At 44.5% G+C, this 143510-nt stretch overlaps 5 protein-coding genes and 1 long non-coding RNA gene across 16 annotated transcripts in view; 1 reads left to right on the top strand and 5 right to left on the bottom strand.

Moving 5' to 3' along the window:
* Window positions 1-23101, bottom strand: part of dus1l (dihydrouridine synthase 1-like (S. cerevisiae)) — a 29044-nt gene extending 5943 nt beyond the window's left edge. Inside the window, exons 1-12 of one of the 2 annotated variants that reach the window (XM_035406690.1) lie at window positions 23043-23101; window positions 22259-22504; window positions 22032-22140; window positions 21796-21846; window positions 21429-21541; window positions 21254-21336; window positions 20937-21040; window positions 19142-19286; window positions 18456-18552; window positions 17856-17944; window positions 15936-16102; window positions 15125-15162 (exon numbers count right to left, since the gene is read on the bottom strand). In XM_035406690.1, the coding sequence (XP_035262581.1) occupies window positions 15125-15162; window positions 15936-16102; window positions 17856-17944; window positions 18456-18552; window positions 19142-19286; window positions 20937-21040; window positions 21254-21336; window positions 21429-21541; window positions 21796-21846; window positions 22032-22140; window positions 22259-22495 (1233 nt within the window). In that variant the 5' untranslated portion in view covers window positions 22496-22504; window positions 23043-23101. Of the gene's footprint in view, window positions 1-15124; window positions 15163-15935; window positions 16103-17855; window positions 17945-18455; window positions 18553-19141; window positions 19287-20936; window positions 21041-21253; window positions 21337-21428; window positions 21542-21795; window positions 21847-22031; window positions 22141-22258; window positions 22505-22990 lie in introns of both variants that reach the window. The other variant, XM_035406689.1, reaches the window with a different exon arrangement.
* Window positions 23102-24198: 1097 nt separating this feature from the next.
* fasn (fatty acid synthase) lies at window positions 24199-48039 on the bottom strand. Of its 2 annotated transcripts, none has more exons than XM_035405599.1 (42): window positions 47854-48039; window positions 43546-43689; window positions 42897-43049; window positions 42381-42554; window positions 41908-42108; window positions 41663-41785; window positions 40196-40311; window positions 39742-39876; window positions 38945-39413; window positions 38440-38627; window positions 37744-37933; window positions 37415-37509; window positions 36998-37132; window positions 36637-36840; window positions 36284-36399; window positions 35895-36070; window positions 35584-35775; window positions 35412-35492; window positions 35122-35310; window positions 34678-34857; window positions 34169-34372; window positions 33593-33906; window positions 33011-33397; window positions 32734-32898; window positions 32514-32629; window positions 32086-32240; window positions 31699-31902; window positions 31447-31597; window positions 31043-31221; window positions 30780-30899; window positions 30485-30607; window positions 30176-30399; window positions 29863-30061; window positions 29629-29780; window positions 29457-29548; window positions 28888-29285; window positions 27645-27833; window positions 27261-27488; window positions 26924-27135; window positions 26746-26844; window positions 26397-26648; window positions 24199-26196 (listed from the first exon to the last, which is right to left on the bottom strand). In XM_035405599.1, the coding sequence occupies exons 2-42, from the start codon at window positions 43670-43672 to the stop codon at window positions 26059-26061; spliced, it is 7545 nt and encodes a 2514-aa protein (XP_035261490.1). In that variant the 5' UTR covers window positions 43673-43689; window positions 47854-48039; the 3' UTR covers window positions 24199-26058. The 2 variants fall into 2 exon arrangements, with proteins under 2 accessions (XP_035261490.1, XP_035261491.1); XM_035405600.1 differs by having other exon boundaries at window positions 26059-26196; window positions 43546-43710.
* Window positions 48040-51889: 3850 nt separating this feature from the next.
* ccdc57 (coiled-coil domain containing 57) lies at window positions 51890-110004 on the bottom strand. Of its 5 annotated transcripts, none has more exons than XM_035405603.1 (20): window positions 109791-110004; window positions 79868-80267; window positions 78913-79021; window positions 77351-77452; window positions 76831-76988; window positions 74914-74988; window positions 74472-74672; window positions 70638-70796; window positions 70391-70553; window positions 69546-69671; window positions 65724-65931; window positions 64206-64421; window positions 62741-62841; window positions 62307-62507; window positions 61793-61849; window positions 61481-61694; window positions 58470-58603; window positions 57219-57341; window positions 56019-56244; window positions 51890-52437 (listed from the first exon to the last, which is right to left on the bottom strand). In XM_035405603.1, exons 2-20 carry the CDS (start codon window positions 80263-80265, stop codon window positions 52241-52243), a joined length of 3168 nt encoding a protein of 1055 aa, XP_035261494.1. In that variant the 5' UTR covers window positions 80266-80267; window positions 109791-110004; the 3' UTR covers window positions 51890-52240. The 5 variants fall into 5 exon arrangements, 4 of the variants coding, with proteins under 4 accessions (XP_035261494.1, XP_035261493.1, XP_035261492.1 ...); XM_035405602.1 differs by lacking the exon at window positions 109791-110004 and adding an exon at window positions 90734-91121; XM_035405601.1 differs by lacking the exon at window positions 109791-110004 and adding an exon at window positions 80860-81026.
* On the top strand, window positions 89191-104229 carry slc16a3 (solute carrier family 16 member 3). 4 transcript variants are annotated; one of them, XM_035405606.1, is made up of 5 exons: window positions 89191-89299; window positions 98756-99003; window positions 99173-99316; window positions 99572-100354; window positions 100490-104229. In XM_035405606.1, exons 2-5 carry the CDS (start codon window positions 98781-98783, stop codon window positions 100879-100881), a joined length of 1542 nt encoding a protein of 513 aa, XP_035261497.1. In that variant the 5' UTR covers window positions 89191-89299; window positions 98756-98780; the 3' UTR covers window positions 100882-104229. The 4 variants fall into 4 exon arrangements, with proteins under 4 accessions (XP_035261497.1, XP_035261496.1, XP_035261499.1 ...); XM_035405605.1 differs by having other exon boundaries at window positions 89232-89479; XM_035405608.1 differs by lacking the exon at window positions 89191-89299 and adding an exon at window positions 90296-90432.
* Window positions 110005-112629: 2625 nt separating the features above from the next.
* csnk1db (casein kinase 1, delta b) lies at window positions 112630-139701 on the bottom strand. 2 transcript variants are annotated; one of them, XM_035404662.1, is made up of 10 exons: window positions 139626-139701; window positions 126099-126209; window positions 122981-123129; window positions 121582-121810; window positions 121228-121398; window positions 120977-121125; window positions 120728-120896; window positions 116553-116665; window positions 115011-115078; window positions 112630-112937 (listed from the first exon to the last, which is right to left on the bottom strand). In XM_035404662.1, the coding sequence occupies exons 1-9, from the start codon at window positions 139699-139701 to the stop codon at window positions 115046-115048; spliced, it is 1200 nt and encodes a 399-aa protein (XP_035260553.1). In that variant the 3' UTR covers window positions 112630-112937; window positions 115011-115045. The 2 variants fall into 2 exon arrangements, with proteins under 2 accessions (XP_035260553.1, XP_035260552.1); XM_035404661.1 differs by lacking the exon at window positions 115011-115078.
* Window positions 119996-120707, bottom strand: LOC118220645. The gene is made up of 2 exons (XR_004763989.1): window positions 120642-120707; window positions 119996-120598 (listed from the first exon to the last, which is right to left on the bottom strand). It is a non-coding gene; the product is annotated as an uncharacterized LOC118220645 (long non-coding RNA).
* Window positions 139702-143510: the final 3809 nt, after the last annotated feature.

Raw genomic sequence — 143510 nt, 5'->3', positions numbered from 1 at the left:
TGTAGCATGTCCCTGGGTCATGCTAGCCCCACACACTGCCCAGCCATGCAGAGCTGCAGCCACATTTGACCCCGGAATGGTCAGGACTCAATATCAGGCTGTGGAGCAGCACCTTCTCAGGAACATATACAAAGCTATAGAGACACTCAGCAGCTCTCCCGACTCAAGCTCTCTGCTAAATAGTAAAGTAAGCAAGATGAAATATTTTGTTATAAAAAATAAACTGTCAAAGTTTTCCTTCAAAAGCTGACTTCTGTGCTCATCTATTTCTTCAATGAATGTGCAAACTTTGCTGCAGTTGGCATTTGTGCTATGATGGCAATCTCTCCGGGCAACACAGGGCCCGATTGTGTATCGCCCTGTGGAGCTACCGGCCACAGACGGCACCAGTTTGGTCCGGATTCAATCTGAGACTGTCGGCTCATCCCTGCACCGCAGTGCGGTGCCTTAACCGAACGAGCCCTTGAGTGCCACTCTCACTGCTACACAAGCATGCTTTTTATACAGATAAAATCATGTCCTTCCTTTAGTTATACATACATTTTTGTTCCAAAATATACAACTGCAGGCAGGAAGGATAATTTTCCATCAAATCCGATATCCTCTACAGCCATACAGCTCAGGTAAGCCATGGCCTTGACTTGCTGGAAGCGCACTATTGTTCAGGAGAGCAGATCTAAAATAGGATCTTGTAAGTGTTGTGCTGAAGACGTTTCTGTTCCCAGTCTATTGAGCATGCAGTCAGCAATCATACTTCAGGAGCTGAGGAGAGGAGTGCTATTTGGAGGGCCTGTTGTTTCCTGCCGCAGTAAGGTGACCTTGTGGGAGAGCCGCCTCGCCAAATAATGACCACTCAACAGCACTGCTCCACCAATGATGAGCACACACACCATCGCTATCACAACACGCCTTGCTGACGCAAGACGGCACTTTCAGCCATATGCTCTTGTTGGGAGGAGAAAAAAAACACAGACTAATCATAGCCCATGACAACTTATCCTGTATGGCAAGACATGGAATCATCTGTTCAAAAATGTTCTGTATGGAATATTTTATGCGGTGGTTCATAAGTAAGAAGAATATAAAGTGCTAAAATGAGAGATAATGTTAAATAAACCATGCATTAATAATTACACCTATTATTGTACATAATATGGTTTTTCGAGTTAAGTTAGTTGAAGCCTCTGAAATCGGTGTCACAAGGAGTTCCTCAGGGATCAGTGCTTGGCCTCCTTCTACTTCTACTTTATATGCACCCTCATTTGCACCCTCACATCATGGTGGAAAAATTCAGTGCTATTATGATGTATTCACCTATACACTACATGGCCAAAAGTATGTGGACACCCCTTCTAATTAGTGAGTTTGGCTACTACAGCCAAACCCACTGCTAACAGGTGCATACAATTAAGCATACAGTCAGGCAATCTCCATAGACAAACACTGGTAGTAAAATGGGGTGTACTGAAGAGGTCAGTGTGGCACCGTCATAGTAAGACACCTTCTCAACAAGTCAGTTTGTCAAATTTCTGCCCTGCTAGAGCTGCCCTGGTCAACTGTTAAGTGCTGTTGTTGCTCCTAGTTGTTTCAACTTCACAATAACAGCTCAGCTGCAAAGGGTTTCCATGGTTTAGTAGCCGAGCAGCGGCACACAAGCCTAAGACCACCACGTGCAATTCCAACTACCAGCTGGTGTGGTGGAAAGCACACTGCCATCGGACTCTAGAGTAATGAATCACGCTCTACTATCTGGCAGTCTGACAGACAAATCTGAGTTTTGCGAATGCCAGAACTACCTGCTACCTGCCTGAATGCATAGTGCCGACTCGGCCAGGCTGCTCTTCATGGTTTGTGCTAGGCCCCTTAGTTCCAGAGAAGGGAAATCTTAATGCTACAACATTCTAGAGACTTGTGTGCTTCCGACTTTGTGGCAACAGTTTTGGGAAGGCCCATTCCTATTTCAGCATGCCAGTGCCCCTGTGCCCAAAGCATATAAAGAACTGGTTTGTGGAGTTTGGTGTGGAAGAACTTGACTGGCCTGCACAAAGCCTTCACCTCAACTCCGTCAAATGCCTTTAGGATGAATTGGAATGCCGACAATGGGCCAGGCCTTATCACCCAACATCAGAGTCCAACCTTACAAATGCTCTTGTGGCTGAATGGAAGCGAATCTCCACAGCCAAGTTTAAAAATCTAGTGAAAAGCCTTTCCAGAAGAGTGGAGGCTCCTATAGCTACAAAGGGGGGACCAAATCCATATTATTGCCTATGGTTTTGGAATAAAATGTTCAACACGCACATAGAGGAGTGATGTTTGGCTGTCCACATACTTTTGGCCATGCAGTGTACATCACCACCAAATCCACTCCAGCCCTTCCGCCTCTCACTCCTGGCTTAAATTTAAGGCATAAACATTTGGATGTCCATTAACTCCCCAATCTAAACTGTGATAACACAGAAATCATGCCGGTTAAAACCAAAGCCACTCTCTCTAAAACCATCTTGTCATCGATGGTATCTTGGTTGCCTCATCAACCAAGGTCCAAAACCTAGAGTTACAAATTTATCCTACACTCTCATTTGAAACACACTACCTTTACCAATAAAGTGGCTTCCTGCCCATCCCACATCCGTCACTGATGGCAAAACTCTCACACATGCATTAATATCCTCCTGCTTATATTACTGTAAGGCTCTTCTTGTTAGCTGCCCATCCAAACTATCCATTAACTCCAGCATGTACGTCCAGGAATCAGCAGCCAGGGTTCTCACACACATCAAGAAATGTACTTGAATATCTCCTGTTCTCCCATAACTCAGTTGGCTCACTCACCATCACAACAAGCATGCATTACACACCACTCATCACCACATTTTACAGCACTTCATGATCTGGCTCCCTATCACCGCTGTTTTACTGAATTACTCTTTTCCTGCACTCCCACCAGTACCCTTCCTCTGCCAGGTCCTCTGGCACTGGTCTGTTTAGGGTCCATCATTCAGCACCACGGCCCTAAAACTTTGGAATCAGCTGATGTATTTATATGCATGTGCATTTGTTACATGTTCTGTGAAGTATTCTTGGGTATGAGAAAGGTGCTGAACAAATAAACAGGATTAACAATAATTGTTATTGTAAAAATAAATAAAAGTTGTTGTTGTTATTATTATTATTATTATTATTATGTACAGCAAATAAGAACAAAGTCTTTATTTCCTGATCCGTTTGCATTTTCAGATCAATACTACAAGTACAAAAAGTCATGATGTAAAGGATACTTTCCTATAAACTCTTGAAGTGCACTTCACTTTTCACAACAACAGTGCAAGGCTAATGCAAGGCTTCAGTCTAAAAGATTCCCATGGATTTACATTTGTTTTCCACATGAGAGATCTGAGGACAAGTACACTGCCTGGGACATAGCAATCGGGCTTCTGGCACCAGCGTTTAAGAGCTCTAAAGATTTAAATGTCCCCATCACCACTGCTGGAAGGCTAGTGTCACAAAGGACTGATAGAAACTGATAGAAGGTTATGTTCCGTTGGAGATTAATGAGAAACATCTATTGGATAATGGGGACATTTGTTGACAGGAGATAAAAACATGCAAGAATATCAGCTCCCTCATGAATCCTTAATTACATGATTACGCAAACATGGAGTATCTTTCAAAGGATGAGTCATAATCACAACAAGATATTATTGCATCAAAAAAGTGCCTTTCAAAAAAAGTTCCAGACTGAATCTATGCCGGTTCAACCTGTGTCCCTTCGGGTAGCACACAACAGGCCACTGCATTGTCCAGGGAGTGAGCGAGGGAGGGTATCTCCCTTCCACAACTCCACAGCGACACCTCTGGTCAACCAGAGGGCTGCAGTTAGTCTGCAGCAGCTGTGTAGCTTTCTGGTGTAGAAACTACAGCAGTTTATCGAAGTAGACTGCTGAGTCAAAAAGATGAAGTCAGCTGACAGTTTTTTTTTTTTTTGAGATTCACATGCTAATCACCCTCCAAAAACAACACAAAACACTGGATCAATTGGATAAACTTGGGAGAAAAACATTTCCAATTTATTCTACATTTATTTTCAATGTACCCGTCAACCTACTTATTTACAATGCTTTTATTTCTTTAAAGATGACCTGATCTCCTTAACTGGTGACATTACTGAGTGTGTTAAGGCTTCGTAACCATTTTAGATATTTATTACCTCCAGTTTGTAACCCGCTGAGGTCCTTGCATAAAATAGAATGTGTAAATAAAATGTAGGCTGTTAATATCATGCACTGTATAAATAAAATGCATTATTATTGCAATACTTCTATTATTTAGAACTACTGCTCTTGCAACCCCTATCTATTATTGTATCCAAAGAAAGCAAAAATAGGCACAATGATATTTCTGAAGGCACCTGTAGCCTTCTCATCGACAGACACAACAGATGCCGCACAGTCATAACGGCTCCAGCAGGAGGGAAGGATGATAGTAATCCTGGCAGCAGATGAGCAGTTCCGAGGCTGGCATGGGAATGGCATGGGTGGGTAACTAACTCTGCAGAGGCGTTCGGCAGTGCTGAGGGACTGGGAGCAGACCTGTATAGCGCCCACAATTCAGTCACTCAGCCTGAGCTCAGCTCTCCATGGAGCTCCAGATGGACAGGAGAACCCCCGGTGCTTTTTTGGAACTAGAGAGAAGACTCAAACCCGAACCCCCCAGAACTAGAATGGTTCGCGTTTGAATTCTGACCCCGATTTGTACAAGATAAAAAGTACGTCATAAGGAAATGTTCATTACCACGAGGTTACTCTCCAATACAAAACCAATGCAGGCTAATTTCTGAAGGAAAACTGGGATTCCATTGCAGCTTTAGAAAAGCAGTGGGGGTTAATAAAAAAGGGGTCAATGCTACATATACACTATGGCTCCTTATTAAGTGTCAAAAAGCCATAGCTGAATAAGAGGGCAGTAGCCTTTTCCCTTCACTGCCAGATTTCATTTCCTGTTTCTGTATATTAAGTCTCCCGGGTTTTGAGCAGAGCCACTTCCAATGCCAAGACTGGGTCCATTTTACAGATGCCATCATTCCCCGATCCTACCACAGCACTGATCCTCTACTCTGATGTGACAGCATTCAGCACTGATGAAAAGGGTGGCCATTCGAATCGCACATAAATCTTCCCCACCGTTTCATTCCTATTTCTCATAATTTCTGGATCTTGACGCTTGCCAGGAATATATATCAGCAATGCCTCTACAGGAAGTCGGCTTCGGGAGATGATTTTCAGGTCTCAACTGAAAGAAGGCATGCAGAAACTCATCTACGCTTCCCTGAAAAACTGCTGCAACACCATGCATTTACAATCAACTGTGGAATCATGCAGATAATTCATTCATCGCCTCCCATCCCCGAAAAAAAAACCTTCCAACTACAGATATTGAAATGGGACCCCTTAAGTGTACTCAATCAAAATGACCGGAGAAATATGAATTAAGAGTCTGTGATGGGTGAGTAATGAGAAGCAATGAAGATCCAAGCACGGATGGAGTGGACAGTCTGGTACTAATGGAAATCTTAAGGGCTTAGATGAAGTGCTCTGCTCACCTACTTGGAATAATGACTCCGTAAAATAGCCTACATTTCCGTTCCTGTCTCAGGAAATGGTGAACATGAACATTTATGTCTAAACAGCCATCACTCAACAGACCTAATCCTTGCTGTCTTGCCTTTAAAAAGAAATCACAAAAACCAACATCCTAACTTTTTGTTCTTGAGATATGAAAATGCCAAAGTAAGTTGACATAAATGAATAATATTTTCCCTTAATCTGGGCTGTTGGTTATTATTGTATTTTTTGGCCATGTTCAACCCCCGACCTAATTTATCATTTCCAATTATCCGCAACCGCAGGGCCTGCGTTCATGTGTGAACCGCGCTGCTGATTTGGGAGAGTGTACACATCCACGGTTCTCCTCTGAAACATGTGGAGACTAGACCAGACCACAGCTAAGTGGGCAGAGTGGAGTCAGAGGAAGACCCTTCACGGGTGCCCCATTCATGAGCATGTGTTGCCAGAGGGCGTTGAAAGGTGAACCACTTAGTGACTGAACCCTCCAATACCCTGGGTGAAACAATCGGCAATTGCGCATCACCCTATTCGGCTACTGCCAGGGTCAGCACTGGCGCGGGCTGGATTAGATCCGACACCGTGGGGCTCATCCTTGCACCACAGCCTTAACCAAATAGGCCGCCCAGCAGCCCTATTATTATGTTATACGTATGATGGTCCTTGATGTAATCTCATTCACATCAAAGACTGATAACCTCTGTAGTCAAGGGAGTGCAGGGCATTAATCAGCTATTACAGTCACTGCATGAAAAACAGTTTCTGGAAGACATCTGATCTGTTATATTTCAGAGAAATTCGGGGTTTGTGGGTCATGAGCGGTAGTTTCCCCGTGTCAACACGTGCACTTCTGCACACTCCCGGGCCACGTCTGTGATCCTGAGACGTGGACGGCCACGACTGGTCAATTATGCCAAGTGCACGGGCAAGAATACCTCTGTGCGCAAAATGATGTCAGTTTCCAATTCGACATTGGTTTCCGACATTGACACATGCCGCACACGGCCAGGAAATGCGCCCGTTTTTGGATTCGCATCCACCCTGCAAATGCGCCTTTTCATGCAGTGAGTGAATTACAATGTAGCGGTGAGCGCAGTCAGCAAGCGTTCCCGGGCTGAGCCATGGAAACACCCATCACTGCCCAAGAGCAATAAAACTGCGGAACACCTAGAGCCGTCAGTGCTTAATGGTGAGGAGAAACGAATGGGTGCCCGTATCCAGGTCGCCTCTGTGCTCAAGCACTAAGGGAGCTCATTAAAGACAACGGCCAGGAAAGGGTCAGGGGCACCCGACAGTCACCACCATTTTCTTCTAAACCGTGATCGTAATTGCAGCAGGATCACTCTGACTCATTACACAGGGTTCATACACTTTTTCACCAATGATTTTCAATGACTTTTCCATGACTTCTCCACAACCTTTAACTGAATTTCCATGACCAAAACAAATGACTTTATCTCAGCGGGACGATTTAAAATTATTTATTGTAACACTAAGTAAAATTAGGTCTGCATCTGAAACATATGGTGCCTCTCTAAAACAAATAAACACCAGACAGACACACTTAGATACATTCTTTCATATTTTAATTCGAATAGTTTAACATTTTGTCAATGTCTCAAACAGGGCTCGAAATTGCGACCATTTTGGTCGCATATGCTCCCAAAATTTAATATGTGCGACTTCGAAATATAATTGGGAGCATTTGTGCGAGTGCAAATAATTGTTCTGGTGCAACCTTTTTTTTTTTCTTTTTTCAGTCGAACGTCTCTTCCTCTGTACATTCGCTAGTTAGTACACTCAGTGTGTGCCTTGTGAGCTGACGGTGACCCTTCTAACCAATCGTGAGCTTGACATTCTTACCTTTAATGCTGATTTTAAATAGGTTAATATTAGCCTTCAATCACTCCCTTCTGCAGCACTCCACTGTCACGCGACACAGAGAGCTAATGCGTTTACTTATGTTACCTGAAGACAAAAGTTTATGTTCAATTTATTAGCGTTATCGAAAGCTGAAAATTTGAAGCGAACGATTACGGCATTTTTTTTGAAACATTAACGTAGTGTTTTGTGTAGCGACCCGGTTGAAACAGCTAATTTCTCCGATGCAGTTTACTGGCGGTTGATTTAATTAGTGGTATTAATGTGACGAGAAGCGCTTTGTCGTTTGAATGCATAACACGCAATTCCTTGAAGAGTCGACACATTTTAGGCGTGACAGTTTAACTGTTACTTGTAAACCGTACTGTTATATTGTCGTTTTTTATCAATAAAAAATGTATTGCATATATTGTTGGTGCTCCTTACATTTTGGTGGGTGCTCCTAACTTTTTTAAATTGAGAGCACCAGTGCTACCAAGTAAAAAAGTTAATTTCGAGCCCTGATATATTATTGAAGCTGCACTTCCCTGGCATATTGTTGGCACAATGGGGCCTACGTTTACTAACTGCTACATTAGCAGAAGCGTGCCTGTTGGGCGTGCCTGCAAACAGACTGACCCAGACCGAATTAACTTCTCTCACCACCAAAATACCGCGAAGGTTACGTGCCAATTTACGTTCTATTACTATACATACCATTTTTATGATTGGATTAATTAGCAATTGTATTTGATGCAACTTTAGCTATATTTCCATTACTTTTCCAAAACTTTTCAAAAAACATTATTTTCCATAACTTTTCCAGGGCCTGGAAATTGCATTTTAAATTTCAATGACTTTTCCAGGTTTTTCATGACCGTACGAACCCTGATTACAGAACGAACACAAAAAGATTTACACAATGAACATCTTCAAATGTCACCCCTGGAGAGGCCGACACACTGCCCCAGTGTACAGCACACTGAAAACACAAGCTTGAAAGCTTGGTGCTGAAATATGAAGGGTGCTGTGGTGTTAAGCTTGTAGAACTGGGAGTGACCACCCTGAGACAGAAAACAACCATCGAGAGGGTCTGCAGTCAAAGTTCTCAGGCCTTTCAAACCAATGGGGTAAAATACCAATATAGAAATTAAGAAATACTAAGGAGGCCCAAAACGTACAACGAAAAAGATAGTAAGGTAACACCGACCTGCTCCTCTTCCATTCCCACCCCACCTCGAAGTACCCCATGGGATACCAAAATATTACAACAATTGTCTTAGCTTAGCTGCATTATCACTCCACAACATATTTCTTCCTGAAGCATCGTGACTATGAGCAAAAAGACAACTCTATACGCACCACATTAGGAACAGAAAGAGCCCACTGGTGAAGGCAGAAGACGACTGCGGAGGCTTCACTCGTATAGCGACCATTATCTCCGCTGAAGTCAGCCCAGTGAGAGAAACACGAGACTGAGACGATGACAAACGAAGGGCAGAGACCTCGTTTAGCAGAAAAACCTCTGGTGCCAGTAGAAAGGATGTGGGGACAGAAGGTCACGTCAAGGAACACAGTAATGCAATCTGTGCATCTGCCAGAACAGTCAAGATATTAACCGCATATTCGCTCTGTGCCCTTTTTCTGCTGGGGTTTTTAAAAAAACGTGTGAACGAAGTTTCTTCGGTTCAGTTATTTCGGTATTATTACTACATACAAATTAGGCATGAGGCAACATTTCATGCATCATACAGAAAGCCAATTTCTCTCTGCTCCAGATGGATAATATCCTGTATATTTCATTATGAACATTCAAGCATGACTGTCCCTAGTCCTGAATTATAAATACTGAAGCTGATTTGTTCTGTAGGCATAGATTTTTGTTAGTTAGATAACAAAAATCTATAGGTAAACTGAAAATTAACAACCGGATGACACAGAATGCAAAAATCCTATCCATGCAGGCACATCTGCAGCATCATTTCTGCCAACTGAGGAACATTTTGGTTAAAACAGCCACATTGGGGGTTACTGAATGGCTCACCCAAGGATGGGCCCAGCAATTTGGCATGGAACGCGACACTGCCAATGCAGACTGCAGCCAGCACCCCTGCAAGGTGATGCTCTCGGGACGATTCACCCATTACCCCCCAGCGCCCCCCGCTGGTCACTACTCACCAGCGCCTGCGGGTCTGCCTGTTGAGCTGCACGGTGTTTGGGTGTGTGCGGGAGCCCGCGTTGCGATAAGAAGCAGTGGCTGAGAGCCGCGTTTCGGAGGGGAGCACAGGACGGTTGGCGCTCTGCTCAATCAATAGCACAGGTGGTGCCAATGAACACCAGTAAACATGCAAATCGCCGTTACAAAACTGCTGGACAGCTCTGATCCTGCTGTGGCAGCAGAGAACACAAGCATACCTTAGCACCAGTACTCTGAGCTCTGCGACTGCCGCTGTCCTGAGGTACTGCCTTATACGCCTTTAAAGACAGGAATACTGGATATTGGTAAATGTTGCTTTTTTGTGAAGGGCAGAGAGCCGCTTTCCAGCACAAGGGGGCCAGAGCCATCTGCAGTAACCTCAGCCAGTCTATGTGTACGCCGGCATCTTGGAATGCAGTCAACACGTTAATTAGCATTAATCTGCCAGATTCGCTGCCACCTTTGACACCCATTTAGAGCTGCCTTCCAAGTCATCAGAAACAAACGGCACTGACAGCACCACCCACACAATAATTAAGAGACGCTCGAAGACGGTGGCACTACTGGCACATCCCACACAATGAAAGTTCCCTCAGCAGCAGGCAGGCCAAACAAGCATCAAAGATTTCACATCAGACTTTGGGCAACTAGCCTATGAGGAGTCAACTGCCAAACCCATACCCTTTCAATTCTTCAACTGGCTCACCACACTAATCTTCAACCCCAAATGGAACCCATTAAGCATTCTGCTGCTCTAAACACGATGCCGTCGTCAAGCAGTAAAACTATTAGGGAACAGTGACTGAAGCCCTGTTATGAAAGCCAATGAGAAACCACACTGGGAAGAACACATGACAAGCCAGCCGCCGCCAGATGCTACAGGTAACAAAGGCTGCACCTGTTTAAATGTATTCTCACCTTCCCAGAGAGCAGACAATGTTCTCTACTGCACTCTGTCAGAGACAAAGCAGAGATAGAATATGTCCTAAGAACAACTTTTTCCTTGAAGAAATCACATTACTAACGGTTGAAAAGGTGAAGGACCAAATGCTTTCTTCGGCAAAGGAACAGGCAAATTTCCATTTCACAAATCACTCAATATCGTCTGCTGCAGATAAAAAATGATTAATTATATCCTTAATACTCAAATTATCACTGGAAATCCAAGATATTGACCTTTACCACTGATATTGAATGCCTGATCACAACAGACCCATTGTGGTAACATCCTTGGTCTATTCAGGAAGAATCCACATACTTCTCTGAAATGGGCAGAGTAAGCCAGCACATGGTGGTCAAATCTGCGGACAGAGAGACCCTCTGCCCTCACAGGACTATGACCACCAGAGGGCAGTGTCTCAGAATGAAAGGGGTGTGGGCTGTGAAACACACCACCCCACTCCACACAGGGTACTCAGCATGGTGTGCCACCTGGAAGCCCACTATCACTCTCATTATGACATTAGTCTGAAAGTGTGATGTTTAACAGATACACAATCTACTTGAAGCGTTTGTCCAATGTCATTCCAACCTCACGGAATAAAGATAAAATGTATAGTTGGAACAACAGAAATTGCACGATGCCGGTTAAGGTGTGTGGATACTCCAGCTCTCAGACATAAATGGCTCCTGTCCTGAAAAAATTAAAATATTTATGGCCGAGATCACAACAAGCGAAACGGAACTGAAACCGTAAGGACCCTCTGGCAGCTCAGAGAGGGTAATAAAAACTGAGATCTGCATGAGAACCATTTCTCACATCTGTTAATATTACAAAAGCTCAATACAAATGAGATCATTGAGAAACATTTGATCTCCCCCTTCTGAATTGAATGACTAACACTGCTGTAGATGGCCAGTGTGCCAGACTCACCCATGAATTACAACACGTCAAGCAGAAACCATACAGATGGTTAAATGTGATGACTGAGACCACTTAGCATCTGCTCTAAAACTGTAATATATTTACCCCTTGGGTAAAAAAAAATTACTTCTAAACTGTTAAAATATGACTGATGGGAAATAAATTAAAAGTTTTTTCTTAAAAATCTGAACAAACAGTTGGGAGCATATGTATCCGTATCGGTGGTTCTCCTGAGTCTCTGGGTTTCCTGGAACAGCACATTAGCACTTCTCAGCTTTAAAACGGCAACAAAACCTTTCAAAAAGAGCGTCCAAATGGCTCAGTTCAGACACATTCACCTCAAGCACAAGCTGGGACTAATAGACAAAACATTGCGACTGTTTAAACCCCCCCCCCCCAAAAAAAAACATTGCGCCTGACAACGGTTTAAAAATACATTTTTAAAAATCTGAGATGTGAGAATTTCTGGGGTGGATTTTTGTGAAAATATTTGAACTTTTAAAATATTTTAACTAAATGACTGTTAAATTTAAAGGACTATCAATTTAAAAACCACCTCCTTGTAACAGATCAAACATTTTTTACATATGCACTATTGAAGTCATGACTACCCCAAACAGGCAAGACTGAATTTTTGGGAACGAGCACTGTTTCAGAGTGCGTCTCCTACTCCTACCCAGAATGAAAAGGGGTACAAAGGAGTTTTACAAAACTGCACACTGCACACGAAGAAAGGAGACCCTGAGGAGCTATCTGAATGCATGCAACATTTTCTGGTTATTGTCATCAAGACCTGTTTTGAGCGGTTGCTTTCAAGCCCATTACATCAGCCAGAGCAAATTAAAGTCACGCCCATGCTCACTTTACCCTGACGAACTAAGTCATAAATATAAATTTAGCATTTCACGCCCAAGTTAGAAACTGCATGTGAAACCCTCAGAGAATTGCCAAAAAAAAAAAGAAACTCTTACATAAACATTCACTCTTTTTAACGGCATGAATATTGAATTAATATTCTCAACCTGCACTCCGACAAAAGGTAAGGAAATGGCCAAATTGGACTCGGCCATTTTGCCATACTGGTGTTCTTCATGGATTGGAAAAGAGGAAAATCAATTGTCCCCGGGGGCTTGCTCTGTGAGAGGCAACTGATCTCAGCGTGGCTAATCATATCTGAAGACGTGCAGCCAATAGCAAACAAGGATGTCAGTCCGCGTGTGGATCAGGCCCGCCTGGAGTCAGAAACGCTAGCTGATGCCACAGTGCCTCCCTAATCACCTCCGGAAACACACCTGCTGTCTTTAATGGACAATGGCCATTTCACTGTTCATAGTGGCTTTCAATGAGCCCCCTACAGTATGCGGCTAAAGCAAGCGCAACAGATTAATGTCCCATCAGTGGTTTCTAGAACTGATTTTGTCAATAAAATTCTGAATGCACAAGTAGTTACCTTGGCAACAGCCAGTTCATTCCCAGTTTCAAATTCTATTTTCCATTAAGGTATGCTGGTTTAAGATAAAGCAGCGCTGACTTCCGCTTCAACTGAATAAATCACAATCCCAGGAATGCCAGGCACAACATTCCTGGGATTCTATTACAATGATGAGCAGCCACTCCTTTGTTTGCATAGAACAATTCCACACCACTCTTTTGTTATTTAAACACTTCAATTGTGTTTTTATGAATGTGTTTAATAAGATGTCCAGCACATTTACAAGATTCTCAGCTATGTGCATGTATTGATACACATCTCTTCTTTCAGGGCTTGGTAGGCATGACCCTGCTAAATCACTAGGTCTCAGCGGAGCAGAAAGAATCCTGACTGTGGCAGTGTGGACTGGGGCTAGAAGCCCTCAGGAGCAGGGCAGAATTAGGGCTGGAAGCCCTGAGGAGCAGGGCAGAATTAGGGCTAGAAGCCCTGGAGAGCAGGGTGGAACTGGGGCTGGAAACCCTGGGGAACTGGGTGGAACTGGGGCTGGAAGCCCTGGGGAACAGGGCAGAATTAGGGCTGGAAGCCCTGGGGAGCAGGGTGGAACTGGGGCTGGAAACCCTGGGGAACAGGGTGGAACTGGGGCTGGAAGCCCTGGGGAACAGGGCAGAATTAGGGCTGGAAGCCCTGGGGAGCAGGGTGGAACTGGGGCTGGAAGCCCTGAGGAGCAGGGCAGAATTAGGGTTGGAAGCCCTGAGGAGCAGGGCAGAATTAGGGCTGGAAGCCCTGGGGAGCAGGGTGGAACTGGGGCTGGAAGCCCTGGGGAGCAGGGCGGAACTGACCATATTGTTATCAGGGGAAAGAGGGTTTGGATCTACAGCTCATTTCCAGCCTCTTCTTACAGACCTTGCGTGTATTGTCTATCATCAAATAGGTTTTTATTCTGCCAAATACAGGTTTTACTCTGCATTAAATTTGAAGCAAAAGAGAGAGAAAAAAAGACATTTTTCATTGATTTTTTCGTTTTTTCCCATTTCATTTTTCAGATTTCACCCATGCTGCGAGAAAGGTATCCTGTGACTCAATGCCCAGCCAAGCATGCAATTATCATTCCAAAAGTGCATGAAGACAGGACAAGGCCACAGACTCAGGAACAACAAACCCCCACACCACAGCTTCCCCCGCCAGTCTCAGGCTTACCCTGCTGTACCCTACCACCCAAGGGCATTTCAAAGCCCAGGCAAAACCACAGACCAAAGTTTTATTTCAAGGCTTTAAGATAACACAGTGTAGAGATTTCACATCTTTTTACATTGATAAAACATTCCTCTAAAAATGCACACATACAGAGAAACTGATGAGAACTGCAAAAGTCTATTTCCTGACGGTCTAAGTGCTGTGTGCAAGCATAAGCTTTGTTTCCTATCCACAGAGAACACTATAGGTGTGCTAGTATGTTTCCTGTATTAATGTACAGGCTTTACGATACGATTTATCCCATAGGTCCACTGAGAACCATTACGTTTTCCAATGAAACTGAAAGATAATGGTGATACAGGGAGGGTTGAGCAGTGCTGCTGCACTCTACTGATTATAGGTAAATCCACATGGGTACCAAACAAAAATGCTTTTGCAAAGCACGGCTGTGAAAATCTAATCACAGCCAATCAGTACAACAGAAAGGCAGTTTTGCATGAGAAAAGAAATGTAAAAAATCATGATTCATCTAGTCATGGACAACTAATGAAATCCATCAACCTTCCACAGATACACTGCTGTTATTGGAAGACTCACTTATTAGAACTTCATGTAATCCCAATGTAATGAGCTGAATGGCAGAAGTGTCATAAACTGGATGGTACCCAAGTGACAGTAAACCTAGCCATAAAGATACCATCACTAGAACATGTGCAATAGGAATCAGGGCCAGGAAAAGCAAATACAGAATGGGAAAACTGCAGTGTGAGACTGTCAGAACAAGTGGCACAGAGCATCACGAAGTGCCGCCGATTGGAATTATCCAATGGCCAAATGAAGGTAATGTATGCATACTCCTAAGTGTGTAGTACAGCATGGGCAGGCAGTGAATGAATTGCCCGACATTTGCCTTGTCCTTGCTTGTTGGGAAGCAGAAAGGAGGACAGGCGACTCACCTTTGGGTTTCCACACTGCTCACACCTGATGTACTTTGCTGTAGAAACAGAGAAAACAAGTTCAGCCATGTTTGCCTGTGCGAATACACTTATGAATACAACTCCTACTGCACTAATAATAAGCAGAGACTTGCTAAACGCAACAAGGTTGAAATGACATACAAATAACCAATTTATTCATATGTCATGGTTAAAAGTGGGAAAACACCCCAAAACATTCACCTTCAAGAACATTCATCATCCAATCAATAAATAATAACAAAAAAGACCGAAGTCATAGTACAAGGCTCTATACTCTTAGCCATAATTCCTTTTTGAATGGGACACAGTAATGGAAAACCTTTGAGAGTTTTTGGTTTAACCCTGAAGTGCCTGTGCTCAGTGCTATATTTCTGTGGTTCCCAAGGACCCACACTAAACTGCACTATACTGAACTATACCATTTGGTGTTCTATTATCCCTGTTAGCTATCACCTCAACTGTAACCTGCTCAACACATCATCTTTTGCTGCGATGGATCCCTTGTAGCATTCCATTCTACTGCTACTTTACACCAGGCTGGACAGGTTCCTCTCGACATTTCTTCCCATTGGGGAGTTTTTTCTCGACACTGTTTCAGAGTTTTCTCCCCAGAGAAGAGATTTTTTACATCGTGTACTTGCTATTTGGAGGTTCAGACCTGGTCTTTGCTCTGTCTGCTCTGTTTCTCGCCTTGCTACTCTGTAAAGTGTCCTTGTGACAGTTCTCGGTAAAAAAAGCACCATACAAATTGAATTGAATTGAATTGAATCGAATCGAAGGACCCACTTACGTTTCTGCTCCAGGTTGAAATTCTTGTGGGGGTTGCGGGCTTTCTTCTTTTGCTTGTTTTTGGAGAGGAATTCTGTGGTGCCATCGCTGTCCTCCAGTGCTCTCTTCACACACGCCACCTTCATCTGTGGCTTGGGCTGCCCATTCTCACTCCCTGGTTCCTTTGGCCTAAGGAACAGATCTAGATTTTAAAAGAGGAAGCTACACAAGCGGCTTCATCTTTTTTATAATGCCACAATCTACCCTAAATAAGCCATACACTAGGTAAGCACGAAAAAAGGAAAACGACTTCAAACAATCTGTTAGCAAAGGAGATTATGTATCGATTTTAGATATTAACTGGTAAAAAGCTACATCAAACTTGACAGGAAGAACAGTGGCCCAATTATTGTTATCAGTCTCATGCATTATAGCTGAAAATGAATCATTACAGCACGGTGCATATGACATCAGGATCAATATAAGGCAATGATTCAGAGATCCAATAATGGTCTTTCAGAGACATTAACTAGCAAAGGGCCAAATTTCACTTCAGAAAACCGACTTTTGAAGAGACAACAGTGGAAAATATCAATACCGTGGCTTCCGCATTACTAACAAGTTCAATGCCTAAGGCACAAAAACCTTTTGAAGAGCACTCTCAACACACGTAGCTTACAATAATGAAAAAAGTATAAACCCAAGTCCCGAAGGGAGGCAATACAAGGAAAAATCTGTGTAAATTTTAAGGAGGGAGAACACATGGCAGAGAGGCCAACCATGGAAGATGTGCAGAAATTAAGGTAAAAACGCTAACAAAGACAAATAAAGACCAGAGGAAGAACTGTACAGACTATGCTGTTATGAATAAACAGGTGTTACATGTCCATGTTGCAGAGGAAAGAATATTCCAGAGACATGACAGAGCAACAGAATGGGACAAGCAGGAAGAAAGGTGGACATATCTGAAGGGTAGGGTTTAACCCTCCTGTGTGGTGTGAGACTGGAAAGATACAATTTTATTTTCAATAACTAACTTTTTCTCTCTCCCACCATTGCTACAGACTGAATGCAACAAGCCTTGAAATACTGGTATAATGTCATTTGGGCTTATGAAAATGAGATGCCTGAATCACCAACCAAGACTAATAACATTATTTGTGAAAAATAATGCTATATATCCGTGCCCATATATGACTGTCTCTCTAAATGACCTGAAACTTTTGTTTTGAAACATGGAATTCTGGAAGATTTGAGAATGATTCCCCTGTCCATGAGACTTTACATCTCCTGTCACAGAATGCATATATTAATAAAAATTATATTAAATGATGTATTTATCAAGCAGGAAAAAGTGTATATGGCCTTGATTTCTTTGCAGTCCATTCAGTGCACACAAACTCCAGCACCCGTTTCCGTTCTTTGGCGATTGTCATGGAAACAGTCCAGGGAGATTGTGTGGTCTGTGTTAGGCTATTTGCCGCAAGATAATGCCGTCAGCATCCGACTTGTTGACGTGGGCAACATCAAAGTGAAGATAAACAAGGTTTTCAATCAGGAATTTGATACTGAACCACTGAAAAACAGAGAATGAGCGAACTGCAAGCAAGGTTCAGCTGACAAAGAAAGTACTATTGAAATGTGTCCTTGCCATCAAGTGCTACCTGTTCAACATCCCACAGAAACATGGTGTGTTCAAAGGAGCTATTCATTAATTAAGGGGCTGTTTGATTGTGAGCATACACAAATAAGCACGGAATGACCCAGTGCACATCACATGCTGAAGGAAGTGAAGGACATTAGACTCACACAGAAATGGGAAGGCTCCTCACCATGAAATTGCAGTCGAGTTACTAAATGAGCTGTAAATTAAACAGAACACTCCAGTAACCAATACTACAGCATCGCATTTGGCGAATGAGCAAAGAGGGCTTGTGCTTACACGGGTCGCACGTATGGTTGGCAGATCCAATGTGGGAACGGCAGACCATTTACGCTCTTCCGCCCGTCTCCCCCCTTGGCCATTTCCTCCTGGATCATGAGGAAATAAACACACCATTTTTTACAAGAAGAAATGTAGCATGGACAACGTTACATTTTATTTCCAGGGGCTGGGCTTATGGGGAGATCGATCACCATTTATACATTTCACTTATGTCAGTCTATACCATTTGCACCCACGGAGGGCAGTGAAGCTGAGGAACATGGATTAATGAGTGAGCCAGTCAACAATTCCACCACAAGTAACACAGTGTTCTAAGGAGAGCTAGCACAAATAGTGCTGCATCTCTCACTGAAGACATTTAATAAACAGAGTAACTGGGAAGTTGCTTATTCTGCTTTAAACTGAGGAACTCTGGCTTCCTTACGACTGTCCTACCCCAGGCTGAGGAAGCCATATGTGCCCTGCCAGGGCAGGCTAATGGTGACTCAAACTAGCCATGCCTAAGTTTGTCAAACACAATTACGGCACCAAAGAATCCTATACTCCACCTTTAAGATTTGAGGACTGAAATGAAGACAGATTTGTAAAGTACCCAACCTGGCAGCGCTGCTTCAGCTGTCTGTTGACCTCCGCCATTCCAGACAGGGTCTTCACCTTGGCCAACTCTTCTCTTAGCTCCTGATAGATCTGCAGTCTGTGGACAGAGAAAAACAATGGTAGCTCCTACCAGCTAGACCCAAGTCATTTCACAGCAGAGACAGAGGTATGCCAGCACATTTTCCATTGTAGAGCTAGACTCATGCTAACACCTTTTCCACTGTAAATCTACTCACAGCCCAACACCGTTTCCTCTGTAGAGCTAGATCTAGGCTAGCATCTATTCTGCTGTATTTCTGATAGACAGTAGTACAAGTGCAGTCTTCCTAAAGCAGAGTTTGACCCGAAAAAAGCCTACATATTCCTTCCATTGTCTTTTGTTGGGTGATGGTGGCGTTCTCCTCCCTATACAGCACTGATACTGAAGGAAGCAACATTAGATATCATACAGCTTATAGCTTCCACTTTCAAGCAGGCCTGAATCAGTACCAAGTCAGACCGGTTCCAGCTCAACAGAGGAAAATGGACACTGAAGAGTGATTACGGTCTAGTAATGAGAATATGCTCATGGCAGGCTGCTTATATTACATCTCTTATTTATGCGAGGCCAAGACACTCAGATTTATTCCACTTCAGTCTGAGACAAAGCAGAAGAGAAATCAAAGGGGCCCCTGGCGGTGACGTACGTGTGGTGCCAGAGTTTGAAGAGGTGCGCGCGGACGTAGGACAGGGAGCAGGGGTACTGCTGAACAACCTCCAGGTACTCCTCCGCCATCTCCCACACAGGCGGGCTGGAGCCCTCAAACAGCGCCGGGTTGTGGAGATTCCCCTCTGAGACAGTAACACACACAATGTGTCCAGTACATGCACGGCACTGTAAAACAAGCATTTCAGCTAACGTGCATTACTGTCTAGATGTGCTCTGCAGCAGGGGGCCAAGATGTTTCCTAATTCCCATTCATTAGTTAGTTACGGACATATCTGTAGTGGACCACTGCTCTCTTCTGTGATAGTCAGAATCAGTGCAAGGTAGCCACCCACTGGTATAAAAGTGCATTACATTGATAATATAACCCTTAGGCTTCCTTATCCATCACATACACAATCTTCTATCACAAACTGGGAGAAATTGCCATTTCTTTCAGCTCAGTGGGTATGAAGACCTTGAGTTGGCTTTTGTGACTCTTTCACTGAAAACACCCACAAAAATCCAACCATTCAATTCAAAAGGAACACTGCACCACAGAATGAATCGATAGAAAACCAGTATATCAGGATTAACTGAAAAAAAGCGGCTTTTTTATTTATTTTTTTAGAAGAGGAACAAGATTCAATTGAAGTTTCTTTTCCAGTGTTGCCAGTATCTGGCTTTATCACATATGATTGAAGCTTCTTTGATCTACACAACCTGAGCACCAGCAGAGGAATCACTGCAGATTTATCTGCAGACTGGCAATATTGCATTCCCACCCCACACCACTACTCTCTCAGTCCATTCAGACACAAGGCAAGTATGAACTTAGGACACCTCGCCTGCTTTTTCAACTCCACCTCCTGGGCCAGTCAAGGCCAAACTCCAATTAAAATTTAAAAAATACGGTTTACTCCATATTTCACTTCTCCCAGGTTGGACTGACAATAATGTCTGCAAGACAGCTAGCTACATCACTGCAACGTCTCCCTCTTATTCTGGAGAGCACACACTCAGCGTTTGCTGAAACAAATTTTTTCACTCACTCTGTGGTCCATCTGTTGAGCTGCACAGTCACTATGCCAGACCAGCAGAGCCGTGCAGTCATTATGTCAGACCAGCTGAGCTGCGCAGTCACTGTGTCAGACCAGCTGAGCTGCGCAGTCACTATGCTAGACCAGCTGAGATGCGCAGTCATTGTGTCAGACCAGCAGAGCTCCGCAGTCATTGTGTCAGACTAGCAGAGCTGCGCCGTCATTGTGGCAGACCAGCTGAGCTGTGCAGTCGTTGTGGCAGACCAGCTGAGCTGCGCAGTCATTGTGTCAGACCAGCAGAGCTCCGCAGTCATTGTGCCAGACTAGCAGAGCTGCGCTGTCGTTGTGGCAGACCAGCTGAGCTGCGCAGTCATTGTGGCAGTCAACTTTACGGCTTACACGGGAAGCACAAGCAGACTGGAGGTGTCAACTGAGCAGATGAGTCACTACTGTGGTGTGAGACAGGGAATACAGTACTGACTCAAACCCTCTTTTACCGTGTGATTCTAAGCCCAATTCCTCGCCCAACCACAGTCAGCACTGGCACAGTCAGGCCAAGATTCAGAACTGAGAGAGCTCATTACTGGAGAAAGGGCTTGCGCTTTAGAAGGATGTGCTACCTGGAATGTTCCAGAATGTCCAATGCCTGAGCAGCATACTGTGCTACCCAACTCAGCCCCTGAGGCTCCTCCCTGCTATATCTCAGCCATCTGCTCGGCCAATGAAAACGCTCAGTCAGCGTGACGTGCGCCGTACCTGCACTCATGACCCCATGCACGCCCGTCTCATCCATGCAGCGCTGCACGTCACTCAGGTGCTGGATATTCCCATTCGCAAACACAGGGATGTTCACTGCTTTCCTGCAGCAGCGAGATCACACAGGAAATCAGACCTGCCTGCAGTCCCCCGAGCAACAAACAAAAGGAAGCTAAATTCCTGTTTTTCACTCACTGACAAACATGCTTTGCCCCTGGTGCATCCATTCGCCTTCGGTCATAAAAAATTGTGGCCCATTTGCCTAATGGTTACCAACTGTTTTAAGACATTTGGTCCACAAAAGCTCTGGAACGTACCGCACAGCCTTGATGTGCTCCCAGCTTGCAATGCCGGTCATCGCTCCTTTTTGCTCTTTGGTTCGGCCATGGACAGTCAACAGCTAAGGAACAAGCAACACGGCGCTTTAATGCGGAAGCCTATGCTACATCCATCCTAAAGCTAATGCTTAAAGAGACGGACTAAGTCCATTACCTGGCATCCAGCCTTCTCCAGCATCTTGGCGTACTCCACTGTTTTTTCCATCTCCGAGAACACTCGGATTTTACATGTGAGAGGCACTGAAATTTTCTCATTGGCTAGTGTGACTAAAGAGGGAGAAGGAAAAGAAAGACAAGGACAATCAAAAGTCATGTTTCCAGGGCTATGTTTCAGGCAGACAAAGACCACGGTTGAACGATAATCCTCAAAATAGTACAGCACGTTTCAACGGCCAAAACTATAGATCAGCTATAATGTAGAAAAATCAGAAGCATTCCTACAGATAACGGATGTGGGCTGAGATTATCTTTTGTTGGGTTGGCAAGGGTAAAGACATAAAGATGGTAGATTCCCTACTTACGCATCTTCTCCAGAAGGTTCCACTCCTCCTGTAGAAAGGCACCATAGTGTCCTTGGACAGAAGAAACACAAACTAGCATGTTAACTAGCATCTATACAGTATGTGTTATGTGTAAGAGTTAACTACTCCAGTCTGAGCTCAGCTGTATTAGCAAATAACTTCAGTATCACATCTGATAAATAAATGTCATTTTGGTGAACATGCCCAATCATTAAAGTCTGTGTGCTGAATGTCACCTCTCTTAGCGATCATCTGAGGGCAGCCCAAGTTGAGATCAATGGCATCACAGTAATCCTGAGCCAGCAAAGCAGCCTTGACAAAGACTTCTGGGTCATTTGCACAGAACTAGAAAAACACAGATAATGAAAAACATCTGCACTCACTTAGGTTTTTAGAATACTGTGTTTTTCTCTGTGACATTGCTGCCAATGGGCATGTGTGCAAGTTAAGGAAGCAAGCTCACCTGTGCAATGAGGGGTCTATCTTCTGGACAAGCTTCGTTGTATAGGTTCTCACGGCGATAATTGGGGTCACGCACAAAAACCTGCGCGTGCAGCATGGGGGTGTAGCACAACTCAGCACCGTGCCTGCGACTCAACAGCCTCCATGCCAGCTCGCTCTGGTCCACCATGGGAGCCACAACATAGCGTGCCCCCTTAAGAGTGGTCCTCCAGAACTCGAAACCCTGCAGCTTTGGCATGGCCACAGCCTGTGAGAAACAATTCGCCGATTTGATTTTCTGTAACACAATTCAAACCACAACTAACGAAGTACCTTATGTGCACCACCTATTCTAATCAGACACAACATAAGCTAACTGACAGCTAGTAGGTTAGCAAACTATCTGCTCTGGAAGTCCGTTGAGATTTGTGAAGCCGTAGCGCGGTTGCTAGCTTGCACAAATATTTTCTCAAATGACACGCAACACGATGTCATTAGTAACGCCTCGTCAAGCCAAACCGATGCACCGAAAAGGTAAGTCTTTCTCAAGTTGCAGTTTTGTCGTCAAGATTTAGCCAAGCACAGGTTGCTGTGTGCACATGCTTGAACGCATACCGAAGCCTTCTGGCGGAGGACTGCGAACTAAAACTGGTTACCTTAACTTTCTTTCTAAAACGAACAATCATTGCTCCGTAATCTGTATGAACGTTTTATACCCATAAAATATTTTTTCTCTCAGTTTCGGAGTACTGACCAGTTCTTACAAACAGCTGCACTTCGATCAAATGTATCCACCGACCACCTACCAACCACCTTCAATCGTGCGACTGCCGTCCACTTCCGAGTGTTTCTATGGTTGTGTTACACAAAAATCTGACGGATGGGAAACATCGGGCCCGTTTTTGTAGCCTACCGACAAAGGGTGTTTACAAATGTATGCCTTCTCTAACAAATTAAAATTATGTGCAGTATTTTGTCATTGCAATTAACCCCAGTATCCATATATTATGAATATTCACCATACTGTTATGGCTACATATAAACGTTTATTTTCTAATTTTACTGCAAGATGTGGTCCAGGCCTGAAAAAATTACTATCACCCATACTGACCAATACTGTGATGCCTGGTCACAGATAGTATTTCATCTAATCCAAGGAATACAACATTGGCAGAGTGAACCAAGACACACTTCATGGAAAAAAGTATGTGGACACCTGACATTCTCAGAGCATTAGTGAGGTCGGGCACTGATTTGGCAATTAGGCCTGGCTTGCAGTTGGTTTTCCAATTGCAAGGTGCTGGATGGGGTTGAGATCAGGGCTCTGTGCAGGCCAGTCAAGTTCTTCCACACCGATCTCAGCAAAACTATTTTTATATTGACCTTGTTATGTACTCAGGGGCATTATTATGCTGAAACAGGAGAGGGCCTTCCCCAAGCTCAGGATTGTCTAGAATGTCATTGCATTATGATTTGGCTTCACGAGAAGGGGCCTAGCCCAAATCATGAATATTCTTGGTCATATAGTGTACATATGTGAATAGGTGTTTAATGTATTGGGAAAGTATTTTTATTATTTATTTTCAAACAGTATGTGCTCAGAAGCTAGAGCATGCTGTGTTGGACAGGAGCAATGTGGTTGTGGTTTAAATGCTTGCATGAATTCACATTGGCAGGTAACAGAATTCTTCACATGAAATAAATCCTAAACCAGTTTATTTGCATGAAATCAATATCTCATATTGGTGCAATTTTGTTGAATAGCATTATAGTAGTATTTACTTGGGTGAACTACTTAGAAAAATGCAGACATTTTTCCAATTCTGCCATCTACCAAAATGAGTTAAACTTTGTTGTATGTCCCAGTTTTAGACAGAGGGACAGTCTCCAAGATTTTTACAGAACAGTGAACTAAATACAGTAAACTAAAATATAATTGCACAATTAAGACAGAGTCAAAGATTTAGTGATAGCTATTTATTTGGACTAGTACAATAAATACTTGAAAATTACTGCATTGAATTAAAAAAAGAACAATAATGATAAAAAACAGAGGAACACTCAATTGTTTCTCTTCCTTAACACTGCAAACAATGACACTTAAAGTAGAAATCAGATTCTTCACTGACTCGATTGAGTCTCAGAAATCAGATCAGACTGTTGCTGGCTGAATCGGTCTCCTTTTGCATTCTCCAGTCGATCAATCAAGGTCTGGGAGTGATGGCTGGAATAGTGGTCTTCACATAAATGCATTTCTTCTGGACCAAATGGCATAAACTGCCTGTTCCACCTATATTATTTACACATACTCTACAAAGAATTCTGTCCAATTAATCTGACGATGATATTTTTGTTAATACAGCAGTTCAAATAGAATAGACCAGTTAGCATTTGGAGATGAATACAAATATTTGGAACACATTGTCTCTTATAACCTAGTACTGGTGATTTTCCAATTTTAACACTTAACTTCTTATATTTGAGGAATGAACATTATCCGTACAATCATGTATCGAAGGAATATCCCAATATAAAGATTTCCATACATTTAAATGGTGAGATAAGTATTTTAGTAGTTATACTGTAGCAGTAATTTGGCCTAAAACAGTAGTATTTGAACCAAATAGTTCTCAGATTCAAAACACAAAGCATTAAGCAAGAATGAAATAGGCAGAACTCGGGGCAGCCATCCTAAAGATCAGACCACATGATTAAAAGAAACGATACAGCTTTTTCCAGCAAATACCAAGAAACTGAATACACGTACTTCAGTACTGACCTTCTCAGAAAGCAATTTGGCGTTTTTTTTTTTTTGTTTTTTTAAACTAATTCCCTAACTTCCATAGCAGGAATGTACATTTTTCTCCTAAGCACGTTATTACAAGCAAAACTACAGAAAGTGTCGCTGCACTGACTGGCATGCCATGTGTTTTAATTATATTTTTTAAAACACGCTCAACGTAAAGATATTTTGGTTTGTCTGGGCTGATGCATTTCCAGCAGCACTATGGATCAGTGTACCTTCCTCCTGTCAAAATTACTCTATTGATATAACAGACAGTTCCAGCATCTTTGCAAGGCAATGCAATCAGCTCTGAAATTAAAGAGCACCTACAAAGACACCATCTAGGGTATGTCTGCCGTAATTAATAAAGCGTTACTGATTATACTAAAAAGCAACATTTTATACAGGTATCCTCTTCACTAAACTACAGTTTCAGCACATTTAACAGTGGTTATCAGGCACCTCTAGACATATACAGGGTAGCTCTGCACTGTAATACGCTAGGCTGTGTAGTGTGTAAGTTGAAGTGGTCTGCATCATTAGGGCCCACTATAGCTTGGCATATTATCAAGTATCAATATGCAAATACTATATAGCTTTAAAAACCCTTTAGCAGACCTTTCAGACACCAGGTTATGTCTATCATTATCAATTTTTGTCTAAAATTAGTTGCCACACGCCATTATACAGTGCCATTATAGATCATGGTAACTCGTGCATTCTATACTATATTTATAATGCAAAACATGATAAAAATAAACAGGACAGTACAAAAAAAAACAAACAAAAAAAAACATAAAACTGTATTGGTACAGCATGTATACAGGGATATATTTTGCACACAGCAGATTACACCATGTCAAAGTTTGTACTAAAGATGTTGAAGACAAGGCCACTGTCTAGCTGGTGAAAAGCGTTTCGGAACAGTCCAGTGCTGGATGATGTGGAGTCTGTCCAGTGCTGAGGGAGGCGAGGTTAGGGGGCGGGGCCTTTTGTGTACGGGTTGTAGGAATGCCGGTACAGGACTGGGAGGCGCTTTAACCTTCTCTGGCACTGACACGGGGCTCAGCCAGTGAGCTGTGAATGATTCCAGTTATGGATTCCACACCTTCGCCCTCCAGGAAGGTGCGATGGTCACCCTCAATCACATGGACCGATACCTTCCCATCACACACCTGCAGGTCAGACCCAGACAGGTCAGAAAAAACCAAAACATTCTCCAGTGTCAGACGTCAACAACTGAAAGTACAATTACACAGCACACACTTTCTTATTTCAAAAACCGTTGAGAGGATTGACAGAAATACACAACAACATCAATGTATCACATAGATATTAGACAGATGTTGCAGATGAGGAATGGGTGGAGCCTCACCTCATGTAGCCGGTAGTCTGCACCCAGTCCTTCCCTGTAATCGCTGCTGGCCTTGGCCCGCAGGAGGGTGACGTTGCCGTGGTATTTGGCGGCCGGTACGTAGCGGTCAGCAGCCTTAAGTTTGTGGTAGAAGGTGGAGGCTGCAAAGTGCAGGTTCTCCCGGTTCATGTTCTTGTGGCTGCCGGTTATCAGGTCCACTACCGCATTCACTCTGGCCTCCAGGTCTGACAGGGGCAGCAAGATGTCCAACAGCTGGAGTGACAGAGGGAAAAGAAATGGTGATTGGATGACAGCGCATATATACTACAAGGCTCAAGCAACTAGCGAAGTGTAGGCAGATTGATTTTACCTCCTTGTACTCTGTGCCAGTGAACTGCTGGATGAAGGCGCACAAGGCTCGAGTCTCAGCTTCAGATTCGTTGCCAGGGGTGAGCTTCGCCCTGTGACTCTGCACACAAGATGCCCTTCGTTAGACTGCGTAAGGAGCACAGAGAATGAGCTTTTCGAGAAAAGAGCGAAGCTCTCACCTGTGTGTACGCTGCCACGTAGGAGTGCGAGCCGTCAAACAGGAAGAGGTATTCCACAGCCTTCTGGGCGGCCTGCAGCTGAGAGCACATTTCAAAGGCCACGCAGGCGCCGAAGGAGTAGCCCGCGATGCGGTAGGGGCCCTCCGGCTGCACCTGGCGCACGCAGTCCACGTAGTAGGAGGCCAAACTCTGTATGCTGTCCAGGGGAGCGACTGGGGAGAGAGACGCAGCAGAGATGCATCACTTACAGGGCTCAAAATAGAGCGGCAAGCACAGCTGCTCCAAGCGGTCGCCGCGGCAACGGCCGAGGGCTATTCTTCCAGCGGAGCGCGCTTACCTTTAGTGCACTGCAGGCCGTAGCAGGGCACGCTGAGCTTGGCGGTGAGCGTGCGGAAGGCCGTGATGGAGCCCTCGATGGGGTGCACCAGGAAGAGGGGCCTCTCGGCGCTCTGCACCTCGTTCAGGCGCGTGATGGTGGGGCCGTCTGGGTTCACCAGCAGCAGGCTGAGGTCAGACTCGGACAGGACGTCAGCACTGGCCCTCTTCAGAGGCGATGACCTGGGCTCTGCATGCGCGCACACACACACACACAGACAGGTCAATTATATTCCCTTCCATTAACGGTGAAGCAGACGCTGAGGACACTCCGTTAAGTACTGTGATCTGATTGGACGATCTACAACCACCGATTCTAGACTGAAGATTTCCCGGATGTGCTCACCTTCGGTGCGGCCCTGTTGGCTGGACAGGTCACGCAGCTTGTTGATGGTCAGCTGGCGGATTTCCCTCATCGCCATGACGATGTCGTAGTCGCGCTCCAGCGTCTGCCGCACCTCCACGCCCATCAGGGAGTCCAGGCCCAGGTCCGCCAGCGAGGCGTCTGCGTTAAGGCTGCTGACGTCTCGCACGCCTGTGGGCGAACAGAGGGAGTGAGAATAATGCACTGGGGAGTCCAGACTGCAGTCCATTCAGTTAAAGAATGCTGCATATACAGTACCATGTTTTAAGAACAGCCATTTGGTTAATAGTTCAATTGAGAGACAGGCAAAGTATTTACAAATTGGTGTTCAAAGAATGTGACTCATTGATCAATAATAATCTACTGCATCAGTTTTATGCAGTCGCTTTTTTGGTTAAATTTGTAGAAACCTAAATTGAAGAGATGAATTAAAGACACGGCCTAATATTAAGTCCTGGACCAGGATCATTTCCCTGTACAAACTCAAGCAGGCAAGACACTGCAGTCCTGCAGAGCAGCAAATGTGATGGCTGGAAGGAGGGTGCTAATGAGGCTGTTCAGAGAGCATTTGGGTTCCTACTGGGGAGCGCTAATCAGTGCCACAGAGGAGCAGACACATTCCAATTATACGCAATACGCCAGTTAGTATAATAGCAATATCCTAATTGGAGCCACAAATTGCATTCTTATTTGGAACGTGCAATCTCTAATAGGCCTGGGCTGTTGGTACATGGTGCTGTTAATCCGGGAGGGAGAGGACCAGCATGCACATCCCGTAAAATGCTGAGTCAGCAGGCTGCTTAATTTCTACTGATGGATTTGCTGGCTTCTTTCAAAGCAGGAGGCTGTGCAGATCATGTTGTGTCACAGGGGGATGAATCATCTCATTAACCGCTTCCCTGATGCACAATGACACACTGGAGGCCTTCCTCCCTGGATGACATCAACATGCACTGTCAGCCTGGTGGAACTCCTGGCAATAGCCTGCACTGAAGCAGTCCATTTTCTGTCCGTATGGGCCACAAGAAGCATGACTGCACTACTGAATATGTTCTTAAATGGATGCACCACGAAGAAACCTAATTTCCACTTTTAAAACCATATTTCCTGCTGAAATGCATGCCAAGTAGTAAATTCAGAAGGGCGTACGTGACTTCATCACCATGGCTGCTTCACTCTTAGTGGGGCTCCTGAGATATCATGGTGTAGGACACGTTGCACTCACCCAGGATGTGGGCCACTGCCTCCACCAGGTCCCTCTGCCCCGCCCCCTCGGTCTTGGCGGCCGCCGCCCTTTCGGCCAGCACGAAGCTGGACATGACGGGACGCTGCTGGTTCAGGAAGCGGTCCAGGACCTCCATGCAGGAGGCGATGCGCTGCGGCAGCGTCCCGCCGATGACGGCGTCGTTGCCGCCCATGGTCTCCAGGACCACGCCCACGTCGCCGATGGCGCCCCACTGCACGGCCAGGCCGGGCAGGCCGTCGTGCCGCCTCTGCTCGCAGATGCGCTCCATGGTGGAGTTGGCGAAGCCGTAGTTGCTCTGGCCAGCGTTCCCGCGGCCACAGCTCACGGAGGAGAACACCACGAAGCAGCTGAGCTCCGGACACAGCTGCCTGGTCACCCTGCACGGATCAGAGGCGGAGTCACAAAGCCGGCCTTCAACTGTCACTCAGCACAAAGTGCACAGCATTCCGTTTGGTTTTCAAGTTCGGCCTTTGTAACTGCTCTAGGAATTCAAAGCTCTCTTGAAGTCAGGCCAAGTCCTTGTGACAGCAGTAGGGGTGTGTTTTTACCTGTCCAGGTGAATGGTTCCATTGTATTTAGGTTTGTTGACATCCAGGAAGTGATCAGGAGTCAGGTTCTCCAGCATTCCGTCTTTCAGGACCTGGAGGCACAGGGAAGGTCATTGCACACATTCCATCACCCCTGTGCTGTGAAATACAGGAGGACGGCAGAGAGCGTTACCATGGCGAGGTGGAAGAGTCCCCCAACGGGGCCCAGTTTGGCAGCCTCAGAAATGAGGCGCTGTGTTCCCTCCATGGTGGTGACGTCACTGGTGGACACCAGGACCTGGACGCCCATCCCCTGCCACTCACGAACCCGCTTGGCCTGGTAACCTGCGCGACACATGGCGTCACTCAGATAACAGCGCCAATAACATCAACCCACACAAATCCAGCCGGCGGACCACACGCTTACCGTTGCGGATGCCGGAGCGAGACGTCAGCACTAGTTTGCGGGCCCCCCTCTCCGTCAGCCAATGAGCGAGCTCCAGGCCAAAGCCGCCCAGGCCTCCGGTGATGATGTAAGAGTGGGTGGCAGGACAGGAAGTACGGCAGATAGCAGGAAGAGAGAGAGGCACGGGCTGCACGCCTGCTCCTTTCTCCTCGCCTCGCACCTACGAACCAACATATCAAATCAGTACACCTACACTGTACACCGTAACCCGAACTCTCACTGCCTGCTGAAGAGCCAATGGTTCCCTCTGGGCCAGGAAGGGGGCGGGTCTAACCTGCAGAAGGACCTTGCCGATGTGCTTGCCCTGGGCCATGTACCGGAAGGCCTCCTCCACCTGGTTCCTCTCGAACACTGTGGTGCGCAGGGGCTGGACCACGCCGCTGGAGATCCCGCCCTTCAGCAGCTCCGACACCTCCTCCCACTCGCGGTTCCCCTCCTCAAACAGGGCGTCCAGCAGGATGCCGTGGAAGGCCACATTCTTCAGGAAGAGCGCCATGCCTGTGTCGGGAAGCGGATGAGGTCAAAGGTCGGGCGCTTCAGAGGAACCGTGGGTCTGCGCGGCTGAGCGCTTCAGGTTACTCACCGAGGGGAGAGTTGTTGGAAAGGTCGTATTTTCCAATCTCCAGGAAGCGTCCGTGTCGGGCCAGGCAACGCAGACTGGCCTGCAGCTTCTCTTCCGCCAGAGAGTTCAGCACCAAGTCCACTCCTGCCAGACACACACACATTACCTGCTTGTTGACTATTTAAATCCAACATCATGCAACTCGTCAGTACAGTACACATGCAGACAGCTATTAAAAACAGCTGTCCGTTTTTTAAGAAATCATAAGCAATATTCTGAGACAAATACAACAGAGTATGCTGAAATGAGGGCTCACCTTTGCCCTGTGTGTGCAGCAGCACGTGCTGCTCGAAGCTGGTATCTCTGGAGTTGGAGAAAGACTCTACATTCAGCTGGGGGAAACGCTCCTGCAGGTAGGCCCGCTTCTCCGCAGAGCCTGTGGGTCAGAACCAGACACAGGTCAACTCCCCCAGAGAACCAGTACTCATGAGAAAACTGCATGGAGTCTTACAGTGGGCCATGCTGTAGAATTACTCAGGACCGGAGATGCACGGGTGGGCACAGGCACGGCAGACTCACCGACGGTAGTGAAGACGCGGCATCGCTGGCTCAGGGCGATGGCGATGGCCGCCTGGCCCACGCCGCCGGAGCCCGAATGGATCAGAACGCTCTCCCCCGGACGCAGGCGCCCGCGCACCACCAGGGCGTAGTACGCCGTGGCATAGACCACCGGCACCGAGGCGGCCTGCTCAAGAGTCCTGCACCACACAGAGGAACCGCCTTTACCCACTTTCCACACGCATTTCCAGAACAATCCGCAGAGATAAATTCCCATCATACATTTTCCACAGAGGACTCAGTTCTCCCATTTCTTGGCAGAAGATAGCATTGCTCTATTGAGCTCTGCAGACCTTTCACCTCCCATAACATCCTCATCGCCACACGGCACACATGGCACGTGGCCCTCTCCCTCTGCCACTCACCAGCTGGACGGCACGTCCCAAAGGAAGCGCTTGTCAGCGTCCACGCAGGTGGCCAGGCCCTTGGCGGGAAGCAGGCCCATCACGCGACGCCCGCTGGGGTCGCGCCCGGAGAACTCCATTCCCAGCATGCACTGCTGCAGCGCCAGGTCTCCTGCGGAGGGTGGCACGCTGTGAGGGACTGCGAGAGGACTCCCGGCCCCGCCCCACATTGGGACTCGGGTGCGAGAGGGGCGGCAGCTCTCAGGGCCCTACCTGGAATGGCGTCGGGCGGCAGCTTGCCGGTGGCCAGCATGATGTCCCTGAAGTTGAGGGAGGAGTAGTAGACGCGGCAGAGCTGGATATTGGGGTTGCTGGGGGTGAAGTGGCGCAGGGGAGAGACGATCCAGCGCAGAGAGGACAGGTCCCCACGCGTCAGCACGTTCACATAGGCCTGCTCCGTCAGCTCCTCGTTCAGCTCTGAAACACGCACACACACACACACACAGGCACAGCTTTAAAAGCAAGTACTGCTGGACCAAAGGGGAAACCACAGCAAACATTTATTATACATTTCCAGGGGCAGAGAAAGGAGTGTACACAACATGTTTCTGTACCACACACTGCCCCCTCCACTGTTAAAGGTTAGGAGAGGAGACTGACCCTGTGGAATGAGCTGGTGTCTGAAGACACCCCACTGTCCATCACGGTACACATTCACACTCAGGTCCTTCTCCAGGACAGCCTGCATGTCCTTGTGGGAGGGGTCCAGAGAGGGGGCGGACGACGCCTTGCTCAGGTTGGACACAAACGCACACCTTACAAGGAGAAAGGGGGACACAGCATCAGTATTGAGCGATGCACCCCAAAATACAAACAGCATCAACATGACTCTTAATCATAGAGTGAATTGGAGGGGCTCTCACAGACAGAGGGAATGGGAGGTCTCTCACAGACAGAGGGAATGGGGCTCTCACAGACAGAGGGAATTGAAGGGGCTCTCACAGACAGAGGGAATTGAAGGAGCTCTCACAGACAGAGGGAATTGAAGGGGCTCTCACAGACAGAGGGAATGGGGGGAGGGGGCTCACCTTATCCGGTTGCCGCCAGGCTCCTGCCTGAGGCAGTTGACCATCCCCACCACTCCGGAGTTTCCCTGAGCTGCCGTGAGCCACAGGGGGCTGTCTGAGGCCTGGGCCAGGGTGGACTGACAAGCGACAGGAAGGACATTAATAACAGACCTGTGCACTGGATAAAACTCAAAAAACAAACAGTCAAAAATACACCGTAAAACATTATTAGAGTGCTCACCTTGAGAGTTTCCACCCACTGGTAGTCCATTGCATCGACAGAGAGGAAGATGGGCTGTTTGCTGGGGGCCTTGTGGCGACACAGGAAGAGCGCAGAGCCGTAGAAGGACCTCCTCACGGCAACCACGCTGAGAGCAGCCTGACCGAAGGCCTTCTCCCACTCCGCCTGCAAGATGTGCACAGACACCACCACATGACTCCTGCGCACTGTGACCTCAGGAACAGCACAGTGGGAACAGCACAGTGGACACAGCCTGTGTGAGCGCCGCCTCTCTTACCTGTGTCAGCAGGTCCTGCTGGCGGTCCTGCGCGGTCAGGAAGGCCACCGTTTCGCCCAGCGTATCCCCCTTCAGCAGGGTGTGCAGCAGCACAAACCCTCCCTCCTTCACCCCCGAGACAAGGTTCCCCAGGACCTCGGCCGGGTTGGGCAGGGGGCCGGGAGCGCAGTTGCACATCACCAGGTCGGCTCCGCCCATGTTGCCGGGGGCGGGGCCGCTGAGGGGGTCCCACTGGCCGGCGGAGACGCCCAGGTCATCCAGAGAGGCCTGCTGGGGGGTCAGCAGGTCGGCGGCGACGTCGGTGGCGGTGTAGTCCAAGCGCAGCATGGGCTGGATGTTCAGGAGGCCGACGGCTCGGGAGAACATGCGTCCGTCACCGGCCAGAGCCTGTGAGGAGCAGGAGGAAAGCGCTCAGCATCTGCATCAACAATACCATGAGCTGTATATGCAGCTGTTAAAGCACCACGGGGGAGTTTACAAAGGGCCTGATGGGAGTTGAAGTCCAGAGCTCGTATTTAAGGTGTTTAATGGAGTGCCTGAATGTACTGCTGCTGTGGTATCTCGCAGGGTCCCGTTTCTCACCTCCAGCACTTTGATCCGGCCGGGCGTGGCGTTCTCCAGGGTGATGTCCAGGCAGTGGCGCAGGGCGGGGGAGTCCAGCAGGCCGCCCAGCAGGGGGTCCTGCAGCAGGCAGTCCCTCTCCTTCTGCACAGTCTGCTCCAGCTCCGAGCGCAGGTTCCCGTTCAGCTCCAGCCCGCACAGCACGGACAGCAGCCGCAGCAGGCCCTTCTCAGACTCCGCCTCGATCAGCTGGCCCTCCGTCGCCCCCTCCAGGCCGGGGATGGAGATCTTCACCCCTTGCTGAGCCAGCTTCCTCTGCAGCCTGTGGATCAGACCTGCCCCAGGGGAGAGAACACCAGCATTACACATGCTCCATTTCCACCTCTCTCTCTCACTGTCTCTCTCTCTCACACACACACACCATTTTAGTAAAGGTTATTTCTTTCACACATTTAGCATGTGCTATGGAAATTATGGTAAAAGTTGTGCTTTACTTTCTCATTCAAAGTCAATGGTTCCACCTTAGGCCAGTGCCCACCGGTGAAAATGAGACTGAAACTTTCTTGAGTGCAGTCTGCTCCTCGGTCAGCCACTTGCCTTTGCAGTGCCTCAGCTGATCCGCCAGCTTCTCGCTGCTCCTCAGGCACTCGTCGTCAGCGAACGGCACGAACACGAACTCCTCCAGCGTGGGCGGGCTCTGCTGCTGCTGGCGCCGCGGCGCCACCGTGGCGTGGAGGCCGCAGATCTGGACTCCCCCCGCCTCCATGCTGTCCAGGCAGCGGTTCACCTGCACGCTCACAGCTGTGGAGGGCGGAGCAGGGTGAGGACGTTACGGTGCGGAATGGGGACGGGGTGCGCGGTATCGGTGACACACACACACACACACACACACACGCACATGCGCGCACTCACACACACACACACACAAGCGTGCGCGCACACACACACACACACACACAAGCACATGTGCACACACACACACACAAGCACATGCGCACACACACACACACAAGCACATGCGTGCACACGCACACACACACACACACACGCGCGCGCGCGCACACACACACACACACACAGCTCTGGAGCAGGAGCAGCGAGCGTACCTCTCTTGCCCTCGGCGTAGTCCTGCACCCTCTCGGCGTGCAGCGCGGGGTCCACGCAGACGGAGCGGATGCGGGTGGGCAGACGCAGGCTGCGGCCCGCCAGGCCCACCACCATCATCTGCAGCATGGTGTCCAGGAAGGTCACCCAGTTATCGCTCCACTCCAGCTTGCCACGGTCCCCTGGAACACAGGCACAACAGCACCATGACGCTCCAGACAGCATTACAAAGCAGGGCTAATGGCATCCACACACAGTGGGGCTTCTGGATCAAAGCTGTGCTAATTCAGCACTGATCTCTATATCACATGCATGGACCGACAGAACAGACCAAGTAAACAAAGTAAACCATCCAAATGGTGTACAGATCAGTGGATTCTGGGCTAGACTGAAACAATAAAGACAAACAGAAAAAGCACAATGCACAGGGCAGCGCAAGGCCTCACCCGCATTGTTGGACTCCAGGATGCCCTGGAAGGTTTTGCCGTAGTCGTAGCCCCTCAGACGCAGCTCTTTGTAGATGTCGCTGGCCGTCAGGCGCATTTTCGGGTCGCTCTCCTCGGGCCCGTCCACGGGCTGGCTCATCTGAGAGAGGAAGGTGTCCATGGCCTTGTCCTCCAGCACGCTGACTTTGCCTGTGGAGACGGACACAGAAAACGGCGGTGTTATTACCCCGCAGAGGAGACGATAAGCGATGTGAGAACGTCGCAGGAGAGGAGAGAGCGAGGCCGCTTACCGCTGACCGTGAGGTTGCCATTCTCCGACACCTCAAATTTGTTGGTCGCGGGCATGAGGCGGACCTCCAGCTGGACCGAGCCTGAGGAGAGAAGCGTGCCAGTGAGTGACAAACGCAGGTTTGGCGGCACAAACGTACGCGCGTTTTACATAAAGAGGAGCGCCCCTCTCACCGGTCTTTGGCAGGATGGTGGCGCGGTGGATGGTGACGTCCTCGAAGATGACGGGGGTCTGCTCCATCACAGCCCCCAGGCTCCGCAGCAGGGTCCTCCAGGCCAGCACCAGGTAGCCGGTGGCCGGGTACAGCACTCGCCCGTCGATGCAGTGTCCCGTCATGTAGTAGTCCGGTGACTCGGGGTTCACGTCTGCCGAGCACGAGTCACACCACATTTTTAAAGTACGCTGGCACACTGAAAAATGACCACAGCTGTATCCAGCAGACTGAGAGTCCGACGCGTGATGCCCCTTCCCTGCTGGTGCTCACCGATGTTGTAGACTGTTGCGGAGGAGGAGCCCCCAGACCCGGTGGGGAAGTCCTCGGGGCGTGGGACGTCCCAGTCCTGTGAGTGGTCCCAGCCGATGTGGGGGGAGATCAGAGGGGTGCCGACGGGAACTGGGTAACTTACAGGAGCATATAGCTTGTTGCTGTCCACGTTTATCCTGTGGGACAGAGGGAACCCTTTAAGAGTCAAAAGGCTGAAACTAAAATCCCAACAACAAAACTCAAGCAGACATCGAGAAACCCCCGGAATGAAAGGGTGAGGAGTGAATACTACATTTGACATGTGAGGATGGAAGCGCTCTGTGAAATACTGTGCATTCACAGAGCTGTGAAAGCAGGTGGGGAGGACACGCGGCCGCTGGCACACTCACCCGTGCATGTAGACCTTGCCGATGTGGGAGAGGAAGAACTCCAGGTTGTTGGCATGTCCCCTCTTCATCAGGGGCAGGATGGAGCAGGTGGGCTTCAGGCTGCGCTTCAGGATCGCCTGCAGGGGGAGCCAAAGCACACGCTCTTACATCAGCCCTTCATCTCAAGCACAAGCTGCACAGTCATCCAGGCACGTGCAGCGGCACATGCAGCACCACATTCATTTCTGTCTAGTTTTTTTGTTTCATGTCACAGTGCATCAGTGCATCACCTTTTCCGTGTCTGACAGTTCTCCCGTTCAGAACAGCAGTGTACAGACGTGCGATTGGCTGACTGGGACGTGCGGGAGCTTTACCTGCAGCAGGGCGTGTGGGGCGATCTCCACCACCACGGCGTTGTCGGGCACCAGGCTCAGGCCCTCCTGGAACAGCACGGGGCTCACCAGGTTGTTCACGTGGTACTCTGCAGAGGAGTAGAGCGCCAGGGGGCTCTCCCACTCCGTCTGCTGGATGGAGGTGCTAATCCAGCGGGCGGTCCTGGGCTTTGGGTTCTTTATCACCTGGGTGAAGGGAGGGAACCGGTTGGTTTGGTTCAAGTGAAAATGACATCAGCAGAAAGGTGCTGAGATTGAGGTGTCGGACTGCCCTGGTGTTGCGCAACCCCTGGCCAGTAGGTGGTGCTGTGAAACAGACTGCTGAGGTGGACTCGGCGCTTACCCTCTTGAGCGCAGCCAGCAGGGCCGGGGCGATTGAGGCCATGTAGTAAGAGTGGAAGGCCACACCTGCACTGCGCACTTCCTTGGCAAACACTCCAGTCTCCTTGAGGTGCGCCACAAACTGGCTGACAGACTCCTGCTCAAATTCACACACACACACACACACACACACATACAGGTTCAGTGTACTGCTGGCACACCACATTCAGCACTGTTCAGGATAAGCAAGATGCTCAAGATGAGCAGCATGCCAAATCACTGGTGTTCCAAGTTGGCAATAAAAAAAAATGCTAAATCTAAGTACAGAAATCAAACAGTCCTCTGCACTTTCAGCCTCCGAAAGAACATGCTTTAACTGTACAGATGTTGAGTAAACCAAATTTCTGAAGACAGAAAATGTCAGCACAGCTGGTCGCACCTGTGGGCCGGAGATGGTGACGGTGTCCTCAGCGTTGTGGCACGCTGGCACCACTCCCTGTGGGCACTGGGCCTTGCACTCCTCCCATGTCAGGCCTGGTGTCAGAGGGAGGGCGGGAGGGAGAGAGGGACGGAGGGAGGGAGGAAGGGGGGAGAGTGAGGGTGAAAAAGTGGCATTATTACTGTTGATTACTCTTCAACCCTCCCTACTAAGACCCATTTCCCCTGTTGGAGCGGCTTGCTGAGACTGATAGGAGAGCCTTCTACAATGTCAGGTTTGTGCTGGTATAATGGTGTCATTGTGCTGCAGGGGCAGGGGCAGGGGCTTACCTACTGCAGCCATACCCCCAGGGGGCAGGTTGGCCTCTTTGATGCTCCGCCCTCTCCAGTAGGCCGCCAGGATGGCCTCGTGGTGACTGAGGGAGCCGTCGGCATAGCCGCAAGCCAGCTCGCCCACCGAGTGGCCCACAATGCCGTCCGGCTGCAGGCCCATGGTCTGGAGCAGGTCGATCTGAGCGATCTGTGTGAGCGTTCGAATGCAGAGTGTTCAAAATCTGAGTGAGAGCCATGCTGCCATTTTATACAGAGCAGACAGTGAAGTAAGAGAACCTAGTTTTTAATCAAGCCATAGAAAATGTATAGTAATCAGGGCTCTGTGTTAACATTGTTCTAAGAAACATGTGCTCCTAAGTTGAAAAATTTAGGAGCACACAAATGCATCCCAGTTAGTAGATATGCTCCAAAATAAATTTTCCTGTTAGCACACACTAGTTTTCAGGAGCAAACGCTCCTAAAACGGGAGCACTGCAGGGCCCTGGGTAATCCATCATTACAAATGAGCAGCATGCAGACGGAGGTGCAATTTCACACAGTGAGATCCAGTGTTCAATACCCAGAGCGCTCCCATTCTCCTCCAGCCAGATTATAACGGATAATACAGAGCGTGGTGTTTAAATGGAATCCCTCCTCCCTCCCCGGTGCCGCTGTGCCCTCGGACGGCAGGCCAGACCCGCTGCCCCCGCTCACCTGGATGGCGGCCAGGCCCACGAAGGCGTGCACGGTGTCCTCGAAGGTGCTCTCGTCGGCCTCCATCAGGAGGCGCGACACGCAGAGGCCGGTGTCCTGGAGCGCCGTGTCCGAGCGCAGGATGGACTCCCGGAACCCCTGCAGCTGCATGAGGCTGCGGCCCATGCCCGCCCACTGCGTGCCCATCCCTGCCAACACACGCACGCCACGTTCAGCCTTCAGCCTCTTCTCAGACGCTAACGCGACGCCAAACTGCGCTTCGTCGCTTCAGTGGTCTTACTCTTAGGTTTAATTTGTTCTCCATTCCCTCCACCAATGACAGAACTGCTGTCATTCTGCAGTTGTTCCCTTTGGCCAGGTACTTAACCTGAGTAAAATATCCACCTGCATAAATGGATTCCATTTCGAAATGTAATCAGAGTAAGTTGCTCAGGACAACAGCGTCCGCTAAAGGCAAAAACGTAATGTAAATGACGTTACGTTACCTATGCGTGCGTCTCCTCACCTGAGCAAATGTACCAGATAGGTCTGGGCGTGGCCTGCGCCTGCTCGACCTCTGACACGTCCGAAGGGCTGCCAATCAGAGAGTAGCCCCGGTAAGGCATCGCTGCGGTGGGCATGCCCGACACCTCGTTGAGCACGCTCAGGAAGCTGTCGTTGGCGCTGTTGTCCTTAGCAGTCTGCATGAGCTCTCGAACAGCCTCCTCCGTGCGCCCGCACACCTGCAGGAGCCTGGGCACAGCAGGGGCCTCCTGGGGCGTGGGGGGTGGACCCGGGAGCCCGGGGGGTCGCAGGATGATGTGCACGTTGGAGCCCCCAAAGCCGAAGGAGTTGATGCCGACGATGCCGCCCTTTACGGGGAGGGGCTCGGAGACCACCCGCAGCCTGCCGTCCGTCAGCGCGGGGATGTCGGGGTTGGGGTCTTTGTAGTGGATGTTGGGGGCCCACACGCCATGCTCCATGGACAGGACAACCTGGCGACACAGAGACAGCACTCAGTTAGCTAAAGGGTCAGAGGCGCTCAGTTAGCAACAGGGCCACAGGCGCTCAGTTAGCAACAGGGCCACAGGCGCTCAGTTAGCAACAGGGCCACAGGCGCTCAGTTAGCAACAGGGCCACAGGCGCTCAGTTAGCAAAAGGGCCACAGGCGCTCAGTTAGCAACAGGGCCACAGGCGCTCAGTTAGCAACAGGGCCACAGGCGCTCAGTTAGCAACAGGGCCACAGGCGCTCAGTTAGCAACGGGGCCAGAGGCCGATGGAGGAACATGCGAGATAGCCACCTCCCCCCCACACCCCCCTCACCTTGGCGAGAGCAGCCAGGCCAGATGCTGGCTCAGGGTGGCCCATGTTGGATTTGGTGGAGCCAATCAGAAGAGGTTCCTGCCTGGACTCGCAGAAGACGCTGACAATGCCATTCACTTCCTGAGGGTCACCGACCTGGCGGGAGGAATTCACCAATTAATGTGAGAGAAACGGGACCGTAACATTGCTCCATAATGCACATACCTCATCACCCTCCAAAACTGGACTACATGCATGAACACATGATACTGTAGCACAGGTCGAGGCTGTATAGTTTAACCTTAAGGAGGTCAAGTATGACATACTGAGGAGGGGAAACAACAAAATGTGACCATAAGAGTGTCAAACTGCAAAACTATCAATTTCAGCTCATGTTTGAGGGGTACAGGTACAGAAAAATCCCCAGTGAAAACGGATTTTTGTGTGTGAGTCCGTGAGCCTTTCTTGTACCCACCTTGGTGCCTGTGCCGTGGGCCTCAATGTACTCGACTTGCTCAGAAGAGATGTTGGCCTCCTGGTAGAGAGAGCGTACCAGACGCTGCTGCATCTCTCCTGAAGGGAAGGTCACACCTGGAAAAGATGGGGCCACAGGAGTTAGACACTCAGAGCACAGCACTCCACTCCACAGCCCATATTACACTCACTCAGGTACCCCAACTCTCTCCTTACAAGAGCACAAAGTCCCTGGCACCTTTTAGGCCTTTCTGAAAACAGTACTCTTCTGGCTACGATACTGTGAGGGATATAAGAGGTACAGAGTATTATTCGGAGTCTATCTGCTGTCACTGCTGTCTGTGGCTAGTGTTTTGATGGGGTAGTGTTCAGACAGGCTGGGGGAGGCTCATTACAGGCCTTTTAAAAGGAGAAAAAAACACTCCTTGTTCTCACAGTAACTGTGATTGATGAGGAAGGACTGCTTGAGTTGGAAACCAAGCAGCCAGTGCTTGTTCCTCATTCAGCTTGTGAGAAGAATGGCAGTGATCACACTCAGGAAAGCGGGGCTTAATGGCTTCAAGAATTGGGACACTGCTTGCTGAGACACAAAATCTAGACTGCTGCCCAAATCATGGCTGGAGAACAAGGTCTGAGTGTGATATTAACTGTGCCTACTTAGCGCACATTGGTTTTAAAATGGCCAGGAAGGGCATTGTAAAAATGAAAGTCTTTGGTTTATCAACTGCATGTAATATCTCCATTTTTAGGCTAATAGCACAGTGATCCTGCAGACAAGACATTTTATCTAATCGCTCTTAGAAAAGGTATCTTCATCCATAAACGCCACAATCTGTCTGGCAGACAGTCAATACACGAGAATAGAACAGTGATAACCACTATCGATACTTCTGTACAATGACCGCAATTAACAGGCACGTTCAGTCTGCGCAAGATGCTGACGTAAGAATGTACAGCATGCCTACTAATACGTGATCAATACGTAGACAGACCAAAAAACGAGGACAGAGACTACGTGCATCTGACACACTTGAAATAGCGACGATTCTCTGAACGGATCACAAGGTGACTATTTTTGGCTGGCAGTCCAGCGCCATGAACTTGGCGCCCCGGGAGGAAGTGAGAGTGAGAAATGTGGCCATGTGTCCAGAGACATGAGCCACTGTCCCAGCTGGCATGCAGAGCACATGACGCGGACCCGGGGCACTGTGGCGGTCAGCGGCGGCGGTGCCTCTGGGAAAGACGCCACAGCATTCACTAAAAGCCGACGCTCAGGTCTCCGCGTGCTCGGTCTGTTTATAAACACCGCCTCTACTGTAAGTGTGGCAAAAGTGACTGGGGGAAAGGTTCCCCAACTAAAGTACCAGATCAAGCCCCTGGCGGGCTTTTCACGATTTGCTTTCACAAATTCATGAGTTTTTGCACAAGATTAGCCGCGGATTTAGGAATTATCAAGGTTTCCCCGTACCTTGTTCCTTGTAGCCGTCTGTGTTGTTGCCAGCGTTGAGGACTGTGGCGTATACTCTCCTTGCCATAGACCTCCTGGTCAGCAGCACAGCCACGGCTGCCTCTGAGCGACAGTACCCGTCACCTGGGGGGCACACATACACCGCACAATCAGGAACTGCCATTCACGCAAGAAGCGTTCAATCATTTCCTTCAATTAGCCACTGTGAGTCAAGGACTTTGCCCCATGGGGGTTCTCTTCCTTACCTGAGGAGTCAAAAGACTTGCAGGTGCCATTGGGACTGAGCATGCCCAGTTTCATGAACTGCACAGAGGTGTTTGGCTTGAGCAGCAGGTTGACCCCGCCCACCAGGGCAGCGTCGCATTGTCCATGTCGGATGGCATTGAAGGCGTTCTCCAGGGCCAGCAGGCTTGAGGAGCAGGCCGTGTCGATGGAAGTGCTGGGGCCTAGAGAAAGCACACACAGATATATACCACCATGGATGCCCTCAGCATTCACAGAACACAGAGGAATGGAAGAACCTACACAGTCTTCTGTCAGATTTAGGTCCTGAGAAACCTCAGGTGCCAACCTAGTGCATACACAGTGATGGCCACTGATGTTCACTGTTAGGAGGGTGTGCCTAATTTCAAATTGTGGGGGAGCGGAGACGGATATCCAATTTCTAAGTCAATACAGAACCCTTTTGTGCTTCTCAGTGTTTCCTGCTCATGCCTACCGTTGAAGTCGAAGAAGTACGAAAGTCGGTTGGCGAACATGGCGCGCTGGCAGCCTGTCATGCTGTACCCCAAAAGCTCCTCTGGGTCACGGCTGAAAGCCTCTCCAGCTTCTGTACCACTGACGCCAATGTACACTCCCGTCTTAGAACCACGCATGGACACCGGGTTTATACCTGTCAGCAGTGAGAGCAGGGGGGGAGGGGCATTACAACATGAAAAAGAACCAAAGGAAGGTGCAGCTCTTCAAACATTATGATCACAGAACTAGACCAAAAAATGAAATACTGGTGAAATGTTTATTTTGAACATACCTGATACAGCTAGTGTACTGTGTAAATATGAATACAACTGCTTAAACAAAATCCCAGTTTAATCCAGAAGCAAATCTACTGGTTCACAAATGTTATTTTTAGCTAGCCCATGTACACCTACGTAGCTCACGGCTTCTGTTCACTAAATAATTCCTGTTGACGATGCCAATCTGTGATCAAATTGCTTTCCATGCAGTGACTCACCTCCATCTACAATGGCTTCATATGCGACCTCTAACATGATTCTGAGCTGGGGGTCCATGGTGTGGGCTTGCTTAGGGTGAACTCCAAAAAAAGAGGCATCAAATTTATTGATCTCCTTCAGTTTTCCGTTTCGCCGGGGCAAGCCGTACAAACCTGAGAGGGGAATAGCGCATCAGTTAACTTCCGAGGCAGAGAGAGGCTGCGCATTTGGGAATGTCATTTCATGAGCAGCTGAACCGCCCCTGTCAGATTTTGGGGATGAAAGGACATTCAGAGCACTCTTCCTTTCTGAGACCCGGTCAGCAGTGCAGAATAATGCCACTGTGCTGTGATGTTTTTTGCACATGAAAGAGAGCAGGGCATTAAAGAGGTGCCAGAGGGAGCATGAAGGGAGGCCCTATTCAGGAAGAAAACCCTGCCAACCCACTTTGCAGGCCCAGCCACTGAGGAGGAGAAAACCACCGGTGAGGAAGTGATGGGCAAGAAAGGTACATTCGCCACATAGCAGACACACTAACATTCAGAATGACTCTGAATTAAGTATTATTCAAAAGGAAGGGAGAGTAACTGTGCGCAAGTGACTAGCTGGACAAGTCAAACCATTCATGGAAGATGTCAAGCTCAGGTACAGGGTCCCTGCCGATCTCACCTGGCTTCCACCTCCTGTCATCCTCGGTCACCATGTCCACACCATTGAAGAGGTTCTCCCAAAACTCCTCCAGGTTGTTAGACTCAGGCAGTCGGCCTGAAATTCCAGCTATTACTATCTCCTCCATGGTCTGAGTTTCTCTGTCTGTAGAAGTGACAGGAGGAACTGTTAAACAGAGAATGAAATTCAGAAATACATAATCTTTTATAATAAAGTACAAAAGGACCTGCGGTTCCAGTCAGTTCACCCTGTATAAAAGTGGCTTGTAGGCCAAGTCTACTGAGCAGGGGGTCAGTTTGTGAAACTGAGGTGGGATTGCTCAGCCCTAGGGGGGTTTCTGTGCGGAAGGGGCTTGGAGTACTGCAGACCTTTGTTCTCCTTTCAGTGCCAAGTGATTTGTACCAAGGCTTGCCAGACCACTTTGGTTAACAATGGTGGTACAGAGATGGCATTCCTGCTTATATTGAGATTCCATTGACCATCGCACTGTGTACAAGTGTCGCTCTGTTTCGTCCTTCTCATGGGCAAAATGGAACAGGAGGCCTAGAAGCCGAGTCTAGATTTCAGAAGAGCTGATGTGAACAGAGCACACCCTTTTATGAGTAAATGTTGAGGTCCAGCTGCAACAGTCCACCAAGGGCCACTGAATACCAGCCCAGATTATTTGCTTTACACTGCGGGTCATTCTACATGGGAAAATTCAAAACTTCACCAGCAAGCCTGTCAAATCCAATTAATCACCATTGTGCAAGACCAGTCTGGCATGCAGGTTCTTACACTAATTTGATCCTCACCCTGCTTGGCTTGACCCAATGTGATTGTACGCCAAAACAGAATAGTGCTGCGATTTCCTCTAACAGTGATAGCAATTGTGGGGCTCCATCAATGACACTTATCACATGTTAATCATGCATTATCATTCCAGGGTAAAGTATTCTTTTTGAGCTGACATTTAGCTATGTCATTGGCAGCATACCACAGTAATTAGAAACAGAAATCACATGGGTCAGACTGGCACAAGTTATATAATATAACATTATATACTGAAGGCCTCCAGAAGTTCTGAATAGGATATATAGTTACAAATGAATTCCAAACAATAAGTACGTTCTAGTCAACCCAGAAGCAAAAACATTACTCACAACACTAGGTTGTCTAATAAAACAGTCATTTTTTGCCCACAGATATTAAAGCAAACCATTAAGTTTGGGGTTTTGACTAGTTCTGCAATTATCTTTTTAAGGACAATATTCTGACTAATTTTGCTCAATCAATCATTCCTCGATGTAGCAAGGGAAAAATTATTGCTTCATATGGCTCTCTGTCTACAGTCCCAATGCAGCTTCCTTGTCCAGCTGCCAGTTTGTTTGTGCAGTGATTAACTTTATTGGCCATGTGCGTGACTTCAGCCTGATTTGTACGCTAATCTGCATTAACAGCCAGCTACCAGGTATTTCATTTCACCACTCTCTTTAGCAAGCTAATTCCTCGATATCACTCAGCTGTGTTCCCTCTGAAATGAGGATGAGAGGGTGGAGCTAAAATTGTGCTTTTCAGACCCAACCAGTATTTAGTGTATGGCTTTGCCTGTCTGTATGTGCGTGTGTAAGATGGTTGTCATTTGGTGGCCATCGCTTCAGATAAAAGAAAAGGGGAGTGACTTGTTTCCTTAGTGACAAAACAAGGAGATAGGGTGGGGTCGGGGCTGAGCAGGTGCTAACATGCGCCAGCCCAGGAGAGCCATTCAGTGAACACAAGGGAAAAGAAAATGGTATTTTAAAGTGCAACTGAAATGCCATTGTCATGCTTCAGCCTGTTCCACTGTGTTATTCTGGTTCCAGCCATACCATCAGTGTCAAAACCTGACCTTCCTCTAGGGGATGCACAATACAAGCACACCTTATTCACCTACATTGTGTTACTTTTAATGAAAATGAATGGCTATACCTGCAACAAGTGCTTTTTCCATCCCTCAATTTATTCAGACCTAACATAACTGATAAGGCCTATACTTAAACGATAAACCATAAGAATATAAAAAGAATGCAGCCAAAAGTAATAAAAAGGACACTGTTTCCATCGGGTGTAAGCTAGTACAGAGTTTCAATACAAGATACTCTGAATAATAATAATCCATAGTTTTTACTTTAATGATGCCCTTCAAGTTTGATTTCCAGCACAATACTGCAATATGGGAATAACATTGTTTTATTGATGTTTACTGTTAGTAACACAGATGACAAGCAGACAAAAGGCAATTGATGGTTCAGTAATGTCTCCATAGCTAATTCTGAGACTAGACTGGAGAATCTGGTTTCTGACCTCAAACAGAATGGATGTTGGAAAAAGTAAAATACATTTACCATGTATAAAATGTAACTGACTCTGGGCCAGCAGGGCAACCAGAAGCGCAGGATGAGATTTAACGTATAAACAGGTTCCATGACAGTGGATGTAATCTACCTGACCCAGATCTCATGGAGGCCCAGGCTTTCTGCTCACTGATGTCACCATTCATGATGTCATTACAACAAAAAGTAAGGCCAAAGTGTGCTTTACTACTTTAACAAACTTGTCAATACAATTTAAATCCACTTTCTGGAAATAGTGTCACAGATTTTAAATAATTCTACCTGACAGGGAGATACAATATGCATTTCAGGAGGCCAACACATTCTTCACAGATATAAGATCATGAATAATCGCTCATGTAAGACTGAAATTTACTGTAATTCCATTTCTAATTCCATAAAAGTCATGCATACGCTATATCAGCCATGACTGGCAGGAGTGAAAGACATTATTTGTTGGGAATTTATTCAGAAGAATCACGTGTGGATGCTTTCCACATGACAAATTCCACATGCAGTCGTTAGTCTAACTCTACTTGTTAGTGCTGTGGATGTTGTGAATGTTGCATAGACAACTCTGTGCAGCACACACTGAAAATTAAATTAAAATTAAATAACGTTTGTACCACGCGCTTGCTATTTTATTTTATGTTACTTTAAATTTTACAATTCTGATCTGCTCAAAGTTAAATGTAGTTTTTGGTGAAAGAGTTCATAAAGGCTTCTATAAATAGATAATATTCTTAGTGCATTATGAAGTATAATGCATAATTATTATTCCCAAGGAGGAGCATTCAGCAGAAAGTGTGGTGTACCACCAATTACTAAACGCCTGCCTCCATTTTGAGAAATGCCTGCATTGGCAGATAATTGCTCTTCAGCATCGTCTTCAACAAAGCTAATTATTGAACCCAATGAAGAGCTGTAAAGAAACTGTAAAGACAGCCAAGTAATGGAACCTCACAGAGCGTGTACGAAACATTTTAATTTGTCAGCTGATTATTTGCACGCTGCTTTTCTCTTCATACTCAATGCGCATTTTCTTGTGATTGGTTTAGATCACTCATGTGACACGAAAGAGCCTATTACTGCGCGTCGTGTTCGAAGAGATAAGAGATGTGCGCAAATGCTCGATTTGATTGTCTGAAATTAAATGACGTATAATCACATTAACAATGTTCCTCTTTAATCACTATTTCGGGCAACCATAGGCCTCACCTGAGGCTTGCACCAAAAGGAAACCTGATATTTGTATCTGGTAACAGTTACTGTACCCCACCTGCGCACATTGAACACTCGCCAAGTTCATATAACGTGCTCTTCCATATCCTAATGTTTCAATTTCCATCACCTTTCTTTATAGTTAAAGAAACAGTTACACGAATTCACTGTGGGTATTGTCGTCTGAAGAGCATCCAAATTTAGAACAAGATGCCGGCTACCTTTCATGATCTCAGCAATGAAGCTACTTAGTCAATCTTCTGATGTAATATTGCTATGCCCTCTGGATTGTTTAATTCAGCAGAATTAATCATCAGTAGAATAAATAACATCATCAAATCTGCTTACCAAATTGCAATACATAAAATATATTTAGGTAGCCTTCTCGAGGGAGAGCTCAAGCAAAGACACGACCACAATGGCGTGGTACATTCCCATGCTTTACGCAGTTTAATTTATTCCGGTGTACCGTTTTCCCTTTCTATATGGCTTATTTTACTAACACGAAGATGAATGACTTTGTAAGTCATGTAGGCTACATGCAATATGTTCGTACAGGTATTTGCTGTTAGTTAACCAATCAAAACGACAAACGAATTCCTTATTTGTAACTACCGGAAGACTTCTTCGGCCAATATAGGTTTATACTATTAAGTTTTCGTAATGTCTCGTTGAACTGGACACCGGGCTGCATTTAACTGCACTGCAGATAAAGAAAGAAGATAAAAGCTCATACCTGATGCTTGGCTACCCTTGGCACACGCACGAAATAGTCTATCAGTCGCTAATGATGTATCCACTCCAGGTCCCTTTATCTAGTTTTCCTTAGTTTCTGCTCCTGCCGGCTTCTGACAATGGCGATCTTTACTACTCCCTGCGTCCTCTCTGAATTTCTCCTGCTTCTTTGATTCTCTATCTCTTTAATTTAAACGTCTGACATGCTGTTTGGCCACGCCACATGGGCTGACAGCTTGGCTCTGTAATGCAGTCCAATGAGAAAGAGGGCTGGGCTCCCAGACACAGCCACTGGTGGGGTGATTTCCAAACGCCCCTGTAGTTTCAGTAAAAAACTCGACAAACCCGAGCGCAGGTTACTAAAGTTCATCCACGAAAAGTGGAAGCTTCCCTTGCTGAGCAGGTATCTTATCGGTGAACGCCAAGTTCAGCGTTCAAATCAAGTTCAAATTCGCAGAAAAAGGTCATCGAGACTTCTGGACACTGTTCATTGTCTGATTGCATTAGGAAATGGGTCCAGGAGTAACAATCTTAAAAAAAAGGTTAGAGATTATCTTTTCTATTAGACTTTTGGTATTTCTTTATGTATTCAATACATTTCTAAATCATCGTAGGCAGTGTAAGTGTACTAATTTTCTGTTATTCTTTCTCTTAAACAGGTATGTGACTTGGAGATACAAGTTTGAGACTGAAGGTGATAAAGCATTACAGGTAATGGTTTGCATTTTCACTATTTTGCTCAGGGTTTATTTCCAATGTCTGTGCAGCCAGGAAACAAGCTGAAGAAACTAAATCAAACAGCAGCAGTAACAACGCACTGTGCTGTGCACAATAAGAGTTATGTCAATTAGGTGTTATAAATACACACACACACACACACACACACACACACACACACACACACACACACACACATCATGCAGCATATATAATCACCGGTTTGGAAGTGTAGTCATTGCTCTTGAAATGACAGTTACTGCACACTTTGGTAAATTGAACAATGAAATATAAAATCAAATGGTCATATTACAAATGTGGATCATGACATATAAAGTTTTCCAAACAACTTGAGTAGTGAGCAGCACTTATTACAGCAGAGCTAATCTGAAAGCCTTAACGGCCACATCTACAACATGAGGGAAAAATGCAGATCTGAAGCGCTGTCAAGTTTACAAGACTCCACTCATAAAAATATATAGATGGAAGAGACAGCAAAAATCTCCATTTAAAAAAAAATTTTGTTTGTATCATATATTGTATAATCTATTTTTTTCTTTTCACAAAATCTGATCATTTTAATGCTGTGAATTGAACTAGGCTGACTAAACACAGGAAAAAAGAATCTAAAGTTTTGCAAATTCCTTAAGTGTAAGCATGCACTGGAATCACAACATGCATCAATATATTAGTGAAGAATTACTGCTGTATTTTAGCAGTTGTGAGCTAGTGATGTGTGTTTTGAGATGTTCTCAAATGGCAATCTCAGATTTACATATTAAACACACAAGTAATCAGAGACAATCCAAGCATTGGTTTTACAAGGTTTGGATAAGTGGTCATTTATTCCATTTAAAAATTTGTTAATTAACTTTCAGTCTGTGATATGTGCGATGAACACTGTAGTACTACATACTGCCACCTAAATAGGCTGTATCAGTTTTTTGTTTATCTTATTCACTTTTCTTGTAATTGCAGGAGTTAACTGTCTCAACTGATTGACAGTGATTAAAATGAACTCTATAAACTATGTGTGTCTTTTAACAAAAACATTCATACTTCAACTGAAGGTTGTTTTGCCCAGTGTTTGACACTGAAATGCACATTGAAAATCACAGAAAAGCTAGTCTGAAAGGTTACAGTAAGTCGTAACATTTTGTTTCAGCTAGTGTTTCATCACAAGCAGTAAGTCCAGCTGCGAAAACTAGCCATGCAGCACACTGTGCAGTACCAGCCTCTGACAGTTGAAGTATTCTAATAGTTCAAAATGAACGAATCAGAGAGTGGGGGTGTGTAGGCTTATCCAATCCCAGTAAACGCGAGGGTGTTGCTAGGATATAGGGTGATGTGATGACAGCTCAGTATGGGAGGAGCCTGTTACCAGGGCAGCAATGCTGGTGACGCAATCAGGAAAGGCCTGATTCGCTGCATGCACCAGGGTTACTATAGTTCAAGCCTGAGAGAATAAAATGTTAGATACAAACTGACTAAAACAATATATTGCACTAAATACTTAAATACCTAACATATCTAAATATCCCATGTGAAACAAAAAACTGAGTAATGGCAATGGAAAAAGCCCTGTTGAATAATTCCTGATGACAGGCTGATATTTGAACTTGTAATGTATATGCACTGTATGAATGCATGCACACATGTAGGAGGTCCCATAGTGTCTTTACTACTGTACTGAATATTTATGTTTACAAAATAAAAAATACATATAACAAAAAAGACATGACTTCTCATTCAATGATTTCAATGTTGAATATCTCCAAGGGGATGAGTCACTTACAGCTTGTATTGTCTGAGTCAATCCAAACGTGCAGCTATATCTGGTGTCGACCAGTAGAACTGTAGTATTGCATAAGTATGACCTGAAAACATTCTACATGTGCCTTCACTTACCAGGCTGAAAATGGTACTCGGCCTGGTAAGTTAAGTCCAAGAACATGTTTTGTAACAATGAATGAAAAGTAGCTGCAACTGTCAGGCAGTGCAGCCCCCTTCAGCATTAGTTTACAGCACGCCGGCTCGCCTTGCGGTCGGGTAACCCAATCCTGCCCGTGCCATGCGCAGCTCTGGCTGCCAGCCCTGAAAGATGGGATATAATTGGCTGTTCTGTGCGTCAGGGAAGGATGACACAGCGTGTTGTTTTACACAAGGCTGGTTCTTTGAGAGCCTTACAGTCCTCCTTTGATGCAATGACTGCACAGCTCACCTGTTGGACTGAGCATTCCAGACTGGGAGCATTCAAGATTAGTTCTTTTTTAAAGCAAGAGTCTGTTGAATTTTACCATCATAGCTGGCTATTTTATTAGCAATTTTATTGGCCTGTGCACATAAAACCTTTTCCCTTTCGTCACCACCTTTATTCCTCAATGTGGAAATCCCAATCACAGTTGTAAACCTGTCCCATCGCTGAAACGTCCTCCGGTTTGGAGGGCATGGACAAGCACGCCTCCCTCCCAGAAACCATCCAGCCAACCAGGGCTTCTCTTCACCCTGCAGCCCATCGGCTGTGCTGTGCGGTCTCTGTGCCAGACCAATGGCCTTCTGCACAGCTGGCACAGGGAGCCTCCAGGCGCTTAATTGACCAGATAAGACAAACAGCGGGAACTGCCCCTCAGACCGAAACCTTCCCTCCTCAGATAAAGCTATGGCTAGCTGAGAGCTGACCAATGGGACAGCACAACAGAGCTGCAATTTGCATAATCAGGATTTGATTCTGGACCACGAAAGGGAGCAAGCACGTTCCATTTTTTGTTCAGTTGGCCACAGTCTCCTTCCAAATTCCACAGTCTCCCAAGATTGACATGAGGGAAACTGATGACTTCACTTAGGGAAAAATACACATTCTGCAGGAAAATGGAAAGCATTAGTTTTAAATTGAATATTTGAAGAGCATACATCGCAAATGTGCATTCTTCATGTTTTAAAATTCAGTTTAGATACAGTAATTGATTGTTCATGAGACTTGGGGCATGTTGATGTTTATTAATAGCCAAAATTGGCTATGAATTTAACAAACCTCTAGACTAATCCATAACTTCTGGGTTATCTTGGAATTAAATCATACAAGACCTAATTAGCTGTAGTCACACATAATGCACTTGAGAAGTGCCACCATTACAGCTTCAGTAAAATATGGAATAATGGAAGTTTTTACTGGGAATTGGTTTCAGACTGCAGACTGGTAAAACATCACTCCACTCTGCTCTCTTATATTATCAAACATCACTTGTACTGGCAAGTACTACCTGACATTTATCCTCCAGAATTAAAGACCAAGGTAATGAAGTACTGCAACAAGGAAATACTTTATACTCTTAAAATGGAAGTCAGTTTTATTTTTGATGCAGTGAGAATGATAAATGATTTAATAAATAAATGTCACTTTTAACTGAAATATTACAAAATGTTGTCCCTGAAATGAATACAGAAGACTGATATTTTACATTGGCCATGATTATTTAGGTTATTGCATACATGGTCTGTGTGGTACTTCTTTTCCAAACATCTGATAAGTCAGGATATAAACATATCAACTTTGGATCAAATAAATACTGATTTCCATATACATGTTATTTGTAATTAAATGTATAAAAATCCCAGCTGTGAAATGAGGTAACAGGAAAAAACAACCTCTCCATTTGGCTTGTGCCATTCAGTTAGTCTTTGATATTATAGTTTCGTATCTTGCCAGTCTTCCCATGAGCTCTGGGGTTCTTGGCAGATTCTGCGCGTGACGTCATTGGTTTCCTCCTCTCCTGGACGGCCATTTTAGTGCCCTGCACTCTCACCTGACTCCCTGGGGCTTGGTTACTTGAGCCCTGATTGGTTCCTCTGGCATGCTCCCTCTCTCCTCCTAATCCAAGACACAACAACGCATGACTCTTTATTCCAAACGCGCTTGTACAATGTAACAGAACACTTGCATTACACTCAGATTTATGCTGCCTTTGAAGCAAAGGTTTTTTTTTTAAAGAATGTTCTTTTCACATCAAAAATGTTAAAAAGTGAATACAAAATAAAATGCTCATGTGTTCAGCAGTTTTTATCACAGTGAATAGACTGCTTGACAATGTTTTATGAATTGAACTAGTTTTTATGAGTTTATGACCATATGTCCATTGCTGAACAGAGAGGAGGTTGAATGCAGTCGTCCTGCGCGTCTATACATTGAGAGAGACTGGCAGACAGGCAGAGACAGTTGGTAACAGTGCCCTCCTGTTCAGCACTAGACTTTCACTGGGTAAATCAGTGATGCACACATGCAGCTCAGTGAAGAGACGGGAGATGTGCAAACACAAAGCAAACATTGTTGGGGCTGTTTGTGATAACCTCTGTCCAGTGACAGACTATGGCACAGTAGTTATCAGTCTAGATTCGCCTTGCTCTTAATTGCACAAGGTTTGTGAAACGTGTTCAGATATAGCCATGGTCACTGTGTGAAAACTGAACCACAGCCTGTTGCTTCATGCACTTTAAACATGGGGTAGATTGACGGGAGTTTGTGACAATGATCCATTAAAATCTTGGGAGATAATTAACAGTCAGGTACATGGTAACTGGAACATAAAAACAGAATGGATGATTTGATATCTCCTGCGGTCGTGCTTCAACTGAATAAAATTTGTCAATGCCAGCCAAACACCAAATTATATTCTGAAACTGGCGTACTGAGGCAGTTAATCTACAGAAGGTCTTTAGTACCCTAACTACAAACTCCTCGTATTTTGCAACGCTGTTAAAAGTGACATGCATATCCCAAAGCATTAGAGAATATTAAATTAAGATTTTTGGACTATAGAAAAATTGGTGGAGGTAGCAAAAATCAATAATAATGTTGTCATTTACATTTAGAATTCTAACATTATTTGTGGCGCAATTATTAGTCTTGGGAGTAATTGTAAATCATGATGATGCTAAACCCCATTTGGTGTTTTTCTTCCAAATGTATTCTATGTACTGTAATTTATTTCCAATACTAAAGATCCATTTCTAAGATTTTTTACTGAACTCCCACCACTCGCATAAACCATATAATTAAGTGCAAAATGGGTTAATCGACACACGAAACCTTACAGCCGACATCTGTAAATGCTGAGAGAGAAGTTGGCCGTTTGTGCATGCTTTCAGATGCCAGCTGATTTCTGGAGCCAACAAGGCCGAAGTGAAAAGTTATTTCTGTTAGAGCTGTCCAGGACCTGCACTGGCTACGAAAATTGTTCCAGCAGCAAATTTTTATAAACTAGGGGGTCTACAGGGACTGCTCTAAGGCTATTAAAATAATATAGTATGAAATGATTTGGTATACCCGTGTTAAATCGAATGTCCTGTATAAAGGTAGGAGGACAGTCAGTGACCCTTGACCTTACATATAGAAACAGACAGAAATGTTGTGAAGCAATCCGTACAGTCAAAGCCAGTGTGGCTGTGTGGTGACCTCGGGGCCGGCTGGCCTGTGCCTGTGCCCATGGCCTGTTGCAGTCTGTCCCAGATACACAGAGCCAGCACCAAACCACCAGTCAGCACTTTGCCCACCGGGCCATGTACTGTGTGTGCCAGCTGCCTGGCTTATCGAGTACCAGCCACTGATAACAAACCCATAGCGCATATGGCAGCCATGCCTACAACCCTGTCAAACTGCTGTACGCATATTCAGCTATCAGAGAGGGAAATATGTAGAGATTCTGGAAAAATGACAAGGATTAACTATGAAGCAACATATTATCACTACCAGCTAAACTGGAAAAACCGGTTACAGTGCTGCCCTCCAATGCTGCTAGTGTAGAAAATAAAGGCTAAGATTCAACCTAACCAATGTGCTTTGTCCTTTACTGTAACAAATGCTGTTCTTTTTTTTAAAATAAATTCAACGAACTTGTGGTATTATGAATTGAAATTGGCAACATTTGAAGCATTTAAGTGCTTAGTGATAAGGAATATTTGGAATTAACCTTTCCATAGACGCCAACGGGTAAAAATCAGCATGAAGAGAACCACAGGGTTAAACACTTCTTGTTCCTTTTCACGACCCTTCAGCCCTATGTGTTACGGTACCATGATGTGACCTTCGCCGTGGTGTAAAAAACCGGTGCACACCTGGTAGCGTTGAGATCGACCTGAAGGGCCTTTGTCCCGGGGGCAGGAGGGGCAGGAGGGGCAGAGCATGCAGCCTGGGGGGGGGGGAGAGGGGCAGTGCGTGCACCCTGGCTGTCTGCTCCAAGGTTGGGAAATGGCTGTCCTTGCAATTATTCTTCCCCCCTTTCCTAATTTCACAAACTCCTATTTTGGTTTTTGACCAACAATCAGATATGCTGATGCAGATTCTCTAAGGCACATTGTGGAAGCTTATTACCTCCTTCTTGCATTTTTTTGTGATGTGAGGTAGAGGGCCAGTCAGCAATGTGCTGCACTATAGATCCCAACTTTGATTTTGTCCAGATTAAATAAATGTATACATTGCAAGGTCTTGGGATAAAGCACAACTGATTAACCCCAATATGTCTGTCTGAGGATCATTCAATTATAATAACTTCATTAAGAAAGGCTCCTACAAAATTGCAGATTTTCCTGGATTTTCTTTATGAAGCTTCCTGATATCTTCATTTAAATTATGCAGCCAGCCTTAATAAATTACATACATTTGCACAATGTATAGTTCATATACATCTATTCATCTGAATACAGTTCTCCCAGTTTTGGGGTCTCACACTGAAATTCAGAAAATATACATTCTGGCTAACCACAAAATTCAAGGTTCATCTATATTTAGTAAAGGTGTATCATTTTAGAAAATAAGGACAGCCAGTTTATTTCACACGATAATTGATTTGGATGTAATTTGCTACCATTTGTGCCTAGTACACTACGCCCTTTAGAAGAATAGCAGCAGGTATCTTTCACTGTCTAAAGTCACTATTGTGTTATGAAATTAAACAGAAAAAAAAAAGAAGCCCATGTTCTCTGGAACACCTGATAAGCATCGCTGCTTGGCTTGCGATGTGTTCATGCTCCTGATACATGGGGATTAGCTGCCAAGGTGCATTCGCCTGGCACAGTTTACCACCGAGGGCACTGCACTCCTGATACTCCAGCTGTTACTATATTACTTCATTACTCAGTCATATTGGTACACCGCAATACAGCCCTACTCGAAAAGTTGTATCCCATCTGCTAAGCATCCTTGATATGAACTTTTTATTCTATATAATTATATAATTATTTTATTCTAAAGTATAAAATATTTTATTTCAGGTATACTTCAGCATATTGCCTTTTTCATTTGGGATGACTTATTATCTTAACATATAAGACTTTACTGTCGGAGTTGGGGAGGGAGGCACAGAATAAGAAGCACACAAAAGCAATGTGAACACACTTAATGCTTCTGTGGAAAGCCCTGACCATCAGAAGCCAGCAGGATGAACCGGGCCCACCCACCTCTGTCAGGGCTGCTCCTGGCCGTGAAGGCGGACAGGTCGGAGCCCCGCTCCAGCATCCGCCAGATGTCCCCCAGGGACTCGTCTGTGCCCACGGACGACATGAGGGCCTGGGAAGGGCTGGAGGGGCGCCCCATTCCAGAGGCCTGGCCTGGATCCATCTGCTCCCCCGCCTGTGATTGGCTAGCCTCAGGGGGCGTGTTCTCCTTCTTGCCTCTGGTATGCGGCTTGAACAGGGAAAGAATGGAACTAATCTGAGAAATGGCAAAGCCTTCAGGCCCATTGTGCAGCTGATGGAGAAAGAAGTATTCATTCTGACAGCAACCCGGCACGCCTTTTCCCACAATGTCCCCGTACTCCAGCATCCATCTGCTCTCATTATAATGCAAAAAAAACCCATTACTGATCATAAATTATATTCCACCATGAGAAAGTAACAAGGCTGTAATAAATGATCTAGTGGGAATATACTTCTTATCTTGTTAAGCTTCCCCCATTTTCTCCTCAGGTTGAATGCTTAATATGAATGCATGGGGGAGAGGGATGAGAGCGGAGAGGGGGGGTTCGATCAGCTGACCCGGGGAAAGGATGCCGGCCACAGTCAGCACTCACACAGCTGGGATTCAATCCCAGACAGTGGGGCACATCCATGACCCGGAGCTGTGCCTATACATACTCAGCCACTCAGCAGCCCAAATTATTACCTTTTTACAGCAGAACTCTATCAAGCCAGTTTGCTAATAGCCTGCTCTCCCTTGAAAAGGATGACTACCAGCAGCGTCAAACACAGGCCAGCAGTGCAAAACTGGCTTGAGAAATGGCTAAGGCTGTATTTTCCACATGAAAATGCAAGCGCAGCAGGATGTTAGCTGTTATGACTCACTTTTTCTTTAGCTTCCTTAAAAAAACGACTCAATGTTAGCAAGCTTTTCTGACTGGTTAACAAAATCACACTTTTTTGGAGCTGTATCTTGGCTGTACACTTGACCTACTTCCATATCATCATTAGCTCTTATCAAGTACATGACAGCCACTTTTTCAGACAACATTTCTTGTGTGAATGCCTGAAGATATTCGTTTGTTATGTGAACAAGAGAAGAGCCAATGCTGTGTGTGAAAGTAGCCAAAGAATGTGAATGTAAATTCAGCATTGCCATCAGTTATGCAAAGAATTTATTTCAAACCTTGTGAAAATATTCACCTGACGTGTGTGGCCGTGCTGGTCCCAGGGATTGATAGAGCTATCTGACTCACTGGTCCCTTTCCCGGAGAAACGTGACCGCGCCGCCTTTTTATGGTGGTCTAGCTGAGCGTACTGCAATGCCTGACAAACAAACAGGAAAAATCCCCATTTTTACAATGGAAACACCATAAACCCAATACCTTCACAAAGCCAGATTCAATCAAAACTGCCTTCAGAATGCAGCAGGTGTTTATATACTTTTTTTAACAGCTGAAGCTAAAAACATTACTTTCATGGACTTGTACCTATGGCACAGTATTTAACTTTGGCTCCATCTAGTGGCCTTACAAAAGAGGTGGTTGAACACTTGGAAGCACAGTGTAGACATGTTACAGAGTGAGGGAGGACAAGTGCAACAAGACAGGAGCAATGTGCCCAGTGCAGTGTACCGTGGTGAGTTTGGCCCAGTGTAGTGTAGTGAGTTAGGCCCAGTGCAGTATAGTGTAGTGAGTTAGGCCCAGTGCAGTGTAGTGTAGTGAGTTAGGCCCAGTGCAGTGTAGTGTAGTGAGTTAGGCCCAGTGCAGTGTAGTGTAGTGAGTTTGGCCCAGTGCAGTGTAGTGTAGTGAGTTAGGCCCAGTGCAGTGTAGTGTAGTGAGTTAGGCCCAGTGCAGTATAGTGTAGTGAGTTAGGCCCAGTGCAGTATAGTGTAGTGAGTTAGGCCCAGTGCAGTATAGTGTAGTAGTTAGGCCCAGTGCAGTATAGTGTAGTGAGTTTGGCCCAGTGCAGTATAGTGTAGTAGTTAGGCCCAGTGCAGTGTAGTGTAGTGAGTTTGGCCCAGTGCAGTGTAGTGTAGTGAGTTAGGCCCAGTGCAGTATAGTGTAGTGAGTTAGGCCCAGTGCAGTATAGTGTAGTGAGTTAGGCCCAGTGCAGTATAGTGTAGTAGTTAGGCCCAGTGCAGTATAGTGTAGTGAGTTAGGCCCAGTGCAGTATAGTGTAGTGAGTTAGGCCCAGTGCAGTATAGTGTAGTAGATAGGCCCAGTGCAGTGTAGTGTAGTGAGCTAGGCCCAGTGCAGTATAGTGTAGTGAGTTAGGCCCAGTGCAGTGTAGTGTAGTGAGTTAGGCCCAGTGCAGTATAGTGTAGTAGTTTGGCCCAGTGCAGTATAGTGTAGTGAGTTAGGCCCAGTGCAGTATAGTGTAGTAGTTTGGCCCAGTGCAGTATAGTGTAGTAGTTATGCAGTATTTGGTACAGTGATATACACTCTGGATCACCTGTGTCGTGAGTCTGTACTGCAGCTGCTCCAGAGCAGACAGGAGTCGTGGCTGCAGCTGAGTCGGGTCTTTTGCAGAATCAGAAGACTCAGGGGCTGAGACGGGTCTCTGAACAGGACCAGGCTGCTGTACGTCTACCAGGGAAGACAAGAAGTAAGTACACTACATTAGCATAGGCGTGCGTAAGCACCAAGCCGAATATTCAGCTGCCAGCCGTGGGCAAGCTCAACCCGTATGCCTGGGACTACACACGCGTGTTCACAGTAATGGCTTCTCGGCTCTGGAACCCAGAGAACCGTGTAACGCTGAGAGGCTGAGCACAGGCGCAGGATGTTATCCTTGCGCAGGAACGCGGGAGCCGCTGGGAGGCGCGGGGGCGGTAAGTCAACAGCGCTCAGATTTCCGGGGGAGAGGGCTGGTGTTTACGGTGCTGCGCAGACCCCCGCAGCCCCGTGTAAACAGCGGCGAATCGAGCTTAATCCCGGGGATCAGGTCACTGCTGTGGAGCGGTCACGTGGGGGCGGGGCGAAGCTGCCTCCGCCTCGTCTCCCCGTTAACCCTTCGAGCGCTCCTCCTGCGCTGCTCGTCTGAGGGACGGTACGGCACGCTGGTAGCGCTGTGCTGAACCAACACGTATGGAACGGAAAACAGCAGCAGCCAGGCAAAACCTGCAGCTATGCTTGAAGTAGGGAGGGAGAAAAAGGGTCTTTCATTGTTTTATTTGATTCAAACCAGAGAAGTTTTTTTTCCTCCTCTCTACTTCAAGTGGAGATGTTATCAACTCTCTGCTGATACTCTTGTGAACTCTCAGACAGAATGACCTTGGAATTGAGAGATAAGATAAGATTTACACTTTATTGGACCACGTGGAGTAATGTGTCCTCTGCATTTGAACCCACCCAAGTTACTTAGGGTCAGTGGGCAACTCCAGGTCTGAGGCCAGTGCCTTGCTCAAGGGCAATGTCAGGAGTGTACCTAACCTGACATGCATGTCTTTTGGTGTGGGAGCAAACCAGAGTACCCACAAGCAGTAAACCACAAGCAGTAAGACTGCTGGTATGAGAGCAGTAAGAGTGCTGGTATGAGAGCAGTAATAGTAGTGCTGGTATGATAGCAGTAATAGTGCTGGTATGATAGCAGTAATAGTGCTGGTATGAGAGCAGTAATAGTGCTGGTATGAGAGCAGTAATAGTGCTGGTATGAGAGCAGTAATAGTGCTGGTATGAGAGCAGTAATAGTAGTGCTGGTATGAGAGCAGTAATAGTAGTGCTGGTATGAGAGCAGTAATAGTAGTGCTGGTATGAGAGCAGTAATAGTAGTGCTGGTATGAGAGCAGTAATAGTAGTGCTGGTATGAGAGCAGTAATAGTAGTGCTGGTATGAGAGCAGTAATAGTAGTGCTGGTATGATAGCAGTAATAGTGCTGGTATGAGAGCAGTAATAGTGCTGGTATGAGAGCAGTAAGAGTGCTGGTGAGAGTAGTAAGAGTGCTGGTGAGAGTGCTGGTATGAGAGCAGTAATAGTGCTGGTATGAGAGCAGTAATAGTGCTGGTATGAGAGCAGTGAGAGTGCTGGTATGAGAGCAGTGAGAGTGCTGGTATGAGAGCAGTAAGAGTGCTGGTATGAGAGCAGTAATAGTAGTGCTGGTATGAGAGCAGTAATAGTAGTGCTGGTATGAGAGCAGTAATAGTAGTGCTGGTATGAGAGCAGTAATAGTAGTGCTGGTATGAGAGCAGTAATAGTAGTGCTGGTATGAGAGCAGTAATAGTGCTGGTGAGAGTGCTGGTATGAGAGCAGTAATAGTGCTGGTGAGAGTGCTGGTATGAGAGCAGTAATAGTAGTGCTGGTATGATAGCAGTAATAGTGCTGGTATGAGAGAAGTAAGAGTGCTGGTATGAGAGCAGTAATAGTGCTGGTATGAGAGCAGTGAGAGTGCTGGTATGAGAGCAGTGAGAGTGCTGGTATGAGAGCAGTAATAGTAGTGCTGGTATGAGAGCAGTAATAGTGCTGGTATGAGAGCAGTAATAGTAGTGCTGGTATGAGAGCAGTAATAGTGCTGGTGAGAGTGCTGGTATGAGAGCAGTAATAGTGCTGGTATGAGAGCAGTAATAGTAGTGCTGGTATGAGAGCAGTAATAGTGCTGGTATGAGAGCAGTAATAGTAGTGCTGGTATGAGAGCAGTAATAGTGCTGGTATGAGAGCAGTAATAGTAGTGCTGGTATGAGAGCAGTAATAGTGCTGGTATGAGAGCAGTAATAGTGCTGGTGAGAGTGCTGGTATGAGAGCAGTAATAGTGCTGGTATGAGAACAGTAATAGTGCTGGTGAGAGTGCTGGTATGAGAACAGTAAGAGTGCTGGTATGAGAGCAGTAATAGTGCTGGTGAGAGTGCTGGTATGAGAACAGTAATAGTGCTGGTGAGAGTGCTGGTATGAGAGCAGTAATAGTGCTGGTATGAGAGCAGTAATAGTGCTGGTGAGAGTGCTGGTATGAGAGCAGTAATAATGCTGGTGAGAGTGCTGGTATGAGAGCAGTAATAGTGCTGGTGAGAGTGCTGGTATGAGAGCAGTAATAGTGCTGGTGAGAGTGCTGGTATGAGAGCAGTAATAGTGCTGGTGAGAGTGCTGGTATGAGAGCAGTAATAGTGCTGGTATGAGAGTAGTAATAGTGCTGGTGAGAGTGCTGGTATGAGAGCAGTAAGAGTGCTGGTGAGAGTGCTGGTATGAGAGCAGTAATAGTGCTGGTGAGAGTGCTGGTATGAGAGCAGTAATAGTGCTGGTATGAGAGCAGTAAGAGTGCTGGTGAGAGTGCTGGTATGAGAGCAGTAATAGTGCTGGTATGAGAGTAGTAAGAGTGCTGGTGAGAGTGCTGGTATGAGAGCAGTAAGAGTGCTGGTATGAGAGCAGTAATAGTGCTGGTATGAGAGCAGTAAGAGTGCTGGTATGAGAGCAGTAATAGTGCTGGTGAGTGACCTACACAAGGCCGCACGGTTGGTTCTCTGGCGTGGGACGTACCGTCCAGGCCTGCTTCTGTGAGCCGGGAGCGGAGCCGGTTGCCCACCTCGATGAGCCGCTGCCTGTCCTGGGTGAGCTGGGCGATGCAGCGCACGGCCTGTTTGAGTTTGGAGCGCAGCAGCGGTGCGCTAGCCCTCCTCTCCCCACAGTCCTGCCCCAGCAGCTGCTGCCGCAGGCGCAGGTTCTCCTCCTGGAGCTGCCTCAGCGCTGCACTCTGCAGGCCACCGAGAGTAATGCAGCCTCTGTTAGCATGCGCCGCTACCAAGCATCCGCTTCACTGCAAGGTTGGGCTGAGAGTGATTTTAACATTACCTGTTCAACAACAATGGGCTCCCTTCCACTGGCAATGTCCAGCTTCAGTGCAGAAACCTAGATACCAGTTATAAAAACATGCTCAGTGTTCGATGCTAATAATAAATAAATAGAATTAACAAAACACCATTGTTGCATTTTAAAGTGTTTTTGAACACAACAGAAAAACAATCATAAAGAAGTGCATGTAAAGAAAAAAAAAAACTTCAGAATGGTCAAAACCAGAAAAAGACTGTCACAAACTCAGTCGGAGCTGTCTTAATACAAATCTAATCAATCTTAATGCAACAAATCGTGAGTTGTGAAGGGGGCGTGCACCGACTGATGTAAGACTGGAAAGATTTTACTCCGACTACTAAGACTGAAATTGCTTAAAATATCGTGAAGTGTAAGGTCAGCATAACATAGTTCATTGAGGTGTAACACAGAGTGTAAACAGGTAATAAACCCGTGTGAGGTACTTCCTGTGTGCTGTAGGACAGTAATCACGCGCTTCCTGTCTGTGGGCACTCGCCTGGTTCCCCAGGGCCACAGCCTCCAGGTTCTGCAGCAGGCTGCCTCTCTGGTACTCCTCCGCCTCTCGCCTCACTTCATCCAGCTCCATCTCCACCGCAGCCAATCTCTGCCTCAGACCCGCCTCCTCACCCGCCGCCCGCTTCTTCTGATTGGCCAGCTCAAACCGCAGCTCGTCGCACTCCACCTGCTTTGAATGAATCTGGGGGTAAAGGGGCACCATGTAAATACACACAAAGCATGAGAACCATTGTAAGGTACACGTAAACTTTTACAAAAAGACTACATATGTAAACCATTTATAGAGAAAAGGAACACCTGAATGAGTTTCCCAACAAACTTTGACATGATTTTTTTTTCCTTTAACCATTTTACTAAAGGTCAAATTTGACAGCTCTTATCCCACTGAGAGTTTCCTAATGGACACACTGGTACCTGCTGTGTGAGCTGGGCCAGGGTAGACTCCAGATGGGCCAGCCTCACTTCCTGTTTCCTCAGATTGGCTGCGTTGGACACTTTCTCTGCCCGCAGCCCTCCTGTCGACACAAGGGCGTTTCCCAACACAGTCAGAGACCCTGGACCTCTCACCACAACACAGCCATGTTTGGGCCTCTCACCACAACACAGCTATGTACTCACTGCACTGCCTGTGCTCTATGAGAATAGACTGCAGCTCACTGCACACCGGCCTGTGCTCAGTGAGAATAGACTGCAGCTCACTGCACACCGGCCTGTGCTCAGTGAGAATAGACTGCAGCTCACTGCACACCGGCCTGTGCTCTATGAGAAAAGACTGCAGCTCACTGCACACCAGCCTGTGCTCTAAGAGAATAGACTGCAGCTCACTGCACACCAGTCTGTGCTCTATGAGAATAGACTGCAGCTCACTGCACACCGGCCTGTGCTCAGTGAGAATAGACTGCAGCTCACTGCACACCGGCCTGTGCTCTATGAGAATAGACTGCAGCTCACTGCACACCAGCCTGTGCTCTATGAGAATAGACTGCAGCTCACTGCACACCAGCCTGTGCTCAGTGAGAATAGACTGCAGCTCACTGCACACCGGCCTGTGCTCTATGAGAATAGACTGCAGCTCACTGCACACCAGCCTGTGCTCTATGAGAATAGACTGCAGCTCACTGCACACCAGCCTGTGCTCAGTGAGAATAGACTGCAGCTCACTGCACACCAGCCTGTGCTCTATTAGAATAGACTGCAGCTCACTGCACACCAGCCTGTGTTCTATGAGGAAAGACTGCAGCTCACTGCACACCGGCCTGTGCTCAGTGAGAATAGACTGCAGCTCACTGCACACCAGCCTGTGCTCTATGAGAATAGACTGCAGCTCACTGCACACCGGCCTGTGCTCAGTGAGAAAAGACTGCAGCTCACTGCACACCGGCCTGTGCTCTATTAGAATAGACTGCAGCTCACTGCACACCGGCCTGTGCTCAGTGAGAAAAGACTGCAGCTCACTGCACACCGGCCTGTGCTCAGTGAGAAAAGACTGCAGCTCACTGCACACCGGCCTGTGCTCAGTGAGAATAGACTGCAGCTCACTGCACACCAGCCTGTGCTCAGTGAGAATAGACTGCAGCTCACTGCACACTGGTCTTTCCAATCATTCTGCTGTTTGTGCTCTTCAGCGTGAACTTCTCAGAGGATTTACCCATGCGCTGCGTGTGTTTGCGTGTTTGTGAGCGGCTGTTGGGGCGTCTCCCCGTAGCGCCGTGTATAGACAGGTTTCTGAACTACAGGAAGCCGAAGGGGAGTAATCTGATAAACGGTGTGCACTTCATGCAAATACTCGCTCTTCAATTGACTTTGACACAAAGCCTCCGAGCGGACAGCCTTCCTGACAGACAGCGCGGAGACAGAGCCAGCGCTTCCGGCCTCCTACCGATGGTCTCGTTCAGGGAGCGGGTGTGGTTTTGGAGGTAGGCGTTGTCGGCGGTGACGGGGAGCGCTGGCGCGGGGGCGGGGCCGGGGGCGGGGACCGGGGCTTTGGACGCCTCCTCCAGCTGGTTCTGCAGGAGCCGGCACCGGGCCTTCAGCTCCGCGACCTCCTCCTGCAGGGCCTGGCAGTACTCTGGAACGCCTGCAGCAGCCGCAGCGCCTGCAGGACCACGGGAAACACGAGCCACACGTGAACATGTTCCGGCTCACACGGACGCGCTTCTGGAGCACGTCACACTGGACTACAGCCACTGAGCTGTCACAGCGCATTTATTACAGCGTGTCTAAGTTCACCAGTTCTGTACCACCCAAGGATGTTACCACCAAGCCGCACGCTCGGAATGTCTACATTACAGCTGGAATCTACAGTAAACCTAAGAGGAATCTTACTTAAGGTGCCTCGTCATTTGTTGCTTTTTATTCATTTATTGTTGTTTTATTCTTTTACTCTTTTATTATTTTATTTGTTGTTTTGCTTTTGTTATGCCTTTGCTCACCTCTGTTTGTTTACTTTTGTATTTATAGCGTTGTCTTTCGGTCATGTGCAGCACATTGGGCTACAGCCACTGTATGAAATGTGCTATGTAAATAAAGATTGATTGATCGATTGATTGAATCTGAAGATAATACGCTTTCAGTTCATTTATTTGAATGTCTTAAATTACACAGGGATTGGTGCATTTTTATAAGTGAACAATCTTTTAATAAAGGTATGTTTTATAAAAAATGTTTGGTTATTAATGTTTGAGACAGGCAGCAGACTGAGAGAACCCTCTCTACCAGCCAGCAGCAGGCCCCCTCATGCCCACCATATCAGTGCCACCATGCCCACCATGCCAGACACCGCAGCGATGGCTCTTATGCTTGGCATACAGTGCTGCATATTTCTTCTCAGACTGCAGTTATATCTACTTAGTGAAACTAGGGGAGGGAAGAGAAGAGCAGAAACAGCCTGCAGGCCCTGCCAATTAGACCATTACACAAAGATTCAGAAGAGAGAGGAGGGAGCAGCTAGTAATGTGTCAATTTATTGACAGAATTTATGAACAAATGGAGCATGTAGCTCTGAAAGTGATAACCATCTGCCAGGCCAGCTAGCCACGTGGCTTGTCGCCATTTTAAAACAGTAAAACTGCTCATTTGGACCCATTGAGCCTGCACGTGCTCATTTACATGCCGATGTGGTAAATGTTTAAAATCTTCTTGCTGTCTGTCACTTTCTCGTGCACATGAAAGAATTGCATCAATTTAAAAATAAACATGCATATTTGACAAACTATTTGGTAATAAACTGCAAATTTTAGGGAGAATTTCAATTAGAATTTTATTCAGCATTTCTCAGGTTGTGAACATCTAATATCAAACGCTTTTAGCGCCTGTGGCAGACCTGCGCAGCGTACAGCGCTGCGATGCCTTGTGTCGCTGTGTGATCGTGTGACCGTAGCTGCGGAGGGCCTGGTACCTGCAGGGCTCCGTTTCTGCGCGGGCGGTGCTGTGGGCGGCGCAGTGGGTGGTGCTGCGGGCGGTGCTGTGGCCAGCTGCTCGCTCAGGCTCTCCATGTCCCTCCTCATGTTAGCGATGGCTGCCCGCAGGCTGCTGTTCTGCTGCTGCAGACGCTGGATCTCCTCAGAGGGGAATGTTCCGGAGCCTTCCGCATGCGGGCCCTGCAGCTGGGAGCACAGCTCAGTGTGTTTCACACACCCAAAGGCTGACCAGCTGAACACTGACACACCATGGCACTGTGTAGGTTACACACGTAGGATTTACCCTTTCAGTGCTGCTGCTTTCTGTGGTTGGGCAGTATGCTGACCATACAAAAGAGGAATCATTGTAGAGGAAACCAAGGTATGGGTTAATATGAGCATACAAATTTGCATAAAGTTATTAAAACACTTAATTGTCACCAATTCTGTGCCTGTTTTGAGGCATAGTGTAATTTCAATTGACAGCCACCAGGTGGAGATGAGAGCCCAATTTTGTTATCTGGCCTGTTACTTTATCAAAGGTAAAAGGCAGTCTAGCAAACATTCTGCGAATGTAGTCTTTGATTTTTCCTACAGTAAATAAATAAGAATAACATCACTATGAATGTGATGTTATTCATATTTTGTGACAAATGATGTTAAAAATACAAATAACCTAATGGAAAACTGGTCAATAATGGTCGAGATCATTGGTTCTCTAGTTCGGTCCCTGTGTATTCTGGTATTCGTTCCAACCACAATTGCAAACCCAGAATTTTAACAAGTTGTTAATTTTTAGGGATTACTTACCCTTTTAAGCTACATTTTGTCAGAAATAGCTATGCATGCCATGAAGACTTGGAAGTCTTACATCTCACAGTTTAATTATAATTCAATGAAAAAAACCAAAGGATTATATACCACCAGCAAGGGAACTACGGTCACTCCAAGGTCAGAGGAGAGGTCCTAGAAGCACTAGTGTATTTCGGGTGGTGCAAACACCTCCGCTGGGACAGCCTGCGTAGCTCCTCAGGTCAGATTAACATTTGGGCTGGAAGGCCTGGAGCAGTGCCAGCAGCCTGGACCACAGGCAGGGACAGGCGGCAGCCACGCCACTTTTACACAGCAATGGCTTCCCCAAGGCATTTCACGCCACATATAACACGCCACTGGAAAGCCTGGCATGTTCACCACAGGCGAACGTGCACCTGCTTGGTGAGGAAGAATCAGGTCAGGACGGTCGGACATATCGGTTACGTGCGAAACACGTTACGTTCCGTTCAAACAAAAGGGCACTTGAAATATGAACACCCGGGTTATATTGCTGAGATTAAATCATCCCTATCAGCAATCTGCTGGCCTTAATTCAACAAAGCTTGAGATAATTAAAAAATGACACAAGATGAAGGATAATAAACAGCATCTGGTCCGTGAAACAGTGCCCACAGCATCTACATCTCCCAAAATAACGCGTGTAGTGTCTGGTCTCCAATATGCTGTCCACAGTGAGGTTTTGTCCTTCATAGAAAGTGAGTACATATTACATTCTATATTTAAGGCCTTTTTCATGTACAGGGTGAAATAGGGTTTGTCTCTTATGCACTGCCCAGTATCTGTCAGACAATAAACCTGTCAGACAATAAATGTTAATAGATTCTATTCTAACCCCAGTGAACCCTGGGCAGGGTTCAAACAAAACAGGAACTAGACCTGTTTCGGTAAGTCACTTACCAAATCTGAACTGTCACGCTCCTTACCTGATCATTTAAGGAAGTAGAAACTTCCTAAAAGTCTAGATTTCTTCAGATTCCAGACCGCAGTGACGAGAAAAGAGAAAAGCGAGCAAGCAACAGCAGAGCTGGGGCATGCGGAAGCCGCGCCAGTGTGAACCTGACAGTGATGAAGGGTAAGTCTGTCTGAGGAAACCTTTCTGCTTAGTGCACACAAAGTGCTGCGGTAAGGACAACCAAAAAACCTGGAACCCTATGTGCATAAGACACATAAGGTTCCAAGTTTTATTCCTATTGCATTATTTATTATTAATGAATTATTATTATTATCATTATTATTATTATTATCATTATTGGGAGTATCTCAATTTTCAAATTCTCAAACTTCATCAGTTCAGATGGAATACTGCCGTTTTTCCAATAAGTCACTCGCAGTTTTATCTGCAATTCTAACGCTGGCCCTGGTACTCATAGAAACTGGGGTTATTGCAGGGAATAATTTCACCATGATTGCACACTACTTCATTCTACATTTAAACGATGGAAACAAATACACAGCAGAATCAAATGTATAAAAACAAAAATACTGCGATCAGTATGCTTCATTGGGTGCATAATCACCAAAATAATGTAATACTCAAGGAAAAAAAAAAATCTCCACACACCAAAAGATGCCTTAAATTCACATGAGCGATGACTTCTTAATTGAGGACTAAACACAGACGACTGTGTTTCATCTTCAATTAAAATGACGACTAAAGCGAATTTAAGACATCTTTTGGTGTGCGGAGCCTTCTTCTTTCCCAGACAATCAAATACAGTCTATTTAGTGAACATATGCACAATCCATCAGTTTATAGCTGTGCACAAATATACCACTCAGTTTGCATCAAATCAGATAAGACCACTGTCAAATGTAAGACCACCGCCGCAGATAGCCAAAAAGATTAAAATGAGCCTGTGGACTTAAGCGTGAGAAGCAGAGAACAAACATTCGTCACTAAGGGGAAAGGGACATCTCAAATGACAGGCCAATCGGTAATTCCACTTACAGGCATGATTGGCCAGGGAAACAACAGGCTGCTAACTCTCAGGCTGCTACCCGGGATGAGTCAGCCAACTCCTGCTGTCTGAGTTCCCTCCTGATACAATCGTGGGTCTTCACCGAGGCCACTTCAGCTCACTCACGCGTAAGGCTTCAACGCAGGCCACGAGTTTGTTAGAAAATGTAACAACGGTTAAAAAACGAGGCGTGACATTAGGCAAGAGAGACTGTGATCCAGTAGCTGATAGGCCTAGATAGAAGTGTATATGGGAGACAGAGCAAACAGCTGTGGCTGCTTGCACAATGGCAGGGAAGAGGCAGACGTGCCGGACAGGGGGTGTAATGAGACCGCTGGAAGTGCCACATGACAGCAGACTAGAAAAGCAACCACATGAACGGGATCAATACATGTGGCATGAGCACGAGCATGAGCTCAAACTATAAATTAAATCATATGTTTACAGGGATGACCTCTGGCCTTTTCTTCTGTCCTGCTTATTTATGGGTGGCCTTTGTCTGGCACACTGAAATACCTTTCCTTCATACCCAGAATGGCAGAGGTGGAGGAACGTCCGTTTATTTAAAAACAAAGGCCGCCAGTGTGCCGAGAGTCACAGGAACACTATTCCGAGACTCTTGCACATGTGAAACAAATGACTGCTTCGCCAGCCAACAGAGGGAGGCTTTCAGTCCCACTGCAAATCAGTCATCCTGCAAGTCATCTGCTATGTGTGTAACACATTCTACAGAAAGCTGCTGTGGGACATCACAGGTTTTAGACAGAAGCACGTTCTGGTCTACACTCTTGCAGAATTGATAGTGGAGTTTGCAGCATTAAGCTCGGCTGGTGCATACAACTGGGCACTCCAAATTGTAAGGCTTGGGGATCATCCAGGTGCTCTTTTTGCAAAATAATGTGCGGCACTGTAAAAGCCAATTGCTTCTCGTCTCAGTGCAGCTCTTTACGGCAGCTGCAGGCGGAGAGAGAGAGCACAACCCCCAGCGTGCCCTGCAGGCTTAATGCCGCGGAGGGCGGTGTCTCTCACCTGAGCGTCTCGGGCGGGGGGGCCCGGTGCCCTCTGCAGCGCCTGATCCCTCTCCAGAGTCACGCTGCGCAGCACGGCCGTCGCGTCCTGCAGCTCGCGCTCCCTCTCCCGCAGCTCGGCCATCGCCTGGAGACAGAGCCGCCATTACGCCCCGCTCAGAGAGCAGCACCTCCGCTCCGCTCAGAACCCAAATGAGACGCCGCCGTAATAACTACGTAAATGACGGCCACTGCTGGGATCGTTTTCTGAGCTGCGTTTTAGATGAGATCCCAGATTATATACTGCTAACCAATCACAGAACTGAAATAAATGAGCAGGACATAATTCAGAGACATAAAGCAAGACAAATTACATGGCCATCATAAACTGCTGACTAAATACAAAACCAAGATGCTGAGCTGAGCATGAACAGGTGCAATAGGCAATGAAACGAGTCTTAAAGGCATATTATGCAGGATTATTTTTAGCCTGTGTTTGCAATCAAAGAACTCTGCTCTTCTGTCTTCAACCCCACCCTCTCACCCCCAGTCCTGCATAGTAATGCCTTTAAGTAGCTTGTTAAATCCATGGGAAGCTATCAAGCTAGCTGACTACGAAGTTAGCTGTTAAACCTGGAGTACATCCTCTAAATCATCCTGTCTGTTCTCTGTGACACACAAAATGAGTTGACTGATTTGTGTTTATGGGTAAAATGTTTCTGATGTAATAAAACATATGTTCATAATTACTGTCCAGTGTCATCAGGAATTCAGAAACAGAAGTAAAGGTGAATTGGCTTGGGACGCTTTGGGGTGGTGAGCCACACAGCTGATGCTGCAGGCAGGCAGCGTGTGAGAGGCCCTCACCTGGTCCCTGGCCTGGGTCAGGCCCTGAATGAGCTCCTCGCTCTTCAGGTAGTGCCCCGCCTGCGCGTCCTCCAGCCGCCTCTGCCAGTCCAGCTCCACCTGCACGCGGGCCTGCTCCAGGGCCCGCTCCCGCTGCACCCCGCCCGCCACCTGCCGCTTGTACCTGCCGCCAGGGGGACGTCCCGACAGGGGGTGAGTGCGGCGTGCCCACGCGGGCCAGATTGGGCCGGCGGCCGCGGCCCCTCACCTCTCCACGTCCTCCTGGCACCTCTGCAGCTCGGCCCGCAGCCTGGCCTCCCGCTCCCCCAGCGTCTGCAGCTCCACGTCCTTGGAGACGGTGTCCTTGGAAACCTGCGTGATGTACACGTCCCAGCCGGCGCGCGTGGTCTCCAGCTCCGTACGAAGCCTGGGGTGAATATCACATGCATATTACACAAGCACAAGCTAGGAGCAGGCAGCGTGGAATAATGAATGCGCTAAGTAACAGGAGAATGGAATAATGAAATGCATTTGCGTAAGTGTTCCTTGTTCATTTTTTTCGAGGAACGCTTAATGGTACACATCCGCGCTCGCGCTGTAGTCTCCAGGGCTGGTGCGGAAGTGCAAACGAGTACACTCTCTCGCCCGAAGCGCGCAATGTCCCCAGATGCTCCTTTTCACGCCCCAGCCAAGCTTGCACAGGCCTGACATGGAGGAAAATACCTCATGTGCAGCTACAGCAAGCACACCGCAGATGCCAGACTGGCCATTGGGGGTCGCTAGAGAGCAGTGAGATGCGTTACCCGGTCGACTGAACCGTCCCTAACCCTGGATGACACTACTGTCCATTATGGGTTGTCCTGCAGGGCTATTGGCTCTACAGTCAGCTCTGTCACGGGATACAATCCCAGACCATGGAGGCCATCTATAGACTACAACAGTGGGCCAGATTCAATAAAATGCTCTTAGACGGTTTCATGCTGTGTGGAACTCAATAAAACCCCCAGATTTAATCCAGCTCCTTATCTCAGTAAAGTCTACTTCACTATTTTGTTCGTCAAGATATAGCAACTAGAAGAGTCGGGGGTCAAAGAAAGTGAGTTTTCAACAAATGATTGATTATGACTGACTGGTTTCATTTGACTGCATTAAAAAATCAGCTGGACAAGGTCATTACAATCAAAGCCTAATGTTTTAATCTACAGCGTAATGACACAAAGGTACAGTATTTTGATTTCATTGCTTGTGCATTTTAATAAACGGTTTCATTTACTCCCAACAAGCAGTTTTGCTCAGAACAAACCTCTACCTGGACACATGTTGATCTGGATATGCTCAAAATTGTACAGGTATGAAAAGACACCAAAACACTGCTAATATCATTTGCAAAATAATTCCTTCCTATTGCAGTAGCTGCCATTGTTTTTTAAGCAATTTATAGTAATTACATTGATGAATCTATTTGCTAACTACGGTAACATTAAATAATACATCAACATTATAGTAGTCGCCAGTGCAAGGTCACTGACTTACTGTTTTCCTTGCTTTATATATAGAAGGTATGAGGTAGGCAACATTTATTCAGTGAAAAGACCAGCCACCCAGCAGTCAGGAGAAACACAAGCAAACCCCTGTGTGGTGAAACCAGCTTCAGCAGTTCAGCACCAGAAGGTGCACAAATGTATCCTTGTAAATCAGGGGACTGATTGACTCATTGGTGCATCTAAAGACTGGAAAATGAGTCCGTTTCTAAAGCAACGTGGAGAGCTGCTCGACTAGTGGAGCGCACCGCGCACTTAATAGCTCTCATCTGGCACAGGAGCCAGGCATGCATGACAACAGTACATGACAGGGATGAGTGGGCCAGTCACAGCCCAGCTCCACACCTCCAGTACCTGCTCTGCTGCACTGCATCCAAGGGTCTCCATCATACAATACAATTACATACATCAAGCTCTGTCGAGTACAAACATACGAAACGGTGTTAGCCGCTACGTACTTGTCCGTGACTTGGAAACGTACACCACACCTGAAATGAATGTCTTTCCCCAAACTAGTTATCAAAAACGTGTGTTCTACAAACACTTCGGCTCTACACATTTAGAACAGCTCTTCTAATGCTTCCCTCAAATACATGCAGTTACATGATTACACCACCCACACAGTCACATGCTGTGAATTTACTTCAACAGAATATGGCAAGTGCACCTTACATCAGTATCATACTGCAGCTTCTTCAACAGCAGTGTTCACCATAACATCGACAGACACGTCCTTGACCTTCAGTTTGCCTTGCGTAAGATTCCAAAACCCCTCTGTGGCATTCTCCTTACAGCTGTTATTAATACCCCTGGAAACAGCCTTCCCTGTCTTCTGAATGGTACGCATGCACTCATTAGGAACTAATTATGAGTAATGTGACCCTGAGCACAGCAGGGTCATATAACAAGTAGGCTACTTCAGCGTGATCAACTCTAGGTTTTAGATGAGCGTTTATGCATTTAGAAATTGTGAAAATCTGAATTAGCACTTTTCTAGACCACTCCTTTGGTCAGTAAGAACTCCACCCTATTTAACTACCTTTTCTCCTTTCCTATAGTGATCTGTAGACAGGGAGTGTATAATACAACAGGTGTGATAAGGCAGAGGTGGGATCCATAAGCAGGTGTCAACGTGTAGAAATTAGGGATGCACACCAATACTGGAGCTTAATCAGTATCAGAAGATAATAGCTTCCAGTGCCATGAAAAAGTATTTGCCCCCTTCCTGAGTTCCTCTATTATTGAATGTTTGTCACACTGAATGGTTTCAGACCTCTAGACCAAATACCAATATCAGACAAAGGGAACCTGAGTAAACACAATACACATTTTTAAAAATTATCATTTCATTTATTAAATGAAAAAAGTTATCAAACACCCATATTACCCATGTGAAAAAAGTAATCGCCCTCTTAAACTTAACTGGCTGCACCACCTTTAGCAGCAGTAACTGCAACCAAATGCTTCCTACAATTTGAAATCAGTCTTTCACATTACAGTGGGGGAATTTCAGCCTACTCTTCTTCGCAGAACTGCTTTAATTCAGAAAAACTGGTAGGTTTCCAAGCATGAAGTGCTTGTCAGGATTTTGACTCGGCCACTTGTCAGCCATTTAGATGTGGATTGCTTTTGTGTGCTGGATCGTTGCCTTACTGCATAACCCAATTATACTTCAGCTACAGTCATCCAGCTCCCAAGGCAGCAGACTTCCTGGATGAGTTGTCGCTGCGCCCTTGGAGAAATGTTGGCAGACCGCCACTCCTGGGAAGATCTGTCACTGTTCCAAGTGTTCTCCATTTGGAGATAATGGATTTCACTGTGGTTCGGTGGAGTCCCAGAGCATTAGAAATGCCTTTGGAACCCTTTTCAAACTGATATTTTTCAACAACTTTTTTTTCAGCTGAATCTAATTATCAATTCAATTTGGTTAATTAACGTCATTAATGGGCCAATTACTTTTTCACATGAGTGTTTGATAACGTCTTTCATTAAATTAAATCATAATTTTAAAATGGGCTTTTTGTTTTCTCAGTTTCCATTAGTCTAATTTACATTTAGTCTAAACATCTGAAACTAAACAGCGTGACAAATACAAAACAACAGAGGAAATCAGCCTGATGCTAAGGTTATGGCTGATGTGATGGCCTGTAAATGAAGTTAATAAGTCATCTCAGATGCTCTCTAGACTCATAAGCTCCACTTAATAAAAACGTAAGCAGGTTTAAATATTTATTTATTTATTTATTTTTTACCTTTGTGCTATAAGTGTGAAACAGCACCATCTGCACCAGCCAGTTAGTTAAATATCAGATCAGATATTGATATCAGCCCCAAAGATTCCACGTCATGCATCCCTTTTAGAAATACACCAATACCGAACTACAGATTAAAGATCTAACCATTCCAGGGATCCTTGCAATTCACTGCAGGGTGCGACTTAGAAGCAGGAAGACACTGAACACATGACTGCAATGACGTGAGGCGGGAATGTGTACAGCGCATCAGAGGAACCTGACACGGCCTGTTGGTCACGTGACCTGAGAGCACCGGCGAGCCCGTACTTCTCCAGGTGCTCCTCCTTCTCCCGCAGGGCGTCGGCGTGGCTCCACTCCGCCCTGCGCCTCTCCATCAGCGCGGCGTCCAGCGCGGCCTGCAGCTCCCGCGCGCGGGACTCGGCCTGCCGGAGCTCCTCGCCGTGGGCCTCCCTCAGAGCCCCGATGGCCGCCTCGCGCTCCCGCGCACAGCGGTCCAGCTCCTCGTGCCTGAGCAACAGCGACTGCGTGACACACCCAGGCTACGCTACGCTGCGTCTGCACAACGCTCCGCCCGCAAAAACACTCTTCGGGGACAGCTTATGAATTCATACAAAATATTTCTCATTAGTTATTGGGTGAAATTACATTTACCATAACACATAACAGCTATCTGGGACAAAAGAGTAGTATTTTTACATATTTTAAGAGTTTTAATCCTTTACAGACTGAAGAATCAGTGAAAACTTACTTTCTATTGTATATTTCCTCTTCTTTTTCACGGTTAAGTTCCATTGTACTTAGTTTGTCCTCAAGCTCCTTTATTCTGAAAAAAAAAATACATATAAGTCCTTATCATCTCACAATACATGACAATAACGTCAAACTATGTAGGCTAATCACAGCAATTGCAAGTTTCTGTTAATAATGCTAAGCTTTCGGCTAGTATGAGTTCATAAGACATTCTACAGGCCAAAAGCTCAGCTTTATTAAGAGACTTGCAATCTATCACAACATCACAATGAGTTTTTTTATTTGATTTTATACTTGTTTATCTGCGTTGGACCTGGACATATTTTGATTGACAGATGTGCAGAAGCTCCCTTTATAAACTACGCAGGCTAACATTAGAATACGAGTGGATCTTTTAATAGCAACAGCTCATTAAAGAAGTCACACAAGGCAATCTTGAACTTCACATCAACTACCTCAGGGGCAGCCCAGTCATTTTTCCACAACTCTGGGTGCCAAATCTAATTCCTGGTGTGGTTGCCCGCCCCTTACATGGTGCCATTACGCAGATTGAGACAGGAGGGTGGGACTGGCAAACACAGAAATATCTACTGATCCAGCAAAGAGAGAAAAACAGCCTGAGAGGGTTACTTACACAAACTCTTGCATTCGTGGAAAAGTGATTTGACAAGAATGACATCATCGCCAGTCTGGTGAAAGGTGCTTCCTTTCAGAACAGCCACAATGACATGGCAGATCTGAACTGCTGAACTTGAACTGCTTATGACTGATTTGACTATCTCAGCACAGCAGCACAAGAATCTCAATCCCTTTCAGTTTATGTCTTCTCACCAGCTGAAGTATCAGAAGCATTTGCGTACTACAGTACACATGTTTGAATTAGCCTTATCATTTAATAATGTTCACAACCAAAGCTTGTTTGAACATATTTTTTGGCTTTGCGAAATGTGCTTGTTCTATCCACATTTATGATGCAACTCTGACAACTGAGAGAGCCAGTGTTTAGTCTAGCTTGCATCACCTCATAAAACAAATTCAGCGCAACTTATCGGGACTCTTAATCCATCTGCAGTGAACCAACCCTTTCAGAATATTTTCCATGGTTATAGAAGAGGCTTTCATCTACATGAATTTAGTAAAACCTTTAGGTACACAGACCTGTCAAAACATTGGGTAACTTATTCAATGTTTGCTAAATTCTGTATGCATAAGCCAGTTCTGTTACACAATTTTTTTCTGATATGCATGTACCAGTGCTCTTTTCTTAGTGTTAGACTGTTCTGTTCCCATTTAGATTATGCTGAATGCACAGTAAATAAGATACAAGAAATGTATTAAATACTCTATCATAAATGTCCTGCCTCACTAACAAAGGATTTCATGCTTTTATGTCTAACCAGTGACTTATTAGTTTGTAATTTGCAAGGCTATCCCACTGCGACCCTGTGATTGAAATCCTATCACCTGGTCCTGTGACCTGCCCCTGACTTTTTAAATGGGCACTTTAATATGGTTGAACTCCCCACCTGTTCCTCAATGACAGAAAGCCCCCCACAGCAGTGCAGCGCCAGCTTTTAGCAATCTGGGCCCTGCATGCCTGGCACCGAGGAATGACCCTGCTTTTCAGTCATCACTAAAGCCAGTGCCAAGTTTTCCAACCACGACGCTGACCACTATTGGATGAGGGGGCATTGAAAGGGCAGCCAGCGTATAGTACAGTTTCCACCCCAGCAGGGCACAACTAATTAAAACAAAAAAAATGGACTCAGCATGGAAATTGCAATAATAACTGAAAATAAAACTACAAAATAAAACAAGAAAATGAAAGTACAGGGCTTCCCTATTCCCTATACCAGAGCGGACGGCGCTGAGCGCTCTGCCTGCGGCTGCAGCGCTGCAGTGAGAGGTGGGGTACCGGGCGTTCTTGACGGCGGCGATGTCCTTGACCTCCCAATCTTTGCGCTGGATGTCCTTGTGCGCCACGCGGCACTGCTCCTCACAAGCCTGCAGGGCCTCCGCGGCCTGGCTGTGGGCCTGCGTGTGCACCGCCAGCTCCTTGCTCAGGAGCTTCACCTGCACGTTGAACATTCTGTATTAACCCTTTGAAGAGTAGGTTTTTTGGAATGTTTTTTTTTTCTCCCCCCCCCCTAGAATTCTAGGTCAGCGTTCGAGAACTCCATTACATTCAATTACTCCATTACTTTGAATTACTAGCCCTTGAAATTCCACCCCAAAGTCTTCCATCACAATAGCCGATCAGTTTTAAGCAAACAATCAACCTGCTTTACTCGACTCGATGTTAATTCAGTAAGAATGAAACTGGGGAAAATTAAGTAGAAAAACAGGTAGGACTGCCGTTTTATGGTGCCTTAGTAGCAGAATGGAACTCTATGCGAGACCACGCACAGAGGTCTGGCTGCAGCAGAGGCGCTCACCTTGAGCTCGTGGGACAGCACGGTGTTGCTCATCTCGTCGGCCCGCAGGTTGAACTCGTGCTCCCTGCGCTTCATCTCGCTGTCGAAATCAGCCATCAGCTCCTGCAGCACAGCATCAGGGCTAGCACTGCTGCTCGCACACGCTCCAGTGTGTAACCGCTGTACGCTACTGCTTTACACTGAGGTTAAATGTGCTCATGAACCAAGACCACACTTAAGTCTGCTAACCTTAGTCTTAACTTAAGTCTCAGTGTCTAATAACACATTCATACATCACAAGAGCTAAGAAATAAATGTACATCCAGAGAGAAACTAAGCTGGGCTCATAACCCTCTGACAGGACCAGCTCATGTTCCAGAAACGCAATCCCACGTTCCCTCAAGCCCAGCGGTCTAACAAAATCGAAATGAAGTGACTAGCACACATAAAAATCAATGGCTTTTATGACTGAGTGCAGAACACCCATTTAATCATTTTTAATATGTTCAGACACATTTAGTAGTGATAGGATCCAATAAAAAACGTGTTGCGCAGTACGGACTGGAATCCTTATTGGATCTATTACACATCACCTGAACACTAACAAAAGTATGTTGACCTTTGACCACCAAAATCTAATCAGTTCATCCTTGAGCCCAAGTGGACGTTTGTGCCATATTTGAAGAAATTCCCTCAAGGCGTTCCTGAGATATCACGTTCACGACAATTGGGACGGACGGACGGACGGACAGACAACCCGAAAACATAATGCCTCCAGCCATGGCTGTGCCGTAGCGGCAGCATAAAAATGGACTGCATTGACCTACTTGTTTCAATATGTGATATGTGTCAATACTTCACATGAAACCATGAATGTGACTGATGATGCAGAGGGACACTAATGTAAAAGAGAGCAGACGAGGCAGAAAGTTTCTGATCAATTTAAATATAAAAACAGGAAGTCGGAAAATATTTGAAATACTTATTCTTGGATATTTCGTTTTGAGAACTGAGCTCAAAACTATTTAGCTTTTATCATTCCTATACTGTAGATGCATAAAGTGTAGTCCACTGAAGATTTCTCACATGATCACATTAATACTCTGACACCAGCCAGCTGCACAACACTGGCCTGGGCGCTTACTTTATAAATACCACGCACTGTCCTAAAGGCCAGCCCAGCTCTGACCAGCTCTTGTCAGTTTTAAAACATGATGACCTTCAGCAGGAGCAGAATGGCCTTTTCCTGTGGAAAGCCTTTAGAGGAAATCTAGAGGAAATTCATACCGAAATCTTTTGCAGAACACTGAGTCATGGTAACATACTCGGGCGGCCATCCCCCCGGTTGCCAAAAAAACTCCAGATAGTGTTGCAAACTGATGCATCACCGCCCTTACGTCATGAGTCCTGTCTGTGATGCCCTTTAAGACAGAGCTCTGTGGCGCATCCTCCCGGGTAAATCGGAGAACGCCCAAAGGGGAACCAAATTAGCAAGTGCATGTAGGCATTTGGACAACACACTTTCCTGCGAGAGTGGAGGAATGTGTACGCCCTCTTCCACTTGGCGGGTTCTCCGGGGATACCTGTTTCTGCAGAGCCAGCTCCCCTGCCACCTCCTGAATCTTGCGTTCCAGCTCACGTTTCAGCGTTTCGTACTCCTCCCTGTGCTTCTGAATGTCACAGTCCTTCACACTGGATGACAACAGCACAGACATCATCACCCTCATGACCACTGCACACACGGTCCTTGCCATTAATCCTAAAGCAGGCAAGCCATTTCATTCACTCACTGGCACCACATACACACTGGATCTGCATAAACTGGACACCAAGAGCTTGCTCAAAAATTTATACCATAACAGACTGGTCTACCCTGCCAGCAATACCCTATTCATGTCTCTCATACATTGCCTGATGTGCAAAAAGCCAGATCATCATCTCAGCATGAACAGAGCTAGCACACATGAGGGACCACAAACTAATGGCAGATTCATAATTACTGCTCCAAGATAACTGAGCTGACCAACGAACATGAAAGGAACAACGTGAAAAACATGCACAACTACAACAGCCGTGTCTTCTCCCGTGCACTAATAACAGTGCTGTTTACAGCAGATGCAGCGGTGCGTCATACATAATTAAGAGACGTAAGCATTCACTCTGCCCACTCCAAAATTAACTGCATGGCTGGGGAGGACGATCCATTAGGGCTCTAAAAGCCGGGTGGGATTCTGTTGCCTCTCCAAACCTATTTGCTGCAATAAAACTAGGCAAACTTCTGAAGAGAGTACTCCCGTAGTGTTTGCTTTCACTGATTGTGTACCCTTCAGATTAAAATGACATCAGAATATGCAGTAGCTTTTTTCTAATCACAATAGATTTTGACATGTCAAATAATTAACAGCATGAGACTGACTGAAGCACCCTGGAAAAGCTTCATCAGAGAGGATCATCAACTGACTGTTGTTTCTAGAGGCTTTACAAGGATTGGGTCTACACACGTGCAGCCTCACTGGTCGACAGCAACAGAGGGCTCACCTTTGCACTCTCTCCAACTGAAGCCTGTGTTCTGCAAGCCGCTGCTGGTACTGCCTCTGTATCTCCTCCCGCTTCCTGGTCTCCTTCGCTAGAGCCTCCTGCAGCTTGTTGATTTGAATGCGCAGCTCGCTGGTCTCTGCTTGCCGGGCGCTCTCGGTAGTCTGCAGGCGGGCGGCCATGGCGTCATAGCGCTCCAGCTCCCGATCCCGCTCGTCCAGCACGCGCAAGTTGAACTGAAAGTCTTCCTGTAACTGCTGGAAACGCTCCTTCTGTGCAGAGAGTTCTGCGCGGGTGTCCCCCAATGCCTTTTCCAGCTGCTGGATGCACCGGGCCTGCAGATCCCTCCATTCCTTCTCCTTAGATGCCAGCTGTGCCTCCAGATCTTCCTCCTCTTCCATCACTAGGACACAAGGCATTGGCAAAATGAAGCACTTCAAATTTCAGCAGTAATTTATAAGTATGCCTTTCTTCAACTTCAATTAATATACCACGACGTCCCTAAAATTCTGTAGACATGCTTTGTCACTATATAAGGATTAAATTTTGGCAAGCATTGTCTTCACTTTGCGGTCCAATTAAATGGACAAAATTTAAGGCAACAATGCGAAGTGCCTTTTCATTTCAAAATTAACAAAGCCACAAAAGCCAAAACTGGCAACTTCAGCTTCCTTATATGAAAAGGTAATGTCACCAGGCTCGCTGGCTAATCAACTCTGACTATTACAGCTAACCACCATTAAATTAGCCATGTTTGAAAGAAGCTACATTTTGTCTGTGCTATCCCATGCTAGCCAACACGAATCGATTTTTATTCATCTAGGAATGGTATTTGGGCTAGCAATATGAACACTTGGCACTAGCTATCCCAATCTAACACGAGGTTAAAAGCTCACCTGAGCTAGCTCAATCAAAACAATCATTTGAGCCGGCACTGTTTAGTATGATAACAAGTTAGCATTGTTTGGGAACTTGAGAGAAGCAAAATAACTTACTCGAATATATATTGTTTTTCCAATAAGCTTGAACGTTTTCCTGTCCTGTAACGTTATACACGATAAAGTGACAGAATCATAAGAAGTCGCTTCTCCATGCTGTTCTCCATTCTGTTCCAAGGATACTGTATCTATGGAAACCTCTGAACCCGCCGTTTATTTGAGTTACAGCAACAGTCGTCCGTGCAGAAAAATGAGAATTGAGTGTGGCTATTATAACCCTATGATTGCAGCAGTTCTGTGGATTACAGTATAGAGAGGTTATAATATATTTTATTTATTATAATTCTTTTAGAAAGTATTAAAGCATGAAGATGGAAAAAAGGTACTGAAGCAAATATTTAAAAGAAGTAACTATAAACTGACAGGTGAGCAGTTGAGAGACATTGTCGACGACGATTCAGTTCGTACAGGATGTTTTTACATGCTTTCGTTTTAAAATGACTTAGGCTAACTCACTCGTTAGTAATGTGACATCCCAGAGATTTCTTGACCCTGTTGTATGTAATGTTACGTCTTCTTCGCTAAATTTGAGAGCTCTGTAAACTTTAAGTTGTAATTGTAATAATCAGTACCGTGTCCATTATTCAGTGGTCCATCTGTATTGAATGACAATACCTTGATCTGAAATTAAAACTTCAATATATTCGTTGTAGTGTAATCAAACTGCTGGGCAGATCGTTAAGATAACATTCCATGAAATCCAGTACGTGGCCATAAGAACTGTCCTCCGGAAAGGAGGACCAATTGGCAGCTATTTAATAGTCCCTGACAAAATGTGCAAATCTCAGTATGTGGGCCACCCGTTGTCCCATTAGCTACTAGCTGTAATATGAAATGTATATGCCAATCACAAGAGAAGGCGCTGAATGGTTGATACAGGCAGTATACATTATATTACATAGCCTACTTATGATTTGTTTACCTTTTGCTTCGTGCAGATGTTTATCAACATTTAGGCCTACATAAACCCCTGTGTCTGTTATAGTAACCTGTTAATAGATTACAGACGTGAAAGAATAAGTAATCAGATAAATATTGCAATGTACATTGATGCTTGTTTTCTGGAAGCCTGATTGCCGCTGTTGAGAATGGAATTAATACCTCTTCCCGTTGTTATGTCATGTTTTGTCATCTGAGCTTAGATCATTTGAAGTCTGAATTTTAACAGTGTATTGTGTTACATGTGGACACAGGTGCCTGCCTGTTGTTATTTGCATACTTTTATAGAGGAGGGCTTACCACAACAAATCCTTTAAATAAAATGTCTGGACCTAGCTAAAAGAGCAAAGGTAAATCACGAGGAATAAACAGAAACCTGATACTTTAGCCTACCTCTTATAGCAAGTAGAGATCAAAGCTGTGGTATGAGAGTCTGACTAAGTTGTGTTTCTAACTCTGAGAGCACAAAATTGTATTAACACGAATGGACAAATACTGCAAAGGACACTGCCTTCATGCAGACCGTGTAAATTTCAGAACCTTTCATTGTGCTTTGTTTTCCATCACTAGAATCTAAGGGGAAAAGACAGCTTCAGCATAAGTTATGATCTGTTCAGGTTTTAACTTCATAATGTGCTGCAATGCGTTTCATTCTCCAGACTGTAACTAGTGCATCCTGTGTACTGTGGTTGTCATATTCCTGTGAAATAGTGTCAATGTTTGTCGAGCCCGTTAAAGCCACTTCATCAGTGTTCCGTGCAGCGGCACAGATTGCTTTTTAAAATACAGTCACTGTTATCTTATCACTCTCCATTCATCACACTGAACCTGCTGTAGGTCTCTCCTATTCATACCCTGCACTCAGTACCAGGAGCTCAAGTCACTGTGCCGTAAACAGACCTGTCAGTCAAAGTTCTTCATAAGAGGAATGCACACATGGCAAGGGGAAAGAAATCAAGTCATGTGTCTGGCACAGAGATGGGGGGTAGTGAATATGATATGGTCAGGAAAGTAAAAACTAACAATTTTACATTTTGCAAAAAAATAAAGGTTGTCATTGTGTAGCCTTTGATTCCTTTGTGTGTTTCTTCTTGGTTGTATTTTGGACTGCCCTGCCTGGATACTTAGCCTACATGTAATCTAAAAATGCTTTCTGAATATGTAGCTTCATTCTTTTTGTTCCATGTTGATCTGAACAGCTCAGTAAACAATGTAAATAAATAAAGAGCTTACTTTCCCCGCACAGTCTGGAATAGCATTTAGAACCAGTAAGCTATTCATTTAATAAATTATTCAGACTGAGGTTTCAAAGAGGTAAGAAACTGTTTTATTTGTATAAAAAGTTATTTGTAGTCCCGCCAATTGTTTTCAACAAGGATACCTTTTTTTCTTTTTTAACCAGTTTAGAATTGGTAACTAGTAGCTGAAGCTTGCGGATTCCCCATGTAGGCTACTTGACTGTGAGCCAACTACTACTTTACACCTTACAGTCCACACAATACAGGAGAGAGCTAACACTGATTGGAGGAAGGCATATCGCATCTTCCACTGATAGAAATTTATAGTCAGCGGAGTACGTTTGCTGAGGGATGGAACTCATGTACATTAGTACTGGTAATTGAAGGAACTCTGGCCAAGGTACGCCTCACCCTGACATGGTGAATCCAAGTGGTCTTGGCTACGACTCCCAGCCACTCAACTGACAACAGAGCCACAGTTGAGGTTTGAGCCTGTGACTGTAGGACTAAGCTTGTGCGCATGCCTTTACAGACTGAGCCACTTGATAGCCCTAATATTAATGATTTTTTTTTAAATGGCTGAACTGGTGTATATCTTGTTCAGTGTTACATTTTTGCAGCTGTGCAGCATGCAGTACAGGACAAAAACCTTAAAAAACCTTCGGTAGAGAAGAATTCAGTTAATATATGTGCATTTATTGAATAACAAAACAAAGTCACAAACAAACAAAAAGTTTTCAGTTTCTACCTTCAATAGCACAAAAAAAAATCTTAGACACAACTTTCCTCCCTTGGCTTTAATTACAATTAAACTGATTATTTGAAGTCTATCCATTCATTTTGCAAATGGGGGTGGGAGGGAGGTGAAGGGGTAGTTAAATTGACTGAAATCTTATCTACCTTACTTTTTTTTTTTTTTTTAAACCACATGTAGCCTCATACCATTGGCCTGTAATGTAAGTAAAATAGGCATGAAAGCTGCAAGGAATATGGCAAAGATGTGTTTTTCTTTTGTCTTTGAACTACAGGTGGCGTAATACTTTTGGCCTGTACTGTATGCTGTGACATTAAGGTCATAGCTAAATTGCCTGTGATAAAGCCTCTAAATAGAATTTTAAACCCTAAATCAATATTTTTCATGTAGAAACAACCTGTCACTCATCATTAATCGGTGAATAACTGTTTTACTACTTTCCAGTCCAGAGACTGTATTTCTTCAGTCTGCACTCTAAGAAAAGTCATCAAATTTTAATTCTGAAAATTTTCACTGCTGTTAAACTCAGGATAGGGTCAACACGAGGGTTAGTTATGCAGTTTAGTTTAGTTTAGTTTATCAATAAAATAAATCACACAAAAATGTCACCACTGAGTCCACCCAAAACAGCAACACAAAGAAGTGGTACACTTCTGAAACTCATTAATTCAAATATGAAAGCACAGAGTGAGTGCTTGTCAGTAAAGACATGTATTTTTTGGTGCATTATTGTGACACTCCCAATCCTTTCATCTCTTAGAAATATATAATATATAATATGCATGCGTGTGTGTGCACGCATGTGTGCGTGTATGTGTGTGTGTGTGTGTGTGTGTGTGTGTGTGTGTGTGTGTGTGTGTGTGTGTTTTTTAAAAATTCCCCACGGGTGGTCTGAAAAGTTTCATTGACACTGTGACTCAGCACTCTATAAGCAGTAATAGAACTGCAGTACAGTGTTTCACGAGAGCCAAAAAGGAAGCTGATGCAATGGGAAACAACACATCTGCCATACCGTGTGTCTCCACCAGGCTGACGTTACAAAGCAGCAACCTGAGGAACCAGACAACATTCCAGTCACAGCCCACATTCTCAGGTGTGATGGTGAAAGATATGGGACAGAGCAGTGAAGATAAAACCAAAATAACTACATAGAACAGCCATCATGTGTTTAATGACACCACCTGTTTCACTGACACTCCCTGTTCATGCTAGTGTTGGTGGGGATGGGATGGGGGAATCCCTCCTTGCTTGAGAGAAAATCAGTCAATCCATCCATTTCTCACAATATTTCTCTGGCAACATTTCTCTGTGTGGACACCGTACCTTTACATTTTATCCAGGGGCCAGTTAAATACTGTAACAGTAGATGCCAGCTTTTTATTTTTTTTAAGGAGAGTTCTTGTGTATTGAACTTCATTTGGACAGGGGAAAGCAGAGGGGATCACAAAGAAAGTGGTAAGGCCAGGAATCGAACCCTGGCCAGTGGCCACACAGGGGGCCAGTATAGGACTTTAACAGTCAGCCGTGGACTGCACCACAGTTTGACTGGTTAAATGAAACATTCATTATTGCAAAAGGAATCGGAGCACACCAGCAAAGTGGAGATGCATTTAATTCCCATCCTAGTAATACCTCTTAGAAGGATAATTGGTTTACCACACGCTTGCCACAAGCAATCCAAGAAATGCTGAGTAAATTACATTTTAATTAGGAATGTCTGAAAACCTTCTCTGAGTAATCATTCCGAGCTTTATTTGAATAGGTTGTCAAGCCAATATTTGAGCATAGTATAGTCCTAATTAATCTTAAAACAATCTTTTATATAGCATACCTATAAATAGCACCAGCATAAAACTGTCATACTGTCAACAATATAATTAGAATTACAATAAAAAAAACTATTTAAGTCAATTGGGGATATACACATATATTGTTTTCGGACCCAATAATAGGTAATCCAGTTCAACTCCTGGAAAATATTTGGCATATAGTTTGGATAAAAATGATATAAGACATTTGATTATAAACAGTTGTATATGAAAGAAAGCTACTTCTTTCTAACATGAAAGAATAACATGACAACATGTAAGATGGCTGAACTTCATGACACCTCTGGCAGCAGAAATGTTTTTTTTCACAACTATGACCAATAAGTGGGCTAATTCTGAGCACACACTGCAGTTTTCACCTCTATGGATGTTTTTTTTAAAATTATTATTACAGATAAACCCATCTTGCTCATTAGAATTACACATATTTCTGGCTGCAAGGATGAACCCAAACCAATACCACAACCCCCCCTTCAGAAACAGCTGCCCTCCTGGGATTTTCGCACACTAGAGAAGGGATCTTCAATCTTATCCAGAAAGGGCCAGTGTGGGTGCAGGCTTTTGTTTCACACACACTTGTATCTACTAATCAAGGTCCTTAGCAAAGACTCTAGTGGTTGATCAGTAGAATCAGGTGTGTACCTGCTTGGTTGGAATGAAAACCTGCATCCACACCAGCCCTTTCTGGATAAGACTGAGGACCCCACAAGGACAGATTATAGACCGGGCCAATGGGGCTGGTGCACCAGGGCCTCTTACCTCCAGGGCTGCTGGGCCCCTCAGCCAGTACAGTGCCCTCTGAACACCAGGGCCCTGCAGTCCATCCAGAGGCCCGGGAACCATCTACTACATATATAAAATGTTTATTTCCTTGAACATGAGCCAATAATGAATAACAGGACAATTCAAAATAGCTGTGAACACCAAGCCCCTTGTCCTTTCCAGGGAACTAAACTACATGTACCTGTAATGTGCTTCCCGCTTCAAAAACAATATTTTTTGAAGAGGCCGAACATGCCGAGAACGTCTGGTGCCCCTAAACCGGAGCGACAAATCACACGCCGTGTACGCATCCAACTCCGACTGCCGGGCATGAGAACAAATAACTAGCTATCGATATCGATAAGTGAACGCGAACTCTAATCTTAGCTTCTAACAATGAAAACACTTGTAGACAACATTTACTTTAACAATGTTGGACCGGTCATCATTAGTAACACGGAAAGCGCAATAATGGTGCGTTCGGTCGGTCCTCGTCGAGTTTACCGCCAAGAAGTTGCATTCGACCTGACAACAAAGCTGGTAAATTCGGGCAAGTTTAACCACTTTTGGCGTATCGCTGACCTCAGCCTGTCGTTAACAGACGCTGGAGAATAGCAACGGTGTACCAGGTTAATGGTAAATATATGTATGGGGCATGCCCCGCCAAGGCGTAACTTGGCTGGATGGCATACCTGCCATCCCAATAGGCTATATCCATAAAACTTGAGTTTATTTATCAATCATAATGTGTTTCAGCAGAGTTCCCAAGTTTGGTGAGGACATGACATTTATTCAGTTTTCGGGTGGATATGTATTTTTCTATGCCGCCGATGTCAAGACACAGTAGTGTTCTCCTTCCATTAATTATTCCTCCATGTGCAGCAGTGCAGAATCTGTAAATGGATAAACATATCACTGTTGAGAAAGTAGGAGTGCTTTGCTGCAATATCACGCATATTGTGAAAACCCCATCACACAACAAAACGTGTAGCAAATTGTAAGAAACAATTAATCTCAAGCCCGTAAAAGAAGCCTCACTTTTAAATTTGTATTAAATTCTAATTATGTTAACGTATATATAGAAGTTGTTTTATTTTTGCTTACGATTTAATGCATTCAGTAAACTGTCTTCTTTACATCGTCAGTTCAGAGTGAAACGGTGGCTGTCTAGATAATAGCTCCTTCCGTGGATATGCAATGCTCAAAAGTAGGCTGCCTACTACATCACATCTGCGTTCAATTAGCTTTTACTTTGTAGTCATTATGCTGTGCGGATTTCTTAATGTTATATATCTGTGTACAATGAATTTCAGAATATCATATGTTGGTGTAAACTGAATTTTTTGCTCCATCAGTTCAGTTCACACTCAAATATCAAAATCGATCTTCACCGCATGCAGTCGTAAAAATAACACAGGGGAGACCTCTTACTGCATCTGGTTTGACACTATAGCCGCGTTTCCACCGCAGGAACTATACCCCGGAACTAGGAACCTTTTGAGGAACTCAGTGCGTTTCCACCGCAGGAACTAGGGTCTAAATTTAGTTCTGGGGGCTTTGTTTTACCCCCCAAAACGTTCCTGCTCGGGGGGTAGTACTTTCCGAAAGTACAGGAACCTTTTGGGTGGAGCTTGCAGCGCTGAACATTTCTGATTGGTCGAGTACTCGTAGCATTTGTGTTGTATTTATTTTCCGCCATTACCCGCCATGTTTGAAAATATGCAGCGGCAAACCAATTTATTTTCATAATAACAAATCAAACTTGTATGTTATGCGGCGCAGTAGCCTACTTTTGGTTATAGCCTGCCAACGTCTTGGAATTATAACGTGTGCTCTTCTGTTCTTTTCTTGCTTTAGTATTCGTTTTATAAAATGCTAAGCATTCGTGCTGGGACACCATATTACGTAGGCTACCAAAACATTCAAACGGATTAATTCGGTTGCTGAATATTTTCTTCCGGATTTTCTTTGTTAGCCCGTTGTAATTGACTCAAAACGTTTGATACAGTTATGTGAGGTATGCGGTAGTTCTGCATAATTAACATTGGTGATACAGTACAAGCAAACTGGAAATCACCTTCCGCACTTTTTATCCGGGTAAAATAACAGGTTAATTCTAGTAATCTTCCCTTTAGCTTTTTCAGACTGCCGTAATTTTACTCAATTTTACTGCCATTTTTCAATTCCACGAAAAGACCAGGAAGACTATGGACTCATTTATGGTGCATGGTTCGCATCTGGAGGGCACACTTCGCTGCTCGGCTAGCAGTAACTTCGAAGGAAAGCAAACGGTGGCTGTACCACTACTAATTTACATTTTTACGCAAGTCCGAGTTTTCGTTCTATTCTTGTCATTTTGCGATTAGCCTATATGGAATTGACGACGAGAAAGTAATAAAACAGCAAATTGTTTACAACGTGTGCATGTTTTCTGCTGTTAATGAATGTGTTTGAGAGGATATATGAAAATCAATAAATACAAAAGTAACCATATATAGTCATTGTTGGTAACCCGTTGTATATAAGTGGAATAAACCCCTCCGGGCTGTCCCGGTTATTAGAAAATAATGTAGGCTACTTCGGTGGTAGTATGGGGTTACAGAAGAATTCATATGACAGATGGACCGACGACAACGTCAGTGGGCTAATTTGCCTAATCTTCGCGGTACTTTAGACCCCGGTGGAAACGCAGACAACCATTGGCTGAAGGAACCTTTTAGTTCCTGGTAAAGTAGTTCCTAATTTTGGTGGAAACGCGGCTTATGACGAGTTGAGTTGGAGGAAGGAAGTTCGACGAGGGAGGGAGGGAAGGAGGGGAGTGACGAAGGATAGGCTCATCAACTGTTGGCTACCCTCTTCCGAGCAGCGGAGTACGCAGGTCACCCAGCAACAAGCGGCATCAATTGCGCCAACAGGTGAGTCACCAGGAAACGGACGGCTCTAGGACCAGGACTACTGCGTTTACCGAAGGGGTTTTCCATTCAGAGTGAGGCATCTTCGGTCAGACGTGCGGAACAAAACGCGTTTCTATAGCATAAAATCGTAGATTCACGACGGAGGTCGACAGCAAGTCACAGCACCAGGCCATTATTAAGGTACGTGAGTCTGATCACTGTAATTCTCAAATAACTTTAATAATCTTAAATGATCAGAGCAGAATGTATCAAGTAATTATAGCTTAATCGTCATTAGAATTGTTCGCTTTTAAATTGGAGTTTTTAAAAATGTATTATTATTATTTTTTACCTCGAAACAAACATTTCTGCGATGGTTAGGCTATGTGATTGGTTGTAACGTCAGGCTATACTTACTACTACTATGCTTACACATTTACCGTCACTTCGAGTGAAATCAGCATACTTTAGGTTTCAAGAGAACCCAACCACCTACAATATTGATAATGAGCAAAATAACCTGTAGCGTACCTGATTGACCTCCCATTGGCAAGTGCATTTTTGTCCTGTCGTGATGGAGACGTAACACGTTAGGATCCACAGTAATAATTCTGACGTGGAAACATAACGGTTTTGAGGGACTGAACCCCGGATAGATGGTATGACATAAATAGGTATCATTATGTTTTTGCCATTGATCCCGCAATTTATTAATCAGGGGTACTACATGCCAGTTGCCCTTTAAATGCAGGGGGTCTTTAATTTCTCCGTAAGATTTGTATCCACCAAATAAGATTGAATTCAGCATCTCTTGCCTGTATACATTATATATTATCTGAGCAATTTGTATTCTATAGTGCACTGAGAGTCGGTTATTTAATATTTGCCTTCACGAAATTGGTAGGCTATTTGGTATGAGCAGTGAAACTTGACTGTACCTTGGAGCGACGGGTAGGCCAATTGCGCATGTAGCCTAGGCACTACTTTTACGCACACGTCTAATTCTCGGTTTCTGTGACAGTTGCTAGCATATGCAAAAGTTAAATTCTGTTAGCGATGAATGGATGGGATGGCTACAATCAGCCATCACTTTTTTGGGTTATTTTTAAACTGTGCGTTGCAATAAGAGTACGGTTTATGGTGTTCATGCTTATGTAAGTAACATAGAAATGTTATATTGTTAAATGATCTACACATATAAACATGTATTTCTTTCTTGGTCGTATCCCTTTCCATCTAGTCACGACGCAGCACTCGGTTAAAAACCTAATGTAACCATTTTCTCCGACGCCACTACTAAATGGTATGGAAACTAAAAAGGCGGTTGTACGGCTTCAGTGATACTTGAAATAAGCCTTAGTGGAATAGCACATTTAACAACAACGGGATACTCTGTGCGTGCTACAGATAATGTGAACATCGCTATCTCGCTGTTATAACATTGATCTTGCTTACTGCATTGTTCAGGTCCGTATTCCAGAACATCACGTTCATCACGTAGGCTTGCAGCGCTGTTGGTGCAGAGCTGTAATAGAATGCCTGCACATCCTTCCGTGAGTCGTGAATCTAACTAGATTCGTCCCAGAAATATACCATACCAAAGGATTAACGGCGATTAGTTTAAAATTAAAAAATTATTTGTCTTTCGAAAGGTTAAGTGCAGTCACGTAGCCGATCTAACGTTATATTGCTTAGCCTACCATACTGCAGGGCTGTCCGTATTCGTACAGTCAGGAGGGCTTTATATCGAACTATTATTAAGCAATGCTTTCACTTGAAATGTGTGGAATTATCATATATGACTAACTTAATTAGTCTGTTTTCATGGGATTCACCATACGCCCCTATAGTATTCGTCTTCATATTTAATTTCAGCCAATGTCAATTGTAACAGCAAGATGTTGTAGTCTACAAGCGCAGCACGTTTATTTAAGGAAAGCGAAGTAATCCCAGAAAACTACAAAGCCCAACATTCTTCACCTTGTAGTAGTACGTGCCACCGGCCGCATCCACAGCAGACGGTTAGCCTACTGTAATAATTTCCGTGGCGATTTTTAAACAGTCTGTCGTGTGGGGTCTTTTAGTGATTGGTGTTCCAGATGTAGGTTGAACAAAACCAGTTTTTCAATCGTACTGTCACACACCGAAACACTGGTCGAAGTGAACAAAAGATGGTTTAGTGCGTTCAGTCGAATGAATCCATCCGTTTTTCTGCATTTGAGTGCGAGCTGTGATGGCGAGGGTATACACGATTCCACATAGGCTACGCTACAGAGCAGCCATTAAAACGCGTTTAAAATATAGGCACCTTCACAATCAATTTGTGAGATTATCCCAACATTAAATGTCTTTAAAACACACAGTTATGTTTTACCACATAAGAACAATTTAATTGGCCCAGTGTAAAATAGTTACATGATGACAATGTTGTTTTTGTATTTGAATTCAGTTATAAAATGTAGTTCACTAATCCACAAATATTTTGTTATTTGAAGAGCACAATGAGTCAATACAGTGGTCACTGTAGCAACATAAAAGGCTTGTCACCAGAGCTTTGTAATCCACTGAAACAAGTGATACTGTAATCCATTATCCCTACATTTAAAAAGTTCAGTTGGGAGAACCTTTTTTTTTTTTTTTTTTTTTTTTTTTACAGTGCAGGCTGGAACCAAATTTGAATTTCCACCAGGGTATGTATGTCACTGCACTTAACTAAACAATAAATTACACTTTGGGAATGAAAGATGGCCTACTTCAAACTTAATACAATGTGACCACTTTCTCAGCATCAATTCAGCCTCAGAGTGGCTTGGTTGGCAATGGTGCCCACTAAGCTCCTAGACTGACTCCTGTGGACAGTGCTGATTAAAGTCTGGGCTGCCATTAGGTAACTAAGAATCAGGAGGCAGGACACAATTAGCTTTATCCCACTGGGGTATGAGGAGTTCAAGACAACCAGCCTTGCATAGGTTACTGAGGATAATCTGCTCATTCACCAAGGGTGGATGAAGCAGCCACTAGCTATTCACTATAGGCAAACACAATTTACAAGTCAGGGATATGTCTCTAACCTCGAATCAGCGCTAAGTCTCCCCAGATATACTGTAAGGCTCGTAACAGGGAAATTATTGCGATGGTCCTTGAACCGAGGTGAGTGGATTGGAGATGAACAGTGCATGCACTTCAGCTGTTGTGATCCCCATTTTAGAGACAATTAGATTTTTTGCAAGCATCAGAAAAAGAGCATGATTATTAAGAGTACCAAAACAGCTGGCATATATTTGTTTGGAAAAAGAAGATGCCCCATTTCAGGGCACCATAATGTTTGGACAAATGGCTTCACAGGTGTGTCTGATTAGTCAGGTGTGTTCAATCACTTATTTATTGCAAGTATAAGAGAGCGTACAGTATCTAGTCTTGATTCTAGGCTTTATGTTGCTTTTGGAGTGCGTGAGACAAAAATCTATGAATAAAAAAGTGCTGTTATTTCTGCATGGTGAAATACTAAGGCAATCAAAAAATCTTCTTCTTATTATTATTATAATAATTATTATTAAGGAAGATGAAAGACCTTGCATGAAGATGCATCTACATGACAATCTGAAGATATTTGAAAATTTTATTTTGTCACATGGCTCCATAGTCCTGGGCTGGACTTAAACACGAGAGTTTTACATTGCTGTTTGTAAAAAGCACTAGTAAATCTACATAGAGCCATGTAAAAATTCTGGCTTTTTGTGATTTCCTTCTTGCAAATTAATACATTGTCTAGGATGGCTTGCACTTTATCATTAAGCTGCCCTTGCTTTGGCATAGAGAGTGCGGACGTGCTGGGGCTCTATGAGATCTGAAGTGATGCTAATTGCTGTGGACAGAAGACTAACCCTGAAATAGCTCAGCATAGGCCACTGCTTGCTAGGAACTGGGAGTGAAACTGGGGAGCCTTTCTTCTTTGTCTATCCTGCATAGGCCACCTCAGCATATTGAGGCCCTTGTTTTATTACTGCTGAATTTATGGGGTGATCACTGTATACAATAGAGCAACAACCTCTATGGCATGATGACTGATTATTTCCCAAAATCTGATAACAGTATGCAGTCTTTGTTTCTGTTGTCAAAAGCACTGATGCACCTCAGTTAAAAAAAAAAAGTAAATTGACAGGCATTTGAAGATTAGGTGGTTTTCTAGATGTATGAATCTGAGATATCGGTCATCCATTTATTTTCTTTGGTACATACTGTGTTTCCCGATTTGGTATTATTATATAGTACTGCTGATACTCCACCTATGATGTTAATGTGATTAGACTATTTTTATGCCATTACTCATTTTAATTTCCACAGTGAATAAAATCAATACCAGGGAAAGCAGTAACTGTAGGGAGCAGGAACAGGAAGAAGCTGCTGCTTATTAAAGCAAAATGTCTGTCCTAGAAGCTGAAGTCTGCATAGAGTATTACACAATAATAATTCCTGAGGATGAAGGGAGATTGTTTGGTTTTTTGTGGGCAATACTGTGAAGCTTTGTCAGTTATGTAGTTACAGTACTCATAGAGACAACTGGTGAAGGTAGAATATGTGGGTGGGGGGCACGCAGACTGTAGGACCAACCATTTTACCTTTTTGATTAACAAGTATCCTCTTTATTTGGGATAAGACTGGATATAGAATAGAATAAGGTATGCTCAAGTTTTTTTATAAGTGTTTTTTTCTTCTTCTTGGTTCTCACTTGTGCCACTTCACTGCATGGCAGAATGAACATGAACCTGGCAGGTATGCTTTATGACAGGCAGAATGCTGGTCCAGATGAATGAGTGATCAAGTAGCATGCTCAGTTAGAATAGCTTCTCATCATCAGCCCTAAAAGCAGTGGCATCAGCTGGACCCTGTCACCAGTAATATTTGTTGTGTTTGAGGACTGGGGCAGCAGGTGGGTAGTGGCAATTTCCATAGAAGGAGCACAGTAATGTCATTAGGAATGAAGAGGGGCCCCTGAGGCAACACAACCATCTGGATGACTATAGAAGTCATGCTAGTAAGACGGTATGTGGGACTTCTAGATTGGGAACAGTGGATAAGGGGATCCAGAGTTGGCAGGAAAGACAACTAGCATGAGCACAGAGAGGTAAAGGAAGAAGGCAGCCTACTAGTTTGCACAGTGGGTAAAGGAACAGCAGTTACAGTAGCATCAGCATGGTGAAGTAAAGGAAGAAGGGCAGCTAGCATCAGCACAAAGGAGTACAGGAGGGAGACACACAGCTGTAGTTGTAAAGTTGGCAGTGGGTAAAGAAAGGGCAGTTAACATTGAAACAGAGACTCCTCTGTGGAAGATGGGAAGCTAGCGTTGGACTGACTTGATGGCGAAGGACCTGGGGGTTCTCAGAAGCCAATGAGTGCCGAATCACAGGGTGGATGTGAAATATTTCAGCCACTTTCTGAAAGCAGGATATTAAGGAATGTATTAGATAAAATATTTTTTGTTTACAGCTTGGTGCACTATATTTGCATTGTGAAACTGTATGGAACAGCTTGAATTTGCATTTTCAACAGAGCCTACTGCTGTTGCTATTTTTATTTTAGTCACCAAATAAAATCATGTCCTTAAAACAAAGGTTACTTTCCACTCTCTGCTTATAGAGTGTTAAGACCAGGATGTATTGTGTGTCCAAAATGGCCTTTGCTAAAGGCAGAAAGTGATTCCACACATGCTGTGTGGCCGGCTCAGTCTGTTTTGGCAAGAAAATGTCAGGATGTTATTTTGGGAGGGGCATATTAGTCCTGGGGTTGGGTCAGACCAGGGAAGGTGTGGCTTGGGGGGGTCAGACCTGTGTCAGGCACTGAGGGATGCCGAGGTGTACTTCACACATATGTTTCCATGCAGAGAGACACACCAAGCAGCTGCATCAGGGGTAGGTTGCTCTTTGCGTTAAAAATATCTTTACGCTTTGCTTTCTAATGATAAAAAATAACTTTCTTTCCATTATGTATTTAACTAGCAAAAGATGCTCAAACACTTTTCTGTTGTTTCTGTTGGATGTTTCATGCCATTTTTGTGTGAGGATCAAAATCAAAGACATGAAAGTTACAGTAAAAATACCACAGAAAATAGAACTCTGGATTGACAGACTAGGCAAATTTGTTTGTCCCTTGACTTTATAAGTTGTACCAATATTATAGTTTCATAACCACAAGCTACAGCTACTTTTATAAAGTGTCTGGGACATGCATTTCTAATTCACAAGATTAACAAAGCTACTAACATAATCAGATTCTGGTGCTGTAACGGCAGATGTCACTGGCTTTTGTGCATTATCTACCCATCCAATACTGTGTCAGGTCAGCAATGTCAATTGGACAATTGTCATACGAGTCTTGCTGAAACATTTAAAAATGATATTCATGTAGCCATGTTCCAGAGGTTTTTTTTTTGTTTGTTTTTTGTATCATATGAGACTATAGTGATAAGCAACACTATATTTCTAAAACTTTGAAGCATCGTTTTACACAAATTATCGTGGGGAATAATAATTTTAAATTAAAAGAATAATAATCTAACATTACATAGGTTTGAATGTTCTAATTTACCTTGATGAACTGGGATTCCCCAGCATGGTAGCTGAAATTCGATAGTTGTGTAATGCATTAATATTACTGAGAATGTAACTTATGGTAAACCGTTCCGTTTTCAGTCCGTAGTTCATTTAATGTGATATTACCTTCTGCATGTATATTGTGTGACACCTTTCAACACTTCCTCTTCAGCTTCCTGAGAAACACACTGTCTATTTTTGGATACTATTGAAAGGTCCAGCAATGTGTCACTCTTAGGTTTCACAGTTATTCTTCCATTTATCATTTAGCCAGTTTACTCTGGATTGAAGGGGGGGAACTGCATTGAATTCCCCTGTCTCCTACTCCTGGCTGACAGACAAGCTTCTCAAATGCAGAAAAATAATTTGGCTAGCTCTTGTCTCACTTGCTGACAGCTTGGGGGTCCACAGCCAAGACAGAGGAAGGTGAGAGAGACGTGAGAAGTTAGGGGTGCTGCTTGTCCAATTTGGGCTTGAGATTTGCCCATGCACTGAGCCTTCTCTGGGCAGCTTGTTAACATGGCGCCCACTCCATGGCTTCAAGGGCCAATGGGATGCTCCAAAAGACCAACGAGCCATTTATTTTATTGAGTTTATAATTAACCTGAGTGCCTGATGAATGAAATGAGGTTGAGGGCCAGGAGGGGAGTAGGAATAGGATGGAGTAGGACATGGGAAGCAATGCTTATGCACACAGGCAAAAAGGAAATTAAATATCATATAAAGGCCTAGCCAGATAAGAAATGCCTTGGAAGAAGCTGTATTAAGGCTTGTCTTGTCATATAATATCTAACCTCTGAAATCCCAGGATTGTGAATGTAAAAATGTGTAAGCAACATACCCAGGAGCATCTCCCATCATGTAACAAACTGCAGCTTGTGGAGTCACTCCCTTCCTCAGGCAATCACTTGTTCAATTGCATTCCTAGGGTTGCAAAACACAGTGATTTCTGGTACTGTAGTTTTACAACATACATTGTACCCACCTACATTATGTTTTCCTACAAACTGACCTATAAACACAGAAAAAGACTATTGTAAAAAAGCTGGTAGGATCATTTAACAAATAGCAAAACAGGACTTTTCACACATTCACATTAAAAGATGTGTGTTCAGATTTCTTTAAAAAAAACAAGTGTCTGGCTGTAGTGATAATGAATAATTAAAAGATTAATGTGAGAAAAGTACAGCTTTCATGTCATGGTATTTATATGTGTATATATGTTTTACCATTTTACAGAACCAGCTCTTTCCCCCATTTTTAGCTGTGAAAAAGTAAGTTAATAGATTACTGGCAGGTATTAACTGTTGCTCAGGTGTTTTCTTTTGCATGGATAGTTCACACATAAAAGAGCAGTCTAATTTTGGTTTTAGCCTTTGTTTTCATCTGTGGAGATAATATTTAGAGTTCAAATGCAGAGACTGCATTTGAAAAGCAACTAATTTGCAAGCTGAGACAAGAATTCATTAAGGATACCACAGAAACTGGGTACATCAAGTACAGTAGTTTGGAAAGTCTTAAAAAAGAATGAAACCACTGGAGGATTCAGAAATAAACACTGTACAGGTCAGCCAAGGAAGAAAACTTAAGTTGATGACAGACAAATGTTGGGAGCTGCTAATAAAAACCCTAAAATTATTGTCAGTGACATCAGCAGCAGTCTCCAGAGGGCACGGGTGAAAACATCTCAAGCCATCATACACAGATGACTTTGAGAGCAGAATGATAGAGAATCGAAAGGCCAGATTAGAATCCATCAAAAAAATACAGATGGACCAAACCCTTGCCAAAACTGATGGAAAGCTAAAAGTGTGGAGAAAGGAAGGAACAGTCCATGATCCAAACCACCCCCCTCTCAGATGCAGATGCAGATCCCTTCTGATGCAGTGAAGGCCTGGAAAAGCATTTCCAATGACGATTCCAAACGACTGGTGATGTCAATGGGTCATACACTAGATGCAGTTATTGCATTTAAGGGTTATGCAACCTAACTATACTTTATTGCTTTGCCTCAATACAACATCAGCTGTTTCTGTAAAATGGTAACACATATACACATGTAAATACCATGAAATAAAAACTGCTTGTCTGTACTTTTGCCTCACATTCATCTTTTGACCTTAAATCAAAATGCCTTAAGTATATAGCAAAAAATTCACTCAACTGTTCCCATCATTTTGGAAGACACTGTATATCTCAGCCACTGTGAAGGTGACCACAGCTAGGGAAACTGATACAAACAAGCCCAGAGTTGAATTTGTATTGCTATAGTGAATCAGTGGACCAGCAATATTCACCATATACACCTTACAATTACACAACATAAGAAACAGGATCTCAGCTGACAGGTACAGAATGGCTGTGTTGAAGTCACTGGCCACCTAGTGTACACACCCTGCCACTGTCTGCTGTGATAGCTGTAGCCTGGAAAGAGGCCAGATAAAACATGGAGGGAGCACTCTGTGGCTGCAGACCAGACGCACATAAATAACATTACATCTACAAGGCTAAGCTGCACATGGGTTCACAGCCGCAGATGGATGGTATTTCATTAACCGGGCTGTCGATTATCTCATGATGTATGGGGCTGTAGCTCCTCCACACATACAGTATAAGATGTATGAAGAGACGTTAATATAAAATCTTAAAAATAAAACTTATTTCACAATGTGCGCTATGTAAGGCTTATTAACATTGTCAGCATTAACATTGTCATCTCTAAGCAAATTCCAAGGATGATCATTTTTTTACTGGGCTTTTCTAAAAAAATAAAAAAGAGAGACTTTAATTTAAAAAAGTGAAATGCTTGGTTAAAAGTTTAAAAAAAAATGCTGCCTAAATATGATGCTGGTGTATAACTTGTACTTCTGGCTTTGTCTTTGTACAGAACTAGGTGAACCTCAGAGAGCATCATGGGAGGAGTCGCACTTGATGATGGCCCCAGTGGGGTAAAGGCACCAGACGGGGGCTGGGGGTGGGCAGTCTTGTTTGGCTGCTTCGTCATTACAGGCTTTTCCTACGCCTTTCCCAAAGCTGTCAGCGTCTTCTTCAAAGAGCTGATCCGGGAGTTTGATGTGGGCTACAGTGACACAGCCTGGATCTCCTCCATCCTGCTGGCCATGCTGTACGGCACAGGTCTGAACAGCCTTCCCTCAAACAGCAGGGTGAACCTGCACTCTCTGTATCATACAGTATCATTTTTAGGCAGTTCAAGAGCAGCTACATTCATAATTATTTTGTCATGAGCAACACTGAAGCACTACATTTTACAACATTGACTGGAAAACTTCTTGTGTGTCCACAGGCCCTATCTGCAGTGTCTTGGTGAATCGGTTTGGGTGCCGCCCTGTGATGATGGTGGGGGGTCTCTTTGCTTCCCTGGGAATGATATTGGCATCCTTCTCCACCAGCATCATTCATATATACCTGTCCACCGGCGTCATCACAGGTGAGTCTCACCTTAAGAACATGCACATAAAGGCATAAAAAACACTCACATACTGACACTGTACCCACCCACACATACACCTTGAACCTTGCTGTGTGTTCACTAGGAAAATACTCGGTTTGAAAGATTTGTGGGACACAGACAAATGTTCAATGTCCAATGACATGTCCAGTGGCTGTTGGCCTGTAACCTACACTGTACGGTATGTCTGGTTTAGCATGAAAGTTCAGTGTTGTGCTTGTGGTCTCATTCCAGGCTTAGGACTGGCCCTGAACTTCCAGCCCTCTCTCATCATGCTGAACAGGTACTTCAGTGAAAAACGCCCACTGGCAAATGGCCTGGCTGCTGCGGGGAGTCCGGTCGCCTTGTGCTGCCTCTCCCCACTGGGACAGGTGCTGCAGCATGCGTATGGCTGGCGGGGGGGCTTCCTCATCCTGGGGGGGATATTGCTCAACTGCTGTGCCTGTGGAGCCCTCATGAGACCACTGGTTCCCCCCAAAAAAGTGGAGGAACCAGAGGGCCAGGCCAAGGTCATAGAGGAGAAGAAGAAGCCAAAGGCCAAGCTTCTGGACTTCAGTGTATTCAAGGACAGGGGCTTTCTTATCTACACTATTGCGGCCTCCATCATGGTGCTGGGCCTGTTCGTGCCGCCTGTCTTTGTGGTGAGCTATGCCAAGGAGCTGGGCAATGAAGACACCAAGTCGGCTCTGTTGCTGACCATCCTGGGCTTCATTGACATCTTTGCCCGGCCCACCTGCGGTATTATCGCCGGGCTGAAGTGGGTGCGCCCGCGCTGCGTCTACTTCTTCAGCATTGCCATGCTCTTCAACGGCATTGCAGACATAGTGGGTTCCTTTTCCAAGGACTACAATTCCCTGGTGGTCTTCTGCATTTTCTTTGGCATCTCCTACGGCATGGTTGGCGCCCTCCAGTTTGAAGTGCTGATGGCCATCGTGGGCACAGAGAAGTTCCCCAGCGCCATTGGCCTGGTGCTGCTGATGGAGGCCATCGCTGTGCTGGTGGGACCGCCCTCTGCAGGTCAGTCCTCACTTTGGCTCATTGGAATATCGATGCTACTTCTTGCACCTTAAAGGAATGCAGGTGCAAAACAAACAGTACAAGCAAAGCGCCTTGAGGTCTGTGTAACGTTAACCATTTTTTCTTGTCTCGCAGGGCGATTGCTGGATGCCACCAAGGTCTATATGTATGTGTTCTTGTTGGCCGGGTGCGAGGTGTGCCTCTCATCCATCGTGCTGGCCACCGGCAATTTCTTCTGCCTCAAGAAGAAGCCCCAGGAGCCGGCGATGGGCGAGATGGAGCTGCTCAACAAGCCCCCTGAGGAAAACAGCAAGGCCATCGAGGGCACGGAGAAAGGGAAGGAGGAGCAGGAGGAGCCCGACAAAGAAAGAGAGAAGGAGCCAGAAGAGAAGGAGCCGGAAGAGAAGCAGCCGGAAGAGAAGCAGCCTGAGAGCGCAAAGGTGGACTCTGCAGAGGTGGAGACCTTTCTGAAAGACGGCAAGGAGGAGAACGGAGATGTGGTCGCCAACCCTGAGACGTGCCTGTGAGGACCCTCATCGCAGGAGAGACTGTGACAGTGGGAGCAAAGCAAAAACATTTCACAACCGAACACGAAGTTGGATGGGAACCCCCTAAACAGGTTAGGCAAATAGATGCTTTACAATCGGCTGTATTTATTTTAGGTGTTACATAGTCGTATGCTTTCGTGTGCTCTTTGGAGCTGCTTCATATGAGAGGACAGACACGCTGAAAACACACACTGAGAATGAGGGACAAATTCCACCCTACAACTACAATGAACCCACACTGTTAAAAAAGCAAAAATGTCTCCACGCATAAAATGACGACTAAGTACACCTGTCTCTCACTGTATCACCTGCTGAATGTGCCAAGGAGTGGCACATCCTATACAGAGTTTCAGGCTTTGGAGAAACCCACAGCACTTGAGCACTTAATTTCTTCTTTTCTTTCAGGGGTACTCCACCTTAATCACCTATACCACGGAGCATTCTGTTTGCCAGTGGAATGCGAATGGTGGTCAAAGTGTAGGAACATAGCTGGACACATTTTGACTTACTATAACGCACACTTCTCAGTTCATTGCGATGTGCTTTTCAGCCTCAGTTATAGCGCACGTGCATTTTCGAATGAATTGAGCAAGAATAATCTGTGGATGGGAATGCAGGTCCGTGACTGCTTTTCTTGCACATGCTAGGAAGATTATTACGGTTTGTGTGCGGAAGATAAATGTGAGCTTATCTGCATATTTGTGGTACACAAAAAGAGATTTATTGTGCAATTTATTGTGACTTGAGCACAGTGCAGGGATTTCTTTCACACTGCACAGGTTATGAAAAAGCTCTGATTACTAAGGAATACAAATGAGGTTCTGAATGTGATGTTATGCAATGGCTTTTTATTTCATGAAATTAACATCTGGCATTACAAACAAAGGACAAAGGTCAATATGACAGTTCAAAATGAATAAATGAACATTTTAGGCCAGTACATTCATAGTTAAGGCAGGAAGTGGATTTTCATTTATTAGGCCTATGTGTTGTTGCTTTTGGGGTCATAGATCATCATGCAATGTTTCTTCCTACCTCCTCACTGCGTTAACTTGTGTGCATTACTGTGTGCAAAGCAGCAATCTGGCAGCTGAAGTGACGACCGCCCACATTTCTCAGATCTGCCATGTTTGTCTCTAAAATCTCATATAAATTTGGACAGACCCTTTTGTGTTTTTATATTTGTCAGGAGAGTGCTCTGACATTTTTAAAAGGAAATAGAAATCTGGGAGCCTGCATTTCACAGTTTGCATGCATGAAGAAGGAGATTGGGCAGCATGTAGAATCTGTTTTACCTTTAATAAAAATGACTCCAAATGCAGTTTTAGCAGCGATGGGTGTATGACCGGTGCAGTCAGGCTCATTTCGAATTGACCGGAAGTTTAATACATGTGACATATAAATCACCTTGAATCCAAACAAAAAAAACCTACACAGCACCTACTATTGCTAAACACGAATATTTGAAAGTCTTTAATTGGACCAAATCCCAGATGCCTTTGACCGCCGATTGCAAACGAGTCTCTCATTCATTACTGCCTTGGGGGAATGTGTGACAGCACTGCTTAGTGTGTCCCTGTTTTACATCTGACCTCCAGCAAAGGAAAAGACTCTTTCCCTCGCATTATTGGTAGTGCCTTATATCTGTAATAAATACGTGGAGCACGCCATGCAAAGGAACGTCGAGTAAAGATAAAAAACTGAATGATCTTCATGAATGTCCCTTGCATTTTATGAACTCTTTAGATTGCACAGCTTCATTCTGATCTCTCATTTAGTTTAACGATGGCAGCCCATCTCCTTTCTCATCCATTCCCAGTGTCTGGGTTTTGAAAAAAAGACTCAGTCAACCAAACACAGCCACCACGATCACGTCACATTCTAGTATCTTACTGAAGCTTTTCTGTAATCAAGACAGCCCATTGGGACCATGGGGACCCATGTCCTTTATGACTACTGGGCAACCGTTCATGTTTTTTCAATAATTGTCTATTCATTTTTAGTTTTGAGCTATTTCATTGCACAAGTTCAGAGTGTGTTTACTCGTATTATGTGTGTCCTGTATCTTTATGTTCCATACAAAAACATTTCCAGCTGCATATGCCATCACATGGTCACATCACTCATCCATTCACAAACCAGTCCGTTCCAAAATCAAAATAAGTTTGTGTAATAAACTGCCATTTGCACTTGTGTACCTTTGATGTTTCTTTATAAAGGCTTAACCTCCATTCTATACCAGCGTTAGTGCACATTGTACTGTATGTATGTGTGATTGTTGGTGTAAAAGAGAAAAATCGGTGTCACTGTATTGTATCACTGTGTTATACTATGATACGTATTACTGTAAAAAAAAACATTTGTCTTGAATTTGCGAATGGGAAGGAGGGACGTCCTAAAATGGTGATAGCATCTTGAGGTATTTAATGAAAAATTAAAAAAATATATCGCCTTACTGCCATAGGCTTTTATGTCGTCAGCAGTAGTTCCACAGCCTAGAGTTGGTTCTGACATTTCAGTGGGACCAGCACTTATGTACAGGCAATAAGAGAGGCTATATATCTCTGCCCTGTCCCCAAGTGCATTTCAAATGAATCTAGTACCACACTGTCAATCAGGAAAATGGCTGACTTACAAATGAAGGTAGACACACCTTGTGAAGGGAGATTAAACTAATACTGTCTCACCCTCACAAATTTGTTAACATATGTATCAATGGTAAAACAAGGGTTTACAAATGTGTATGTGCTAACTACTGCAATATTTCAGTATTTTACACACATACTCACAAAAGCCCATAATTTCAAATTCAAGTATTTCTACAGAACACTGGATTATGCTATTGTAATGTTGGAATGTATCAAATTAACTGGGGAGAGCACTGGTATTTGCTTATATAACTCCCTATAAATTAGCAATATTGAATTTTATTTATTACTTACATGTAGCGCACAAATAATGATTGTTGCCCTCCATTAATGAAGCCCCACTACAGTATTCTGCTTTCAACACCACTAGCTGGACCCCCACACCCAGGGCCTCCCTCCCTCTCAGCGTCCACACCTTCCTGGCTATAAATGGGAGGAACTATTGAGTGTTGTGAAGTTTGTATGAACTTCTGATCTTTATTTATTATTGTTTTTTAATGATTTTATTTAAAGAAACTAAACCAGGGAGATTTGTCAAGTGCTTTCCTGCAGCCAGGAGCTCCCTGTTTGTCTACTCCATTGCAAGAAGGCACTTTACAATCACCACATCAGTAGAAGAAAGTATATTTTTACCTGCTTAAGCTTGTTTCAAATCTTCTCAATAAATTACTTCTGTTGAGCAGATGTGTGAGTGCTCTTACTGCTGAGGTGCTGGTGTCTCTGGGCTCCCACAGCTACCCATAGAGTGAGCCTATGGGTCTACCCAGGGGTCTCCCTCTACCCTAGAGGCTCTACACTCTACACTGTACTCTACACTGAACGAGGAGCCATTTTAAACCTTGTCTGGGTACTGTACACCCTGAACTGTTCTTCACATCTTAACACCAACACACACAAGGGTTTGTGTTGCTTCAATTGATTTCACTACCTTTTTTTTGCCCCTAAAGGCCTCCCCAGTTTACCTCATAAGCATACACTCATAGGCAATGCAAATGCATGAAAAGAATTCCCCCATTGCCCGCAGACATATGCATATACACGCTCCCACACGCACAAACACATCCGTCACTGTGACACACCCAGTTACAAGCACAGTATGCTGCTATAAAATACGACAGGGATCATCATACATAACACATTTTAATTTGATTCTTATTTATGCACAACCGGAGAAATGTGACCATGTGCTTCAGCCCTCCCTTCTTCAGCCAATCCATTTTCACTAATAGCAGGATGCGCAAATTGGCACGTTTACATGCAACCATATTGCATGAAAAGAGATAAAGAGATTTGCACCAGATAGATGCACTCACTAAATGCATTGTTTTAATGGAATAATACACCATTGAAAAAATGTGTCTTCCACTTCACTAGCAAAGAGTGTAGGCACTATGTAGAGAGGGGAAGTGAATGATAACAGGTCATAAAGTACCTCCTGCAAGCCGTGTTCATCAGCTACCAGGGCCTCAGTCTTTGGAGGGCCTCTGGTTAGCTGACAAAGGCATACGCCCCAATCCTCTTACAGGATTGTGGCAGTATTTACAATGTGGGGCAGCTGCAATCCCCCCGCAAGGCTATTTAGATGTCACCACTCAAAATCAAAACAAGAGCACAGAAAAGGCCACAAAAATAAAAGCAAAGGAATGTCATCAAATATATGCCTTTCGTAAGCAACAGAGCTTAGTTAATGGTGGTAAGGAGTACGTAGCAATTAATTCAGAAGCTGAAGCCTTGCATATTTACAGATCTGTCTGTTGAGCACAAGAGACCACCCTGAGGATGTAATGTGGGTTGTGTAGACTATGAATCTGTGGTCCCTCTCTGCTGCTCTTGCTGTCTGTCTTTCTGGGCCAACTGCAGTTTCAGCGCCTGCAGCTGCCCTGGATAACTGCCCTGCCACATCACCATGGAGATGAAACACAGATCCTCGGCACAGAATGATCAGCTTGCTCGCTTGCTCCCCCGCCCCACCTTACTACATCTCCATCTTACTACAGTGACGGTCACTCCCTCTATATTTCTTTTGGCAAGTACTACAACTCTCTCTCTCCCAGTAACCCATGTGATGATTAAGCCTGGTTATTTAATATGATTTCCTTTGATTGGAGAATGGGTGTTTCCTAAAGTTTTTATCATTATTCATTATTAACTCATTCATATTCAATGTGCACTAGTTTGCTCAAAAACACATTAGTTAAATGCAGTCTCTGCATTACTGAATACAATACCTGAAGGTGGACGGTGGCCCTCACAATTTACAGAGGTCTACAGTATCTAAACTGAAAATATCAGGGAATGAATACCTGGAATCTGCACACATCCCCTAAAAACAATTAATTGTTTCAATAAAGTTTGATTTCTGTGTGATTTCACATTGAATGTGTAAAAGATGACCAGAAACAGGGTGGAAGTTGAATTAGCCAAGAAATTCACAGCTGAAAACAATGTGGCATGTGAACACCAAACACAAGGCACTCAGTGGTTTCACAACTTCCTTCCAAATAAAATGATGTGGGCAAGGCCTTGATAAAACGTCAGCACTTGCCCAAGAAAAATGTAATCGAGGGTGTGGCCAGTTGTTGGCTCTGTGAGCTGCTGCTCCTTACAGGAAGCAGAAGTGCATTTTTTGGAACATGACTCAGGACACAGCTCACAGAGGACCAGAGCATTAAATCTCCAAAACCACTCTCCTCCTCATTCATTTCTCCCAATTTTTATCTGACCTCCTCCATGTTTATTTAAGTGTTTCCTTCTCTATTATACACCCCCTCAAAATACCTCATAATTTCTGCCTGTTTTTTCCTGTTTTACTTCTATTCACAGGATCCTGCACAAATCCGCTTATGGTCAGCTAGTTAGCCAAAAGCCAGTGGTTGCATGTTCCTTTGTTCTTGTATACAGCCAAAATTGATAGAAAAAAGTCACACAGAAAAGTAAAACAATCATAAGCGGGTGGATACAGGAACTGCTGGGCAGTGAGGTGAAAAGTCCATGAACATGCAATGGTAATCAGTGAGGAAACTGGAAGGACAGAGGTGGATATAGAAATCATCATGGCAAATGAATTGTGAGTATGCTTCTCTGTGTTAGGACTCTGTGTCAATAAATGTGGGTGTTGCATTTTAAAACTTATAATAATTAATAATCATTACTTTTATTTAAATAAATAATATTATTTATTGAAATAATAATAAACAGAACTATCCAGTGTCTGGCTCATTTGGTTAAGGAAACATTCCAGTGCATGAATAGGCCCCAAGACCGTATCAACGGCGACTGTGCCTGGTGGAACAGAAAGCCATCACATATACCTTAGCATCTCTTTAGCCTCGCCTAGGGTTAGGTTGAGTCGGAGGATTCATCATTATCAAGCGACCCCCGCTGGCCAGTTTGGGCATGCCACGCTATTTATGAACTGTGTCACACAGGCTTGGCTCTGCTCAAGCACGACGTGGGAGCTGCGTTCTGAAAAGAAGTAGGACTTATATCTTTGCGTGTTTGGGAGCACAGCACGCGCTTGTTTCCGCCCTGCCGAATTTCAGCGCTATTAGTGGTTTGAAAAAGAGATTTGGATAATATTTCATTTTTCAGCTGTGAGGATACCTTGAAACATATTTATAACCTTGTTCCCAACGACAATTGGCTTAGAAACAGCTTTATTTAGCCTGTGAAAGATTTAAATATAGTCTAAAGATGGGCTTTGTACTTCAATTTTGATTCCAGGCCAGAAAGGAATCAATGTGAAACAAAGGCCATTTCCTGTAGCCTAAATGTTCAGTTAATGTTCAGATTCGGTCTGAAAGCTGAAACAGTACCCACGCAAATCTTTAAGGACCAGGGCTTTTTGGTCGTTTTGGTCGGAAGAAAAACGCATTTTTATGAATTTATAAGGTCCAGATTACAGCTGGAGCCACATCAATCAAATTTCTGTAGAGGGAGCTGAATTATCTGAATTTTATACAGGATTTAAAACATCCAGGTTTTACAAAACAGCACATTTTAGCTGTATTTTGTAGTGCTGTTGTGATTACTTCAGTAACAATGACAATGGAATATATTGTAGCTGTCAAGTCTACTGGCTAGTGGCTATGAAGTTGGCCACTTAAATATTTGGAAATAAATCGTTTTTCATACATGATCTTCAGCTGGAAATGTGTAAAATAAATGTAAATGAAATGTAAAAATTGACATTTCTGCACAGTTTTAAAAAAAAAGAACAAATGGTTCACAATCCCATTTAGAACATATCTTGTTTTTCCTTAAATATCTAAATTTGTCCAACAGCGCCATCTTTTGGCGAACAGATGTGGTTACTTTACTCAAATATTTACACCACATTTCTGCAATGTTCTGTTCTGAAGAAATGCAAACACATGACACAGATCAGTCGTTCTGCTGAACATTCTAAGCAAAGGAGTTAATGGAGAGCTAGGTTAGAATCTGCGTTAATATCTGCGTCAAAATGAAATCACTGTCGATCAAGCAAAAAAGCTCACACCAACTATGCCACAGAAGTGCACTCTATTTTAAATGAGTTTCAAAATCTGTATTTGCTCTTGTGATCAGATAGTTTACTGATAACTACAAACCATATTACTGTAGATTCTTCTAGAACTGTCTACCTGTTACAGACTAATACAGTACATTTCAGTAAATACTGCAACAGGTGGGGGTGCTGTTTGAGCCCATACACTGAAGGGTACTCAGGTAATGCAACCAGGAGCCTGGTATTGGCCATTTATTGTAAACATTGGGATAAAATAAAATAAAAAGCACCTTTAAACTATAGCAAATATTGTATATCTGGTTGTAATACAGATGCTAAATGCAAGCTCACCTAGAGCTCTTCTAACTGCAAGAAACCTATTGGTGTAACCCTAGATGACCAGCTCTCCTTCTCTAAATGTAGCTGAGTTGAGAATGAAATCCTAAGAATTTTCCCCTTCCTTACCATCCACTCTACATAGCTTGTAGTCTGGGCCCTGGTACACTCACACCAGGACTACTGCATTTGTCCTCTCACTGGTGTTGGTATTTGCACCACTAAACTTCTTGCATATAATACAGATTGCAGCTGCATGACTGGTCTCCAGTCTTCCCAAGCATGCTCATGTCACATCCTTCCTCATCTCACTCCACTTTGTACCTTTTAAAGCTGGCTTCCAGTTTAAATCCTTGGTACAGGACATTTAAAGGTGCAGTTTCACCATACCTCCAATTAAACTCCATACACACCGTGGCCAGATCTCTGTTCTGCAACCTCATAGCAGCTATCTCTCCCCTCTATTTGTGGTCATTTCTCTCAGTCAGAATACCGGTCTGTCGGCCCCACAGTGATGGGACCTACTTGACAGTGGCCAGGAGGACAGCATAATCTTCCTGACCCCATTCATTTTGATTATGGTAGATTTTTAATGGTTTTATGTCTTTCTTTTTTGAGAATTTTACAGATGTAGTCTCTCTGCATGGTTCATGGTTAGCATAGTTAAGTAGCATTTGTGCTTTAGCGATGTTTCTTATTAACTTGGTTTGGTGATGCTGTTAACCAGATTGGTCACAATTTCTAATATTAATCAGGTGAATACACTTCTGTTGCTCTTAAATTGGAGGTTGTTCTGGATAAATAACAAAGCAATGTATACATACAGTATATACACATTTCTTTCAAATCCTAGAGTTGTGTAAGATGTCACAAGTGTACATGCTTAACCATGTTCATAACGGCAAATGTAATAAATCAGGCCACATGATCATCTGCGCGTGACAAGCAATGCTTTCTCTGGCTGCATACTTTGAGGAGAAATAAGGCATACACCTGAAGACAGGGCCAAGCTCCCCCCAGTTACTTTCCTGGTGTATGACATAATCAACAGTGGCTTTGCTCACGGTTCTAGCATTTCTCTGCAGCAAAGGAGAGCCAAACTTTTAATCATAATGTTCTGACAATTAGTTAAACATTAGTTTGGATGACAGCTAGGAATGAAATTGGATGGAATTAATGCAATGTAACTTGCACATTTCTAGCACTTTGCAGAAGTATGTTCTAAAACTGCAGAGAACGTCGAAGGAGAATGTAACAAAACGTAAGGGGTTGACAGATGGACTTCTAATGTTCATCTTTTGTGACTGTAGTTGCAGTTCCAGTGTGAAAAAGCCATGAATAAATGCATGACTAAATGTAAATTGACCAAGTAGTGTCAAAGCTACGGCTGCCATTTTATTTTAGCAGCTACCACATACCTGACAAAACGTGTTACGGCTCCAGGAAGTACTAATCAGGGCCTCCGGGTTTCTCATGCCGTAAAGACACTCGTTCCGAAAACCGGCTACGGCCGGAGGTCCGCAATGTCGAGACAATTGGCTTAGCCTCGCCGGTGACTGAGAGCGGGTATGCCGGCTAGCTTCGTTGCTCTCGTTGCTCGCTAGCAGCCACTCCCGGTCAGACCACGCGCCTGCGCACGCACAAACCACATATGCTGACCTAGATGTACTTCCAGACTGGGCAGTATAAAACAGAGACTGTAGCCAGCAGTGTGGGGGAAAAAAAGCGAGAATAGGCGTCACGTGAATCGAAGTCACGTGCCTGCCCTAAATAGGCGGGAAGGGTTGGAAGATCAACAGGTCAGGTTGAGTTCCGGTTTGGGGAACTAGGGGATAAAATTTGAATAAAATATTAATTTAAAAATAAAAGCACTATACGGAGAATTTATTTTACCGTACCATGGCCTGCTTTCAGAAACAAGACCAAGTCAAAACCTAGTATATGGCTGGACCGTCAATTGCTGTAACGTCATAACTCGGCGGACCAATGGTGTAACTTCATCACTCAGTGACTCGGCTGTGGCGGTACATCCAAAAATGGCCCAATTCATTTAATTGCCAGATTAACTCTGGCCAGGGCCTTTCATAACCTCTGATCACAATACACACAATTAATCAAAGACAACAGTAGAAGTACTTAATTTATTTACACAATTTAAAGTACACAAATACAGTGGCAATACAAATGAGGAAAACTCTTACAAGTCTAGGTTACCATAATTACACAGGATACAGCAGAGTGTGATGTCAGGAGGCGGGGCACGACTGGCCAGGATGTGAACAGAGGGCTGAACACCAGAACTGTGGGGAAAGTTCAGGAAGAAACCAGGGAGGGAGGGAGAGCAGCAATGCACTGCTTCACCAGCTGGAGATATATTCATTACATACCATTACAGATACTTTCAAAAGTTCCAGGTCATAACCCACAGCTCCAAAAAGCTGTGATCTGCAATTGCTGATCTAAATCAAGGAGGACGGCACAAAAACATTGAGTACACCTGCTGGAAGATTTTACCAAAACAAAAACAGAGTCAATTCTTGTGTCCGACTTTGCATTAGCAATTTGTTGAGACCGCAGACAAACAGCCATCAAGGCTGGCACTGTTTATGTTAAGAGTACTTTGCCATCAAATATTCTATAGAATTCCCTGACAACAGAAACCAGAGATCATCCAACTGTACACTCTCCCTACACAAGTGACAAACAGAATCCAGAGATCATCCAAATGCACCCCCTCCTCCACAATAGTGAAGTAGTCACTATTATTAACGTAGCTTGATAAGGATATAGGCAGCCTGTCTCTCACTTATTCCACAAAGTATTACCTAACTAACCAAACATGCAAGCCCGCACACATAGCACCGGAAGTCCTATTAGAGGGTTTTTACAGGTACTGATAGCCTTTGTAATGCGAGACATCCTTTAACCCAATAAATCACTTTCAAAGTTACAAGCTAAAACTTTAAAAGAAAAAAAAAAGTTTACATATAAATGTTTAAAAACAGTCTACGCTGACAGGTGCTGGATTTCTGCTGACTGGGCCTTGTGGTGTGGTGATCCTCTGCCATTAAGATTTCCAGAAGAGGCCACTTGATTAACGAGCATTGAGACAGGAACACTCAAGTCACCCAGCTCAGCTCAGAGGTCCCGTCACTCACAGCAGGGCTGGGGACTTCAGCAAAATCCAAAAAAACTAAATCAAAAACATTTACATTTCTATAATACACATATTTCACAGTTTTAAAATAAAAAATAATAAAGGAATGCAATGTACTGTACAGCAACAGTCAAGAGAAGTAGGCATTTGACAGCAGAACAGGAAACAAAACCCTCAAAAGAATAACCCAAATAATGCTAAATGAAGAAAGATTAACAAAACCATGACTTCAAGTTGCAAATGCTGGTTTCTCAATGAAGGTTTGCAGTTTTGTTTCCATGTGTCCGTTCATGACTTCACAGAGCTAAACTGAACAGCAGTAATCACCAGAGCTAAAACACACTAGAGGGTTTGATGGGAAACCAAGTCATTCAGTATCTTAAAATGATTAAATAATAAAAATGGCCAATTAAAATAAAAAATGTTTGCATCTGCATACTTTTGCCATTTTATTACATGAATTTCTTCTTGTGAATTCAGAGGACAGGAAGAAAGAAAAGAAATGGACTACCCATCTAAACAGACCGCAGCCTGCGGAAGTTAGCTTCATACAAACTACGTGAGAAATGAAGAGCCGAACAGACATGACAGTAACCGCGTGGATGCACAAGAGGACGATGAAGACGTTTAATCCAGCAGTGGGGAGGAGACGACGATGGCGGGAGAAGGGAGAGTGAGACCGGCTCGCATGGTGAAGCGTCCCTGGAAGGCCATGGCGGTGGCAGACAGCAGCGGCTCTCTGGAGCAGTCCTCCTCAGACGCCAGCACGGCAAAGGCAGCAACAGCGCAGACATGGAGGCCTTGAGTGTGTGTGTGTGAGAGAGAGAATGCGTGAGTGTGTGTGAATGCGTGTGTGTGTGTGTGAGAGAGAGAATGCGTGAGTGTGTGTGTGTGTGTGTGAGAGAGAGAGAATGCGTGAGTGTGTGTGTGTGAGAGAGAGAGAATGCGTGAGTGTGTTTGTGAGTGTGTGTGAATGCGTGTGTGTGTGTGTGTATGTGTGAGAGAATGCGTGAGTGTGTGTGTGTGTGTGTGTGTGAGAGAGAGAATGCGTGAGTGTGTGTGTGTAAGAGAATGCGTGAGTGTGTGTTTGAATGTGTGTGTGAGTGTGTGTGTGTGCGAGGGTGTGTATGTGCGTGCATGCGTGTGTGAGTATGCGTTTGTGTGTGTGTGCTTGTGCGTGTGTGTGTGCGTGCGTGTCTGTTTGCGTCAACAGAAAGGCCTGGAAGTCGTTCCATGTAATTGAAAGAGGAGCTCGTAGAGCTGGTTTTACTGCAGCCGCTGCGGAAGTGAGGTTGTTGGAATAGCACTAGTGACAATCAGCCATGCATTGTCCGCCTCCGTGGCGCGAGGTGGTGTCTCATCGAGGTACAGCAGAGTGGAGACTGCTAGGGTTCACGCGAGACAGGATCTGCACAGGGACGGAGACGGAGCGTTACTCCACTCTTCCTCACACACTCAACAAAAAAATCCCCAAAATCTCAATTCAGTACGCAACATTTTAACACTTAAACTCTCCATTGTACCAGAGTAAATTACATACATCAAGGAGCCCGCATAACAACTGAAGGGAACGACTGAGCGGCTCCACTCTCATTAACAAACATCAATTTCAAATGAAGCTCTATAGCTTTAGAATTACTGATCGAGTTTCAACATCCTGACTGTTCCCTAAACAAGCTCCTTGGAAACACCCAACCCACAATTGCCTTTTGCACTGCAATGCTCAGGGAAATGAGCCACACAAAGGTCTCCATTGTATGACCAATGTCCCTCATTTCCATTACACATAGCCAGCAACAGAAATTCTGGGTCAAGCAAGGAACAATACAGAAAACAGTCATCCTGGGCTCTTCTGAAAATGGAACTAACAGAGCAGAGCAGCACAACATTTGGAAAAAAAAATTAAATGTTCGCAACATAGAAAGGAGTCGTTTACGATAAGATTGACCAGGCCTTGTGAGGAGGGAAGTGCAGGGATAGATGGTGAGTTAAGGGGTTACAGCACTGAGTGGAAGGAGAGACATGGTTTCCATGCTTCTAAAATGGACTGTCAATGAAGACATTTCCAAACATTTGCGACTGGAACAAGTCCGACATGGGTTCTCCATTGTCTTCATTCCTTTAACAGGAACTCACACACATTCATGTGACTTAAAGCATAAACTGTTAAGACCAGGGAGAGGAACACAATCACTTGAGCTGCTGTGCACAGAGTAAGGGGTCATGTGACCCTTCTTCAGGGAAGGGTCATCTCAAAGGGGAAGAGGAGGAGTTCAGACCCCTGCAAGGCCTACTGTCTTTGGCCTCATCAGGGGTCAGGTTACCAGGGTGTCTTCAGACATGCATCAACCAAAGTCACATGCAAAGCTAACTCTGCAGGATGAAACCAGTTCATAGTCTCTGACTGCTAACTGGTCATCCAAAAGAACAGAAACCAGTCAAGCCATTTCAAATATTCAAGCATGCCAAATATTTGGACAGAAATGCGCTTGACGGTGGTTCTTTGATGGCGGGTGAGGCACAACTGGGTGGCATAAGCGTCGGACGGCGGCCATGATGAGCAGCATGCTGCGTGGTGGTCAGGCGTCAGGCAAAACCCAAGCAGCTGGCAGAGCTACTGTAGCACTGCACACAGGGAGAGCATGTACATGTAATGTACACACAGACACACGCACGCACACACAGCTAGCAGGGCATGCCACACAGCCCAAAAAAGCTACTGCTGCGCACAGTGACTTCAAGAGCTTCCGCAAATATAGTTGTAGCGAAAAACCCCGAACTATCGAAACCACGTGCTGATTCCAATGTACTTCTGGGGCAATTTCGATTTGTTAAATCACTGGGGAAGACATCAATGAGCGGGTGATGAATCCTGATCAAACAGTGATCTCCGTGTCCTCGTCTGACTCGCCTCTGCTTACCGAAAGCAGAGAGCAGCTGTTTGCGTGGGCGCTCCTCACGCTGAGGGATCATGGGGGAGCGCAATGGCCGAACCCCGAGCAAGCGGCAGGGCTTTAATCACGCAGTCTGAGGCCCCACACTCAGCACTCGGCCATTCCACACAAACAGCTGCGTGTGATAATCCTGTAGCCGCAGGGCCATTTAGGAAATCAGGGGGAGGGGCTGGGCTGGGCTGGGCTGGACTGGGCTGGCATACTACTGCCGTGTCACTCAAACAGACTCTCACAGCTTCATCTTACATATTGAGCTTCTTTATTTTACAACAGCAAATTTAGTCTCTTATTACCGAACCTTACCACAGGTCCACTCAAGGAACGTCAATTTGGTTACTAAAACTTTGGCGTTCGAGGAATATGAATTGCATGACTGTTATGACTTTTCAGTGTGATTGCTACCATTAAACTAAATATTTCTGCAGCAAGTGGAATGTTTAAGGTAGTATGTTGCTTAAAGGGATGGGAAATCGCAGTCTGAGGCGTGTATATGCAGTCTATTATGATGGGACCCAACTGAAACTCACCCAGTGCCGCCTTCAAACAAGAACGTGGCGAGCAGCTACTTGCCGTGGTGATCGAAGGGAATGCTATTCTGAGGTGGGGGGAAAAGACAGCCATTTGTGAAGAAGGGAATACATCACACTGTGGAAAGCACAGGAAAAACAGTGCTCCAAAGAAACAAAAAACCTAAAAAAACAGGAACACATCTTTCCTGTCGTCGGCTCTTATTTTTGGGAGCACTGTCCAGTCGCCATGACGTCATAACCCAACCTGTGGTGGTGGAAGGCGGCAGTGAAAAACACAGCAACTCCAACAGCGCCAGAAAAACCATGATGGAGTAGCTGCAACATTTCAGTAAAACAGGTAAACACGAAATGGCCACACGCTGCTCAAAGGAGCAAGTCAGACTAAATGTGGGAACAAAATGTCCAAGTTGCAATGCAAAGCTCCAACAAAGCAGAAGACTCATGCTAGGGCTGGATTACCAAGTCATGTCAGCAGACATGCTGGCGCCATCTCATTCCAAACGCCAGCTTCCAGACAGAAACACAGTTTGCAGGGTGTGTGTTCTGCCCTTAAGGCAGAGGCCATGTGGGACCCTAAACACACATGCGCTCTGGAGCACCTTTCAATCAAACACCACATGCCAACAGCCAGGTTAGCTACAGGACTGACCCCACCTGACCACTCAGGGCAATGCCGCGCTCATACGCATCAGTACTGCAGCCGCAGGGAGAGTGTGATGTGCTGCCTTTCAGAATCTCCCTCTCTCTCACACCGTGTCTTTCGCTCTCTCTCTCTCGGTCTCTCACTCTGTCTCTCGCTCACTCTCTCTTTCTCTCTGGCTCAGATCCACTCCAACACAATATCTAGAGTGCAACTGAGCCGGTGTCCAGCACAAGGACATGTAGTTCATTTTCTTTACTGTGGCTAAACCAGGCAACATCTCTGGCAGTCTCTGGTGTTTTTCATAAGCAGAATTACTGACTTTATGAAAGGAACTTTAACACAGCAAGGATACTGCACTAAACAATACATTTAAGAGGTCTATACATTTAAGTACAACAATCCCACAACACTAGATATCCAGAGACCTGGAAAGAATAAGGGACAGAAACCAGTTTGACTTGATAATATACAATACACACATTACTCGATAATTAATACATTGCATTATGACAGACAAACATTGTCCAACACTCTGCAGATGTGCCTAGGTCAAACTAAATCAGTAGCTGAATCATCTAGTATATAAACAGCAAATGACCCTTTCAGCCAAAGAACTGGACATAAGCTCACTTTAGATTTGTCTTCACTCCAGTTTTAAATGCCTAACAACAGCAGGCCAAGAGGCCTGAGCAGCTGCCTGGACAGTATGAGATGAGTCAGGGCTAATCCCAAATAAATCCTGGGTTAGCAAAAGTTTGAGGAGGAATACTGCGTTGTTGTTGCAGATTAAATTTTCCTTCTGGAAAGTACACGACATGAGTAAATGACACTAGCCATTGGTATGAGCTGTTGCAGTTGAAGGCCCCCAGGGGGCGCTGTGTTGCTCTGGCTGTTACCTGTGAAGTGGACATGCGGGAGGTGTCCTGCCGCCCGGTCAGGTCAGAGGAGGAGATGTTGACAGGGGCTCCGCGGTGTAATCTCATGCTGACCTTCCTCTCTCGCTCCATTCCTGAAAGGGATAAAAAAGCAAAGGCTGCAACAAACTGCATCTGGAATAGGGATTAACATTTTTCCTGAAAACAGGAACAGTTTCTCTTCTGGCAATAATCGCATGTTGTTCTGGGAGCCCTGGGAAACTGGGCTTGTTTTTAAAGGTATAAGCTACCAGTAAAAATATGTTGCTCATATTTCAATAAGCAGGAATAAATAAACAAGGAGATAAACCTATGGGTTCCCAACGTGACAGCTTTAGTGTATTTGGCGCCATTATTTTGGCATTTATGATATGAATCAATATCAGAATGCACACAATATGAACTCAGGACACAGCTTGAACTTCGCTAGAGGTTCACTGCCTGTGACCGCGCTGCTGTGAGAACAGCCCTGTGGAATTTATCGTTTAACAATTCTGTGTTGTATAAACAAACTAAATTTCGTTAAACAGAGCAATCTGGCATTTCCCAAGTCATTACAATAAGCAGAGAAGGAAGTCATGTTCTGTTAACGTGTAGTTTACATGATGGTCCAAAGCAAAGCCATACAATTTGAAATATATAAAAGCCAGCGAACACTAAAAATTCACGTCATAGAACGTTAATTTTACTTTTCAACACTACAAAGGTGTTAAACATTAGACAATGCAGTGGGTTCAGTGGAACAATACGATATTGATAGTGCTTGCCTCGAAAATAAAATTAGTAGTCCAAGGCCTACGTGCTCCCGCATTATAACTAAATAGGCTATAATCTATAAAACATTTGTGAAACCCTGAGAAAAAATTAAAATATATAACAGAATGGCTTATAATAACTACAAAATAGACTTGGGCCTATTACAAATAAAACCGACATTAGGCCAATCATGAATAAAATTATCTCCCTAAATAAAAAGGCGTAGACCTGTAAGGATTTGCATGACTTCTTTGGAAATGTTCACACCTTTCTATCGAACTGTCGACAGACAGAAAAGGCCACAGACGTAGCCAGGATTGTGACAAACACGTCAAAAAGCCATTGCAATGTTTTTGCTAGGAGGCAAAAAGGGTTTTTAAATTTTTTTTATTTTTTTTTTTACTGTTTTCCTTTTTTTCATATTACGAAAGTTAGTGTTGAAGAAGTCACTCAATAGAATAAACAACATTTTTAGGGTCACTAAATACTTATAATTTGTCAGCAAAGTCGGCTTGTTTTAGTGATTCTTACAGCCGGGTTTTGGAGGCGTGATGGGGGTGCAGTTTAATTAGCATGTTTGATTTCGTTGGCTATTGTCACTTTGTTTCGGTCAAGCCACCACCCATAAATAAAGCCGTGTGGTAGTAGCCTATGTTTGTTTACTGTGTGAGGTTGCTACAATGGCGGACGCATATCTTCTTGAACTATTTCAATGTATGACACGTAATTTGAAAGTTTATAATCTGCACTTTCATCATCTGTAAAAAAACTGAAAAATGACCTTGCCCTACTCGAGGACCAAAACACCAGCACCTGCCACATACATTTAAAATGTCAAACAACAGCACCGGTGTAAGCAAATGGAAAAAATGTTTGTGTGTCACCACAGTTCTCAGGAAACAGTAAACAGTTTGGCTGGAATAACCCAGAACCTGTTTCCCGGCATTAAACCCTTATCTGGAAAGGGCTGTTCTGCTGGCCAGGGAAAGCCAGAAGGAAAGACATCACACTTATTGTGCGAATGGACTGGGGAAATGTTTGATTTATCCAATTTATCAATAATTTGAAAAGGTAAATTCTAAAAGTATGAACAGTATGTACATGAACAAGAAGCAGTAACCAGAAAGCACAACTGTGACATTCTGGTTCTACCACATTGTCTAACATCATCTATCAAGCACAACAAAGCTAGCAGTAACTAGCAGTACCTGAGAATCTTAGGTGGAGTTCTGGTTAACAATTCCAAACAGTCCATCACCTGATAGGTGTCAAATACTTCAAAAAGAAAAAAAAAAGCTGTGTGACAGCTATGAGCTATCGTCAGCTATCGTCAGAAATAAAAAAAGGGATAATTGGGAAAAAAAGCCATAACTGGAAAAACACCTGCTAGAATTATCAAACCATCAACAATTCCATCATTGATTAGGCATCAGACCAACTAGCTGAAGTGTGCTCATGGCTTGGTAGAATCTACCCGATGATGTCATCGTGTCCTTTGGCTCCTTAACCAGTTTTTTTTTCTCAAAGAACAGCAAAGGTGCTTTAACCATGTAAATCAGTTCTGTGCTTCCATTACAGATTAAAGCTTTGCGTTTACCCCCTTTTTTATGTGGTGACCTCAGCACAGCAGGGAAAGAGAAGGATTTAAGACTGCTGCATTGCACCTCCTCCTGTAAATCCCACCCGGAGCAACATGCCTAAGAACGCACAGCTCGCGCTCACTGTGACGCACTCCCATACAGATACATGAGCGAGAGAATGTTTTGATCACAAATCCTCCCTCTTTAATGGCAACCTAATGTTAATCGGCACTGTACAGATGCACAAATCACCCCACCAAAAACTGTCGCTGCTTTAATTAGACAGCTTTAGCTATAACGACACTGTAGGAGGTGCGATCTGTTTATGGTGAAACAAACGCTGTGTGCCTGTTCAGGCTTGGGTTCCAAAGGGAAAAAAGCCATTTCAGAGACTTTCTACCACACATCAGGTGAGCATACTTGCATTCAAGTTTCCAGCTAAGTACTGTACATTCCCCTTTTTATTGAATTAACATTTCTTTTGTAGATATCCCTATCAAACAATTTCCCAATTATTTTAAAAGAACTAATTTTTTCCATTAATATTTGCAAAACTATCATTATGTAGCTTTATTAACCTCAAAAATGCATATGTAATAAAACAATTAACCTCATAACATTAATATGTAAACATGTTTATAGCATTAGAAATTGGTCTTAACCAACTCTTCCAAAAGGCATCTCCTTTGGGTCTGATATCAAGTATAAAAATATCTGCGTCACAAAGCAGTTTCCATGCACTTTGGCTGTTCGCTTGCAGTGTTTACCTTTTAATTATATGAGGGGCTTTTTTTTTTTTTTTTTACAAAACTAGACATATTAATTAGGTTACATAATTGTAGCTGAAGAGAGGCACCCTAACTACAATTTCAAAGTAAAGTCTTAAGTTTCAAGAAGCATGCTTCGTTATTATGTAGGCAGAGCCAAGCAAGCTGTTATTCTATAGTAGGAATGCACATCAAAAAAAGTTGGATAATCTTCTACACCAGATATATGGGGGTCTGAAAGGCAGGATTATACTGTACTACACAATTAATACTATATAAACAACATCTTTTTGAAAGCAACTGAGTAATAGCCATTCATTAATCAAGGTAAAAAAAATAATTTATTTGATCACATGCATGTTTCTTCTGTGCAAAACATACGATTTGATAAAACTGCTTGTGGACAGAGTATTACAAATTACAGTGATTTTGCACTTTGCATTTAAAACAAATCCCTTTAAATATTGAAATTAGCAAGGGCAGGTAGAGAAAGCATGGGACATTGCAATTGGCTGAGAAACTCAGTATTGTAATTGCTGAGGGAAATGCATGTGCTTTGTGTCTCTTGGGCAACACAAAAAGCAACTAAATGCATACATTTAATCACATGTGGCCCAATCAGGAAGCTTTTTTTCCTCTTGCAGCCCACATGGACAGTGTATCAGAGATGTGGGTGCATGATTTTTTAACCCAGGATAGCTAACAGTCCACCTGCGACTTTTGTATTTTTCACTCCATTCAGCAGAAAAGCAGAAAGAGTCACAGACCCCAGAAAGAATCAGAGCGCAGAAAGTGCCATCGGAGGGAATGTGGGGGGAAGGGGTGTGGGGGGGGGGCTGGTGGATTAACACATTGGTCAATTCAGCCACCCCCTGAACCACACCGCTTGCCCACACTTTGGGGCAACTTGGGTGTACACTCCCACCTGTGTGTGAGGCTGGGTTGAGGGGGGTGGGGTACACTCCCACCTGTGTGTGAGGCTGGGTTGAGGGGGGCGGGGTACACTCCCACCTGTGTGAGAGGCTGGGTTGAGGGGGGCAGGGTACACTCCCACCTGTGTGTGAGGCTGGGTTGAGGGGGGCGGGCGCAGCGGCGTCTTGGGCTCCCCGGGGCCTGCCGGAGGCGGAGGGCAGTCCCCTGGCGCCGGGGTTCCTGCCGTGCCTCAGTCTGTCCTCCCTGTCTCTCCGCTCGCGCTCCGCATCCTCCGCTGCTCTGTTGGCTCCCTGCTCACAGGAGGGGCCTGTCAGCACAGCGGCCCACCCCCACCACCACACGCCCCCCCCAGCGCAGGCCCCCCACTCACAAACTTCAGCATGTTCCAGTCAAAGACGTAGTCGTAGGAGAAGCCCTGTCTGTGGAAGAGGTTCCTGAACAGCTGTCTCAAGTAGGAGTAGTCGGGCTTGTCATCAAAGCGCAGGGAACGACAGAAATTGAGGTATGTGGCAAATTCAGCTGAAGAGGGAGGAAGGGCGAGAGAGAGAGAGAGAGGGTAAAATTACAATCACAGCACTCTGAAAAAGATAAACATCCAAACTGGCATCTAGTGCTACTTACATGGGTATCCCTTGCACAGGACCTCTATGGGAGTGGACATTTTCTTCTCGCTGATGCGCTCGTATTTCTGCCTCTTGGTGGCGGCCTTGAGGCCCTGCCAAGGCAGAGACCCCAGGTTGAAGTACATGAGCACGTAGCCGAGGGACTCCAGGTCATCACGACGGGATTGCTCTGCAAGAGGGAAACAACAAGGGAGTCTAAACTGAAACACAACTACACTTTCAGTTGGTATTCTTTCAACGTCTCTCAAAACACATTGGTCACATCCCTGTGGACCCTGGAAGACCGTATTGAGGCTAGCCCGAGCACTCCGCTGCAGCAGTACTTTTGCTGGGGAGAGTTGGGTCTGCGTACCGATGCCCAGGTGCGTGTTGATGGAGGCGTAGCGGGCTGTGCCGGTCAGGTTCTTGTTCTCGCGGTAGGGGATATGCTGGTGTGTGCGGGCGTCCCGGTATTTCTTGGCCAGGCCAAAGTCGATGATGTAAACGAGGTTGCCCTTCTTCCCGAGACCCATGAGGAAGTTGTCGGGCTTCACGTCTCTGTGGATGAAGTTCTTGGAGTGGATGTACTCGATACGACTGATCTGCAACACATTTTCAGAGCAAACATGGGTGCTTTTCTAAACACCCGTGCAACTATTTTTTTTTCCACAGAACGCACAATAGGGACCATTGAACATTTTGGTCAAGGAGCCCTTGAAATGCAAAAATGTCCTTCGCCAAAAATGTGGATGTGGTGCACCAAAAAAAATAAAGGAGATATACCAGCTTGATGCACATATACATTTGATATTAATTTACAAAATGCATTTGAATATAAAATCACCATACCACCTACAAAACTGCTACAAGAGAAGACAAGTCTGGAATGGTTTCTCAGCTCCCTTCTTACTCAACATTTTGTACGTTTCGATAAACCTGCACAAAGACCTTGAAACGATAATTGGCTGCACTAAGACGCTGCCAAGGAATTTTATCCAGATGCAAAACAAAACCACAAAAAGATTAACCAAGGGCACTTGGAGAACAAAGCGAAACACAGTGTGCTTGATCATCAAATCTCACCTTTATCGGTGACCTCTCGTCTGTGCCAAGTTAAGAAAATGATGTTTACAAGTTTTCAGTATTGGTAAGAAAAGAAGAGGGAGGGATGAAGAAAAAAAAACCCAAGCACGAGCACGTTCCTGAACTTGCCATGAAAACTCTCCCTGGTCCTGCTGCAGAGCTGAGTGGTAAAATGGCTGGAATAGATGACCTGGATTCAGAGGAGCACCTTAAGAGTGCTAACTCGTTACTATGCAGCATGCTGCCAGGCTGTCTGAGGGGCTGGCACAGGGGCTGGCACAGGGCACTGTTCGCCTGTTCGGTGTGTTTCAGCAGTCCTGCAGTCGTGCTGCTCATTTCCTCAGGTAAAGGGCAGAACGCAGCAGGACTTCTTTCTGCTGAGTGTTCACATGTAACTTTGTACCTGACAACCAGATTTATTTTATTTCAAGACCTTTAAAACCTTGGGAGAATATTCATTTCTGGTTGAACGTTCGTTCTTGCTTTAGTGAGCGCCCCTGGAATGAGGAACTGTGGGATGCCTAGTCATTAGGGTAAATTTCAAAATCTTGTGTTCCCTCAAAAAATTAGAATGGTATTGAAGAGATTCACATGTTGCCTAGAGTAAACAGCTCATTCTGCACTCCCCTACTCTAGTCAAATCAGCAATTGTTTGATTATGACTGAAATACAGGCGTGTGCAGCCTTACCATCTGGTCAGCCAACAGTAAGACGGTCTTCAGGCTGAACTTCCGAGAGCAGAAATTGAAGAGGTCCTCCAGACTGGGCCCCAGCAGCTCCATCACCATCACATTGTAGTCCCCTTCAGCACCACACCACTTGATCGCTGGGATGCCGACTACAACACAAGAAAAACAGACACAGTGCAAGATTATCACAGGCCATTTTGTGTGGGGCTGCACAACATTTATACATGTTCTGCAAGGTGAAGAATAAAGAGCCCCACCATGTGGTAAGGAGCAGAACTGTGCACGAGAAGATGGAGGTGACCTAAAATGAAGGAGGGCCTTCATTCTGCCCAGCTGGATGTGTATTACAGGTTGGGTTATGTGGGTGACCTATTTTTTTTTTTTTTTTTTTTATGAACAAATGATCGAGTTACAAAACAGAGTGGTACTTGGGTCTAACAAATAGATATATATTTTTTCATAATTCAGAGACCACACCAATTCGACAAATTGTAATCATTTTTCAGAAGATACTTCTGAATATTTCAGTGGTATATTATTGCGGAACAATATTTCTGTTTTTTTATGTTCGCAGGCCTACCATTGTCAGCTACATAGCCAAAATGAGCACACACAGCAGAAATCGGAACATTCTTGGGAACAATATTTTCATTCATCTTTGGCAGCTACACCACTGTGGTGCATATACACGATGCACATGCCCTATTCGCTAATGAGCACTGAAGAGTCGGTTCCAGCAGTACTGGAGAATATCACCTAGTACCTTTTCAAGCGCTGTAGCATTTGGTTGTACTGAAAACCGACACAACCAAAGGGATAGGTCAGAGCATATTAACAATCCCCCCCCTCAGCAGCGCTCTATAAAACAGACCCCGCTGATGTCTGCTATAAAACATGTATGGCCTGACCTTGGGCGTAGCTGTAGGGCGATCTGCAAACAGGCCTTGCAAAAAACACCACTTAACCGCAAGATAACCTCAGCAGACTCTAATAACTGAAAACACGCTCGCTGATGACTTGGGCAGTGCCGTGACGGCTGGCGGCGCTCTGCGCGGAACCCTGCGCCTGCTCTACGAGGGCAGCAGCAGAGCTTCACTCCATTAGCGCGCGCGCGTGCGCTACTGCACAGAGCTAACGGGAGCGTGCGCGGTCTGCAGCTCCTCCAGCAGCTGCTGCCAGCACTCAGGCCCACGCTGCCCTTTCCCGCTGCAGCGCTTCTCATGGCTCAGCACTCTGCGCGGCGCGTCACGCAGGTCAGCTATTTCTGTGCGCGGCCTGTCCCCGCAGCAAGCCCCGCCCCCTGCCAGTCAGCCCCCATATGCCCACCGCGGAACAAGCCTCTGCCTGCGCACACATTACCAAATGAGGAAGTGGATGTGACCGTTACAACTGCTGCCTACGGGGAAAACACATTAACACTTTCTTTAGAATGGCTCTGAAGTAACAAATCTGCAAAGCAAACAGTTTAAATGAAGAGTTGGTAGTGCTAATTATCAGATGGGGTACTTGGGCTGAGCACGGTAATGGGTGGATGAATAAAGAGAGCGAGAGAGTGAGAGAGCGAGAGAGCGAGCTCTTTCTGCTTGCCCGGCTGTGCAGTCGCCCCAGTGGAAGAGGGGGAGGGGATCTGTGCCTCAGGCACAGTAGCGGTTCAGACTGGTGTAAAACACCAAATGCCAGGACCACAGAAAATAGAGCCTCCAAATGTGCATACACGCACACCGTATAAATCACAGGCCGGCACGCCATGAATATTCATCTGAGCGAGGCCCGGGCCCCACCCCCACGCTCCTGTGAGAACGTCAGTGTCCGTGAGGTGTGAGGGCGGTGCTGGGAAGCGGCTCACTCTGTGTGGGGCTCCAGCTCTGGCCAAATGGAGCACCCAGCAGGCTAACGTTTCAGGCACCTGAGCCAACATTCCTGCTGACACTCTACCGGGGGCGGGCACAGTGAGCCCAGAAATCACAAGACTGGTCTCAGCAACCTGCACAGGACCCAAATCACATTAGTGCAGGGAAAACGCTGTAGGCTACTGGGTAAAGTGTTCTACAGTTTATACTGCAATTTAAAGTTGCTTAAAATGCACCTTCGTTGATAATAATAATGCATTCTGCATGACTGTATACAGTATATAGTGTTATTGCAGAATCCGACCTGGAATAATTTAACACTGCAAAATCCCATCTAATATAATAATGTATAGAATTTAAAATACCCAAGCCTCTCACACAGCTGGACAGCGGGTCAGTAAGGGATACTCTTGCATTAGACTGTAAACACTCTTTAGCTGTTCTTAATACCCATAAGACCTATTTCACTTTACAGTGAAAAACAGACATACATGTGTTCATATAGAACATCCCTCAGCATTCCAATGAGTCAATTTAAGTCTTGGCAAGCTGACTAAAGGTAATACAATGTGCGTATGAACAGAAGGCATACAGGGAATTTCTGAAGAAGTAAACAGGGAAGTAATAAACTTTTTGTTCACGAGTAGAGGGTTGACTTCTGGTTCATTGTGGTAGGGTAGGTAAACAGGAACATTTCTGCAGAGCACAGTGTCAGACCTCATCACGCACACGTGCAGCTCGCGGTCTGCTCGTACGCGGTCACGTTCAGACACAGCTGAAAGAAGCAGTCACGACACAGGAAATAAAGAACGGTCCACCCACCACCTGCACCTGCAGGAATATTACTGCAGAGAAAAGAGGACAGCTGAGAACACTGCCCTGGCTCCATAACACAAGAAACGGGTTCCGTTTAACAACGACAAGTCCGAGGGGCTTCTCAACCTAATCATTTAAATACACAACAAATTCCTAAAAGCAATTTCTAATCCAGACAGAATTCTTAAACAGCCCGGACTTCACAAAGGGAGCAGAGGGAACCTAATAAAGTCCTGCCAGGCTACTCCATACGCTTGCCAAGAGCGTTACTGTGTAAAGCCACCAAAGAGACAAAAAGACTACCTTCTTAACTCCTCGCCCCCCACAGTGCCTGACACTCATTTAATTCTGCAGGAGGCCAGCAGCCAACACCATTCAGCATGGCATGGGCACTCCGCTGGGTGTGTGGTGTGTGTTAGGAAGCGCACACAGGGGAACACGGAAAGGCTCACCTCCCCCCTGCATCATCTTGTAGATCTTGCTCTCGATGTGGAGCTGCGGATGTTTCGTTTTCACACATTCCAGCTTGATGGCCACTTCTTCCCCCACCGAAATGTCTGTTCCTGGAGGAGAGGAGGGAGAGGAGCGCGTCAGCCATTTACTGAGAGGAAACCGGTTTTATGGGCTATGCATCAAACATTCTGTGCATTCCAGTGCTTTCCACATAAATCTGTGTTCATTACCGAAAAGAACAGTGTTACTCATTCAGTGCCATCACATCAAATCTTCTTAAAAAACAGGAGCAAAGTGAAAACCTCAAATATTTCATGTTTAAATGTTTAATCGTTTAAATAATGAATGAAGACAGCTTTTAAACAAAGCTTGTTAGGTTTCTCTGGCTTCACTGCAGTGGAAATGTAAAAGGCCTGTCACCCACTGATGGTATAAAAGCCCTAACCTCACCCAGCGGGTGACCTGCATCTGAGAACGAAAGCCCATTAAAATCCTGTCAATGTCAAGATCTGCTGTTCTGAAACTGTGGAAAAATAATCACACGAGTGTGCATGGGGCGAACACTCAAAAGCAAGAGACTTAAACACCAGGGCATTGGGCCAAACAACGCCGGCGCTCTCCTCCCCCCACTATGCCAGCCTGAGAGCGCGAGGGCACGCCCACTTCAATACCCAACAGCTCCTGGGCACATGCAGACAAGCGTTACAGCGTGTCCGCTCCCATTGCCTCTCCTCATGCCAGTCTGGCCTCTACATGCACTGACAGGCGGAAACAGCCCTAAGAACATAACCTCTCTCCAGAAAGAGCCCGCTGCCATATTTAACTAACATAACGATTTGTGACAAGGAAAACCTGAGCTCAAAGCAAAGGAAGACTTAGAGCCCGCATGTCTTAAAACTTCTGACCCAAATTAGTCACGCCTGGATTAAAAGCCCTTTCATCTACAGCACTTAAGTGAATATCCTAATGTACACCAAAAAGAGTAACAAGATTACCTCTAACGAGATTACGTCCTTTGATACCTTTTCCACACAATGAGGCTCGTGCCAGTGTCCTTCACTGGCAGAGCGCTCTAAACTCTGTCTACATGTTGCGTCATGCGCAAGTAAAGCAAGGATGTAATGCGGTCTGTTAACTGCATTCGTTTCAAAATCTACTCTGATTTCAAACGGCATCTTGCAAGCCCATAAAACACAAACTGTGACAATTTCATTCGCCGACCGACATTGACATCCACAAGGCTACAGATTACACATATAAGAGAGTGGAGGCCTTGGCACATAATGCTGTTCTACTGTAGGAGAAAAAGGGTGTAACACCAGACCGCAAGAAGGAGGGATGAGGAAAAACAAATGTTCTTCTGCTGCACAGGTCTAATGCATGACAGATCCATTCCTCTGTGTGAGCTATGGCAGTCAATTTAAACTAAAGGAAAGATATTGAAATCTTTTTTGACAATGAGCAGCACAAAAACTGGTCAGAGAAAGCCACAGTGTCTGCACACTTTCCTTGTGGCAAGGCATTCAGCCAGATAAACCACCATTTACTATAGTCTGAGTCAATATGGCATCATCCCCTAGTTGAATATACAGGATGACTTCCAAGACTAGGATTGTGTAGATCTTATGTAAAGTAACATGACAACATTCGCTCATTGTGCAATGAATGCAGCTTCCAGAAATTAGTGAACTGATTTCTTCTGTTGCATATAGAATTATCAGAATGATCCTTTAGCATTACTGCCACATTACAGTCATTGTGCACACATGTAAATAAGAATTCTGCTGAACTTAATTGCATGTGATATTTCCTTTCCTCTTTTGGGAAATCTCCACAGGAAAAATGTACTATGTATTTCAACTTGATCGAAGGGAAGGGCCACACAGACTTAGTGGAGTGCACACTAGCCGAAGACCACAAAACCCATCAGCCCTCTGTGAGCGATCTTTTTAATGACGATGAGGGATTTTACAAGCATTAATGCACCTCCTGTTTTAAAGCCTACATTATATCAAGATGAACGCAAGACAACAGGACTGAAGTTTTTAGTTTGCTTGTGAAAAAGACAAACATGTGGATGATAAAGAAAAGTTGCAACTGAGTGGGGAAAATCAGGTCCAGCTGTTACTCCATTTCCAATATACTGAAACTGAATAACAAAGTATAGGGTGTGAGAAGAGGTACCTACAATTTTCTGTTGTTCACAATTTTAAAAATTACAGGATGTCCTTGAAGGATAACTGAATGTTAACCTTGTTATACAAATCAGGAGGACCCACTGGGACCATGTAGGTAAATGCAGATGTAATGTGTCTGTCTTGAATCGTGCCAAAATGGAAATCGCTCCCAACAGGCAGTCCACAGTGTCTCCATTAGTCTGCCTGAGGCACTGAAGAGCTGAGAGCGTTCTCTACGGACTGAACAGAGGACAGGAACGTCCCCACACTACTGGTGTGTTCTTGTTGTGGTGCGCTTCAGGTCCAGTGTGCTCTGCAGTGCCTGAACTGCATTAGGTTTGAGGACACGACTGGAATGCCTAGTCAGGGGTGACGGTAGGGCAGAGCCTGGGGAAATGCATTCAAATAAGGTTTTGTTCAAGTGAGGATGTAGGGTGACTGTTCATCATGTGCTGCCCGGTCGATTGAGCAGCGTTACTGGGGTCAGCTGGGGTCAGGGGAAACCTGAGGAGGGTCTGAACAGGATTAGCAAACGATTCCATACATCACAAACAGCCACCACTGCTCAAAGGGTTTAACAGCATGCCTTCCGAAAGAAACAAAAGTGTGACTCAAGGAAACTTCTGCCCACAAGCCTATGACACGGGAAAACAAACGCAGAAAACCCCCAAATGCCCCATCAACCTGTGGACAGAGGTGTGTGGCCGATCAGGGAGAAAGACACTAATGGATAGAAGGCCAAACAACAGCAGTGCAGCTAGGGAGGTGTAATTAATTACATGGAAAGCCATCTGGTCATTCCCACAAGGGCAGATTCACAGATAACAATCTGAGGTAAAGCAAAGAACAGTATCTGGTAACCCTCTTCAAAAGGGATCCTTTTCTGGGGGTGCTGGGTAGGTCAACCAGTTAAGGCACCGTGTCTCGACCTGATTTGCCTAGGGATCAGTCCTATCAACTTCCAGTTCTGGCACAGCTACAGACACATGAGACACAGATGATGCCAGGAAACACTGGGAGTTAAAGCTAGCTTCCTATTTACCACAGGACTTTTCTGTGCTAGCCTGGGTCCGGGTTATTAATGTTCAGATCACAAGGGGTTAGGCAACGCATATAGGCCTCCAGGTTGCACCATGGCATGAGCTGAACTGACAGTATAAGATACAAGCATAAAAATTGATACAAGCAAAAGTTTGAGAGCAAGATTTAAGTAATCACCTGAATTTGGTAGTACTGAGAGACCTCCAGGGCTTCAGGAGACAGCCATGGAGACGGCTCATCCACCCTGATCACCAGGCATTCTGACAGGGATTCCCAACAGCATTAACCCCTAGCCAGCTACCAAGCAATAGTGCCAAAATGTAATTTGTGACGACAACCCATGAAAATAGCACAATAACAAAATACGTGACACACTTGTTCCTGTTTTAAGGCATGGATAGACCCCACAATTTGGGATCGAATCCCAACCGTGCCAGTGCTGAATGTGGCTGGTAGACCAACAGGAGGATGCATAATTAGCAGTAACATTGCCAAGGGCTGGGGAGGGTTCAGTCGAAAAGGACGTGAATTTCATCATTTCCTAGCGACCAACGATGGTCGAACAGGAGTCTGCAAGCCTGCCCGTTTAGCCAAACGTTAGTTATCTTCCTCCGGCTCATTTTGGAGCATGCCAGACTTGCGAGCTGCATTGTGATAAGTGGTGCTTGACATCACATGCATTGGAGGAGGGTATGGGCTTGTCTGCACTCTCCGGAATCCATAGTGGACAATCCAGTCATGACTGGTAATACACAACTGGGCATTCCAAATTGGGGAAAAAAGTGGTTCTTTTGATGAGTCATCTCAGAACATTTTTGGTTTAAATAAATTTTCATTGGAATTCAACCTGCAAAGCCCTCTCATTTCTATACAGAAATATGAACCAAGTAAGGGCAGAGAGGCTGCAGTCGTAATTATAAGTACAATATTTCAGGCACCAAGGTTTACGGTTATATGGTGAAAAGAGTGATTCCAGTTTCTGACCACCACCCACAAGATGTGACATTGATTCCTGCTGTACACTAATGCACTCAGACAGTTGCATGATTTATTCACCAGACTGATGTTGCCATAATTACCCCCGGTAAAAAAGAAAGGTAAACCCTGCAATTCATCTGTTCCACCAAGACAAAGTGGAAAAGTAAGGATCCTCTCTCTATTTGATGTGCATTAGACCTACAGAAAAGGGCTATGGTCTCACTGCATGTCCAGGGCGTGGTGTGTAAGCTGTCTCTGAAGGAAGCCAGGAAAGAATATAGCATGGAGCAGCATGGAGCACTATGTGCAAGTAAAACCATGAATGTAAATGTCGCTGAGCACATAAATGACATGCATGTCCTTGTCAGTGGGTTTGTAAGGGACCACTGCAGTTCCAGCTGGAAAGCAGCCACCAGCTCCAGCGAGTCGGACAGCTCCATTTAAGGAGCAGGTCCTGTTGCCCATCCCCCATAGGCACAGCTGCTTGTCACAGGGCATCCCCCAGTGAGCATTTATGGCCACCTAACCTTCTAACCTGCTACAGGGCATTCAAGTGCAATTTATTAAATGCTGTCAATGGACACATAAAGGGGGAACATACAATCGAAAATCAAGGACAACCTAAACTAACAGATTTAATTTCACTATTTTGAGTTTAAGCTAGTGTATTCAGAATGTAATTATGGCATAAGATCTAATGCTTTTATTCTAATGGCCGACCGTTTCTTGCTGCACTAGACAGAGGCCGCCATTAACACTTAAGGTAAAAGCCGGTTCCACTTGGTACCTGCCGGATCACTGCATCATGGCGGACTGGCACACAGCAGAGCCGAAACAGAGGCAGGAGCTGCAAGGGGTCCCTCAGAGATTTACGGGCCGGCAGGGAGCCCCGCTCCACATGCAAAGCAGCCTTTCCCCGTCTCGGCACAGCCAGAACCCATTGTTGGAGGGAGCCAGAGGCAGGGCTGAGAGCATTCGCACAGCACTGACTGGCCCGTCTCTGTGCCTCCTACGTCAGGGGCTTTTCAACGGCCCAACAAAAGCCCACAGATATTAGCCATCAGATGGAACATGACTAGACTAGACTAGCATTGCACTCCTGCCGTGCAGTTTCAACAAATTAATCACTTACAGACAGCATTTATAAAAACCCAGGTCCAGGTTTCTGGATATAAAGGGTTTGCAAGTGACTGGCACACACACAAATCAAACCATAAAGCATACACCTCTGGAACTAGATATACTCATGTTGCATAGATAAAAAAATAATTTTTGTTTTGCTTTTAGTGAACATCAACATTTAATTATAAAGCAACTATTTAATTTGAAAGGCTTTTTACAGCCATGGCAGTCATCTTGATAGGAATTTGATTTGACAAAGAACATTCTATCCCCAGACACTGAGATAGCAAGCAAGTCTGGACTCATCCAGTCAAGAGCAGTGCAAACTGCAACGGAATCTATACCGGGCTATACAGGAGGTAGCTAAGCCACACACCCACATAGCCCTATAAACAGAAGAAAAACCTTACTGCATGTATGTGGATTGTGCTCATACAGTGAATCGTCTTGCAGATTCAATAAGCTTGAAAGCAGTTACTGCAGGCAGACTTTGTAAATTTTCCCCTTTCGATATTTTCCTCTGCAGCATTTTACTATGAAGCATTACAGAGCCACAGTATGTGTACAAGTAATCAGGGTTTATGCCTAACGTTAAGGATCACGCCAAGTATTGTGATTACAAGTATAAATGAACAACCATTTATTATGGTGATAGCAATGGTAAGGTGCCAGCTGAAACTCATTTCAGAGCTACAAAACCAACTCCAAAAAACGACACAAGGAACAGCATGTTCCTGGTTCTAGAAACACTTAACATGAGTTAGTTTAACAGCAGAGGGAAAATGAGCATCTCTACTGGATGAGAGGCTCAAGGCAGGATGTGATCTAGCAAAGACCAAACCAGATATTGTTATACATGACCATAAGTCTGGTTACTTGCTCTGGAATTATAGGCTGTCAAATGGCTGATGCAGCAATATGCCACCCAAGCACTACTTTAACAGAAAGCAGAATGCTGCATCAACTAGACATTTCTGTTCCACAAAAGCAAGCAGAAAGCCCCAAATATGTTGCCTTTTGTTGTTACAGTAATAATAATGCCTTCGCATGGTTTTCCTACAGCCCCCTTTAGCAGTGCTTCCATGCTTTTATTGGTATACATTTGTGCAAGGGGACGGATATTCTATGCTAGAAAGATTCTAGATGCTTTCAAGCAGAGCCATAAATAAATGTTTCTCAGGCAAAATATTACATCATTTAGTGTTTGTGTCAGTTTGATGCCAAAGCAAATGTAAAAAGCTGTGCTGAAACTTCTTATTCACACACACTGATCCTTCTGTATGCAGGCTACTCTTTGCTGTACACAAACAGTTTATCTTGAGTCAACAAAAGAACTAGGTCAGACTTCTTCTGAATAAGGACTTCTCAAAAATGTGAGGGAAAGGTGGGTTGGAAGAGTGTTCAGCTATGTACAATTTGCTAAGGCTAAGGGAAAGACGATCCAAAAAAAACTTATTTCGGTATTTTCCACGGCAATTAACTTTGCATGCTGCTGCTTTTTACATATGCTCCTATTTTTATTGAGTGTTCATGTAGATATAATCAAGAGTTGACTGATAAGGAAGTTCTTAATTCTGTCTGCGGACACTGCAAATCTATCAAAGTTTGTTACTCAAGGTTGTATGCTTACCTTTTGTGGCAGAAGCACTGGTGCTAGCAAGCACAAAAATTGTCACCAAGATGTTACAAAACCAAGTTTGTTAAATAAAATTAGCTAATGTTGATCTATCTAGCTAATGCTAGCTGGTACACATGAAAACCTTAGTAACTGAAAATAATTCATGAACTGGTAAACTGTAGCAAATATTTTAGCTAACATGACTTCACAGACCAGCATCTCCCACAAATTTCTCAACCTGAAATGTTTTAAAGCAAACTGCAAGCAGATAGCAACACTTCAAATAGTGATTTCCTGAGGTAGCCTAATTTTTTACTTATTTATTTTTTTGGTGCACGTGCAAGCAAATTGGTCGCACAGTAAAACCTGAACAATCTGCCAAATTTTGCTTCAACTGAACAAATCCTTTCAGGGCAGAATGTTACATAAACACGGCAGTGTTGCGCAGCAACAAGAACTGTGAGTGACGTGCCACAGAGCAGGATGATTCAGCGTCCCCTGGGTGTGAAGAGGGGATGAGCATTCACACCTGCAGCCCCTCCTGAGCAGCCACAGCAGCACAGCTGACCTGGAACTCCCACTGTGGAGGAAGCTGGACTGGACACGCTGCAACACTACAGAGGAACGCCATTTTTCGGACAGCCTAGTCACACGGCCCTCTCTGCCTGTGCCGACAGTACCATGTACGGTGCAAGCCCCTACGAGCAGTTCGCGGAACCCTTCTGTACAGTACTGACTCCAACACAGACCCCGGCATCAACTCCCCCCGCCAAAACAATGTACGTGCATTGGTTACAGAACAGAATCATGTTGCAACATTTCCCGGCAACAGTAAGGCAGTAGTTTATAAGAGTGATTAAATACGGTTACGCAACCCTAGTGTTTCAGCTGTTGTGCAGAGCACAACCATGTCCAGCTACTTAAGGCTTATGTAACAGCCTCAATCTATCAACACCTGGAGAACCTAGGGAGCTAAAGGGGGATAGAGGTCTGCACTGAACAATGTCACATGTACCTTCTCAAGACTTCTTCCCTTATGGAACAGTAGGGGCACGCATGTTTGTTTTCATTTCTACCAACTCTGCTTTCATTCATTGGAATATCAACATAATGTCATAACACACATGCTAAGTGAGACCTGTTGAGTGTGCAAGTGTGCAAGAGGCCTAACAGACCTAGACTGAGGGCACACGGGACTGAGATGCACGGAAACACTGGTGCTGCTCAAACTATCTTGCAGAGATGGATCATTATTCACGATCACCGCCCGTAATAAGACCACAGACGTAATTCCCAAAAGTAGAAGCTTTAGCCTTCTACATCAACTGCCGCGTGCTTAACTGCTGCCAAGCTGGAAACACGACACCAACAGCATGGAGGAACATGATGTCCTCATTGATTCTTGGAATTTTCAAATGTGCTAGGCTCGATACATGTTAAAACGAAACAAAGTTTATAAGTTCATCGCGGTTATGTTTTCAAAGGTTTTGAGCATTGTGCAATTATGGATTAAAATGGAAATCCCAAAAAGCAGCATACATTACAACCTAATATTATCATATAAAAGATCAATTAATCAGGAATCTTTAAGCCTGTTTATTAAATATGAATATGAATATTAATATTCCAGACACCAATGTTAGCTGTAGGACTGCTTCTAACCCCCTGAGCTCAACCAGGTTAATTGACTGGCCAGACAGCAACATAACTATTAAGTGCTTTTCTTTTTCAATGCACTCAGTGCTGTTGACTTACGATCGAGGGCTGGTTGCTTAACCAACTTGGTTACATGCCATCAGTCTATCGGAGTTAGACTGGTTGTTGGAAGTCTGCCCATTTAGGTTAATTCCAAAATTGAATTCTTATCCCCTTCTGTAGCACTCACTTTTATAACGCAAGCCTGAAAATAATATAGCCAAAATAAAATGGTTACTATTATTGAACCCTTTGACTACAGGCATAATCCTGGTCTCTTCTGAAAGGTAACACCTGAGAGTTTGATTTCCAAGAGTGAGAATTACTCTACATATTGCTGGAAAAAAGTGACAGACGTGCAAACACACTGGAAGTTTTCTTGCGTAATTTCTTTTCTTTTTTTTTTTGGATTAGATACAGATGCTTGTGGCTGTGCCTGGTAGGCTTAGAAATAGGCCTACAATGGAACCACAGCCACAACACTGGACAAATCCTAGTTCAAATATGATGACAATACCACCAAAATGAGTATTCTGTAGTTTTTTCCTAAGCTATGTCTAGGTGGGTTTCCAAAAATCCAATTTGGAGACTCTAAAAGGACACGAGGTAACTAGGTATTTGGAGGAGTAATACTATATATTATATACCATGTGCTCCCAGAAGAAGTGCGCTGTAATTAGCTGAATTTCCCCCTGCCTTTCACCCTTCCCCACCCCCTCCCTCTCCGCCTTCCCCCTCTGGCAGCAACAGATCTCGAAGACTGTATAAAATAACTGCATTAGCTATCCATTTATTGAGGTCCACTGATTGAAGTTTTAGTAAAATACCCCACCCCTATCAACATGTCAAATACATCCTAAAATTTCACATGCCACATTTATTATGAAAAGCAGGCCTACTCATTTATAAGCATACTGAATAATAATAAAAATATTTTGAGAATGTAAATGCACACCGATATAAAATGGAATCAAGTTCTTCACTACACATGCCCTCTGCAGTGGAGTCAAAGCTGTTTTAGACATTGTACAATCTTTTGTAGTACAACAACCTATTTGGTATAAAGTCTCAAGAATTTTTTTTCTGCGCGTAACATCCTTACACTAAACTAAAAATTAGCAGGTCTGCGTGTTACGGATATATATTTTTTTTACAGGTACAATAAGGCCAGTTGGCCAGTGTTCTACTTGCACCAGGTATATTTCCACTGACCTAGCTTCAAAAACAAATATAACCGCTTTAAGGAGATATAGACTGTTGGCATTAAAAAGTGTCAAAATGGCAATCAAAAGCACTGGTTTAAAAAAATTGTAGTTCTTTATTAAATACGAAAATTTGCCAATCACCACCGCTGCCACCTAATTATGGACAAACTAAGCAGTTTCAACAAATGTTGGAAATCTCTGCCTGGGGATTTTGAATTTCAATGTAAGCTGCTTGCAGTTTAACCAAGGAAAAAACAATTATAGAAGTAATAGCCAACTAATATCTAGTCAATTCATTCTCTTAATCACTCAGTTAGCTTTCTAGCAATAAATAAGTTGACTAGATAGCTACCATGTTCACTAAGTAAATCACCATTTTGCCATCTGAGTAAATATGTCAAACCGATTGAGACGTTAGTCAGTATAAATATTAACAAATGATAAAACTGCCAGGCTTACGTAAGTTATTGATAAGAAAGCTTCAGTAGAAAAATGAAATAACTAATGTTAATGACAAGTAAGTTTCGGTGAAGAAAGGACAGCTGTAAAGTTAGCTATTTATGAAAGCGTTAGTTCAAATATTAATGAATGAACAAGCTGTAACATTCGTTTTTGAAAGCAAGGGTCAATAGAGCAATTATCAAGCTGTAGCGTAGTTTCCAGGACGGTAAAATCATCTCTTTCTGAATAAGACTTATTTAGGGCACTGGCCATATTGGGCAAGTGACAGATCAATCAACTGGCCCAAACCCATCTCATAGTGGCCTCCGGCCAGGAGGAATTCCTTATTGTTGAGCTCTGAATTAGGCCCTCTCGAACAGAGAAAACATGGGTGCAAAGTAACTGGAACAAACCTGCAGGACACAGACTTCTAGTTTATGAATCACAAATAGCTGACAAATTTCTGCCAAATTCTTGTTCCACCTGCTTTTCTGTAGGGGCCGAGTGCAAAACACATGATGTGGAACAGTGCTGCTTCTGTCCTGCGATGAAACTGATACTATCTAACAGGAACCGAGGCAATGTGGCGATTTGTTGCGCTGCCCACTAAACCGTTGTTGTGACGGTGAGGCTTCAATCTCAAGGATAATGGACGTATCTTAAAACACTTTGGAGAAATAATCAGTCATAGACTGATTACAGTACTGAGTATTTTGTATCTGAATCATCTTCACAACCATTTGCACCAAAGTTGTTCACCTGCTGTAGAAAGCAACATCGTTCAGTTGCCACCACCAGTGGGTGTTTTTTTCAGCAACAGCCAGAGGCCATTTTGTCTTCCATAATGAACTGATATTACCAGTAAACACTTGGCTGACCATTGCACCCAATGCTGTTAATGAACAGAAATGGCTTGTGAGATCATTACTGGTGAAGTCGCGCTGGGGCTCTGGACTAAGGGTGCTTGATGATTTGGTACTTGTGTAAATGGAAATCACACAAAACGCACAAATGCACACATACACAAAAATATATCTGCATGTCAGAACATGCCATGCAGATGCAATGGTTGGGGTCGAGACCATTAACACTGTGCAGTTCTATATTTATAAAGGTCAAGATTCTCTGCCATGTTGCACTTTGATAGCTTTTTAGTTTGTGGATCTGTTTTTCCCTGATTACACTTCCAATGGTGAGAAAGGAACAAATTAAATACAGACAACAGATCAGTAGAAAATAAACACATCAAGCTGTTAGCACAATATCAGCTGGAGTACAGCACAATCAATTATCATTGGGGACATTTGCCTGATCGTACACTGACTAAATAAACATTATAAAATATGCAGGCATCTGATGCAGCATGGTAAAAATGGTAGGCGGACTCAACAACAAAAAAAATTCCAATCTGTGTTTATATGATAAAAAGAATTAAAGCATGATTTATTTACATAGGATATATATAAGCCACACAGATTCAAACATTATACCAACTCCTAACTTGAATCTTAAACATTATTCAGTACCAGACATATCTTCTAGTACTATACCAAAAAGTAGAGTTGTGGTTGGTGGTTTTCAACAGTTTTGGTGTGCAGTGGTGTATAATGTTTCAAACATTCGATGAATAAATTACAATCCTTCATTTCCAGTGTAAAAATCCTAGGCTATTCAGTCTTTTTATAGTTCTTCCCATATCAATCCAAGGTGATTACAATAATATGCAAAATCAATGCAATGAGGCAAAATTACTAGCACGCAAACAACAATAGTTCTTCTAACCAAAAAACATCGACCAAACCTTCATATTCACATAAATAATGTTCACCAATTCACGGGGCACTACTTTCACAAAATGGTCACAGCTAGGTTGGGATATGCAAGTTACCATAAATTGGAGCGATTGTTACAAAGGGAAATTGAGCGTTACATTTCCTCGGCGGGTGAAATCTAAGTTTATATAGCTAGTATTATAGTGCGTGTTGTAGAGTGTGTGATTCCCCACAACAGCCATACCAGCCAACGTGCAATCAAACCATATGCAATGAGCATGACACGTGACATTTCTTCACTCCCACCACACACGCGCTTTGACAGCTGACATTGCGTAGGTAAAAGTTATCTTTCAACCGATATAAAAACGATCAGTGAGCATGAATCATCGTCCAACTTTGCTAGTACTGACAGTTAGCTTGCCAACTTCACATTCTTGCCATTGAAAAACGCGGTACTTAGGCAACCACGCTTTGCCAAACTTATTCACAGTGCTCTTCAAAAAAAAAAGAACCCGAATAGGGCTTATGCTGGAATATAATTAAAATGCTAATGTTACCTAGCAAACGTTACGATATTTTGGGCTAGCCGTTACTTTGCTCAACATAAAATTAACTTTCATTACCTAATAGCCTGAGTGAGAATCTAGCGAGCCAATTGCTGAGATTTTTTTAAACGTCTTTTATCTAAGCGACTAAGACCAGATTGGAAGATCACTAAAGTAGCCTACTTTTGCAGTTCGTTTATTAGCAGTCGTGATACCAAGCACATCTCCAGCGTTAGCAGTTAGCATCCGCATTGTTGCATTACTCCTGTTGCTATACATAGCCTGTCAGCCACTGTGCTAGACAGCTATACTGGTTAGCTACAAGCAGCTAATGCTAGCTAGATGACCCTAGTTACGACTATGACGCTCCTAACAGCAATTTAAAATGAAAAACCTGAAGGCATTTTCGACGGAAGTGAGGGATAAATACGGTTAAACCCCCCCCAAAACAGCTTGTGTATTTCGCTAACGTTGCTAGCTAAATACTTCTTTTGAAACTGCTAATGTTATTCCAGCTGGCTAGCCTTCAGCCTTGGGAACATCTAACGTTACTGTTGGCCAAGCTAACGTTAGCTCGCTAGTCTAAATACGGAAGTGAAAAAACATAATATGAAAAACAGAACTTCCAAAAGTCAGTGACGTGTTTTCCAAACCATTATAAACACCACTATAAACAAGTCAACTAAAAACTGAAGCTGAATCCTAAATAGGTTGACCGTTCTGCCAATATTAACAAAATAGGTAGACAGCTATTCTTGCACTTGATAGCTGGTTATAAATGTCACAAGGCAATTCACGTAACATTTGATAGCTAAGGACACAAATTCAACTGTTCTGCTAGCTAAGGTTAACTATGATTTCAGCAGTTGTCCTCACAGACATTCAGGAAGCCAACTGGTAAATGTTTAGTTTAGAAGGACGTTACTTACCCAAATAAATATCTCCAAAAGACCCACTTCCAATTTTTCTGCCGAGTCTGTATCGGTTTCCCACTCTCAGTTCCATGGCTTCTATGTTACGTTCCTGTCTAACTGGGACAGCTATGTAACTAACGTTAATTATAGGAAAATTCGAACAATATTTTCCTTTCAGACCGAGGTAGTTTGACCTATAATAGTCACCGAAACCCCAAACCCTATCCCCTTGTCAACCACACTCCTACCGCTCCCAGGTATATTGGTCCTTTTACAGTCCAATTTTCACCATTGCTTTTCTACCTCCTTGATTTTCGAAATACCACAATATTAGACTTATTTGGAAGCCTGAAATGTGTAGATTATGTTCTTGTGGTTTTCGATAGCATCCCTCTTTGTACAACAGAAGATGGAGGCGGATTTTAATGGCTAAATCTATCTTTCGCAGCTGTCCGACCCTTATTACATTCCTCCTCTTTCTGTGTAATAATCTGATGTAGCCGGGTGACATCATTTCCCTTAGCAACACGAAGTCATTAAATAGGGGGCGGGACTTCGGCAGGGCCGTAGCAGTTAGCTGACTGAAAACAACCAACGAGGCAGAAACTCGGAATCTTATGCAATTTGTCGACCTTATTTTAATGTTGAAATAAAAAAATAAAATAAAACTTCGTTTCATTCTAATAGTGGTATTTTTCTAAGAATTGAGGGCTTTGGCAGATGTAAAATAATCATTTTTTTATATGTATTTTAAATTTAATTCATTATGCATAACCTCTATTCAGAAGAGAGATGAAAGACACAAAATAATTCAGAATTAGAGGTTTTTACTATTACAAATAAAGTAATAAGTAATCAATGCCTCAGTATCAGGTGTGTCCTTACGCTGTCTGTGAGTGAGGTTTGACGGACTTGCCTTCAAGCCATTTGAGGTTGACCCAGTTGAGAGAACCCTGAAAACAACAGAGAAACGGACAACCTGACAATGTAATGCTATGACATAAGTAGGGCCTATGTTTGTCCTATTCTTCTTCTGACCCTCACAATAGGTTGAAAGCAGGACACACATAGTAACAACAACAACAACAAAACAATGCAAAAAGCTACATTGTACATTATACAAATGGGGGGAAAGTGAGCTATATAAGCCAGTCTGGTAAAAAAATAAAATAAAGAAGAAGAAGCTGGTTCATGAAGTCTGTGCAGTCTGCCACAGACCCATCACACTGCAATATTCCAGAGAAACAGTTGATAACTTCCTGCTATCCAAAATGATTCCTCAGGGACGAATAGTTAGCAAATGTTGGGTGTGTGAAGAATGAACATTGTGCTGTAAAAGCTCTCCCCTTGGATGATTTTCTAAATTTCCCCCGCAGTGTTCTCAATATCACACATGTCATGGCTCAGAAGGCATGGTTATGTCTATTGAGAAATGTCATAGTGCAAGAAAGCCAGAAAATACATACATTTGTGCCTGAAAAAACTGATACCTAAAAAAACAAATGAAAAGTTGATGGAGAGTTAATGGTTTAATTTCATCATTTGATTTTTTATTGTTCCTGAGGGGGAACTTTGGTGCAGCCAAGTTACCATAGACACTCAAGAATAAATAGGATACATCAACATACAGTTCAATTATTATGACTACCAGATCACATAAATCTATTACAATTGAATGGTTGGTTCCTAATGCCACAGATTATATTCAGATCAATTTTGAATATAGGTACATTGGTTCACAGCTGAATTACAAAGTTCTAAACAAATACAGCAAGAACACCAACAGCAAAAACTCCTATTGCGATGTGGAAAGCAGCTGAGGTTAATTTCCAGCTCCACCTTGTTGCTCAACATTCTTCTTCATTCAGTGCTCTCACTACGCAAGAGGCAAGTAGTGGCATGTTACTATTGGAATAGGGTTCAGAAATGGCTGCGTGACCATGGAGACTCAACTCAACTCTTATACCCACTTCTTTACTGCAAATAATAATAATAATAATAGTAATAAAATTTAAACTCCAGGAAGGCCATTGATACCTGTCAGTACTGAGAAATTGTAATGGCAGTCATATGATATAGTTCAGAACAAGGGTGCTGAAACAGTGTTCCTGGGCAAAATAGGGCCCACAATAGCTCTTTGATTGGCCTTTTGAAGAGAAAACATACATGAGCATATGCATTAATTCAGTTAATACAGTCTTCCTGGGCATTTAGTACTTACATTAATATAAATAAATATATAATGACCACAAAAATGCTTGCAAACACCAGCCTTCTTGTAGCAAAAATATGGAGGAAAGTATATGAAATATACTTGTAATATACTAAGCATACTGGATTGAGCCCTTGGCTGAAAATTGTTTTTCATGCTTTTTGGAATTGTGTAATTTTGGTTTATCAGAAACACACTGTTAGTGTCTCACCATTATATGGAGCAATTAGTTTGTGTGCAGCTCTGAGCAGGTCTGGTTTGGCTGGTTGCAAGTATCTCTGTAAAACTTCTGCTTTGATGTGTCATTTGTTTTTTGTTTTTACCTTACAGTCAGCAGTGAAACTATGTTCTTGTTGTCTGTCATTGGACTATTTGATCTAAGTAAACAGGAAACATTTTTACATTACATTACATTTATTTAGCAGATGCTTTTATCCAAAGCGACATACAAAAAGTGCAAATTATGGTGATTGGACAACTGCAAATCACAAGTTCAATAAGGTACAATACTAATTTCGTACAGCTACATATAGCCAAGAACACAGTTCAGTTCACACAGTGAACATACGTTTTTATATAAATCCACATTTCAAACCATCTCTGATACTGTAGTACCAATTGTTTTTATCAAAAATTTTGTGATTTACAGTTTTATTATTTAAACACACACACACATATATATATATATATATGTTTAGAAAACACATATTTGTATAAACATAAATGTAAAAGCAAATGTATGTTGCATTCTAATCAATGACATATTTCAGCCAACACTTAATTGAATGATATATTGGATATCTATCTTTCCCTAACAGAAGATTGTGGGGAACTATACTAAATGTGTTGCTGATTCTCAGACTAATTTCTTACAAACAGCACGTATAAATAAATAAATATATTAGATATTTTTGATCAAGCAAAACTAGGCGTGGTTTAGGTGTTGCTGAAGTCGATTTCATTGACGAATTTTCCATTGTAACATACGCACTGACTGCGTTGAAAGAGGCACGCATACAAAAACCTGTTACGATTAAGAGAAGCTGTGATTGGCCACGAAGGAACCAATCATTGCGTGTACACAAGAGCAGGTCACATGGCAGTGCTGTTTTCTGGGTTATATAATGAGAGGCTCACGTGTGAGACAATGCGCTGTGCAGGAAGTGTCTGCACTCAACGCAAGGAGCCTAACGAGGCTTACGTGCTTGTGCAATGTTTTAAGTTCTGTCTTAATTGATCAATGACGTATCGCCTATTTGAATTTGTCGGTATCTGTTAAGCCCTAGGCTTTCCGTCGTTCACAATTTAGGCTACGTGTTTACAGTTTGTTCACATGCTTTTTGTCTTCTGCTGAATTTAATTTACTACAAGGCTTGTAGCACGTCTGTTAATTGCCTGACTTCTTATTCAGAACGTAATTAAATATGTAACATCATAAATTAATTTACAATGGACAATCCGAATGTAATTGCAGTTAGCCTGCAGATATATTCACACCGGTCAGCAATATTTATTTTTGTTTATCACTCTGAAAGCAAATGCATTACGTTGCATACATTTGCATTACGATGCATTATGATGTAGGAAACGAAGACTCACATGTGCTGCTGCATCTCATGCAAATAGATGAATTAACAACAGCAGTTATAGGGTGGAGGTCCTATTCAGAGCTTAAGGCCAAAATAATT

This window comes from Anguilla anguilla, chromosome 2 (genome assembly GCF_013347855.1).
Source record: "Anguilla anguilla isolate fAngAng1 chromosome 2, fAngAng1.pri, whole genome shotgun sequence".
NCBI classification, from domain to species: Eukaryota; Metazoa; Chordata; class Actinopteri; order Anguilliformes; family Anguillidae; genus Anguilla; species Anguilla anguilla.
Note: the sequence above shows the minus strand (reverse complement) of the source record. Positions and strands in the feature narration are given on the sequence as shown.

What these genes read in the sequence shown, in the direction of transcription:
- slc16a3 (XM_035405606.1), top strand. Translation starts at nt 98,781, where the DNA reads ATGGGAGGAGTCGCACTTGATGATGGCCCCAGTGGGGTAAAGGCACCA. An exon ending in GGCCATGCTGTACGGCACAG is followed by an intron (nt 99,004 to 99,172) that starts GTCTGAACAGCC and finishes GTGTGTCCACAG; the next exon opens with GCCCTATCTGCAGTGTCTTG. An exon ending in GTCCACCGGCGTCATCACAG is followed by an intron (nt 99,317 to 99,571) that starts GTGAGTCTCACC and finishes GTCTCATTCCAG; the next exon opens with GCTTAGGACTGGCCCTGAAC.
- fasn (XM_035405599.1), bottom strand. Translation starts at nt 43,672, where the DNA reads ATGGAGGAGATAGTAATAGCTGGAATTTCAGGCCGACTGCCTGAGTCT. An exon ending in TGAAGCCATTGTAGATGGAG is followed by an intron (nt 42,555 to 42,896) that starts GTGAGTCACTGC and finishes CACTGCTGACAG; the next exon opens with GTATAAACCCGGTGTCCATG. An exon ending in TCAGCTGAGGCACTGCAAAG is followed by an intron (nt 33,907 to 34,168) that starts GCAAGTGGCTGA and finishes CCCCTGGGGCAG; the next exon opens with GTCTGATCCACAGGCTGCAG.
- csnk1db (XM_035404661.1), bottom strand. Translation starts at nt 139,701, where the DNA reads ATGGAACTGAGAGTGGGAAACCGATACAGACTCGGCAGAAAAATTGGA. An exon ending in TACTGTTGGCTGACCAGATG is followed by an intron (nt 121,811 to 122,980) that starts GTAAGGCTGCAC and finishes AATGTGTTGCAG; the next exon opens with ATCAGTCGTATCGAGTACAT. An exon ending in CCCGCATGTCCACTTCACAG is followed by an intron (nt 112,938 to 116,552) that starts GTAACAGCCAGA and finishes GTCCCTGTGCAG; the next exon opens with ATCCTGTCTCGCGTGAACCC.
- ccdc57 (XM_035405602.1), bottom strand. An exon ending in GAGGAAATATACAATAGAAA is followed by an intron (nt 74,673 to 74,913) that starts GTAAGTTTTCAC and finishes GCTGTTGCTCAG; the next exon opens with GCACGAGGAGCTGGACCGCT. An exon ending in GCAGAAACGGAGCCCTGCAG is followed by an intron (nt 64,422 to 65,723) that starts GTACCAGGCCCT and finishes GTGGTCCTGCAG; the next exon opens with GCGCTGCGGCTGCTGCAGGC.